The 107,663-nt window shown below is 44.0% G+C and overlaps 7 protein-coding genes across 13 annotated transcripts; 4 read left to right on the top strand and 3 right to left on the bottom strand.

The window, feature by feature from the left end:
- The first annotated feature begins 1,503 nt into the window (after positions 1–1,503).
- On the top strand, positions 1,504–16,836 carry LOC131666247 (peroxidase-like). 2 transcript variants are annotated; one of them, XM_058938747.1, is made up of 14 exons: positions 1,519–1,654; positions 1,922–2,289; positions 3,513–3,595; positions 8,793–8,937; positions 10,494–10,726; positions 11,301–11,477; positions 11,950–12,146; positions 12,422–12,620; positions 14,341–14,686; positions 14,861–15,023; positions 15,104–15,274; positions 15,870–16,068; positions 16,144–16,249; positions 16,336–16,836. In XM_058938747.1, the coding sequence occupies exons 3-14, from the start codon at positions 3,514–3,516 to the stop codon at positions 16,457–16,459; spliced, it is 2,142 nt and encodes a 713-aa protein (XP_058794730.1). In that variant the 5' UTR covers positions 1,519–1,654; positions 1,922–2,289; position 3,513; the 3' UTR covers positions 16,460–16,836. The 2 variants fall into 2 exon arrangements, with proteins under 2 accessions (XP_058794729.1, XP_058794730.1); XM_058938746.1 differs by lacking the exon at positions 1,922–2,289 and having other exon boundaries at positions 1,504–1,654.
- Positions 16,837–21,674: 4,838 nt separating this feature from the next.
- On the top strand, positions 21,675–23,574 carry LOC131666161 (peroxidase-like). Its single transcript, XM_058938569.1, has 8 exons — positions 21,675–21,697; positions 21,785–22,005; positions 22,107–22,140; positions 22,224–22,371; positions 22,435–22,591; positions 22,668–22,838; positions 22,922–23,120; positions 23,198–23,574. Exons 2-8 carry the CDS (start codon positions 21,823–21,825, stop codon positions 23,374–23,376), a joined length of 1,071 nt encoding a protein of 356 aa, XP_058794552.1. The 5' UTR covers positions 21,675–21,697; positions 21,785–21,822; the 3' UTR covers positions 23,377–23,574.
- A 1,705-nt stretch (positions 23,575–25,279) lies between these two features.
- Positions 25,280–28,191, bottom strand: LOC131666248 (uncharacterized). Its single transcript, XM_058938748.1, has 5 exons — positions 27,185–28,191; positions 27,028–27,127; positions 26,844–26,954; positions 26,198–26,356; positions 25,280–26,116 (listed from the first exon to the last, which is right to left on the bottom strand). The coding sequence occupies exons 1-5, from the start codon at positions 28,012–28,014 to the stop codon at positions 26,060–26,062; spliced, it is 1,257 nt and encodes a 418-aa protein (XP_058794731.1). The 5' UTR covers positions 28,015–28,191; the 3' UTR covers positions 25,280–26,059.
- A 184-nt stretch (positions 28,192–28,375) lies between these two features.
- LOC131666208 (aquaporin AQPAe.a-like) lies at positions 28,376–32,990 on the top strand. 2 transcript variants are annotated; one of them, XM_058938652.1, is made up of 6 exons: positions 28,376–28,516; positions 28,627–28,802; positions 28,874–29,017; positions 29,261–29,497; positions 29,964–30,044; positions 30,143–32,990. In XM_058938652.1, exons 1-6 carry the CDS (start codon positions 28,501–28,503, stop codon positions 30,320–30,322), a joined length of 834 nt encoding a protein of 277 aa, XP_058794635.1. In that variant the 5' UTR covers positions 28,376–28,500; the 3' UTR covers positions 30,323–32,990. The 2 variants fall into 2 exon arrangements, with proteins under 2 accessions (XP_058794635.1, XP_058794634.1); XM_058938651.1 differs by having other exon boundaries at positions 28,391–28,516; positions 28,594–28,802.
- A 186-nt stretch (positions 32,991–33,176) lies between these two features.
- LOC131666209 (leucine-rich melanocyte differentiation-associated protein-like) lies at positions 33,177–35,603 on the bottom strand. The gene is made up of 4 exons (XM_058938654.1): positions 35,441–35,603; positions 34,334–34,594; positions 34,001–34,261; positions 33,177–33,934 (listed from the first exon to the last, which is right to left on the bottom strand). Exons 2-4 carry the CDS (start codon positions 34,534–34,536, stop codon positions 33,694–33,696), a joined length of 705 nt encoding a protein of 234 aa, XP_058794637.1. The 5' UTR covers positions 34,537–34,594; positions 35,441–35,603; the 3' UTR covers positions 33,177–33,693.
- Positions 35,604–35,731: 128 nt separating this feature from the next.
- LOC131666207 (BRCA1-associated protein) lies at positions 35,732–38,188 on the top strand. The gene is made up of 6 exons (XM_058938650.1): positions 35,732–36,009; positions 36,165–36,468; positions 36,538–36,727; positions 36,798–37,116; positions 37,192–37,616; positions 37,679–38,188. The coding sequence occupies exons 1-6, from the start codon at positions 35,931–35,933 to the stop codon at positions 38,063–38,065; spliced, it is 1,704 nt and encodes a 567-aa protein (XP_058794633.1). The 5' UTR covers positions 35,732–35,930; the 3' UTR covers positions 38,066–38,188.
- Positions 38,189–38,337: 149 nt separating this feature from the next.
- Positions 38,338–103,743, bottom strand: LOC131666205 (teneurin-a). 5 transcript variants are annotated; one of them, XM_058938645.1, is made up of 22 exons: positions 102,961–103,743; positions 96,524–96,568; positions 77,496–77,785; positions 76,436–76,555; positions 73,692–74,452; positions 65,844–66,057; positions 65,254–65,518; positions 64,855–64,985; positions 63,528–63,674; positions 62,529–62,736; positions 58,762–58,788; positions 54,868–54,987; positions 53,886–54,073; positions 52,948–53,126; positions 51,660–52,318; positions 50,619–50,854; positions 48,899–49,760; positions 47,959–48,256; positions 47,126–47,348; positions 44,575–46,565; positions 44,311–44,494; positions 38,338–44,226 (listed from the first exon to the last, which is right to left on the bottom strand). In XM_058938645.1, the coding sequence occupies exons 1-22, from the start codon at positions 103,014–103,016 to the stop codon at positions 43,274–43,276; spliced, it is 8,157 nt and encodes a 2,718-aa protein (XP_058794628.1). In that variant the 5' UTR covers positions 103,017–103,743; the 3' UTR covers positions 38,338–43,273. The 5 variants fall into 5 exon arrangements, with proteins under 5 accessions (XP_058794628.1, XP_058794630.1, XP_058794629.1 ...); XM_058938647.1 differs by having other exon boundaries at positions 52,948–53,099; XM_058938646.1 differs by having other exon boundaries at positions 73,692–74,449.
- Positions 103,744–107,663: the final 3,920 nt, after the last annotated feature.

The raw sequence follows: 107,663 nt of genomic DNA, 5'->3' as shown, positions 1-107,663 counted from the left end.
TCGGACAACTATCGAATCAGCCCAATTAGTGTCAGTTTAATTGTCACGGCACACACAAAGTCGCTACTACCGCGAACGCATATTTTATAAATTATTAACAAGATCGAGAGAAAAGTTGTGAAAACATTAATACACGCGCGGTGCCAACAACGCTTTGCCAAATCATTTGCACAACGTATATATATACCCGAACCAAATGACGAGAGCTCGTTACACGCATGTCATCGCCCCTGAAAATTTTCCACGTGATATGTCTAATAGCATTCCTCGTCCGCGAGCAGGCGAAATTGAGCAATTTACGCGAGCTTTAATCTTTGGGCTAAAAAATGTGGCGGTGAAAATTAATGAGTGCAGTGCTATTAAGATCGACTAGACTGTTTAAATATATCATTTACAAATCCATTGGAGAGTATGGTGCGATGAAAATCCAAGCGGCATAATTATTGGCACAGACAGACACGAGCGACTGCGCGATTAAAAGCAATTTGGATAATATGTTAATCTTGGCACGAGGCACGAACTTTAAAGTCGGCAATCGTGATTGTTATTTGTCGCTCTCAGTTAAAGTTTTATTATTCCCTTGCATTTGCGAATTGACGGGCAGAGAAGAACTTTATCAATTTTCCTTGGCTTGTACAATCAATTAGTGCAGCCATGGGAGAGTCGATGAAAAGATCGTTATCCGCGATATGTGTTGCGCCAATCGCGCAGGCGCCGTTGCAGTTCCCAAAGTTTATTTTTACCACGGCTTACGCTATGTAATTGCTTATCAACCGTGCGCGGCCTTGCAACCAACGAAACGTGCGACGCAACTATACGCGGCCCTTCATTTTTTCACATTGCGCAAATCCGCCGGTTCTCCGAGTGATTAGCCATCGTTGTGTGCGGTATTGTGCGCGACGCCGGGATTGTCCTCATTTATCGCGATTTTGCTTCCACACTGTCGCGTGCCTTTGTTTTTTCGCGCTCGCGACACTGCTGTTGTTTTGGCAGACGAATTCATTAGGCAATTTCGTTCTCGCACGACGCTTTATCCTTTCTCTTTCGTGCAAACACGTGAAAAATCATTCTCGTACAGAACTGCTTTTTTGTCATCGAGAACATATAAGATAAAGATATATCGTGGTCTTCAAGATGAAACGTCAGAATTCATAATATAATTTATGCCCGTATCACTTTGAAAACAATTCTTTTTCGTTGTTTTGCTTCTCCACAATTGTACTGTCGAAACATCAGCAATTATAATGCGCCGTCGCGGCAATAAAAGAAAGTGCGCGATATTTGAAAGCAAAAACAAGCAACAGAAAACAACGGCATGTATAGTCATTTGTTTTCTCAGGAAAATTACTTCATTCATTACATCGAAGCACGAAATGATTCTGCAATCGCGTATTTTGACAATTCGATGTCTATACATGTAAAAAATTTACAAATTTTCGTGCGAGCATGCGAATGCCGAGGTACGGCTACGGATAAAGAGATGCGCGAGCACGTAAACGTGTGATTATCAAGCGACATTTTGGGCTCATTGCAGCACCTTCTTGTAAAGCATTGAAGAGGAAAAAGACGAAAGAATAGGCTTGCAGTTGAGTTTCGTCCGCATCCTGGATTGCGGCTGGAGCTTTTTTTCTTCTTTTCCTCCCCCTCTCGAGAAGTAAGTAATACATCGTTACATAGTAACTTTGGTCAGGGTACCTTTTCCATTTCATTAGCTGTTTTTTTCGATGATCCACTGTGATTCACAAGCATTTTAATATGTTCTGTGACTTTCATCTTTTTCTGGATTTCATTAAAAAAGTGCCCGTAAATTATATCTTTGATTTTATTAATCTTGCCAAAGTGACACTGATTTTCAACACTGCATTTTTAAGCATCAATAAAAAAAATAAAACAAGTATATTTTTTAATAACATCCAATTAGGAACTTGGCATACACTTGGAATTTTCATAACAGAAAATCATAGAGATTATTCCATAGTCACGAATATTCGAAGAGAGGAGTGTGTGTGTAAAAGATCCAACGTTACGCTATACGAGTATACTCCATTCTTGGCCGTGAAAGCCAACGAGCTTTAACGGGAAGTGTAGTAGCACGCGCAGCAAGGAAGTTTCGCAAATGGCGCGGAAATGAAGTCCTGCTATATAGATATATAGTTAAAAGCTGCGACACGAAATCTATCTTCTCTCTCTCTCTCTCTCTCTCTCTCTCTCTCACACATACACATAATAGCGAAATCGAGAGAGGAAAAGAGCGATTTGATCAGCCGCGACAGCGTGATCTTTATGAAGGTAGTATACATTTCAGCTTTAATTGCCCACACACCTCGTAACTGCTATCGATCTTGTGTCTGTTACTCCCATGAGCTAAGAGCTTTTGCTTTCGCAATCGTATAAAGATTTTTACGAGCATAAATAACCTTTGTCCAATTCTTTCGAAAGCTCTTATATTATTTGTCTCAACTTGCATTTCATCGACACACACACACACACACACACACATCGTTGCTAAATTTTGCTCCACTGCAGCCGGTATTTTATTTTTATCAAATAGTTTTTCCCAGCATGCCTTTCAATTGTTTGTTTTTTCATTTGCCGCGTTATGCTTTATTGCAATCATTAGAAATTCACGATCTCAACAAACCGACATTCAAGTTGCGCGCATTATGTTCCATTAGCCAAGCATAACTGTGCGCGCACACACAACAATCGATATAACACTCGTTTTTGCCAGTAGTTGCGATTTCGTAAGCTTGTAACCTCCTTGATGGTGTACGGTCGTCAAGCTCAGTCGAGTCATTGGAATGTCCAGATAGCAATTTGCTCACGCATTCGTTTAGCTGCTGCTCGCGCATTTACACAATGTTGTTCTCGCTACTCCCTTTTTTCAGATCGCCGCGCATAAATACGTCCTTGACGGGCTCGCGCTCGAAAGTAGCCGTTAGTTTATTATAAAGAATTCATCGTCGCGCGAGCCTTTCGAAAATTATCGATCTCGGCGATATTGCACATGCTCGCTCGACGAAGGAAAAAGGCGACGGAAGTCTGGCTTTTCCACATGTCATGGGCTTTGGAAATTTCGTCCGGCAAGAACTCAACGCATTGTTACACGTCAAATTATCTACGCAGGCCACGGTGCGCCTTCTACTCAATTTTTACTCGTTTTTTCCTCTCGGGCTCCACTACTTTCTCGTAAGCACACATGCGTCTACTGCGTGGAACGCCTTTTTTTATTTCGCTGATATTACGCTATATAGCTTTCATCGACGCGTACGCGTCTCGAGTCGCTGACTTTCCTTGTTTCTCTGCACCGCTCCAGGATACAATTAGTTATTTATGAATCGTTTCGTTAGATAGAAAAAAAAAGATATCGCCTAATTCACTTTTCATCGAGCGCCCATATCTATTTCATCGAACGGCATGTATCACAACAAATCACAACATATCACAACATATTTTTTTCTTCTTTCCACGAGTTCACAGTTTAAATTAACAAAGGCTTCTTTTTCTTACAGGATGGCGCGACGAAACTACGCCGTCAAGTGCTTGCTGTTGAGTTCATTGGTGGCGACAGTGTTGGCTAAACAGAAGAAATCGGGTAATTAAAAGTGAATTACAATTTTGAGATCGCACATCGTCAACCGCCGCGCGAATCTGACGTCGCGTTAACGTAAGTAATTAGCGGAACTAATCGTTGCTGCGTAATGCATGCTATAATGAAAGATCGCTTGCGAGCACGTGTACACCGAAAAAAAAAAATTAACCGTTAACTGTTTGTTTAGTCTTTCGAGCGTGCATCTGTTTTTTAACGATTTCTCTGAATCGTAGGAGTATCGACGATTTTCCGCTCGGTCGAGTGGAATTATTGTTCGATTGTGTCGCATATTATCGTATTATCAAAAGCATGTTAACAATCGGCAAGCTAAGGGCATTCCTAAAGCAAGTCGGGCATCGGTAATTTTGCACTTTTCATCTTGCGTACGCCTCCATTACGCCGGGCCAGCTCCTTAATTACCTAACAATTGCCGGCAGGTGTAAAATTGCGCCGATTTGCCTGGCAATTACGCAAAGTCGCCTGGCCACCTGATATTTTCGCGTTGACCAATTTTGATCTCGTTAGCTGACTCCTTTCTCTCTCTCTCTCTCTCTCTCTCTCTCTCTCTCTCTCTCTCTCTCTCTCTCTCTCTCTCTCTCTCTCTCTCTCTCTCTCTCTCTCTCTCTCTCTCTCTCTCTCTCTCTCTCTCTCTCTCTCTCTCTTTCTTTCTCTTCGGCAGAAGGTTTACATTGCATTCACACGATCGTTACTTTATTTTCATTTCGCAATGGTAATTGTTTTGTGATTACGTGCTATTACTGTATATTTTATCTACACAAGTTCTATAAAATATTGTAATTTTCGCATTGACCATAAATCCCCCTATTAATAGCTTTATGGCTTACGATAAAATTTATATGTAAAATCTTAACTGAAAATTGAATAAAAAGTAATTGCGATTTGATAAAGTTATGTGATCGTTTTTTGCAGTTGGTCCCCTGTTAATAATTAACCAAAGATTCATAAAACTTCCGTTATGTTTGCATAAAAAGAGAAAAAGAGAGAACGTGGGCCTATAAATGGCTATGAGAAAAGTCATAAATAATTTTTTTTCCATAAGCGACACAGTGTAAGTAAACTGACAAGAAAGTAGCCAGTGAAACGTGGCTATAAAAGCACGCTCTCGTTTTGATAAGGAAAAGCACTCAATTGATCTTTATAATACACAGCTAGGAGACTGCTGCCTCTCGGATTGCTAATAATTGTTTGAAATTTTTAAAATGTCCACACGCGACTTAGCAGTTGAATTTTTATTTTTGGTCAACGCCTCGGGGACATCTAGAATCCCCCGCAGCAGGATTCATGTAAAGCAAAAAATTTAGTTGAATATAATGATTTGACAAAATATTTGCATTTATATTTTTTCTGCAAAGTGTGTGTAATTTTGTGGCCAACAATTATAAACAAATCAAAATTTTTCGATAATATAGAAGTTAGAGTTGTTTTTTAGAAATTTTCCAACAACGTTACTCTTGTCTACAGTAATTGTGTTAAGATACAGTTTGACCATGATACTTGAAAAAATCATTCACATTCTGCGAGAAAACATAAATGGATATATTTGATCAAATTATTGTAAGCAACTAAATTTTTTGCTTTAAAACGTGAACCCTGATGAAGAGGATTCTGGATATTTCCGATCCGTGTGTGGATGTTTCTTTAAGTTGGGTTCCACAGCCTCTTTCCATATAAGAACTTACGGCGGCGTGTACGCACTTACGCTCGTAATTCGCGTTTGCTTTCGCAAATTGAACAATTGATCGGCAAGTTCGAGAAATCGATGTAAATTGGCGCCATCATATAAATCTGACAAGATCGGCTTTCTCTGCGCAAACGGATGATTATAAGACAATAGGTTCGCTGCAGGCTTTTGCAAATGAGTGCGCGGCCCTGCGAAACTCGGTTCCTTTCCATTGCCCCGCACGAGGTAGGGATACCCTTTACCTTCTGAATTTTTTTTCGCTCGCTTGTGTAATAGATGATCGTCGCGCAACAGAGGGACATTGATTGTTGTTTTGTTTCGTTATAGGGCTCCCTAGTTCTTTTTCTAATTGCGCGGGGGCTCAGCTTTACAGGTGCGCCGCTGTACGTTGTAATTTAGGTTGATGATGATGAAAGAAAATGGGGGAGTCGATGTTGTTTTCGGAGTAATTGCGCGGTCGGGTATACACTTTTTATCGGTTCTTAGCAGGCGTTTTGTTTGCTCTGTCGTCTAATCTCCCTTGTGGGAAAGAAACAATTTTTCTTTGACGACACTCACAGTGTATTTTTTTTATTGTTTTGGTCATTTATCATATCCGTCAGTGAGACTAATTTTGTTAGTTTATATGGGCATGAATATATCGGCGATGTAAATGATATTTTATAAGCAACGTGAACTTTCACATCTCGATTTATTGCTAAGTTTGCCTGACTGAAAGCATCGTCCAATTGAATGAAGCTGCTCAAAAGTTAATTTCTCTGACTGCAGCTGAGATCAAATTTAATACCTCTCTAACACATGCGATATAGCGATGGAAGATCGTAAAGGATGACTTTATGAATTGTTTCGAATATTGCACTCGTAAAAACAGTTCCATACGTCGAAATTTTTCGAAACCGGTTATCGCCTCATAAAGTAAATGCAAAATACGATCGATAAAATGGACAAAGAAAATCAATGCTCCTCATCTACAATGTTACAGCGTGAAGGGAAAGAACGTACATACAAGCAGACAACCAGAACTGTTCACAGTGGTATACGCGGGCAACGATCTATTAACGAAGGTGTTGCCCGGAAAAATTATCATCGGTGATTGAACGATCGAGTCGAGGTAGTTTTCCTTCTTCCGCTTGATATTACAAACGTACGTCCGGTACAATTTGCTCTGCTCGGTGATGGGTGAAATCGTTGGCTGCGATGGGAAAGGTATACTCGCATAAAGCAACCTTGAAACTTGGGCGCACCGCATGAAAGTCAATAGCATTGTGAAAAGTGCCAAGAAAACGATAGCGATCGATCGACACAGAAGAGAACAACAAAACAAATAAAGAAAAAATAACAATGCCACGTGGCATTACGAAAACTTCAACTCTCAGCGCCAAGTGCAGTATTACAATATTGCATGGCGGGGCGCAAACCAATTTCTTACCAATATACGTACACCTTATTTTTACATTACGTGCTGTCGTGTTCATTCGCACGCGCGCTTCGCCCTTTCTCATTCTACGAGCATCGACGCCTTCGCTTCCCTTGCGACTTGAAAGCGATTCAAAATTCTCACTTGTTTTCTATTCAGCCCAACCATCGGCAGTTATCGCTAACTTTTTTTGAGCGAAACACGTTGCGCAACAACGGTTTTTTTTTCAATTACGTCCCGCTCTAGTCGTCATATTTATGACGCGTGCGTCAAAAAAAATACAAGGGGCAACGAGGTTAAGATGTAGATATCTCACGGGGGGACAATATCACTTTGCGCAAAAACAAGCCGACACCTTGCGAAAAATATATTTCTCACGTGCAGGTGACAAATTCAACGGTGTCGCTCATATTTCCGCTGCTTTAGCTATTTTCGCAGATCTTATCATTCAATTTCATACAATTCATGAGTGCTGTCAAACAAAAAGCGGATTTTCCTTATTTTCGCCAGCGTGCTTACGTAAAAATTGAGACACCGATGCAAGCCGCTAAAAATAAAAAAGACCTTGCGGGCAATTACTCAACCCGAATTTCAAAAGCACTTTCTTCCAACGGGCAAAATATGGCCTCCCGTGACACATGAATGTTAGAAGCGCACCGACACGCGCACGCATACACGCAGGTGACTTTCCGCGAGCAATCGAGGCCAATATGACGTTTTAACTGGTCTAGAAAAGCATCGTAAATCACGAGCATTCGGCAAAAACTGTTAAAATAAAAGTTTCAATAAAGGCTCTACGTATAGGCGGCATTTGCATCCATATCGACTTTCGAGCATTCGGAAAAAACAATGGGCGCGCTACGCGGGAGATCTGTCGTATAATGCGGTGAAAGGCGTTTTGCACGGGCGCAGGTTTATCGGTGGCACACGCTTCGCCGAGCGTTATTTATACAGGCAGCGCGGGCTATAAAACCGGATGCGGCGCCGATATCGGCGCGCGTTATGTCACAGCCCGATACGCCCAGCGCCCTCGACGTTTCGGCAAAAGAGGCGCTAATTATGCACGTGAATTCTTCCGAGAGGGAGGACGCGAGAATCGATCAGTCGGCAATTTTAGATAACGACGAGTGTCTGCCGAAGTTGAGTTGCGAAAGCCGGCTTGCGCGCCTGCATTAACCGCGAATTAAAAGCGGATCAGCTAATTAAATCCGCGATTAGAAAACGTGTTATTTCCTTGCCGTGGAAACGCCGATGAGATGCATAACTTTCCTGCTCTATCTGAAATATTTATAATTGCGCGTGCGGAAAAGAAAAATGAAATTCCACATCAGCCGTCAATCGTGTTTATGCTATACCGTTGGCGCCATTGACGCGCTTATCTTTGCAATTTGCGAGGAAGCGCAAGCACACGCTCGCTGATCGCGCACCGTATTTCTTCGGCGCTCTGAGCTGAATTTCTAAGTAACATTCCGACGGCGTTCGGCGGCGTGGTTAATATCCTCGCGCGGCATCGAGGAAATACGCTGGCTGCCTGTGCCGCGCGTTTTTACGATGTGAGAAAACCAATAATACTTCTCAGAGCTATCTCGCGTGATAAATCTTCAAGAAACTAGCGTCGGCCGCGGAGAAACAATTTTTGCTTACGAAAAATCGAATCGCAGCGTTTGCCAGTGAAGCTCTTTCATACGCCTGCCTTTCGATGGAAATTCGAGTGGCATTCATCGATAACCCATTTGTAAAGTAAGTGTAACGTTGCCAAATGCCATTGAATACATATTTAAAAGCGTTGCCCAACATCATCGTCAACGCGATTGCCTTTTACCAACGCACGGCGTTTAACATAAATCATAAAGGCGCAAGAAAAGCATAAAAATACGGACGCGCGTTTTATACAAACCACAAACAATTTTCCACTCTACTGGACAACAAAAATAAATCAACGCCGTCATAGTGCAATTCTATCGGGCAAATTCAATTAAGAGGCAATATAGAGATAACAGCACTCTCAGAGCTATTGTTGCATTGCGTCAAGTCCCGATAGTATGTGTCTCGCTCAGGGCATACCTCGTTTTGCATTTCAGATGACTTGGCTGTGGACGAGACACGTTTCGACTTTGCATCGAGCTACAGCTCAGCGGCGAATCCTTTCATATCGCTACTCTACCCTCATACGTCAGTCGAACAATTACCTTCGTACCAGCTGCTCTACTCTCAAGCTGATAGCAGGTAAAGTCTCGTAAATTGATCTCTAGCGTTTTATGTGAAATTTCGGCAGCCCATATGAGTAACGGTATGGCAAACGGAAATTGAAGTTGTTTTTCTCTCCGTTACTCCAAATCATAAATCAGAAACAATGCCTTTACAGGAGAAAAAAGTCGTAGGGAGTTCCCGCGGGAATTATATAACGGAAGTAGTGTATAATAACATCGTCGAATGTAAGAATTATTAGGCGGAGACATACATATATAGCCATTTTGCCGACGGCCGCGTCACGAGATGCACGTTGAGAAATTTCTTTCTCTCTCTCTCTCTTGTTACCGAACACGTTTTTTCCCCTTCGGCTCTCGCGAGACAGTCCGACTTATGAATTCACGTTATAGCTCTAATTAACGTATTTGTCGGAGAAATTCTTCGCGGCTAATTGTCATTTCCTGGCTATGCGCGTGCGACTGATTAATAGAGAATTCTCTGCGAATTATCAATTGTGCAATTTCAAATACACAAATTCATTGCAACGCGTGATCCTGTAAATTTTCACGAAGGAAAATTTGTTACAATTATATTGACAGTTTGCGGTGGCGAGCGTTAAGAAAGAGATATATCCTAATTTTCACTTTTAAGCGTCACTACTTAATTTTACAACTTAATCGTGCGGCGACAGCTGCAGAAATTGGCATTAAATAAATTGGTATTTCTTGCGACATCCTTACGTCTGCTCTCCCTCTCTCCTGAATTACCATCGCAATTTCTTTCATGCCAATTGTACATTTCTACGCCTGTCATGCCTCTTTTTCATTTGATGTTTTCATTTCTCTATTCGACCATTATAATTGCAGACTATATTTCCGTCTGTCACATTGAGTCATTCTTATTTAAGTAATGTTTGTACGAGCAATAAACCTTAAGTGATTCAATACGAGCTCCCGTAACATATATTCCTGAAAGATTACCGAAGCAATAACCATTGACACAAGTGAGATAATAATCTTACATAATTGTTCTAGTTTTACTGGGTTTGACGTTTTGTTTACTTTACCTTTCTCGTTCTATCAAACATCTTGCTCACCAAGTCGAGGAATAATACTTATTGCCCATTCATATCTCTAGTTCACGATTTCCTTTTTAAACAACTCGGGCACACGAGCTGCCTAATTAAATTCTTATTCGGAAATCACACTTCAAACTCCAGAATTTTCACTGGTATCACTGGACGAGAACGAACAAACTCAAATTGATCTGACGACCGTTATAAGAAAAATGCCACACGCAGCGACACGCGCAGCGACACACGCGGCGCGTCGTGCTTCTTAACTCAAAGCTGCTTTTCCCGTATTTCCTTAAATAAAATCTCGACGACCTTAAGCCTTCGGTCTGAGGAAAGCGACTCAACGGGCAATTTAACCAACGTCACACGTTATTTTCTTTTCCTCTGGCCCAAATAAATCCCATCAACCTAATTTACGACTTAATCTCAACCCTCTCCGACACCCCGCAAATTGGCCATTGCAACAGATCGTGTCCGTCAAAGTAACGGCTTCGTTAACACGTCAATTTCTTAACAGCTTCGAACAGCCGCAGGCAGCAGCAGCAGCAGCAGCAGCACCACCACCACCACCACCACCACCACCACCACCACCGCCATCAGCAAAAGGTACGTGTGGCAAATATCGCGGTCCAGCATGCACCAGGTCACGTTACCGGACTTACGACGGCTCCTGCAACAACTTGCAATTTCCGTCGTGGGGAATGGCCAATACCAAATACGCACGTCTGTTACCCGCTTATTACGCCGACAGTGAGTATTTCCTCGATTCACCTTTATCGCCCTGTCTTTAGTTTTCATTGCTCGCCGGAGAGCGATTTGTCAGCGAAGCATTTTGCAAAACGGCGTTCAAGCACGTCCAAGTAAATGGTGGTTCATTAAAATAGAAAACTTGCGCGCGATGGCTCTTCGGCGCTCTTAAATTATAAATGAGAGTGCGGCTGCTTTGAGAGAGCTCGTGTGTACGCGAGACACCTCACGCGACATTCGTGCATTTGCGTTTACCACAATTCGACGCCACGCGAGTTCTCTAATTTTCTGGCTTTTTTCCGTGGTACACTTCTTATGTCATGCATACGTGTCTTCCATTGAATTGCGCTGCAAGACAATTGTTTTCTTTTTTTCGTCTTTCTCTTTGCCAATCGCTGTAATTTTTCGCTTGAAACGCTCACGAGATAATTCTTCAACAAATAACGAGTGTAATAAAGAAACGCATAGCTTACATCGCGTGTCTCAATTGAAGTGTGAGCGATCGCTATCATGTATGTAAATCTACTCAGCTTGTACGCTTCTATAATATAACAACAATTCTCACTCAATGTCGCAGATATCCACGTGCCACCAGTATCGCAAAGTGGTAACCCACTGCCGAATGCCAGAGAAGTAAGCTTCATGCTTTTCCCCGATGTTGACATCCAAGATCCATTGTGGACACTCGTGGCTATGCAGTGGGGACAGATCATAACCCATGACATGGCTATGATTGACGGAACTACTCAGTCAAGTGAGTTGTTTTTTATTACTATATTTTCGACTCTCTGCGTTTTCTGTTATTTCTTGCTGACGTTGTAGTTGTGTGAGGGAAGAATGGAGTTTACTGCCTCTGTGGAAATAAAGTGGAATGTATGGGAATTTGTTAACTATCGTGGTACATGCTTGCCTTTCTTATACCCCGCAACTAGGATCATTTTATAAAGTGTATCTCCAACATAAAAATAAATACCATGAATCTAAAATCAGTAGAAAGACCATAAATATAAATGATAAAAAAAGTCACGGAAGCTATAAGAAAAGAAGCGATACCCAAATGATAAAGGCGCAGCATTCTGTAAATCTCGTGCTAATAGCGTGCGATTAGCCTACGTCACTTCCGCACACACCTACCACGCAACTTTACATCACGCAACCTTTGCACAGCAAACTCGTTCATCCTGTTTCTTATGATGTAACCCATATGACTGTGATTTCTTCCATAGAGGCTCACGCGACGATGTGTTGCTCGGATCAGGGCCAATTGATTCAGTCAGCACTGAGCAGTCCACTATGTTTCCCCATCATCATTCCGCCAAACGATCCAGTCTACTCGTACGAGCGGCAACAGTGTCGTAATTTCGTGCGTAGTACAACTGATCTTGATCGTGGCTGCTCATCTGGTTATCAACCTGCTGAGCAGGTTAGTGGACAATTTCATTGTGAAATGCACGCGTGTTTTTCATTTGCTACGAGAGACTGTCCATTATTTCTGCGAGACAGCTTGACGCTGATTATCCGTGCTACATGAATGTATTAAGCGTCGCTATATTTGGCCTCGACAGTCGACTGAAAGTAATTAAAAATTACAGTAGAAGGCCTCTCGCAACCTCTCAAATCGTACTTTGTAAATTTTAATTAAAATTCAAAACAAATTATTTGCAACAATCAACGGCCTACGTACGCATTACTTATCAGTTGACAGTTGTGTCTCACTTCTTGGATCTGTCCATCATCTACGGCTCGGACGACAGGACGGCAGCCGGATTACGCGCCGGCATAGGTGGTCGATTGGTCGTCGACGTGAGAAGCAATCGGGAGTGGTTGCCAACTGCTCGCAACAAGAGTATGGCTTGCGATGTTTACGGACACACCGGCGACGTGTGCTACGCAGCTGGTAAGTGCCAGATTTATGCTTTATGACATGACAACGTGACAAATTATACTTGGCCGCCGCAACAATTCGTGCGAGCTTAACGTAAATAACAACGAGCCAGCGACACGTACTTTTGACGTTTCTTTCATTCGTTTGCCGAGAGCGCGCCTTGGCCGTTCCAAAGCATATCGATCGATCTCCAGTCACGAATCACGCGCTTTATATGTACATATAGGAACGAGCTCGCAACAAACGCCAGTTTGAGAAAAAAAAGAGTAATGCGCTGAAAAAATCGTTGAAAGTGTATCACTATTCGCACTTATGTAGCGTCTACTTGAGTAGAATGACTCAACTGCTTTGTAAATTACAATTTTAAGAGTTTGCGCGTTATACATTTCCCCTTGCGCAAATTGAATTGTCGTCTAGTATATAGTTATGAAATTCGCTCGCACGCGCCAATTGCCCTCGCTATAAATTCTATAATATTATATCATAATTAGCCGCATTAGCAAACATTACACTTATGGGAAACATCTTTATTCATCGAGATGTATGTTATCATAGCGTTGTAGCTTCCTGCTTCGCGTTATATATATTGTACCGTGGCTCATTACGCTCGTTAAACAACATTTTATATTTTTATCTCTGTGAGATTCTGCATGAAATTATAATAATCCGCGATCCAGTGCTCGACGCGCGCTTACCTTTTGACGTTCTAACTGACGCCAATTAGTACGCGGAATTAGTTTTATGACAGTCGTAATTCAGCTCCTACACTTAATATTTCAACCGAGTTCCATAGTAAAATCGCAACAATCCTTTCATTGAAATCTATACGCACTGCGTGTAAAAAAAGTTACCTCGCGACACGACATCGACGTTGGTATAAGGACATAGCTATAAATTACAGCTAAAAAGGCTCTGCGATTTCTTTTCTTTTTCCTTTATCCTCCGGCGACGGTCCTCTTTCGTTTCAATGGCGTTCGTAAAGCCAGCCCCTTGTTATCCTTAAGACGTCGTTTGCGAAAAATCGCTGCTACTTGTACAAGTCGAAACGACTCACTCGCGGGCATGTAACGGTTATTATGCTCGTGGTGAATGTTGATCTATTCTTTCTACGCGCGCGCACGCAATGGGACCCTTTCGGAAATGCGTAAAAGATTAGGATGGAATACTTTGAGATTTCATAATACCGTGGATATATCTTAGTAGATTGGAAAAGTCGGCATTTCTTATTAGATGCATTTGACACGTCGAACGAACCTAGTAAAATATAGAAAGTGGCAAAAATTATTAGAGTTAAAGCTTTAAACGCAATATTGCTTTTGCTTTTTGTTTCCTTCAAACTTATATTTTATTTATGCGCAATCGCACTTTTACTTACGTGGCTCGCTGAAATGGCATTAATGATATTCAAGGTAATTATGATCGAAAGTAGTCTGGTCACTATGAGTTTCTAATAGTTGTCATAATTTATAAACTACTTTGAAATTGAATGTGCAATCGTTGATACGAATTTTTTTAGCTGTTTTACACAAAAACAAAACTATAAATCATGTAATAATGATCATCAACGTTCATTTATCGAATTTACTCAAATGTTACCGACTTCATTATATGTTGTGTGAAGGAATAGCTAACTTGTTTAAAGTCGTCGTCGGCAATATTTGTCAATTACTTTTGAAATCTGTATGAGTAAAAAATTAACGATCGTGTTTGACATGTTGAAACTCGTGTATAGGTGACGCCCGTGTTAATCAGAACCCGCAACTGACAATTCTCCACATTCTGCTTCACCGTGAGCATAACCGTTTGGCCAACGAATTGTATCGTCTGAATCCTCACTGGAGCGACGAAACTATCTTCCAAGAAGCCAGAAGGATCAACATTGCCCTTCATCAACACATCTCTTACTACGAGTGGCTACCGATTTTCATTGGTCTTGAAAATTCAATCAACCGCAAGATCCTTTACAAAACTAGTGGTTGGATTAACGATTACGACCCCAACGTAGATCCCAGCACTATCAACGAGCATTCCAACGCTGCTTTCCGTTACTTCCACTCCCTCATCGCTGGCCGACTTTTGTAAGTGAATACGTGACTTTCACAAAATTGTATTCCACTAATCAATTTAATAGAGCAGCCAATTAATTCTAGCAGTAGTTCTTCAATTGACAACTTTTCGCCGCGTTGCTACATATAAATACTATTTACGTAACGTATTCCGTCAAATCACCTGTTTTTTTTTTCTGGGCATAGATTGGTCGACGAACAGCGTTACTCTTACTCGTACAACGCTCTGCGTTTGAGCGACCATTTCAATCGGCCTGGAGTAATCGAAGAAGATGGTAACTTGGACAAACTCACAAGAGGTATGGCCTTCCAACCGCAGGAGGCTAGCGATCAGTGGTTCGATCGTGAGGTAATTTGAATGCTGTAAACGACAATTGGAAATTGAGTAGTGCGCGGCTGCGAATAATTCTGACATTTGCTTGTTTGTAGATCACGAACTATTTGTTCAGGAATCATCACAAACTTGGTGACGATTTGCGCGCCATCGACGTGCAACGTAACCGTGACCACGGTCTCAACACTTATAACAATTTCCGTGTATGGGCTGGTCTACCCAAAGCTACCGAGTGGGCAGACTTCCAAGACCTTATCTCGCCTGCGGTGAGTTCTCTTTTAATTTTTAGTTATTTATTAATTCTTGTTAACTCATATGTGAAGTGTGCGCAACGATATATGCAATGGGCATTGGCGTCGTTGTATGAGCGTGTTCGATTATTCAACAATCTATTGGCGACCGTAATTTTCTTTTTACTTCGAAAGATGTGACATAAGGATGCATGTAAGTTGGTTATTTTCTGAGATAAACTTTCGGTACAATTACGGCAGCAATGCTCGTTAAATATATTTAGATTGATTTTGCATATTTGCATTTTTGATGCAATCAAGATAAATTTATATAATATACCAGCATATTGTTAATTTGCTTTCTGAAACACGCGTGCCAATGAAGTATTAAGGTCTATTGAGAAAATAACGAATATGCATCGAAGTTATGCGTAAATAACACGAGACACGTTGTAGGCAGTAAATTTCTGAAATGAAGAAATGTCTGTAAATAGCATAGTCATTGATAATTTAATTAAGAAAACAATCGATTCGCCCAACGGGTGCGTTATAGACAATTGATAGTTCCGTACTCGAATGGGCATTTCTAATTATAAGCCGTGTCTAACTTGTCGTCTCCCTTCTCGTTTAGAACATACAAAAGCTGGCCCAGCTCTACGAAACTCCGGATGACGTGGATCTGACAGTAGGTGCTTCTCTCGAGCGCCACGTACAAGGCACATTGGCTGGTCCAACGTTTATCGCAATCATGACCGAGCAATTTTGGAGGTCGAGGGTTGGCGATCGCTATTGGTACGAGACTGGTGATCCGGAAATCGCTTTCACAATCGGTAAGCGCTAATTACCAATTTAACTCGCGTCAGTTCCAAGAGCCAATCGGGATGACATCGCTCTGTTCTTTGCAGAGCAACTCGCTGAGATACGTAAGGCCAGTATCGCCAGGTTATTCTGTGACAATGGCGACAACATTCAGCTTATGCAGATGAGAGGTTTCGAGCAGGTTTCTGCAACGTGAGTATTATAATTAATTCGCACAGCTCTCATCTCTGCATGATCATGGCAACGACTTATGCGTGCAATGTTCGAATACTCTTTAGAAATCCGTTGGTAAGCTGCTCGCAAATTCCGGCCATTGACCTTTCACTCTGGAAGGATATTCAACAACCCGGAGCAAGTTGGGCGCAACCGTCGGCTCACTCGTTCCAATGGTTCAAGAAGTAGGACAATTTTTTTGATCGCAAACGAACCTAAGAAAATTCACATAATATGTATCGTCTAACTTATGTCATCCCTCTTTCACCAATGTCAAAAAAAAAATATTTTGTAATTATTGTACATTGAACGAGATTTTATGTTGAGTGTCTTATTTACTTAGATTTTCTTATGTTAAATATGTACTCGAGCTTGCTCAGCGTTGATTGATTCCTAAATATCAAGCAGCACTCGGAGAGTACGCATTGTAGATAAATAATATTATTATTATAACAAGTTGATCTTCTTTTAAATTGTATAACGATTAGTAATTTGTATTATTGAGTTTAGGCTGTTAATCTATTGTCATTTTAATCTTTATTTTGTAAGATAGTAATATGGTTATAAATAAAAATAATCAAAAATGAATAAACCTCCGTTGATTTTTCTTTTATCTGCCTCGTAAAACACTCACCTTTATTACGAAACAATGCAATTTTTGAAAATCCTCGATCCCGATGTGAAAATCACTAAATCAGCGCATTCGTTAGTTTTGCTCAATTCACAAACAAAAGCACAAGAAGAAATTTGCTGCGTCGCAAATAAAACTCGCGACGCACGCTTCGCTCGCGATTGATACTTTTTCCATTCAATGCGAAAGTTTCATCGCGATCAAATGCAACGTTTTCTTAATACAAATGTGAGTGAAAAGAATTTTTCGAAAATGTTGCTGAAACAATGGAGTATTATTGTCATTGCTGTCGCGTATGGTTCGTTGGCAAGCGGCGAGGAAAGCAACTTGAGCAGAGAAGTGGAGTTCGATGATCTGATAAAGACACTGGAGGAGCGCATGAAAGCTAACCAAGCGTCTGCCGGCGGGGTTATAGTCACGGACGGCTTGAATGAGTATAAGCGGGATTTAGGAGGCGTCGAGGGTCAGCAGCAACAGATAATCGACGTACCCGTTCAAGGGCCGATCAAACTAACGGCCGGGGATGATGATGATAAGGAGCTGAATGAAGACTGGAGAGACAAGAGGAAAGCTAAATCCCAGACGCTTAGTCTAGTCAGGGAGGTTTGTATTTTTATCAATTCAATTATTCTACCGCGAGTGTTAAGTTTTTAAGCTTATCTTCACCAAACTTATACTTTTTCTTTTTCATCGCGATTTACTTTTTTGTACTACGAATATGCAAAGTGACGCGTGCCACGTATGTGACTTACACGCGCATTTTCAATTAAGCAATTTTCACTTGTGCGTCAAAGTAAACTTTCGCTTAATCCACATTACGTGCATTCTTGAAATAAAAGAAGGAAAGAATAAAAATTATTAAATTAATTTGGAGGATGATAACGAGATCGAGTTGATGTCTGACCAAACCGTCTTGTTATACTGACTCTTCCAGACAAAAAACCGAAACCTCGCAGCAACCTCGGAAACTCAACTGAGCGATTTCGAGAAGGACGAAGCATACTACAAATCTTTACTTCGCCACCAGAATCTCTATCACTCGTACAACAAACGTTACCTCGACGACGCATCAGCGCCGGGAGATCGTCCGTCTCGTCACTGCGGCAGCGAGGACTATGTGGCAAGAAAATTAGGGCGTATAACGTCAAGCCGTGCGAGGTATCTGGAAAGAAGCCGAAAGATAGCCGACCGGATCGCCGAGGCGGCAATACACCTGGCAAAGAAAAGGGGCCAACTGATGAACTGCTTGCATTCTGCATGCGGATGCGGTCGCAACAAATTCGCAAATCCGGTAATCATCCCGGAGCCGGAGCCAGTTGTCGTGGCGGAAGTAGCACCGGTAGTCGCGGTCATGGAGCCGTCGAAAAGAAGGGACGTCGAGGTGGCCGCGGCCTCGTCGACAGCGACCGAAGTCGAAACAAGTATCGGCGTAGGCGGAGTGAGCGTCGATACAGCCTCGGCGAGTAACGCTGCAAGCTCTACTAACATCGGTACTGGACTGGGCGGAGTGTCGATCAATACTGCTTCGGCAGTCTCTTCGGACGTTCATGTCGGTTCAAGTCTAGGGGGAACTGGTATAAGCACTGGAATCTCGACCGACAGTCAGTTGAATATCGGCAGTAACGCCGGCCTTTGGAGTCAGATCAGTACGTGCGACGATTACGAGAGAAAAATGATTATGGATCTTGCGATCGATGAAGCTGCCGGGATGATTCGCAAGCTCGCCTATGAAACGAGAGCTGGATTGGCACATAGAGAGAACCCAGATGTTGAACGGCATATTCTTGGCTTAGCCATCGATCTCGTGAATAAAGTCACCGCGGGAGCTACGGGTCAGAGACTCGATATATTCGGTAATTTCCGTTATCACGACGTCGACCATTACCTTAAAACGGCTTTCGCCGAACATGAATTTGAGCCCGACTATTTATCCAACGCTGGCTTCGACTACGTTTCTACCGGTAGACACTTGTATGATCTTGCGGATGATATCGGCGATTATGTCGGTCATGCAGGTCCTTACTCCAGAGAATTATGCGATTCTTGCGCTAAATACGATATAACACTCGGTAATAGATGTCCGCTCTGCAAGAGGAGTGGGCATATATTCCAAGGACGCATCAAGAGGAATATACCGCAGGCTGATAAAGGCAAAATTTATCATCTCGACCAGCTGTCTCAGGTCCAGAGAAAGGTCAATAATTAACAAAGTTTTTTAATGAATTTTATATTTTTATATGATTGCGTCAATGTATACTGCAGTTTAATAAATATTGGTGTTTTGGTACACGTATTTTGTTAATTGACCCTTTCATTCACGTTGATCGTTGTGAATTTTTGCTTCATTTTGCGTCATTCGAACAGTACGAATATAGAAACAATTTTTTGTTTGTTGCTGTATATTAAAGTATCGAGTCGTGATTGAGAGGGTTGATTAGAAATGTCGTGATAAAAGAAATGATGAATTGCCGGAATAAATCGTGGAACATTTATCAGAGATACAAATCGGACGGTGTATGGGAAGACACTAACAAGCTCTACAATTTCGATGACTTCGAGAACGAGAAATTCATCGACTTGAACTTAAATTGTACTCGCGATCCGGGGAACCTAAACTGCCAGCGTTTGAACTTGGACTTAGTCGTGCCCAAAGGTAAGCAGCGAACATAAATATCTCCCTGACCACATCGCGATTCTTTGCTTCGATTAGGTTTCCACTTTCCTTGTGATCTTTTTTCTAGGGGCCGATCCGGTGCCACTCCGATTCGTGCGGGACAAACTGAGTCAGGGTCTAGCACTCGCGGCCGATATGCATGAGCGAGCCGCCAAACTGCAACGGCCCAAAGAACACTCGGCATCCATGCTGCACTACTTGGCTAATCGGGTGCCCAAGTTCGTACAACAGCTTAACAAAGAGAGCCAACGATTGCTGTTGGCTACCAAGGTGCTAAGGGAGATGTTGTCAACTGAGTAAGTTTATAGAGGTTTTATTGATTTATTGATACGTTCAAATTAGCGCGTTCAAGTAAATACATAGTAGTATTTTTAAGTGGCAAATCTCGTAGCTTGCGAATATGCCAACTTTCTCAAAGTTCAGGTTCTCATTAATGAGTCTACAAATAATACATTGCAACATCCGTGTATAACTTTCGAAAGTGACTTGATAAATTTAAGTTTGAATACTCCCGTAAACTGCTAACAAAATTACTACTGTACACCCACGAGTGCACTGATTTCTACACGCCCATGTTCGTTTAAAAGCTCCTTATACAATTTAATACCCAGATGCACAATTTCTTTCCCGAGCAAATCTCAGCTTACGATTAAAATAAATAACAAAATTGATGTAATTGTTGTGTACAAAAAGAAAAAAAATGCTGTGTCATCGTGACTTTTACACGCACGATGGCGATTCTGATTAAAACTAAAAAATAAAAATAAAAAATAACAAGGTACAAAGTGAATTCGAGCGATTTTCTGGAATTCATGCGGCATCACGGCTTCCGCTTGACCGGAAGCGAGACTTGCCGACCTCGTCAGCATATCTGCAACAGCTTGGCCAAATTTCGCAGCTTCGATGGCTCATGTAACAACTTCGCTAATCCGTCTTGGGGACGTACGAACATTGCTCTACTTCGCATCTTGCCAGCGCGTTATTCCGACGGTGTGTACTTACTCGGTTACAGTGCCTTTTATGGTGAGAAAGTCGAGAAAGAGAGATTATTTGCAATAACAATTGTAGATATCCACGCACTAGCGCTAAGCGCATCCGGCGGACAGCAACCTCTGCCAAACGCGCGACAGGTGAGCAGTCAGTTATTCGCCAGACGTACGGATGCTTTGGAATCGCAACTCACGCTCGCCTTTGTGCAATGGGGGCAGATTGTTGCTCACGACATGAGCCGCCAAGTTACCGATCAAGGAGGTAAGCTCGAGTAATGCGGATGCCCAAGTGCGCCAGGCTTTTCTATCTGCAATACACTCCAATATACTATGCAGCCGACGGCGGGATCGAGTGTTGCGGTGTTAACAGAACCGAGCCACTGGCGAATGTCGAGCAGCATCACTCGTGTGCGCCAATCGTCAACGGGGGCAAGTGCACCAACTTCGTACGAAGTATGACTATCGCAAGGGAGGACTGCTCTATCGGAGCGGCTAATCAAGTAAAAGATAACGAAATGCCATCGTCGGCTTTGACGTTTCAACCGCGAAATGAGTTAAAGCCACAGCTACGTCAAAGAGACTTGGATCCGATTCCACCACCGTCGCCCTCGAGTTTCTAACTTTGTTCGGTATCTCATTATACTACTGCGCCGTCCGCCGTACGACTAAAAAGCGCGTCGACTGCGCGGGAATACAGGCGGATAATGTCATTTTTAAAGTTTACCAGTGCTGTCCGAGCGACGCGAATAACGTGCTTTAATTCAATTCTTTTCGTTTGATGTTTATTTAAGTAATTCAATAGTCGCATTATTTTTTCGTAATGACTGTTCGATAATCAGCCAAACTGTAATAAAATTGGCATGCTTCACGAAAAAAAAAAAAAAAAAGAGAAAAAAATAGTAAACAAACAGACGTAAAAATCCTTTGCCCTAATTTACACTTTGCACAGCTGAACGCAGCCTCGAGTTTCTTGGATCTATCACCGCTGTACGGCTCCGACGAAGCAACGAGTACACGACTACGCACATACCACGGTGGTCTGTTAAACTACGAGGTGCGAGCGAATCGCTTGATGCCACCTACCTACGTGAGATCTGGATCGTGCGACAATCAAGGCGTTTGTTACCAAACAGGTTTTCTTTCTTTTTCTCCTTGTTCTGCTCGGCATTCTTGATGTTTTTCTGGCGCTGAATGTACGGGGATATGGGCGCTGTTTAAAGGTGACACGCGTGGCAATCAAGATCCCCAATTGGCAGTAATGCTGACGCTGCTAATCAGAGAGCACACGAGGTTGGCTTACGACCTGGCAGCGATTAATCCCCACTGGAATGACGAGAGATTGTTCCAGGAGAGCAGACGCATCGTTATCGCCGAGTATCAGCATATCACTTATCAATATTGGCTGCCCCTTGTCATTGGTGAGATTATGCCCTTGTACCATGTAGACATATATTAGACGCGATATTGTTGCGTAGTCCTGTACGTTATGTTTCTCAAATGATAAGCTGAGAACAGTTACATCGATTCGGAGTTTCATTGCAGTGGAAGGCTATATTTCAGTCCATAGTGAGAAAACGTGAATCAAATCGATAGCTTGAGTAATCGATGACGAAACTTTTAAATTTTATTAAATTTCATTTCAATATCCAAATGATTCAGGAAAAAGATACTGTAAAGACCACAAGATCTGCCCTGTCAGCGAGGAGTTATCGCACAACTATAATGAAAAAATCAACCCGAGCACGATGAATGGCTTCACAACCGGTGCATTTAGATTTCTGCACTCTCTAGTCGACGGAAACATAAGGTACGGCATATCTCTCTGATGTCTGTTAAAAAATCTAATAAATCATCCTTTTTTCTTTTTCAGTCTAGTCACGAAGAACAACAGTATCTTTCAGACTTTACGGCTGAGCGACTATTACTTCCGGCCCTCTATCGTCGAGACTGACTTTAACTTCGAGTCTCTCTTGCGGGGCCTTGTACTTCAGCGGGCGCAAAAAGCTGATTCTAATTTCCATCCAGAAGTGCGTGTGTTATGCGTGTATAGGCGAACAATGGAGAAAATGAAGTTTTGCTGTATAATATGATGAAATTTCACAGATATCCGAGTACTTGTTCCGCTTGGTCGATGAATTCGGTATGGATCTCCTGGCACTTGACATACAACGCTCGAGAGACCACGGTATTCCCGGCTACAATGCCTACCGACAAATCTGTGGCCTCGAGACTGCCAAGGACTTTCACGGACTTATCAATGAAATCTCGTTGAATGTAAGGCGTTCAATTCTGTCACAATATTCTCGCCTTTTTTGTCTTCGTCGATTTATCGGTCACGGTTTCGTTTTTCTTTTCAGAATATCGAGAGGTTGCATACTGTCTACAAGCACGTCAATGATATCGATCTGTTAGTTGGTATCACGATGGAGAACCGAATGCCTGGCAGTTTGGTTGGACCGACAGGTAGATGTCTCATTGGAGAACAGTTTTATAGATCGAGATACGGCGATAAGTATTTCTATGACAATGCCAATTTCCCGCATTCTTTCACGCCTGGTATAATAACATCAATTTGACCTTTTCGATCGTTTGTAAACGGCAAATCAATGCATTCTTTATTGTTTGTTTTGCAGAACAATTCAAGGAAATAAAAAAGGCCACTCTAGCTGTGATGATATGCGATCTCGGACAAGCTTTGACGGAAATACAAATGAATCCATTCAAAATACCTATCTATAAGAATACAGAGTCTTGTTCCCATTTGCCGAGAATAAATTTGGAGCTATGGAGGGAATTAATTGAAACAGAGTGAATGCCTATGTTCGGTCGTAAATGTACATATAATTATTATTATTTATAGCTGTTCGTGAAAGTAAAATAAATTGTAGATTAGATCTTATAGTAAATAAAAATAATACAATGCAATTTCGCACATTACGTCATGATTGTTCGAAAAGAAAACCTACGAAATTTGTATCACAAATCACGCACATTAAAACTGCACTATTGTCAATGTATATTGTTCCTTTGTTCAATCAATCATATCGTACGCAACAACTTCAGGTAGCCATCACGACCTCATTATCTGCAAAACACACACAAAGAACTAATTCGACCAAAACATGTTCCCTTGGCTATTCCTCGAATGCATTACACTATCGAAGTTGTACATTAAGAGTTTGAGCATTTTATCAGCGGTAAGTTGAATTGGGCAATAAGAGATGGAAATGATCGAGCCAATACAGAGTTCTTTCTTGGGCGGCAGTTTGCACCAGTCGATCATGTAAGAGTTCGTTTCTATTTTTTTCACTTACAAGAGTGCAAGTATATCATACGACAGAGCACAGGCATGCGAGTGTAGCAAGTGTAACATTATGAAACATATAAGTAGTCGACTTTTTAATAGTTTTTCGCGGTAGACTTGTCAATTAGCCTTGTCGGTGACCAGCTCGCTGATGTAACAATAGGTGAACAGTAGGGCGATTAGCAAAGTTATCATAAACAAGTACGTCGGTATCGCCATGGCATCGCTTTTTTCTGAATCCTTTGATAGCTAGCATATCTCAATCGATCAGTCGAAGCCGCATTTTTGTATATTTTAAGAGGCTTGCCAGTATTAAGTAGTATCACAATAAAATCACATTGCCGCCAAAAAATTTCACCACGCATATTTCGCGCAGTAAATGCTCTACGTTCTGAACGAAACTGCCTCAAAAGAAATGAGTATTGCGTAAGAACGTAAATATATGGATGCAAGACAAGACGCGTAATTACTCACGGTGAAATCCTAATATGTAACCGTACGATGAGCTTCAATTTTCTTCAGCAAATACGCGACAATATCAAATCATAACCGTAGGCGTGCTTTACAAGTACCACAGCGTAACTAGGTGTAAAATAAAATAACTATGTATACTTTATTTCAGTAAAGCCATTGTGTTAAGAATTATCGGACCTGTTTGAAAATAGCAACAAATTTACCGTCAAAGTGAAGCAAGTGAAATCATACAGACCTTCAACATTTTGTGCTTGAGTGTGCGCTTCTCCGAAACGATATATTAAATTTCGAACCCGAGAAGAAAATCCGATAAAAAGTACAAAAACATGTTTTGGCATCTCTTGACCAACATATCGAATCTCTATCTAACTACGTCACTATCGATCCCATGTGGCCAAATACGTATCAATAATACTGGCGATCCTTCGATTCAAATCCATAGCATAATTAACATCCTCTTAGAAATTGGGATAATTAATTTGTCTCACTCGTTTATCCTTATCATTGAAGTAGGAGAACTCGTCCCCCTGTAGCTTGTCGGCCTCCATGTTGCGTGACGTACTGTGTGGAATCGGCGGATCTACCCCTCTCAAGAGAGTGCAAGAGCTAGGGACGGCATTAATTACCGACAGTCGAGTTCAATAGATGCTCGCAAGTTTAATCAACGCCTGCGAGAGCGACTATGTTTACGTCGATGTAGTGAGAGAAATGACAGTAATTGCTGCCTGCGGGACGAGTTGCCTCTTCTCTTTTTTTAATGATAAGACGTTTGAAAATTAGTAGAGAGAACTGTTTTTCTTTTCAATTGATATTGCGTGTATCAATAATTGTTGATCGAGAAAAATTGGACGATATCAATATGAGACGATGAAGTGTCTAAAATGGTTTTTCCACACGACAATTATTTGTATTTTTTATTTGGTAACATTATCAACATAAAATATCAATCACTCGACTAAAAATTTGGGTACTGCCACCAGAAAAATATGGTTTGCGCTAACGGATTCTATCAAATCAGAATCGAAAAACAGCACTGATAATCAGCCCAGGTATTTCCTTCTTTATGCAAGCTTATGATTTTCTACTTCCGGTATATAATTTAAGCATTTCAATCTATTTCAAAGAGATAATCACAAATCAAATACAAACAACGATTTTTCCTTCGAATTTTCATTATTAAAAATTTTATATAACTTGTCTCCATCATACTATACAAAGGTAAAGAAAAAAGATAGAGTAAAGTTATAATTCGATAAAAATTTCCGACTTGGTTTTCTGAAAATATAAGTTTCCTATCGATCTTTCGAAATTATCTTATGTTTTGCGGGTAACAAATAATAATACTTTTGATTACTGTATTTCTACAAAAGCGCAACTCGCTCCATCAAGCTCGAAAGAAACACCGTTTACGATAGATTATACACCATCGAATCTTTTCTCGTATTAAAAGAAAAATAGGTACAGAGAAAAGAGTAAACCGATGTTTAGTATCAATCAATATCAACAACCTTCTCAAAGTTTTTTCCCGTAGCACGCGAAGCGCACCAACCTCCCCACCAACCCGCAATACACGCATGACAATCAATATCACGTATGTAATATAATATTGAAATAAAAATTACCGTACAAGATTAAGTATAATATCGATTTGTCAACTTATGAAGGAAATACATCACATGAATATAAGAACGGCAGCTACAAAGAGAATAAAAATAAATTATGTGATGTCGAGGGTGCGCAGGAAGTTCAAATAAGCCATCGAAGTCTTAGCGACCTGCAAGCATCGAGAGAAAAGGATTAATTTATGCACGCAGACAAGGCAAGGGAGGAGAGAGAGAGAGAGAGAGAGTCTTACATCGCAGAATCCCTGAAGCGAGAGATCAAAGAGCTTGCCGGCCGTTAATCTCGTGGGCTGATTAGCTCGCGCCATGATGAACTTGAGATCCTTCAGTATCACTTCCTTCGGCAGCTCAAGCCAGTCGATCGAGTAAGCGGAGAAGCCAATTAACTCGCTCTAATTAAACCGAGTGACAACGTTTTTATTTCCTTCGCTTTTTTTATTCCTTTTCTCTCCTCTATCGAGGCTTAATTGCACCTAAGTACTTTTCGTGGTTTATTTAGCTGGACTTTTATGCTCTCGTCAATAAAAATGCTGTTTTTTTTCCTTTTTGCACTTCACGAATAAATATCTTCTTTCACTTTTATGCGCGTTTGATTACTTTATGGGCGTTAGCTTTTCATCTTTACAGCATGATTGCCATCGTTATTCGTTAATGAAATCTCTACATTGTACATGAGAGCGTATGCTTTCTATCTATAATTTGAGATCATAGCGTGCATTTTACGCATCGAAAAGATTCATGGACTTGAATAAAAAATGTTTGGCTCGAAAAAGAAAACGATGATTTTTAGAAATTTTATGCGGGAAACAACGAAAGTGAAAGAAACAAAATATATTTAGATGAATCTCATGAGAATTAATACCTGTTCTCATAAATTACCTGTTCCTTAATTTTGTCACCGACGAAAGACAGAATGAATACATTAACGAATATGGATGTCATTAGCATGGCGTAAGTCGCACAGCCGAGATAATTACCATCCTCCATATCCTAAAAAGAAAAAAATTAAGTCTAGCACTCGACCGGTCGAATAAAAGCAATTTAAACGAAAAAGATAAATGACCAGCAAAATTCCGTACTCCAGTAGACATATAATCAGCGTACATCCGCCCATTTCTGCGAGCATGACTAGTGTGAGTGCGTTCTCCATAGTCTCGGCGTACCTAAATTGACACCTGCGTATGAGGATCGAAGCACGAATAATAAAGAAACAAACTCACTTGATAGCTTGCACGTGAAAGTCAATGATTTGACCGAGTCTCCTCGTAAGAGCGTCGCTGAAAGGTTGACGACCAGGTGTCCAGTTGGCAAGCCACTTGTCAATTTTGTTACTCGTTACCTCAAACAGACAACACGAGTGCATAACCACGCAAGCGATCAAACTATAAACGCCGGTGTTGATCGATAGAATGGTGGCGCTGATGAATATTTGCGTGATGTACACGATTTCGTACAGCGGTGAGAATTCTACCACGAAAAATACGTACTCGCTCGGATAGGGTAACGGAATCATGGTAGTATTGTCCGAGCGAACGACGCGTGGCTCCAAGAGTGGCATGATTATGTGATATGGCAATGCACCACCGTAAGAGAGACCGAGATAAGCGACGGTGAAGAACCGACCGATTTTCGCGTTTTTCATCATAATCTCGCGGTCCTCCTCCGTCTCGACTGTTTTGTAGTCGTTTTCCATGACTTCGAGACAGTGACGAATATCTTTCCTGTTGATGACGAGGGTCCAAAACTTCAACACTGCCAACGAGCTGAAAACTTGCGCGGCGATGATCTTCATAAGTTTGCGCAGATTGTCAGCGACAAACCAGGTCCAGATGAAATGTGGCGTCAAGAGGAACAACATCAAGCAGAAAATGATAATCACGCGAAGGGTGAACAGGAAACGACTCGCAGGACTATTGTCTCCAGATCGTGGCCAAATTCCGATGGGCGACAGAAGCGTTTTAGCGACGCGAACAACATAATCGGTGTCTTTTACGTAGTCCGCATTGACGTAATGCTGTTGGTTTTGCCTCGGACTCACCCTTGTGGCCATCGCTGCGGTTGTGTGCGTTGCAAACTTTCAGCACTGCCAACATGAAGTCTCCTGGCATTTTCTCGATGAATAGTATGATTACGGATAATCGCTGGCGAACTGAAGTTTCGCTATGAATTATAGATGTGGCGTCGTGCACATGCGCACCACTGCAGCTGACTCAGTTGCTCGCTATTTTTCGAGTAAAAATCATCGGCGTCGACGGCGAGCAATTCAAAAAAACGTCAAGGCTCAAATCACCACTTCAGATTACGAGCGATAAGAGAATGCGACGATGCGACGAGCGCGAAAAAAAATGAAGGTAAGGAAGTAGTGCGATTGGTCGAGGCACGCGCGATAATGCCGTGTGTCGCTGTGACTTTTATCAATCAATCCGAGTCTTTCTCTGATTGTTGCTGATGTTCGCGATTATGAGTTTAGCAATCTAAACTGCTCGGTCGCGATTCACCTGTCGTAATTTTAACTACTTTTTTCACTCCCGGGATAATGTCGACAAATCGAAGTAAGTACTTTTCGTTTTGTAAATTTCTGATGAAATGCGAAACGAATACATGTACTAAACTGAACGCTCGACTAAAGAAGCGATAACATGCACGTGCTGTATGATCGCAGTCGAGCCATGGAAAATGGAAAAAGGAGTTTGGCCGATGTTCATGGGTGAGCTGGTTGGCACGGCTAGTTTGATTTTTATCGGCTGTATGGGATGCATCGGTACTCTGGGAAAGGAACCACCACCGCCAATGCAGAGCGCTCTCACGTTTGGTCTCACTGTCAATCTTCTAATCATGGTGTGTATAATCATGGTTTCTAGAACCTTCTCCGCGGATGCGTGCGAAGTGCTATTGTGTCGCTGTTCCAGACGTACGGGCACGTAAGCGGGGCACATTTTAATCCCGCAGTGACGTTGGGTGCTTTGATGCTCGGTATGAAATCCATCCCGACGTCGATTGTTTACATGATAGCCCAATTCATCGGCGCCGTTTTAGGCTACGGACTAATCAAGGTAAGATACGGGCAGCTTCGAGATGTGTCGCAATCTTACTTGAACCAGTAGAACACAGTAGCAGTGAAAATCGCGTTATCTGAAAGAAAGGTGGGAAGGGGAAGGGCAACGCCTTCGAAGGGGAAAAAAAGAAAAGTCCGATAGATCTGGAAAAGGGCAGTAGCGTAAAAAGCAATTGATTGCCCGCTGCGGAGGCAGCACAATTTGCGAATATATGTTGGGACGCGCGCGTGTGTGCCGCAGATAGTAACGCCAGGGTTCCTGATGAGCGACGGCAGCAATCCGAGCAGCGGAGTGCCTCTGTGCGTGACGGCGATCCATCCCGACATATCGATAGTGCAAGCGATTCTAATCGAGATACTGTGCACGTCGCTTATACTGCTTGGCGCCTGCGCCACTTGGGACTCGCGATGCTCTCACACCACCGACTCCACCGCCATAAGGTTCGGCATGGCCGTCGCTGCTATTTCCTTCGCTGCGGTGAGTTTTGCCCTCCCGCCCTGGCAGCGCCGCCAGGACTAACTTTTAATGAGATTACACTGGAAGATTGTGCAGCTCGCCTAATTTACTATGGCTTTCGACAAGCCAGCTATACGCTACACTTACTTATCTTCTTTCCCCTTTGCGTCTTTGCGGCGCGGAGAGCAAGCGCCAAATCGACTTTTACCTTTTTTACCTTTGAGCTCCTCCTTGCCATTTTTGCCCAACTTTTTACTCTCGATCTAGCTGCTTGTTTTCCTTTTACATACTTTTAATGCAATATGCATCGCCAGGTTTCATAGCCTGAACATTTTCTTTTCTTCTTCGCTTCTGTTTCTCTTTTTTTTCGCTTACGCATCCATAATTTTATCACGTACAAATAAATATTCGTTTAAAGTTACGTTTTAATCTCCTCCATGCGAGCACACGTGCGTGAACTACATTGATTTGCATTGTGATATTGCAGAGCCCGTATACGGGATGCAGCATGAATCCGGCGAGAACGTTCGGGCCAGCACTGTGGAACAGCGCCTGGGAAAATCAATGGGTAAGCACGCACGAGTTGCACAATCGACCAAATCAGCATATTACACACACGCGTTATGCTCAACTGACAACAAACACAAATCTTACAATGCGAATCAGGTCTACTGGGTTGGACCAATGCTCGGTGGAGCACTTGGCACGTCTTCCTACATAGTCTTATTTTCCGAGAAAAGAGCTTCCAAGAGGAGACACGAGACAAACGAGTACGGATCCTACAAAATGAATGAAGTCGATTCAGCCGACTTGGATAATCCTGCGAGCTTGGACTGTGCCCAATAAAATTTTATGTCTTCTTAATTAGATTCCAAACTTACTGATACGATTGCCGCTACATATGTATAGAACAAGTGTTGAAAATCATGTCAATTACTCTCTTCGACTCCTCTTCATTAGATTTATTACAAAGTTGTCTAAAGCTGAGACAAGTGCTAGTGTTAACTTCTTACGTTCCAATCCGAAAAATAGTCTAGAAGCCGGGCGGAGGGTATCGTGGCCGTTAGCGCCAAAATATTACACTCAAGTGGCTTTTACGTATTTTCACCCGATGAAAACGAATTTCGAAAATAGCTTATCGACAACTATACCGTCAATTAGCTTTTAACAAATCAATTGTTTGAGTGATAATAAAAAATGCATTTATGGCTTAATCAATATTTAAAAATATACTACGTATTTCTCAACTTGCATTGAAGAAGTAGCATTTTTCAAATTTGTAAAATATTACGCAGAACCCGATATATTGTAAATTATGTAAGAAAACGGCGCAAGCGGCGTGAGCGCAAAGGCGCGCGCCAAGCGCGCAATGCTGCTGTCAAATTCAAATTAGAATATCTTGTATTCTGTTGAATATCTATTTGAAATCTAAAAAAACTTACTAATTTGTTATGTTTGGCTGTCGACAAAATATTCATAAATTTATCAATAAACTAGTTATTGTCATTGAAACATTTAAGTTGTTAACAACAAATCATCTGTCAAGTTTACAATAAGCCATCCCTGAAATTTCTATTCAGTGGGTCAAAATACATAAAATCTAGTTGGTTAGAGCATTTTATCTCTATTGGCCACGACCACGTTCTACACTAAAAATCGTGCTCGCGTTATTCCACTCAAATGGCGCTTACAATTCGATATTTTCACGTAACATTAACTTCTCACTCCAGGAGGAACAGACGCCATTAAAACCGAGAGTATTTTTTCGATCTTCACAATTCACAATTAAAATGCTTAATGGTCGACAATTAAATGCACAATGAAATCGTATCTTAACGTGAGCGAGTGACGTTCATTATAAAACAAAAAAAAGACCTACAATAGAAGCCGAAATAGAGAATACAGCATAATTACAATTAACGAGCGAATAAGAAATAGAGTTTTAAGGCTCATTTGCAAATCGCTAGTTTTCGTTAATTGCAATCCGGGCACTCTAACGAGCGGATAGATATCGCGGCTCGATGCGCTATACTGTCGCGATTAACTGTGCCAATCATTATCGCGGTCACTCGACACTACGTTGCTTCTGTTTAATTGCAGAAGAAAATTCCGCATATATACGCGGCTCGTTAAATTTGTAGCCGATACGTACGCCAATTCAAGTGTTTGCTTTAATAACCGCTGTTGTGAAAATCTCATTCCGCGTTTTATTGATTTTCTTCTCTTCCTTCGACGGAAATTGATTTTATCGCGCCAAGCCAAAAACGAGTAAATAATTAGCAATGAGATGAAAGTGATTCCCGGGGAGGCGGTCAACGCACACGTACGGATTTTCCTTCGGGCGCTGTCAATGCCAGCTGAACGGATGCCAATAATCAGGCGCTTATCGACTTTCCGGATCTTTCGCAACGACCACTTTCTCGTCTCTACCAGCATCGCATTTTTATGCATAAAAGCGTCCTTTGACAAACTAACCAATTATATATAGGTTTATTCGCTTAGATAACCACTTGCTCTGATTTTAACGCCCAACGAGTTTTTATATTTTGGACGGCGACTTATATACGATGAAGCTTTCTGCGTGCAATTTATCAATACTGACACGGCTTTTGAAATAAGTCGATTAAAGATCAAATTTAATGAAAATTCGAATTAATTTTGGCTCTCTTGTACGTCAAATCGATTCGATGAACAATAGTGTGAAACACTCTTGAAGCGTCAACGTGCTCATGTCGAGTTGATAAGACAATGTTAGCTACATCGACGTTATTGACTCGACGAAATACAAGATCTTTTACGTAGGTGTGTTCTATATGGATGTATGTAAGGTTATAGACAGAAATTATACGAAGGTGTGTGCGTATGTATGAATGTGTACGAGACTGAACTTTCTACCGTTTGCCTGGCACTTTACTGCGGTAGTTGCAATTTAAAGTAGCACTCTATACAATTTTCCAATCACCCAATAATTGCGGAGACGCAAGCTCGAAAGAAAGCCAAGATAAAAAGCAAAAGAACCGTTTCATAATGGAGAATAATACAATTTCAGTGTTCTTTATCGGCGTCGCATGCATAAAACATGCAACTACGACGACACACAACGGAGATTTAGGAAGGGAGTCGTGAGAGAGACGCGATGACATTTAAAAGGAAAACACTCTAGACGATTGTTCTGTTTCTAGGTGGGTTATATAGCTGAGATGCGGTCGCATTGTAATACGTCGCATTAAATTTATTGTTTTGTATCGCGAGAGGCAGTTACGTATATGCCTTTATAAGTACGCGTATGTAATATGCGATATACCTAATCATTCCAGAGTTTGAGAATTTTCACATTACGTGTTTATCTTTAATATAAACAATTAGCTGTGGTTTTTACGACTTCACGTTACTTAGTTTTTTTCTCTTTTACACTCAATTAGTCATACATCGCCTGACAACTTAGCTTGCGGAAATTTAATTGTTGCCAAGACTTTTTTTCGATACTTATTTTTTTTTTATAGACGTTGATCTCATGAATTAATTTATGCTTGCGAGGCGTGTATTTTTTCTATTATCATCGAAGATTATGTCTAATTTGTGCAATAAATATTTAATTTACAATGACGAAATAATACAGCAAAAAAATTGTTAACAAGTTTGGTTTATTGATCAATTTTTATTATACACATTACGTACAAAATATCGTTCTTTTCTGAAATTAAGTTACAATTTAAAAATTTTATTTTGTTTTGGTATGACATAAATTTTACTGACTCACACTTTACATTACCATAAATGTACTTGGAGAATTTAGCGTTATTATCTTAAAATAATTCAAGCTTTCGGGTTTTATCTTATCAAAACATGTATTGTCTTTTGTGTGACTGAATGGTATGTAAAAAAATATAAAAAGTATAAATAAATTCCGGTTTAATGTGCGCTTCAATTTGAAAGTGAAAAATGTATTTCGAACTATATAAAAAATATTGGGTACTTTTAAATTTCTAAAATTGATTATAGAAATGCTTAGAGCGTGAAAATGATTGTGCTAATATTATGAGAGATTTTCACAATGAAAACGTGCAGCCATAACAAGTTATAAGGCCTTCCTTACAATCTATTGGACAGTAAAATTACGTAACTCTATTTTCTTATTGAACATGCATTGCACTGATGACTGGTAAGGTATACACTTTAAAAATACATTTCCAAATATTCTCTTTCGTAATACTGACTTAGATAATGAAGTTTCGTCCCTTTACAAATTTGAATTTATCTGACAGTGAAATTGGTTTTGCAAAAAACAATGCTATTTTGCTATGTAAATATTTTATACATTCCGGAAGAGGCGCGTTCTCGATAAATTGTTCCAAGGCGGGCCTTTTGAATAATCTTTTTGCTTCTACCCTCTGTTCCGGCGTTACGGTTCTATCATCGAGGTGTTCCAAATGCGGAAACCATGAGATCACAAACAATCTTCAAAGTAAATCGTTTGTTGTAATAAATTTATAATGACATTAAGTTTAAAAAATAAGTGATTACCTGTACTGTAGGTAATCATAAAAGCTGCCACCATTAAAGTAACTTGGAGCAGCCTTGTTTCCCATTAAACTCAAGAATCTTAAATTTGGAAAACTTTTATATAAATTCTTTAAAAATGGATAAAGTTCCTCAATCTTATTGCCATTCAGCCACAAGAGTTCTAATGTAGGCATAAAAGGAAACACTGAGAGGGCATCAATATTATTATGATCTAAAATTAAGGAATGCAAGTTTTCAAATTCAGCTAAGAAATGTAAGTTCCTGAAAAAATGTTCCATTAGTAATTTCTAAGATAGAAAATTAGACATAAGATAATGTCATTGAAGCAAGTACCTGCCAAACTTATTATGACTTATATCAAGTGTCTGAATTTTAGTGCCATAATTTTCAATGATGTCATAAGGCATGTGAAAGAGATTTTCAAATGCCAAAGACAAAGAGTCATTACTATTTGATGATGATGATGTGCCTGCAATAGCTGGTGGTGAGTGCCTGGAGTATGTATCTGAGAAAACAAGCTTTCCTAAGGACGTCATGGTCAATTGTTCTGCTTCTTTTGTATCATCTAAATGGTATTCATTATCTAATGCCAACCTGTTCATAATAAAAATGTTGATATTGGTAATGAAAATAAAAGATATAAATATTACTTGTTGTCCCTACTTCACTCACATTTGCACTAAATTTTTATTGTGACATTTTCTTTAATTCAGGAAATTAAGTTAGGTAATTTATAAAATGTTGAAATAAAATGTTTATTAAAAATATAAATAAACTACTTTTCTGACAAGATTCGTCTTATATTTGCGATAGTCTTACTCACATTATTCTCTATTATTAGTAATATCAACTGATATATGAAAACTAAAAGCCAATATAAATTCCCAACACAGCGATAAAGTTTAAACTGTTTTAAATACTTATTACATAAATTTTAATTTCATTATAGAAACTGGTATAAAAATATTTTCTTAGGTAACATAACTATAAATTCCTGAAAGACGAGTAGTTTAAATCATATCAAACACTAAAACGTTCAAATTACCGTAGGAATTTATTTCAACAATCACAATGAAACAAAAGCTCGTCAAAAAATATAAAAAATTCTAAATTCAAATTTACAGCTTAGATTGTCACGATAAAACATTCTGTTGAACGAATATAAAATTACTCTACGTTGCGCACTAAAGATAAATGGATACTGACAAAAGTGATCCAAGGAAACTCATAAAGAAAGCTTATCTTTGCGCGATAACGAAAAGAAACTGCGCTATTTGAGGTTAGAAGTTTACGTTATGTAACTTGGGGATTGTCCTAATTATTATTTTAAGCATTTATTTATTCTTCCTTCCAGTAAAAAATAATAAGAAAACTGAACTTTACTAGGACACGCGGTTACGTAAGGAAAAGTATTGATTCTGCGTTTTTAAAAAAACTCACCGACTTCTCCTGCATCCTTTTCTTTACAATTCTCAAAAGCCCGTCAATCCAGTGTGCTTTAAATCACATCACTCGCTATTTCGAATAAGTCTTGGCAAGGAGTAGCCCTTGAAAATACAACAAAACTACTACATTCCCAAGCGACAAACCGGTTCTCTCGCTTCACCTGTACTCATCTCTCGCAGTCGCGGGCACTTGAAAGCGAGGTAAACACGAGAGTGTACAGTGCTATTTGGACACTGTCGACATCTGGTGAGCGATTACGTCAACACACTCTGACAACATTACACAAAGAAAGAACTGACGTTGTGATTGTGTGCCAAGAAAAAGAAAACGTCAGTCGGGTTTCAGTGCATCAGTGCATTTGCTTAAGAAGAAGCTAGCTCTGGAAGCTAGAGACTTATTAAGAAATGAAGAAATATCGCATTAAAACAGCAGGAAATGTTTTTTAATAGTCTAACGCATGATCAAACGCAAAGTCTAGTATGTGATGTCTTCTCTTGATTTATTGGTATCTCTTTGTGTGATTCGTATCGAGATCAGCGACTTTGATCTTTTAGAGGGCGAAGGTAAGTTTTATTTTTGTGTCACCTTAGTTTCCTTTATTATTGTCATTTCTATGTTTTACAAAAATGCATTATTTAATTGCATGACATTCACTTACTTCCTTGTCTTCTACTATTTTGTTTTTAGACATTATTTACGTATTGATAAATGATTTCAGCTGCCATGGATAAAAATACAAGAAAAATGCGAGGTTCTCGCGAACCTAGAGACATAACAATAGAAACTTATTCAGGCTCCAAAGAAAGACCTCTGCCACTTCTCTCTCAGAGTTCTCGAACATCGAGTAAATCACAGTCAACATCAAGAGAAAACTCAGAAGAAAAGTCATGCCTATCCGCAGCTACGTCATTAAATAATATGGAAGGAGCTGCAGCTTGCAATATACCCGATCAAATTAGTTTTATCTCAGGCAATCCTTTCGTCGAGGTTACTAAGGGTATTTTGCACCTTTTCAAAGAGAAGTAAACTTATATTTATCAATGTTAACCTAATTTCTCAGCAAATCTTATAAATTTATTCTACATTTTTAGTACACTAACAGAAATGCATTCTGCTGCTGAGCGAAGCAGTACAATCTGCATATTGTCTGTTCCTGCAACTATGACATGTCATGACTTGATGAATTTTACAGCTGCATGTCATCAAGATATCCAGTATTTTAGGATCATCAGAGATGGGAATCCTAATCAGTACATGGCTTTGTTGACATTTCGCTCATCAGTAAGTTTTGAACTTGGTACACAATTTATATTTCAATTTTTTTTTTAATAACCAGTTATTGTGTTTGCAGGCTGCAGCTAGTGAATTTTATGAAACCTACAATGGAGCTCCTTACAATTCTTTAGAACCAGAAGTAGTTTGTCATTTGGTTTTTGTTTCAAATGTTGAAACTGCTGATAATGGATTACCTCTAGCTGGCCACACTGAATTACCATCCTGTCCTGTATGTCTTGAGAAAATGGATGAAAGTGTTGATGGAATCTTAACAATTTTATGTAATCATACTTTTCATGCTGGTTGTCTTGTAAAATGGGGAGACACATCATGTCCTGTTTGTCGTTACGTTCAAACTCCAGAACCCATTGCAGATAGTCATTGCATGGAGTGTGGTAAGCATTTTACGTACACATTTCACTAATAAAAATTAAAATATGGATTAAAATGTCGTATCCTCTAAAATTTAGATTCAGAAGTAACAAATGAAGCTCTTTGGATTTGTTTAATTTGTGGTCATATTGGCTGTGGTAGGTATGACCAAAGTCATGCTTTTGAGCACTATAGGGATACTCACCATTGTTATGCCATGGAGTTGGGACAAAACAGAGTCTGGGATTATGTTGGTGATCATTGGGTCGATAGGTTATTACAAAACAAAGATGGTAAAATGGTTGAAGGTGGTCAAGAACCTGCTAAAGGTGGTAGAGCAGCTGTTGATGAAAAAGTAGATTCTGTACAGTTAGAATTCACATATTTATTAACTTCACAACTGGAAACCCAACGAGAGTATTTCGAAGAGAAACTGGCGCAATTTGAGCAAAGAACTTGCGCAGAGACAGTAGAATTAAGAGAAAAAGTCGAACGTCTGACGGAGGAAAATACGAGAATAAAGGTAAATTACTTAGTAATTATTTAGAATGATCTGTATGTAATTGTAATTTTTTTGTTGCGTAGAATCAATTAACAGTGCTTACCCGTGAAAAACAAGCACTCGAGAAAAAGCTGCAGAACTCGAGCACGAAATTATCCCAAGCACAATCTCAATTGGCCGAAGAAAAAGAGCTGAGGCAGGCCCTTCAACACAATCAAGCTTCTTGGCAGGCGAAACACAAGAAATTACAAGACGAGATGAACGAGTACAAAGAGAAAAAAGAATCTGAATCGAGCGATTTGCAAGAACAAATTCGTGATCTGATGTTCTTCTTGGAAGCCCAAAAGCAGATTGAAAATTCAGCAGAGAAAGAGGAGATTGCTTCAGGACGTATCGTGATAGGACCAGGTTCAACTCCCACCAAGACAACCACACCAAAGAGTAAAAATAAAAAAGATAAAAAACACTGAATTGTCATATGCTACACTGTGAATGTACTCTTGTAAAATACTTTTTATTTTAACTTATAAAGACGGTTGTAAAATACTAGATTTTTATTCTTAAAGAATTATTAAAAAAACAGACATTTAATTTATGAATTAGTTTTCACATTTTATACAACTACCTTTCAACAAAAAATTTTGTTCAAGGATCGAAAGAAAATAAGAAAGATTAACATTTTTGTCGTTTTTATTATCATATATAGATCATATATTTTTTTGAAAACACTTAATATAATGTACTTATAATTATATCGTAAATTGTTGGACATGCTGGTTGGGTTGAGAGTCGCGACTGTACGTGGAGCTTCTCCAGTTCGCTTTTCATTAGTATCAATCCCATCCTTTCTCTCATTCTCTCTCTCTCTCTCTCTCTCTCTCTCTCTCTCTCTCTCTCTCATTTATTTATTTTATTTTTCGTTTGTTCATTTAAATTTAAACTTCTTCAAATATGAAAAATTCGAAAGTCAAAAGTCGTCCTAAAGTACATTATCCCCTCCTTGTCCAAATTGTGACTACGCTCATGAAATGGTGCGCGAGTACAATAGAAAGAGGCAATTTGAAAATTCGTTTCCTTTACATAAATCTCGTAGTCGCGATTCAGATTAAAACGAAAACCCGAGCGCTGAATTTTCTGTCGATTCGGTCAGATGAAAAATCGCGATCGATTGGAAACTTCATCGCTCACCTTCGCGGTATACAATTATGCGTTATACCGAAAGCATCTTTTAAACTCCACGCCTTTACAGCAATCAAGTGATTAATTCTTCTAAAACGCTTCTATTTCTTCCTTTTTTTTTTCATTTTTTCTTTACGAGTGTAATATTGACATCTGTGTTTGTGACGAGCTCGTGATTAACAAAATTTCGCAATTCGCGAAAAATAAAGTGAAGTTTCTTAATGATCGTCGTAGTTATCATTCGAAATGCTTCTCTTCGTTTATAATTTCATTTTTGGGCAGATCTCAAACGGACAATGACAATAAGCGTAAAAATACATATCGGCAGTTTAGTGTTCACGGGTGTGCGTGAAATTAGCAAAACTAATTTTAAATACGAATTTTAAATACGAGGAAAATTACCGCGTTTCCCTTGTACGAGTCTTTCGTGTTTTTATTTCTTTTTTTTTTGTCATTTAAATTCTTATTTTTTATAAAAATAGCACAAACGCGAGGACATCACAAAAAACAGCGAGTCTCGTCGCAAGATTATTCGCAGCGCAAATTAACGTTTATATAACACAGTCAGCTTTTATATTCATGTAATACAATTATTACACGAAAAATCATTCTTTATTCTACACTTTGAATCGTCTTATTTTTCAAATGATACAATTCGAAGTGTAAGGTGATTAATGGACTACAAGAAGCACAGAGCGATATACATGTAAAAACAAACAAATCATACATGCGTGTTTATTCTTTTTTACTTAATTTTCTTCGCCGAGCTATAACGTTTACGACATATAATAAACACATTACATTCAGCTTTCCCATTTTTCTTTATATTTTTTTTCTTTTCGAATGACAATTGGTCTGCGCGCTTTCATCTCTCATACACCGTAATTATATGTTTATTCCACGTATAAGTGTGAGTGTGTATGTGTCTCCGCCTTTCTTAATTCGTTCGCATTTTAAAAAGGGTAGGTAAGAGGGAGGCGAGAATCCGTTGAGGCGCGGGCACGTTAATAAACGATTCATCTCTCTCCCAAAAAATCATTAATCATACATCTTAGTTTAATCATTTTTTTCCTTTGTTTCCTCGTGTCATAGATAAGTGTTCTTCTTATTAACCATTCAAGTACAGATATATCCAGTACGTCATAGCAAACATCGGTGTGTACTATGTACAATAAATACAGTCAATTATAGGTGTATTTGCTTATATATTTATATAAATAAAATATAATATGTATACGTATATGTGTCCATGTCAATAGGTCATACCGGTAGGTTTCTTGTTTTTTTGGTTATTTTTCCTTTTTCGTTTATTTTTTCTTCATTTTTTTTCTCTTTTCAACCATTACAGCAACACTTGACAGTTAAACAATTAGATCAGCGACGTTTAAAGTAGCGATTAGTTAGTGGTCGTCGTCGTCAGAGCCCGAAAAACAAAATTCGCATTGTTCTGTTTTGTCCACTTTTTCTCATTTTATACGCCTCAATTGCTCGAGACTTTGTGCCTTTTCTTGATACAAGTTCTATGAACTTTGACTTCCCTTCTAGTAGATTATAAATTCTTAATTACACTTTGATTAAGCTTCATTAATCGAATGCGCGTTTAAAGTTACACCTTTTAAACCTCGTCGTCACGTTTTTATTATTCGATAAAAAAACTTGGCGTAAAAAAATTGAACGTAATTTTAATTTGCCCCTATAAAGCGGTTTTTTAGCATACGTGTGTTTGATACGAGTATTGTGTATTCTGTGTGTATTTGAATTTGCAATATTCAATGAGATTTCTGTGCTCTATTTGTAGGAAATTCTTGCAACGTTTATTAAGTTTACTTTTAGAAAAATCTCTCGGGGTATGGATTCGCTCTTTCCAGAAGTATCAATTGTATAAAGTAGCTTCATAGAAATATAGGCAATTCAGTACTTGCACAGAAGTTCATTATTTCAAGATTAGTATATATATTTTTTTCTTTAATATATATGAAGCATTTTAAAACTGTCTCTATATTCAAAAGTATATTTTTTATAAATTACAAGCTGATTTTATCAGCCATATGTAGTATAATTACTTTACACGTATTAATTTACATGAAAAATGGAATTATACGAGATAAACTCAAAACACCTTCGATCATTGCTAAGCTCATGCACATGATAATTTATTTCTCAATATAATTTACATCCAATAGTGTTTCATATTACAAATAAATTATTTATGCATTATAAATATTTTTTACAATAGATATAAAATGTATGTAGATACATATGTCGTACATATGCAAAAATGGTAATCTGTCTTGAAAATCAAATCATCTGTTCTAAAAAAAGATCGAATCCGACCCCCTGCTTACTATAAAAGGATACGATCCTTGTCATCGTCCTGAACGAACAGAAGAGCAATAATTTTTCCTTTCTTTTTCATCGTTCAAACGGAAAATAGCGACCGATTTATCATTATAATGGAGTTTCAAACGCGCATTCAATTCTATTTTATAATCTGATTAATTCTTTTCAGTTTTTTTTTTATTAAAAAATAGTTGATTCAATTTGACAGTTTGACGTGTAAAACACATTTATACCTAACTCCCCGTTATAAATTACGTTAACGCTTTTTCTTTTGGTTCGATATTATCATTATAATTAGTGTGACGGTGCGTGTTTAGATGATCACAACTCGAAACTGTGGCCCAATCGGAAGAAACCAGCCGTTGAGCTACAGAATGGAATAAGTGTCAGTCTCAAAACGCTTTCGAATTTTTTTCCTCATTTTCTCCATCGCGTTTTTTTTTTTAATCCTTTTATTTAAATCTCCTTTACTTTAAAAGATATCTTTATTTTTCAAAGCTCTCACGCTCCTAGTTTTAACGAGTCACTTTTGTTCTCTTTTATCCATCTAGTAGCAATTTTTTTGTTTCATTATCTAAAACAGACAGTGACATCGTCGTTCACTATCTAGCCGTAAAGATGTCACTATTATTATTATTATTATTATTATTACTATTATTATTATTATTATTATTATTATTATTATTTTGTTAGTAATTTATATTTTTTAACTATTCTCACGCACTCGTATCTTTTGTTACGGTTCTTATGTAATTTTATTTTTTGTTTCAGACATACTGGCTTTTCGTAAAACTAATCATCTCTGGAAATAAAGGTCTCATTTGATAGATTCTTTTGCACAGCGAACGAATGGTCGAGAAGGCAGACGCTAAGTTGAAATTCATGTACATGTGAAATTAATTTTGTTATTATTGTACAATAAAAAAATTATCCTGGCAATAAGAAAGTTTTCCCCAATCATTAAATATACAACTGCACGTGAACAAACACATGAAATAAATGTACATCAGGCTTTTTATTTTTGGTTTTTATCTTTCTTACAAAACAAATATGACACTTTAGCGGCTGGTATTTTATACATATGGCACGTGGAAGAACCAAGGGATCCATCGACGTTCTTATAATCGTAATTGACAATCAGTCAAGTTTTTGTAGAAGGAAACAATATATTTCATGATGGTCACATTCATAAAAATTAATTTAACTGAAAAATAAATTGTCGTATGCAAACATCGAAAAAACGTCATATTATCGTATTTTCTTTTTTTTCGCTCAATCTCTCTCGCCTGTCCTCAAAAAATATCAATTGATATTACACGAATAACTAATAAAAAATATACACTTCTCCTAAATATTCTCTATAATTACATATACATTTAATTCGACTTTCGTTCGTTTATCGTGTGTATAAGTATGCGTGTGTTTGTATGTGTGTGTGTAATTTTTATACGTTGCGCTATACTGAATTGAAGCGTAGAAAAGAAACAAAATCAACAACGACGCGCTGCTACGTGCTACACGTGACGATATACAAAGTTCTTTGATGTTTTACTCCGCGGTAGTTATACACAACGAACGCAATTACAATAATAAAAAAGAAACTTTGACGAAAGTGTGCTCTTAGCGCCATTCTCTCTCATTATATATATGTATATATACATATACATATACATATACATATACACATACATACGTAAGCACAATTACAATCTCACTTGTATCTTTTTCTCTCACGTAATATCACACACACTCAAATTATCGTTATCATTCTCATCACACGTGGACGCTATGGCAGTGCCTTAGTCATTCGGAAAAAAATACGCCTTGCACCTTGTTCAGGAGACAAAATTTAGCAGCACCGTCCGCGAGCATTTAAAAATCCCGCATTTAAAGCTACGTATTGACTAGGTTTCATATCGTGCGCCTTTTTTTCTTTTATATATTTTTTCTGCCCGCGGACGTATTTATCTCTCCCATTTTTCTCTTGTGTCTATAAGTTATACATATACATCTATATATCGCGCGCGAGCGTGCGCGGGTGGCGAGTTTGTGTGTATTTGATAAGTCCCATGCGTTTTCTTTTTATTTTGGCATCTCGTGACAAAAAAAAACTCACTCACGCACAGCAGCACACAGCACACACACACTTTGGTATACTTCTAGCAGAACTTGTCGAGCCACCATATGTTACAACTGGCTCTCCGTCGTCTACGTTTCTTACCGGTACTCGATTCCGCGGCAGCTTTCTTCACGAATCTCACATTGTACGGATCTTCCGCCAATTCAGGATATAATTGTGCGTCGTGGACGTACTCGCCTTCGTAATTCGATGCCGAACCAAGCTTCACTATTTCGTCTTGTTCGGCTGCTGTCCATTCCACGCTCGTCGGTGTGTTAGCTTTCAGTGCTTCGCGTTCGCGATGCCATGCTTTACGCACGGCGCTCATCTTTGCGTGATGCAACAGTCTTTGACGTTCCTTCTCGGCGGTGGTACCGTAGCGAAGGTTTATCACGTAACTTGGTCCGTGAATTTTGACGTCGCTCACGCTACCACTACCGTTCGAATTATCGTGGAAGGTGGTGTTGACTTTTCCGCCCAGTCGTTTCAGTTGACCTTGATCGTCTTGAGCACGCCATGTTTCCTCCTTCACGAAGTAGAAGGCATCTTGTTGAGAGCTGTGAACGACGAAGGTGAACGGCAGGAAGTACGACTCGTTGAAGACCGTCGTGAAGACATCCTTGTAAATGGAGTTGGCCGCTGGAACACTCGACACCACAGCCTGATTGGTCTTCGTTCGCGATACCAAAATGCCAACACCGAATGGTGGGTCCGAGGCGGCGCCTAATCTGTCAGGTATCAGATCGGCGACGTCCTTCTTCAAGGCTGATCGTGGCGGTGCCGACAGTCCAACTGCATCGCTCGAATGTCGTTGGTTGATGTAGGCCAAAAAGCCTGATTGGATGCCGAGATTTGTTTCACGCTTCTTGCCGAATATCGAGGTACGTGGCTCGAGACTCGGTGGTACCAAACTACTTGCTAGACTCTCGAGAAACAGTTGTGGCGCCATGCTCTTCAAGTCGTAGCCGAGGTTTGCCAGCCAGCTTGTGTGATCTTTAAGAAATAATTACATTAATAATTAATCTTCTTGCAAAACCACTGATGAAGCTTCACTCAGTTCTATATCAATTAACTTACCCGTAGGAAGATTGGATTTTGTAGAGTGTCGTACGTCGATTGGATCATTGCCGTTGAACCGGTAAAGATGTAGGTGCGTCGGCCTCTTTAGCCTGTCGAGTACGTCCTCCCAAAGTGGTGACATCCATTGACCAATCAACGGATCATACACTTTACCATTCGGCATATGGACAAGTGACGTGATCTGTTTTTTTACAAGAAATTAAAAAAGTCTGTTACGGCACACGATTAAACAATGTTGCAAAAATATTTGACGAAGCTTACCTGATCAAGCAAACCACCACAGAAGTCGACAGGTAGATACAGGTACGGATTAGAGTCATAGACAATATGTCCATAAGGCGACCTCATGATTTCCCTGATACCTTCGCCATACTGATTGAAAATCATGATGGGCGTGCCACATTGGTCGGTCGCAATATAATACTTGTGCCTGTAAACTTGTGCGTAGATGAGATGTCCTCTGTCGTCGTAAACCAGCGACATGAGTTTTCCATCTCTGGGACTGTAGATCTGGCTGACCTCGTACGGCCTCTTCTGATTGTTGTAGAAGAATTGCGTGACGTTGCCGTAGTTGTCCTTTCTCGCCGCTAATCTGTCCAGATGATCGTAGTAGTATCTGACATCGAATCTGCCACGTTTGAATGCTCTTACTAACAATCCCTTGGCATTGTAACTGAACCTCTCTTCCCGGGCATTTTGGATGACCAACCCTCGGTTGTCATACTTGTACAAACCCTCGCCAAACTTGATTATCCGGTCCATTGAATTATACTCCATCGGAATGATGTTGCCTCGGTATGTCAGCGATAGCATGTTGCCATTGACGTCGTATCTGAAGCCCCAAGGTTCTTGCGCTTCGACACCGGTCAGTTGACCATCAGAATCCCAAGTGTAATTTTTAACGTTAGTGTAAGTATTGACACCAACATTTCTCGTGTAAGTGCGAGTTTGATTGATTCTACCTCGCGAGTCGTGAGTGAACTCCATTCTGAATACTTCGAGTCCGTGGATGGTAACGGTAATCTGCGTCTCGAGGAATCTCGAGTCAACGGTTCGCGAAAATATCGCCATACCGTCGTGGATGGTGGTTTCGTTAGGCTGTGGTCGAGTCACCTTGAACTGACCAATCTGCTCGAGCATTCCGGTTTTTAGACTGTAGGCCATGGCGTGAGATGGCAGCGTCAATCCACCGATACGACCCTGAACGGCAACTAGACGGAAGTTGGAGTCGTAGTCGAAGGTGAATTTAGCGTTGCTGAGACCAGTCTTGGCTCCAAAGTCGATGCGTTCTTCAACTAAAAGACCACCGCTGTATTGGTAGTCCCACTTGTACTCGACGTCTCGTTCTGAGTGAATAACCTCCGACGGTAAGCCAGTTTCAGTGTAGTGCATCTCGCTCTTGCCGTCGCCATGTACTATCTCAGCAAGTTGACCGGAAGTGTGGTAACGATAAACGATGCGAGCACCATCGCCGGGGAATACTGTTTGCAAAAGATTACCCTCGTGGCTATAGTGCTGGAGATACGACCTTGAGCTTCCGGGTGGTGTGTAAGTGACTCTCATGAAGCCCAGCGATGCTTGGCAGGAGAATGAGTGCTTCGTACCAGAGGGTAGAATGATGTATCTGAGACCACCGTCGTCGTCGTACTCCAGACTGAAGATACGGTTGCTGGCCAGCGTTATGTTGGACAGGGTGTTGAGCTCGTTGTATGTAAAGGTCTTGGTGCCATCTTGACTATTGGATATTTGACTGAGATGGCCGTGCCTGTCATAGCCGTACGACTCGTCCGACGAACCCCACTTCCAGCTCTGAATCCTGTTGAATCTGTCGTACTGGATGCTCAAGCTGTAACCTCTCTCGTGCGGTTGCCAGAGCAACGGTAAGCCGGCCGGGTCGAAGGTGACGGTCAACAATGGGGTGCGAGATTTGTCGTAGAATGTTTCACGACTGAATGCCTGCTCGAACTCGACGCTGACCACACGGCTGTCGTTCACCCAGATCTCGCGATTAAGAGTTTGCTGCAGGTGACTGACGTCACCGATGAGATTGTAGCTGGTTTGCATGTGATTGGTGAGCTCGCCGAGGGACATTGCCTGGTAACTCCACATTGGTAACATTTCCGCCTCAACGGGCAACGATGCCTTGAGCAGTGGATGCTTCGTCAATGCTGCGCTCACTATCCTACCGCCGCCGGGAAGCTGCACTTCCAGCGTACTATTGGTGAATGCAGTAGCTTTCTTCACCATTGTACCTTTATCAGAGAGACAGAGAGAACAAAGAAGCTTGGGATTAGAGAGACGAGAAGCTTTTTTTAGGGCGGATGCGTATGATTTTTCACGGTGAACTGACTCTCAAGAGACTCTCTTTTTAATCGTTCGAGATGGGGCTTTTGAGCGATTATTTGAGGTATTGCGCTGGAGAGCGAAGTTTTAGAAGGGATTTTTTTTCGTCTCTTTTTATTCCCCTTTTTTTCTTCTCCATTTGTTGGATGTTTAATTCTCCTCTCGCTGAGAGGAAGCTTGTCGACTTTTTATCTCGGTTATTAATTCGATGTATCGTATCGGATGAATTTTTTTATTGAAAGCGCGATTTCCCAAATTCCAATAGATCCTCGCAGTTATTCATTCGTACAAAATTTGATGAAAATTTCGAAGAATACTCGACATGTTTTTAATACAAGAATTTTAATTAATTTCAGCTTCAGTAATTAGGTTTCTTGTAAAAGCCAATCGGCTCGGATTGACTTCCGAAAATGGAGCTACATCTAAATGTTCGAATTAAATACTACTAATTAATAAAGAAACATCATACCATCGGTAATGGTGAGCATTTTCAATCGTTCGTTTCTCATCTTGAATTCCATAAATCTCTGAGTATCGCCACGTTTCAGGGCTTGCAATGGCGCAGCAACTTTGACTAATAGGCCCTCGTCATTGGTAAGATCCGAAGTGAGCTTGACTTTTTCACCAGTAGGCAGGATAGCGTCGGTGACGCGTCCCAGATCGTCGTAGTTGTAGATGTAGGTCTCGCGACCCTAGATAGGAAAAACGAGGAAAAGAGAAATGAAGAATACGTGAATTCGAGCGTCGTATATTGCGATTTATTGAGCCGTAAATTTTGAGAACGCGCTATACTGCACTGCCACGCCACGCCACGCCGTTCGTCGAAGCGTATGGCACTATAAAACTTTTATAAGGATTTTTATTAATCAATCTGCCAGACTTCAGTGTTGAGATAAATGATAATCGGACTCGATACTTTTATGACAAGCTTGGCCGGGCGCTATTGATTTTCAGTAGACTCGCGAGCGAGCCCCCGATAAAATCCATAACGGCCGCTTTGATGTAACAATACCGTATACTACGCCGTGCTCAAGAACCAGAGAGAAAAATGGAATTGTTTAATTAACGAAATTCGAGCGTGTACTGATGTCCTTTCTCTCTTGCTTTCTCCTTTCCATCCGATATCCTCTAATAAAGTAATCATAGTGATTCGGCTCTGTCATCTTTTTTGCCGAACGACACTCTCTCGCTGTCGCATTAAGCTTCGCGTTTCGAAATAACGAGCAAGACGTAGCTGTCTCTCTCTCTCTCTCTCTTTCTCTCGTCACACTCTTGTTTCAAGTAGAGAGTAAGTGTACTCACCCCGGATCGACTGGTCAGTAGTCCAGTATCGATGTCGTAGCCGAGCGTCACGTCAGCGCGCCCTTTTTCCGACAGTCTCTCGAGGAAGCCAACACCGCTGATTTTCAGCTCCCACTTGTGATCCTGGGTGTTCTCGATCGAACTCACCGCGTTGCTGTAGTCGCGTAAGAATTGGATCTTGTTGCCCGTTGCATCGGTCACCGTCGACAGTTTGCCCAGGCTCATGTTCTTGCTGTAGAGAAACGAGTAGCGCGTTTTGCCGGACGTCAAATCCTTGGTCGCAGCGTGCTGACCGTATCTGTGGAAATAATTTGAATGGTGAATTTTGATGCGCGAACACAGCATCCAACGCCTAAAGTTCTTGGAAATTCTAATGACTTTGGGGAATATTTGCGGGGCGGGAGGGAGGGAGTGAGGGGTCAAGGTGGGCTAAGGGAATAATTAGTTTATTGCCTTCTCTCTCGCTTGAGTGATATTTGCTAATTGGATGCTCTCTGTACTTTGCCGCGAGACTCTTTACGAGTGTTTCACAGTGGAAAATCTAATGCCGAGTTAACTACATTCGTCGCTCGCAAGAGAGATAAACTCGTATTCTCGCAAATTCAATTTCGATGGAAAATTCCTTATTCGATTTTGCAAACTCGCGCGGCAACATTTCCAATCGAATGAAATTCATTAGCAAAATTAAATTTTCATAGCTCGAATTTCATTGAAAATTCCAATATCGAGTATCATTCCTTTAGTACGTGCATTAAAAAATTAATAAGCATGGATAATTCCGGAATACGCGTGTCCTTTAATGCATAAATGCAAGTTTTTTCCCTGTCCTTGTCTTTTTATAAGTTGACTAGCAAAAAATATCGACACGCGCAAGAGAGAAAACAGAAGGCCGTGCACGCCTGAATAATCCAACGACAAACGCACAAAAATAGAAATTCACCTGTTGAAGACGTAGACCTCGTTGGTCGGCGGAAATGGAATATTAAACTCTCCGTTGTCGTCGTGATTCGGTAAATAGGGCATGAGAGCCAAAATATGCAAGCTGCCCTGATCGGCAACATGAACAATACCGTCCGGCGAGACAGTCAGTGCCGAAATAGAGGTGAACTTGGCGTTAGAGGAGAGCAGCGTTTCAGTGCTACTTGACTCGTCGGCGCAACCACAGTTCACTTCGGAGTCACTGGAGCTCGGAGTGGTGTTGTTGCACTCGCATTGCTCCCTCATGTCCTCCTTCTGTTGGCCTGCAAAGTGCGACATCTTGCCGGCTGAATCGACGACGCGAATGCTGTTCACTCGGTGAGAATCTCTGGCGGCAATGTAGAGCTCGCCGTTGGGCGCGAACGAGATGGCCAAGACCGAGCCCAACACCTCGTCGGTCTTCTTAGTCCCGAGCAGCAGGCTGGCGTTGGTCGCGGCGCCAGCGCTCTTCTGCACCTCGGCGTTGCTCGCGCCGCCGCCCCCGCCTACGCCGCCGCCGCCGCCGCCGCCGCTGCCGCCACTGCCACCGGCGCAGTGCAGCGGAGTGCCGGCGACCACTCGAACTTTCAGGTCGCTGGTCAGCTTGAGAACCAGTCGATCGTCGATGAAATGTAACGAGCCGTCGAGCGGCGACAGGCTGAGCCCCGTAGGCCATTGCAGTTGTGCCTGTTGAGCGGGAATGGCGCCGACGCAGGGTGCCGGGGACCAGCGGTTGTGGTGGCCGTGGTGACCCACCAGCGTGTGGATAATGCCGTTGGGGTCGACCGCCCGGATGTTGGTGCCGTCCGCTATGAACATCGTTTTGTCCGCCGCTATGACGATGCCTAGGTACAGAGACAGACGGAGATGCACACAGCTAGATTAGCGACATCCGCGGAACGGGGATGGAGCGCCGAGTCGCGAGCGTTCAGAAACTGGGTTAGGATTATGTTTTATTGATCGGCCACACGTACACGCGTGAGTAGGCAGCAGGGCTGGTGGCTACGCGTTTGATTGTTGGTGCTCAGAGATAAGCTCCGAGCGTCGCGCCTCTGGGAAATGTGGGGATTGCGTATAATGCTCAACACTGCTGGATTTCAATTCATACGTGGCTTGCAGTTCCATTTAGTGGAAACATTGTTTCTTCGATTATTCATTGCTCGACGTTACTTTGAATAAGATATGTATCCATCGCGAGCTTCTCCATTAATTAAACCGCGCTTGCCCGACGATGTACTTTTTGTTCGAAAACACAGTGGAAATCTTTAATAAAAACTGATTATTCGCGATCTATAAAAGAGTCATTGGCGAGTCCAATGAAATTTTAAGATTTCTCCGTGCATAAATTTGATGACAAGGTGATTTCAAGCTTGAGCACAGCGACATGGATCATTAGTAATGTAAATATTCAATATAACTCGGGGAAGCCATTGATCTCTTGGAATCATAAAATCGTCGAGCTGATGCTGGAGAAAAGCGAGTAATCGTCACCGACCGATCAACGAAACTATCGTATAAATCATTAATCGTTTGGCCGCTTTGGCCTATAAAACTCAAATCAAGCTGTCTAGACACGGCGGCTCGTATGAAAAAAGACGCAACTTCAAACATACACGATGCCGACAGTTCATTTTTCACCAGCGCCAGTGGCGGCGAGCCGACGGAAAAAGAGAAGCGAGAAGATCAATGAATGCTTCTCTTACCTTTAGGATGCGCAAGCTTAGCCTTATCGGCCGGTCCTTCGTCGCCACAATGTCCTTCGTCACCAGGAATGCACCTCTCGCCATTGCCAACCACGGGCTCGATGTTAATCCTCGGGTCCTTCACGTCGGTTAAGGTAAGCGTGCGAAGAATCTGATGCTTTTCCGGGTCGCTTATGTAAAGATGCCCATCCGCCGGCGACACGCACAGATAATACTGGTAGGCAACTTGCGTCGCGCTGTGGGTGTGCGTGAGTGTGAGAGGGTCAACGTATCCACGGAAAAGGAAGAAAATGTCGGACACGCCACGGCCGGGATAACGTTAGTCTCGTCGATGCGCGATGAAGATCGATGCATTTTCTTCGGGGCCGAAGCGACGTGTATTACATGCAGATCGCGAGCGCGAGCTACGCTTTCGCGACGTTATCGATCGCTCGAGGAAAAATGTTTTAAATTTTCACGCTCGAAGCTTCCTTTTTTTCTTTCTCGCCGAACGAAATGAACGACTGAAAATGGCTTTGTAAAATTGATGGATGCGAATCAGTCGGCGCGGCTTCGCCCGTGGCAGTGTCATTCGTTGTTACAGATATTCCGTACAATAGATAGCAACGATAACGTGTTTCTAATATTAAAAAGAAATTGTAATGGGCGCGCGCGATTGCTTGCCAGTGAATTTTATCCGATTACAGGCAAACATTGACTGCCGAGTGATTGAACAAGCGATCAGCGATAATTAATTGAACGGTCGTCTTTCGCGCTAATAAATTGGCAGGCTGCGACGGGCAAACAGTTTGGTGGCCGGACTGCCGAAAATGCAGAGAGAATAAAAGCGAAGAAAGGCTTACGCACCTAAGTAAACGCCACGTAGAAAGTGAGAATGCTCGGAGCAGCTAGAGAAACATACCGGGGCAGTCGTCCGATCGGCAAACGAAAATAAGGCGATATTAAACACGCCCTCGTCGCACGCACGCGGACGCGGGGATCAAGTCCGCAGCTAACGGCCAAAAGGGGTGAAGCGAGAGACGGCCGGCCGAGCGTACGTACCTGAGAATGAGAACCGTGTAAACATTGCCCTCGGGGGTGATGCGTCGGACGAGATCAAAGTCTCCTACGTAAATACTGCCGTCGGGTCCGCTGGTCAGCGCCACGGGCGTCAGCAGCCTCGCGTCCTTGGCCAGGCCATCAAAGTTCTGGCCCGACAGATCTCGCCGCTGGCCGGTGCCCATAACCACGTTCACTTTGCGCGGGTACTGCTTGAAGTGTAACGTCGAGCCGTCGCCCTTCTGCAGTATACCCTCGTGAAAGTTGTAGTGATGATGAATGTCCAGACCCCAGCCACCAACGTCAGAGATGTCCACGTCGAAGCCTTGCAGCGTGGCCGTCTGCGTTTCCCAGATGATTTGCGGGCAGCTCGAGTACTGGTAGCCGACGGACACGCGAGCCTGCGCCACGCCGTAGACCTTCTGCTTGTAAACGTTGCGCTTGCTCCAGGCAAAGGTGTGCGTGAGCTGCGGGTCGGCTTCGTAGGTTTTCGTGTGTACCGAGCCCTCGATCTCCACGTGAACGTGCACGTGAGTCAGTGTTTTCGGGATGTACGGCCCGGTGAGCTGCATCTTCACGGTTGACAGATAACCGGCCGCTTGGCTGCTGCGATACATCAGGTGCAGGTTCGAGCCCGGGATGGCGATGCTTTCTTGAACGATCTGCACCAACGATCAACGTGCGCGTGCGGTTAAGTGATATTGTGGGCACGCCTTGCGATCGCGCGCGTCAATTTTCATTATAGCAACCCTAGCCGCGAGATTAATTGGTTCGCTCATTTTCGAAGATGTAATTATGCGCAAGCTGACTGATATTGCGTAACCTAGGTGTGCTATATTGCCACGTCCAAAGTAGTTAATTGCAATATTAACCGAATCAATTGCGCTGGAGGTTCTCTTGGAAAATCGAGTTCGACTCGGCAAACAACCAAGTTCATTCGATCAAATTGTTGCAGGAATCATTCGTCGCGCCTCGACGCAGAAAGGAAAGGCTAAAAATCGATTGATCTCTAATTACTCGCCGTTAAATTCATACTGGCCGCGCGCGAACCCAGTAACGAGCGAACGACCGCGAAACATAAGGTCCACACATTCGGTGCCGACCTTTAGTGCAGCCGGTGGCTCTCGCTTATACTACAGCCACACGGATGAGACAAAAAAAAGAGAAGGGAGATTGTCGCTTCGCTTGCTCGCATTATAATGCGGGTGCAGCTTATCGGCGAGCTGAGAGCCGAGCCATTAATCTCGTGCGCGAGGGCCAGGGAGAGAACGGTGTTATTGCAGAAACGAACCTGAGTTTCGGCGAACACGAGACTCTTGCCTGGCAGTCCTCCAAGCTTTTCTGGCATCCACGTGCTGACGATTATCGGCCGAAGACTCTCGTGGTCGTGTTCCATGCATGGACCATGCTCGTCGAATAACGATGCCGAGAAGCCTGGAAAACCTGGTGTGCCCAGCGTCGATTTGGCTACTTTTTTCGTTTGTTTGTTGTAGTTGTTGTTGTTGTCGTTGTTGTTGTTGTAGTTGGAGTTGGAGTTGTTGTTGTTTTGTTTTTGTTTGGTTTTTTGTACAAATATCAACGCATGCACGTGATCGAAAAAAATGAAATAAAAATAAATCAATGTGAACGAAAAAGAAACCATGTGCGAAAGAAATAAATGTAAATTGGTAAATTTTCCGGTCCAGGTGTTGATTCTAAAGTTCGCGAACGAACTTCACAATTTGTTCGCGCAGCCTTTTGACAATCGTTTGCAAAGGAAACTTGATATTTCGGTCTTTTTCGGACACTGGTTCCGACGATGCACGGCAAAAAGCGCGAGCAAATCGAATTGCCAACGTTCAAATTATTGGAAAATTTATTCCGGTTAAATATTTGAAAGTTAACATTTGCACTCTGGAAAGTAACCTGAGATTTTATTCTAAGAAACTCACAATGATCGAATAAAGATTAATCATGTATCTGCCTGAGAATTCTATTTGAGGCAAGCTCGCTGCTTCATCCTCTCCGGAAGATATTTTTCAAAATTCGCGGAATCAATACCTGGATCGGGGGGATAGACAATGTAGTTTGAATTAAAAAAAGAAAGTTGATTAAAACGACAATCGGAGAAGTGCTACTGAGAAATGGCGAAACGATCGACGCAGAAAGAGAAGAGGAAGAAGAAAAAGGATCGTCGTCGTCTGGAGCTCTAAAAGTAGAGAAAAAAGTTGGAGTAGAAGTATCATTTACCAATAGGTGGACTGGGCGGTTGATTGATCGGCTTGACGCTGTCTGCCTCGTCGTCGATGGTGAGCACGACCGGTGGCAGCACGACAATCTGATTCCAGGGCACGAACACGGTGCGAGTCATTGGTTTGAAGGGACTCCTCTGGAACTGCAACGTCACTGCACCTCCGCCGTTCACGAGGATGTCGAACCTGTTAGTTTCCCAGCTTTAATTAACCGTCTCTCTCACTCGGCAAACGACAACTTCGACTTTAATAAAGTCGGCTCTTTCGGATGATATTAATTGCCCTCAGCCCCCTCCCTGCTTTGCCTCGATAATCGAGTTTTTAATTGGAAATGCGAACACTTTCCATATGTATGTACGTGTGTGCGCGAGAAAGAAATCACTGTAATATCGAGAGAGCAAGCGAGAGCGCGCACTCGGAATGTTTTTTAATGAAAACCATAAAGTCAGTTCCTTCTGACTATTTCATTTTTTCCAATCCCAAACCCGCGATTATTAAAACTACGTGAGACAAGGACAATGGACGACGTGTAGACGTTAAGCGTGAGAGAAGAGAGCTGCGCTAGCTCACATTTTAAAAAGAAGCCTAGGGAAACTAATTTCAAAAAATAGGAAAGAGAAAAGGTTGCGCGCTACCTTTTCCCAAGAATGTTCCTTTCTAAAAACCTCTCATTGAAAAGCGCTCAAACTGCAAATTTAAGCTTTCTTCTTTAGAAACTACTCTGTGATAATTTATCTTCTTTCCTTCTGTTTTATTATTTTTCCAAGCTTGCCTTCAAGGCATGACTCGGTTAATTAAATTGAGAGCTCTGAAAATCTGCCCTCTCTGCCCTATTGCCCTGGCTCCATTGTTATTTCATTGTCAGACAGTGTAATTTAACAAAGGTCATCTTGTAATATTTTAATTTTAACGTTTCAAGTTTGTTCGCAAGTCCGGAAAACTCGATTATCAATCAAGGAAGCTCCGTGTGCGTGACTTACCATCCACCAGAACGCGTGAGAGTGAAACCAAACTTCTGGTCCTTGTCGATGGACACTCTGACGTCGATGATGCCAAGTCCTTGCTCCGTAACGACTTGCCCGCGCATCACGGCAACACGGCTGTGTCACAACAAATAGCAAACATGACCTCATATCCTTATGGTGAGTCTACCTGTAGCTACACCAAAGACTCAGTCAACCGCCGATTCCACACAACAACGACAAGAACAACGCGTAATACAACTGGAAAAACCAATTAGAAAGTTTGCGTCATCTTCTTTACTTTGCCGCTCATTCGGTTGACTAAGTCTTTCGTAGCGACGAAAAAAGGTCGGCTCTACTCCCTTATGCGGGACATTCGCTAGTATAGCAACGAGAGTCGTGGAGTGCGCAGTAGTAGACGATCGATGAGGCGTCGGCGGCGCTGGCGATGGGGCGCCACGTCCGAGGAATCCACACGTTGTATCCCGTGCCCGTCGTCGCCGCTGCTATGCCGCCGCTGTTACTGCTCACTGCCTGTTTTCACCATTCGATGTGCGCTCTACGAAACTCGCGTACACAAGAGAACTCACGCATCCGAGAGAATTGACGGTTAAGACCTTTTTTCGACGCCCTCGGTGTATGCCTATATTTATATATATGTGTAGATATATATGTAAGAACGAAAGTACTACATTGTTACTTCGAGGCGAAAATTTAATGAGGTAGAACTCATGCATATTCATAATCATATCATTGTTGCTGTGTGTATGCACGTGTGTTTATGGAAGAGTGTATGTCTTCGTGTAGGTGTATTGGAGGGAGAAAAATGACAAGTGATTAAATGCAATGTAATATCCAAGCCTGGCACTCGTGGCTGTCGAGTGTACTCGTTATGCCGAGCACTCTAGTATAAAAAACCGAGTCTCGTCTATACGAGAATCTCTTCTTGCGTTAATTTTTGTTCTTTATTTATTTTGAACATTGTTTATCCCATCGTTTGAACATTTTAGCATTGTTTTACCGAGGAAAAAACGTTGCTATTTTGCTTTTATTCGCGAGAGAAAAGATCAAGTTCGATCGTATATAGAACCGAGGGGATAGATAACAGCGTTCATTATTCATCCTTAACGATAAGAGAAAACTAATGAATAACAAATCCCCCAAAACATTCAATCCAGCCTAATGAGCTTTTGGAAGTTTCAAAGTAATTTGTTAGATTTTGCCAGGCGCGATAGCTATCGTCGCACTGGCGAGTAATTTTTTAATACCGACAGCCACATCGTGATCATGAAACTCTTCAGTGAAACAAAATTATGTTGATGCTCCGGACCGATACGCCAGATTCAATGTTTTGGTTGACAAAATGAATAAAGTAAGCTAAATTAAGCGGTTATCTGTCGTTGTTCTTTAGTTACGATAAAAAACAAAGTAATATAAACGCCTCAGCGAAATGTTAATGAAGTAATACAGCAAATGTCGCATGTGCAGAGCTTGAAAATTGTTTTTTTTCTTGGTCGTGAAAAAGAAACATTTGCACTCGTGCGTCCGCGACGAAAATTACTCTACCAAAATGCTTTTATATATCGTTAAGTTACGCTAATGACATAAAAGAAAAAATAAAAATGGAGAAAATAAAAACGTAAAAGCAGAGAGACGAAGGTAAAAGGCTGCTTGTCGATAAATCGTTAATGGAGATAAAACTGACCTACCTGATGCACTTCTCGCACACTCCGCCCGCTCTTTTTCTTTTTATCGGAGAATCTCAAAAGTATAACACACAGCGTGGCGAATGTTTCTTTGCGAGAGTTTGTAAAACACCACGGCATGCAATAGTCTTTGCACTCTTACTTCTTTAACATTTCTCAGCCAGCAAAGAAAGACAAATCATACAAAGTAAAAATAAAAGTAAAAAAGATTGAGAACGGTCCTTCTCTTCGCGCGGCTATACAAGCTTCTTTTTTTTATTTTGTTCTCTGCAAGCGGTTGGTTGGCTTCTCGCGGAACGTAGCGACTATCAATACACCGTACTTTTCTCGTCTCCTTTCATTTTGATCTCCTCTTAATCTTTCCTTATCTGTCAAAGAGAGACGTATCGCTCTCTACTTGTCGTCGTCGCTCGTTCTCTCTCTTTCAATTTTCCTTTCCCTTCTTCTCAATTCTCAAGAAGGTGTCGAGAAAAGTTTTCGCTCTAATCAAGTGTCGAACGGAGGGATGACGGACGTATTTTTCTCTCGGCGGCTTTCGACAAGAATATAGCAAACGGACGAGGAGAGCAATTATGGGGGGGAGAGGGGGTGGACTCGTGGATAAGTCGGGATATATAGACGAGACACAGGGTTTTTTTTCCTTTGTAATGGTCAGATAGGATGGGCAGTTGAGGGCACATTTTTCAGACGAAGACAAGTGGGTTAGGATTCCTTTCTTTTTTTCTTTTATTTTTTTTTTAACTTTCACGGGACTTTCTTCCGACTTTTCATATTTCGTGTGCCGACTAATCTGACACAACGTTTGCTTTTATTTTTTTATTTTTATCGTGATTTCGATTTTTGTTTTGTTCTGACGAATTTTACGACGATTTATTTGATCAATGATTGTATATGAACGTGATTTAGCGCGGTCACGCGATATATACATATAGAATTCTACACAGACTAGACGATTTTCATGTGAATGAGACAAGAAACAAAAAAATATAAAAAATAAGAAAAAACGAGAACGTAAAATGTATTATATGATTTAGAACGACATCACTGTGAATGCTGTTCAGACAAATGGGACTTGAGACGCACGTTTTGTAGTTTGACAAAAGGTGACATTTAGTTAATATAATAATACGGTGAGTGCAAGCCTGGCAAATGGATTAAACGAACACAAGCCCGCGTTTCAAGACGGTATATGGATGCATAGATCGTCGTTTGTAAATGGCAAATGTAAAATAGGCATACTTGTGATATAATAACAGGACTTAATTTATAAAACGTATTTACTAAATGGCAAGAAGACAAGACATAACAAAAGACAACAATCTGACGACATACCACAGATAATATTAACAGTAGGATGTAGGGTATATTTCTTTTTTTCAAACTTAAGGCTTAGCGTGATTTGCATGACTTTGTACGTGACATTGTAATGCCGATACTTGATTCGCGATGAGCGCCAGCATATTTTTCAAGTGGAGTTTTGCTGCGAAAAGCTGAGACCGAGATAAAAAAATTTGATTTGCGCCAGATGGAAAGTCAACGGGAATCAAGTATCGTGAAAATAATGAGAAAAAAAACAGAAGGTAGAGGAGAAAGAAAGACAGTGAAATAGAGAAACAGAAAGGTGGACAGGTTATGACGATAAACAAGCAAAGAGAGAGATGACATAACAACGCACAATGTGATATGAACGATAAATGAAAAAAATACAGGTGAGTTGGAATCGTAAGCAACGCGCGTTAATCGAAAAAAGTACGTTTGATATTCGTAAAACAAAAGACAAGGGGGAGCGAGAAAAAAAAATGATTGTCGCGTGTGCAGCAAACTGTAATATCAATTGAATGCATGTAAGAGAAAGAAAAACTAGGTTGTAGGTAGCAGGTTGAAAGATTGCCTTTGATACCCGCTTGAAAATACTTCTCGATTGACGCGGATTGTTTACGATTGATAATCTAGGAGAGAAACACATTGCTTGCTTGCTTGCCCCTATGTACGGGAGCAGAAGGATCGAAAAAAATTGAAGCATTAACAATAAAGAAAAAAGGTCCTTGTTTATTTTGTACACAGTGGTGATGACAATGAAAACGAGGGTGGATGATACATAGAAATGAGAGACGAGCAAATAGATGAGAAAAATGGTTAAAAAAAATGAAAATGTATGCTTGATCAGTTGGATATTTAAATGATTAGCGAGAGAACTGCAACTTACCGCGGTTCAAAGGAACTCCAGAACGCACTACGTGTAGGAGAAAAACCAACGAGAAGAAAGGGCGTTACCACGGTACCACAGAACCCACGTATTTTTGCGACCCCGAGCGACTCTCCGTGACGGCGACAACATAAAGGCGCGTGCAGAAAAAAAAGAAAGGGAGACTGCGCGCACTACATTGTTCAACGGCACATACATATTGTATGCTTTTGAATGGAAAAAAGGCAAAAAGGAGAGGAAGAAACAAATTTTTCGCGGAGGTTCGCTCGAGGTCCAAATACAGAAACATTAGACGTAGACACGTACACACTAAAAAATCGAGACTTGCAGTCGTTCATATTCATTCACACCAACTGTACTTTTTTTGCTTCCTTTCATTGTGCATTCGCTCGCAGACTCGTACTTGAACACATATAAGAGTGGTTTTTAACGTGTATATGACGGACACAAGTTGGAAATTACACATATATAGAGTTATTTTTTTTTTTTTTTGCTGTTATACTTGTGACTATATTGTTTGATTCGTTATTTTTCTTTTTAATTTCGTTTTGTTGTTCCACGAGCACTTCGGCTACACTTAAATGTTTGTGAGAGAAAATGAAAAGAACGCTTGAACAAAGAATTGCCTGACCTTTGACATTTTCCACCCTTTAGAAGTTTTGTAGGTAATTACTTGAAAAACCAGGAAAAAAGGAAAGTAAAGAGTTGTATAAGGTATTAAAACTATTTCCACAAACCTCGGACTAACAAAGAAAACGTTAAGGGACAATCAGCACAGTTTTGAAAAGGAAAAGAAAACCTCGGCATCGAGTTCATTGTATAATAGATAAAGCTCGGAGGGAAAGTCAATGTCGAGGCGTTTTCTAACAGATTCGAAAGTAAAGAAGAAGGAGACAAAACACAAAAGAAAAAATCGTAGAGAAAAGAATGAACACACTTGAGGCACACGAGTATATCAAAGATCAAGAGAGAGAGGGAGAGAGAAAGAGAGAGAGAGAGAGAACTAAACTCGAAAATCAAAGTTACGGGAGTGTAGAGAAATCTCATAACTGAGAGAACTCATCAAGTCAAACTAGTAGCATGGTAGCACGCTTGTGGTAGGTCCATCTAATATTCGCTTGCTCTTGCGCGTAGACATGTACATCTACACAATGGTAGTAAAAATAATCTGCCCGCGGGTCGGTTAACGAACAAACTTGGGAACAATGACCCGCTGGGCTTGTCAATGCTTGTTCTCTCAAAACAAATGAGGAATTAACTGTATGAACTGGCGGGGGGTTGGTGCTGATGGTTGGTGGTGGATACACACATATAGAACGGTGTCTTAATAACCGCACCGAGCAGCGAATTTCAAACTTGTGTCAGCGTCTATACGGCGGAGAGAAGAGGCTTGTCGTCGCGCGAATCACGACACAGTCAGAGTATATAGCCTCCTCCCGACAGCAATGTCCTGATTCGTGCGTCGTATAGCCTACGGCAACATTTGCTTCCTTCGTTTTATTTTTTTCGTTCATCGTATAAGCATGTTTGGCAAGCTTCTTGTATTTTTGTCGTTCTTCTTCGTACGTTACGTTATTTGCTTTTGTTAGTTTCGTGCAAACAGAGCGGCAAACTGAACGAGCTTTTTGAAAAATTTCTTTTAATTGGTGTTACGTACTGCTCAGCACTCGACGATAAGGTATATTAATCTGCCGCCGGAAAATTCAGCTTTTCTCTTGTATTTGGCCAAACAAACGTATTCATGAATATTGCAAATTTAGTTAATAAGCTCGAGGAGCAAAAAAATATTATTCGAAAAGTTCGGCGGCGTTCTGCTCTGGCTCGCGCTTGCGCGCAGTTTGCAGCTCTGCTGAATTTAATACTCTAAAAGCGCGACGCTTTTGATGTCACTTTATACATTAACTTGAACTAGTAACTTTTTGGCAACTCTCACAAATGCTGAATTATTAAAGAGAGAAAATTCTCTCCGAGCAAAGAAACTTTTCGTGCGACCGAACGAGTTACATTTGATAAAAAAAAATTGAAAAAAGTTACATGTGGACAGCGATCAACGATTGTCCCGCGACTTGTTAAGCGACATAATCAGTTGCCGTCAGCTGCCATAGAACTATCATCAGACATAATCAACTGCGATGTTAAAGTGTCGTTATCCACGATAGAGAAGAGGGCAGTTAGGCCCCCGTGACTAAAGCTTTGATTATATTCTTTTTCGTGTTTTTATTCTCGTAACAGTCCCGCTAGTTGGCCACTTCGGGCGCTCAGATGAAAAGGGCTTGAGGTTTTTCAGGTCAGGTGGGTTGTACACAAAAGAGCAACACTAGACAACGAACACGAAGCCCGCGAACAACCAGTAGCACTTTTCGCATTGCAACAAATTATCAAGCTTTCAATTTCTCTTTGCGTGCTTTTCGCCAATCGACGGAAACAAACACAACACAACGCTTTTTGCTCCCGCGTCGAACTCGAACGGTTTATGTGTCGTTCGTGTTGCTAGGAGCAAATAACATCGAGTCTGTGCGAGTGTGCGGCCTTTGATCGACCGATCTTCACGGTGCTTCTGGCATTCGCGGGAGGTTAGAGACGGGGAAGAGGTGATACACAAGGAGCCGAGGAGGGTTTCTCAAAGAGGGGGTTTTTCTTCGTTCGCCTTCTTCCTTTTCCGCTCACTTATTTTCTTTTTCTTTTTTTTTTTTCTTTTTTGGCGGGGTCGACGACGAAGGCTTCTCTTTTTTTGTCTCTTATTCATGTTATTTTCTTTGCTGTTTCATATTACTGCGCATCTTTTTTCCTCCACTGAATCTCTACTTGATGAAACAGATTCTTTCGACGAGAGCGAAGGCATACGTAAGTGCGTCTACGGCATACTTTTCGCGTATGTATCGCAGCTTTTAGACGCTGCTCGATCAACCACGTCCGTGTCATTTATTCATAGGCGCCGCGCGGTGAATATGTTTTCAAACTGAATTTTTCACTGGCTCTGCTATACTTTTGATGCTATTACAAGCATATGAAAATAGATATGTTTTCGTTGCGTGTCGATTCTCAATTTGCACGCAGCAAAATTAAGCGAGAGCTTTCGGAATGGGCTCATTATGAGGACCCTCTGGAATCTCACAATGTTTGCATCGACTATGGAGAACAAATAGAAGCACAAACAAATTGATATGCGAGCATAAATAAACTTAGCGAAAGCTCTCTTGTAGCAATCGAGCAGCGTCGTTGGCCATCGTCGAAAGAAAAAGGCGGCAGCGGTGCACTCTGTTCTTTTTTGTTATCCAGCATGCAATATTACGAGTCGAGTGCATCGCTATCGTGTCGTCGTCGCCTTCTGTGCAAGAGAGAATCAGAGAGAGAGAGAGAGAGCGTGAGGGGTAAAGAGAGACAGAGAGAGAGAGAGAGAGAGAGTGAGAGAGAGAGAGAGAGGGGAGGGGTAAAAAGGAGGCAGGCTGTACGGTAGCTTTCCGCGTCTGGATGTTTGTTTTCCATCATATCTCCTTTCTCTTTCTATTCTCAGTCTCTCTCTTTCCCTCTTCGTTGGCGTATATAGCGCCGCGCGGAAACTCAAGACTTTGATTAAAATTTCTTTTCTTTTCCTCGGATCTCTCGCGCTCGGCTCGTCTCGCGAATAAGCCCGCATAGTTGGTCTCTTATTTTCTTTTTTTTTCGTTCGCTCTCCTGCCGAGTAGGATTAATTTAATAAAAGAGAAGAAGAAGAAAGTAAAAAAAAAAGAACGAAAGAAAAAAGGCATAGGCCAATGAAAGCGTACCTCTCGCTGTACTCGTCGGTGCGGGCGTAACTCTGCACGCTGTTCTCCTCGATAAGGAATTTGACGCGTTGATGGAAGGTTGCAGTTACGGATGGTGGCTGCTTTCGCAGCAATACCTCCACCGGATCCTTGCTTGCGATGCACATTAGATGTTCCGAACATACCGGCTCGGAACAACATTCGCTGTCCGAACAGTCCTTAGTACCGTCTAATAACATATAAATACGATCTCTCACACGCTGCGACAACGGACTTTAACGACCCTACACGTTTAATTGGATTCAATGATGATTTGTGATTTCCTGCAAGAGCGAGCTTTGCTTTCTCTCTATCTCGTCGGTTGCCTTGATTAATTGACATTTGTATCGCTGCAGCCGCATGCGGAAATCTTCGCGTGCCACCCAAACTTGGAATTACAAGTTTGCAAATAAAATTAATTTTCCCTGCTGCTGCTGCGCGCGCCTGCGACACCTTAATGACGTTTTAAAATCCAATTTACGCGAGAGCTTGAGCCTTGTCAAATGACGCGCGAAATTCCAAGTCAATCTACCTCATTAATACCTGTCGTTAAGGCGTTTGCCTCTTCCGCGGAGAAAAAGTAGGTCATTTAAAAACTTATCAGCGTCATCGCGCGGAGATGAGTTGGAATTGGCATGAAATTCATAAAAATAAAAAATGAATCATGACATGCGCGAATATCGAAAACTCTGCGACTGACGTGTACACCGAGAAAAGCTCGAAAATAAAACCAATCCGATTTTCAAAACGGTTCTCCCTTTTTTCCTCGTATATACTTTTTATACCTTACGTAACTTTATTAGCGTTAATAAACCGTAATAGCTCGGCTGATTCAATCAATGGTAAATGACTAGGTGCACAGCTGAAAGTCTCAGGTTGACGAAACTAATCGACGCTGATTTAAAAAAATGTTCTTCCCATTGCTACCTCGAAATAGATAAGGGCAGTGTAAATGAATGATACCGAAGAAAGATTACTCACCGCCGTCGTTGTCGATGTCGTCGTCGCAGATGGTTTCAAGAGGTATGCTGCAGTCACGACCAGCCCAGCCAGCCAAGCATTCGCAGCTCGACTCGCCGCCCACCGGCGTGCACGATCCATGTCCACTGCATTTATTCTCACAGCCCGCTGCAACACCGCCAACGATTTATAACGCCCTGAGCCTTGTATAAGGTAGCCGTCGAGGGCACTTTTTTAACGTTACGTTTGTTCGTTTCAACGCAGAGAGAGAGAGAGAGAGAGAGAGAGAGAGAGAGAGAGAGAGAGAGAGAGAGAGAGAGAGACAGACTCTCGATTATGGTTTTTTGACGAAATTTTTTGCCGTGCTTTCCGCATTGAATAGGAGGTGGGGCACGCTTCATATATTTCTTTTTATTTTTGTTGCGAGCAATGACTTTTTTTAGAATAGGAGGAAAGAGAATTTATTTTTATCGGAGGGTACGTTAAAAAATTGCGCGTTGCGTGCCAGGAAACGTACATCGGATAGTTTGAATTTTTCGAAAGAAAGTTAGGGTTTTTCGTTTTTCTGTTGCAAAAGTATTGCATACAGCTGGAATCGAAATGATTCGTTGAATTTTTTAAGCGCAGCTTGAAAAATAGCTTCGCCGGAGAAATAGTTGGTGAATGCGCGTCAGTCCAGTCGTACAGGAAGTCGCACTCGCTCACTCGCTTAGCAAAGTGCAGCCAAACACACGCGTGACAATAGTAACTTTTTCAATGAATATATTTCTGTGCATTTGGAAAAAAAAGTTCTATTTAATCGAGCATCTACTACTTCAAAATGGAAAGTTAGGATTTTTTTCAATTAAACTTTTCAATTCGCGGGCACACTAGTATTTTTTTTTCTCATCTCAATCAAACGTAAGCTTCGATTGATCGCAAAATGGGGGAAAAATAGCGCGCTATAATTACGCGCATCGTAATTCATTGGTCGTGGAAGCGTGGCTCGCATTGATAAAACCGATACTTTTTGGCTGGCGATGAAAGCGGCGTTTTTCATTCGTTCGCTCGCGTCCGCGAGAAATTTACAGCGGACAATTGGCAAATGCGCGCGCGCTTCAAACTAAACTTCCAATTTTAATCCTTTGACGCGTCGGTGCGTAGAGAGCCGGCAGCCTTTCATTTATTTATTTCACCCGCGGGGAATCGATCTGCCCGTCTGTCTCTTTTTGTGCGTAACAGCTGGCGCACGTCAATCCTGCGTACGCGTGGAAAGTGTGCCAATGCGCGCGGGTTTTAATTGAATTTTCAGGCTGGCCATCCGAATTATCCGGGTTTTCAGCGGCAACAGAGAGAAGCGAGTACTCACGCAGCGTGCAGTGTTTGCCATTCCAGCCCTGGCTGCAGACGCAGGTGCCGTTCTTGCACTGGCCGTGCTCGGCGCAGCGCGGATCGCACGGCTTCTGGTCGCACTTGGTCCCCGTCCAGCCATCTTGACACCTGCGAATAACGAGCCTTCTTTGTGAAGCACGCGAGGGGATTTGGCTCGAGCGGTCGGCGCGCGCGTGCACCGAGGCTAATTCAACTAATGGAAATGAAATAGTCGGCAAGGGTTCCATCGATCCAATTAGACTCAATTGGGACTGGCGGCGCGCGATGCGAACCGCAAATTGACGACGATAGTTTACAACTGTCGTTAACGCGCAGGATAATTGAGTTGGCGGGGTAGCGCTGCTCGACGCGAGCAGGGCCAGAAAAAGCTACTCACTTGCAGCGCCCGCTCTCGCAGGTGCCGTGTAAGCCGCAGTCCAGGCCGCAGCTGGGCTGCGAGCAGTCGACGCCGGTCCAGTGCTCCTCGCAGGCGCACGAGGCCGTCTCGAGGTCGTAAGTGCCGTGCTCCGAGCAGCCGGGCAAGCATTGGTAAACCTGCTGATCCACCTGGTTGCACCTCTCCCCTTGCCAGCCAGCCTTGCAGTAGCACTTGCCGGCTACGCAGGCGCCGTGACCTCCGCAACCCGGATCCGGGCAGTCCGCTGCAACACACGCGCCAGTTCGGCTGTACAGTTCGCCGCCGCGCCGCGATAAAAGGGCGGCGGCGCGGCGGCGGCGGCGACGCGGCTGCTCCCTGTTTCTCTCCTCGCCGGCAATCAGAGGATCATCGGCGACGCCGCCGTCGGCCGCCCGTCTGCGCGTCGATAATCGGCGAATCAGTATGCATTGGCCGCACGCGAGCGCGCGTCCTCGCTAAAATTTATGCATGGAATCTCTGGCGCGCCCGTCGCCCCTTTTCTCCCAGATATAAATCACGCGTCAACCGAACGCGGCCTGCAGCGGCGCGGCCCGCCAGCCAATACTTACTCTCGGAGCAGAAGTCGCCCTTCCATCCGGGGTTGCAGACGCAGGCGCCACGCACGCACTGTCCGTGCCTGCTGCAGTCCGGGACCTGGCAGTCGGCTAAGGGGATGTCGCATTCGGCTCCTTTCCATCCCTCCTCGCAGTGGCACATGCCGCCCCCGTACTGGCCGTGGTTCGAGCACAGCACCGGGCACACGCTCTTCCCGCAGTCTGCGCCCTGCAACGCGTGCACGCACTTGGCTTAGACATTTGCGGCGGCCGCGGCAACTGGGGGACGCGCGTACAAAAAGCAGGTTGCCCGCGTCCTGGCTGCACCGCTGCCACCGAATGGAGACGCGGCCGAGGGGACCGCAGCTTATTAAGCGTTCGGCAGCGTACGCGTCGAGCCAATCGATCGACTTTCGTCTCTGTGCTCTCGTCGACAAAATCTACGTGACCTTTTGGAAATTGATACGGATTATACTGTTCACGTGGCGCAACGGTGCTTCCTTGGTTGTGAATAAGCCTAGAGCGCGAGTGACCCGGATTTGTCCACCACTAAAAATGTCAGCTTCTCTCTCTCTCTCTCTCTTCTTTTCCTAGCGCTCTAATGGAACCAAAGATCGAAGGTTTAAAAATATGTATTACCCGTTAACATTTCATGAAATTTGACCAACTCTGGTTCTCAATAATCACTCAGAGAAGCCAATAACGACTGAGTTATATCGAAGAATGGTAGAGACCGGATCGATTGTAATTAAATAATTAGGAAGAATCGGGGTATTGGAGATGATATTACACGGCTCTCCAGTTTCTATAGCGAGAGCGGATAATAACGGACGTCGGTGCGCCACAAAGGAGAGAAAAATTGCAACAGGACAAATTGGAAATGCATCGTTAAAAAATGCGTATAGAGGCGGTGAAGGTTTATTATTTGTTTTGAAGATCATTGACAAACCGCCTATCAGTCGGTAGCACGACGAAGGTAAAGCAGAAAAACCGCAGCCGCGGATCAATATATCCCACGGAAAACAATCGCGCGGCGCGTCGTTAATAAAAGCAGACTACGCGGGGCGCTGCATTGTGACAAACTTTTGGCGAGTTTTTCTTGTTCCTCGGCCTTGTCGAGTCCCCGGTTGCATTGTGTGCAGTTGCAGCGCGCTCGCACAGAAACAGCTAGCTGCGAAAACGTTTGTCTTTGTGTTGCACATACACGTGCGCGACTTTTGATATCAGCGGGCGAGAGCCCTTTTTTTCTCTCGCGCGCGCGCCCTTGTGTAGATCTCGTCGTCGCGCACACGTACGCAGGGGGGACGAGCGCGAAGCTACGTAACAATGTTCCCCGACTAGAGAGCACGCGACGCGGCGACGCGGCGACGCGGCGAGGGCATATGGCACGTCAAGTGCTCGAATGTAGAATTCTGGGTTAACGTCGCAAATCCTAAAAGCAAAAGCGCCAAGGCAATTAAGCCAGCGACGACTACACAGTTTATTATTTATTCGAGCTTCCCGGCCGAGCGCTCGAACAAAAGCCCCTACGATTAAGATCGCCGGATGTCTAATGGGGTCGAGAATCTTTGGTATTTCGTCGTCGCATCGATTTTACGCCACGCTCGTTAGAAAAAAGGGGCGGGAGAGGCGGGTGGGCAAAAGCTCATACCGAATAATTAAGATAATAGCCATCGTAAGTTATGCGTATATCAAGATTTAGCTCGCTTGCTCTACAGCTTCAATATTTAGGTCACGCTCTTTTTTTACCTCCTCCTCCTCCTCCTCCTCCTCCTTCGGCAATTAGGGATTTCGAAGAGAGCTTGCCTGCGCGAGCTGAGGGACAAAAGGGCCTGGCTTTTAATTAACGTTCGCTGCCAGCGCAGCTTTAAATGCCTCGAATTATCCGCGCCGAGAACTGACTACTGGAGCTTGGCCCATTGTGTTTGCCGACTGATTTCAGATACACTATACTCGCGACGGGGATACGGGGATCGGAAACGCGGTTTCTATCTTTAATTAATTACACGCGACGGAGCATCCCCTGTTTTTCGTTTTCCGTGGTATTTTAATTGAAACGGTAGACAGTGCAGCGATTCGAAGGAACGACCATTTCGTCATTCGAATTTTCGATGACGAAAGTTGACCGGCTTTGAGAATCCTTCCGCTTTTTCCAGTAAATATTGGGCTCTCTTTGCTCAACACTTCCATTATCGATATCATATCGAAAAGCACGTTACCTCCGCAAAATTTCAACTGTGAGCACGAAAATTCAATAGCATCAGAGAACCGCCACGGTAGCGAGGAGTAGCCGAGCTTTTTTTCTCGGCCGAGTCGGAAATCCCTCGCGAACTCGCTTGGCGTCGCTGAAAACCACTGGAAAAACTGCCTCTCGCTCGTCGAATGGCCTTGTAAAGGGTTATTGGTTTTTGGCGCAGTCGAGCATTACCGCATTAACGGCGCACTCCGTGAAATAGGTCTATTTCGGTTGCAGCACGAAATGAGGCGAGCGAGCGCTTTTATCTCGTCGACGCTGCGACCTCAACAAGTGCTTTAATCCATCTTATTAAGAAATACCGACAGAACGAACGCGCACCTACATTGAAATATTGCGTGAGCGCGATGAACAACCGATTATGTGTATATACGAGTGCCCCGTGCGTACAGGAAATTAATAATGAAAGCTCGAGCGGAAGCACTTAAATACCGTATACAAACGCGATCTTTTTCTACGTATATTTTTTTATTGGTTTTTTTTCGAAAGAAAGATTGCGCGCGCGAAATTCTCTCTCTCTCTCTCTCTCTCTCTCTCTCTCTCTCTCTCTTTTAATTAAGCTTCACGTATACGCGAGAAATGTATTACAAGTAGAGAATAAATAAAAAAGGGAAAATGCCACCCTTCGCTTCTTTTTTTCACGTTCGCTTGCCTGCGTCCATTATAACACGTAACGTTCACGCCGCGCGTCGCTAATTTTTTTCCCTTCTCTCGTCGTCGCCGCTCGCTTTTTTCACCCCCGTGCAAGCGACAGAGAGTTAGTGAGAGAGAGAGAGAGAGAGAGAGAGAGAGAGAGAGAGAGAGAGAGAGATTTCTATCGGAAAGTGAACAAAAGCCGAATACGCCGAGTAAATAGAAACAAAGAGTATTTTGGCGCGTGGTGTAAATGAACATATGTCTCATCCACGTCGTCGTGAAGACGATATAGTTCGAATGCGGTATGACAGCTGTCGAAATGATAAGACGTATGGTCGATGAATTTAGAAGAGGCGAGGGACGCTGAAGATCCGTCGGGAAATTACTTCAGTACGGCAGCGTACGGCAGCCCTTTCGTTTCTTCAATACACACAGCAAATTTATCGCGCGCAGCTCTCCCGCAGTTCTGACTTATTCATCCCGAGGAATTTCGAAATGCATCGATGTGTGTCTGTCTGTGCGGACGACTCTCTCGTTACAGTCTCATAAATAAATATTGGATTACTCGCTGCCACCGCTGTGGCTCACGCAGACTTGATTAGCCGGCCCATTTCTTCCGGCTCATTACCTCGGAAAATTAGGATGGTTCTCTGCTTCTTTCTCGTTTCGCATGGCGTAAAAAAATGTCAGTAATAAAAATGCGCGCGCGAATGTGCGTGTGTGTGTGTGTGTGTGTGTTATCAAGGACAACGTTGCGAATTCGCGTACAATCGAGCAAGGTGGTGAAAAATTGAAAGGGGGGGGGGGGGGTGGGCGGGTAATCATCAATTTGTCGACTATCCGGTTTATCTTTGGCTCGCTCTTCTCCGAAAAATCTCGGGTAAGGCAGGCAGCCGCGTCATCAATCGTCGTTTCGCCCCCGCTCTGAGTTCGTTGACAAGCAGCACGGAGGCCAGATGGACGGCTGCCGCCACCGCCGCCGCTGCCGTCGCCGCCGCCACTGTCGAGGGGTTTTTCAAGTTTCTCTCTCTTGTTTTGCCGAGGGAGTTTATCGCGCGCGTGGAAGAAGAGAAGACGCTGTAGGCGATTTGTATACGAATTTTTATCGGTGCCTCGCTCATTTATATCCCCGCGCGCAAGCTTATGACTTGTGGAAGCTTAATGCAAAAGGATAGTCGGTCTATCGATGCTGGCTACTTTGCATATACTCGCCAATCCACTACTGCCGCTTGTTTTTCTTCGTCTTCCCTGCTGCGGCTGGTGCTGCCGTTGCGGCGAGATTATATTATGCGGCCGAATGGAAAAGCTGTAATTTATTATTTTTCAGCGAAACTCGGAGCGCTCTGTGCTCGCTTTTTAGAGCTCATTAATCGTCCACCAGAGAATAATGAATAAGTTTTTAGACGGCAACATATATAGCGCTCGCGTATCGCCACGAGTCGCGCGAAGCACATCGATAATCGAAACAGAAATTTTTCAATAAATCATTAGGTCTATTATTATCTAGCCACCGCGATTCCGTAAAGCCATCCGATTATGCCGAACGTGTCTGCGCGCTGCACACGAAATACCGCAAAAAAATAGAGTAAGGTCGAAGTAAGAAAGAAATGACAGTAATATCTCAAGGATGACGGCCCTACATATAACTATAGAGAATGCATCACAGATGACTGGCCGATAACAGAAACGCGCAGCATTAACCGCAGAGAGGGAGCGAGAGAGAGCGAGTAGAGGGGCTATTGGCAGGGCGGCGGCGGTGCAATAGAGCGTCGCAGAACTTATATCCGGCTCTGGTCGTCGCTCGACGTCGGAATCTTGTCATCATTAATCGGCCGGCGACATCGGTTTTACATTTGCCTCTCCCTCCCGCTCGTTCCACGGTGTATGCAGGTCGGAGAGATAGATAGATGTGTATTACGAGAGGCGGAAAAAGGGAGTAGGCTGCAATACGGACAGGCACAGGACTTGAGCTAATACGCATGCGCGAGCGAGTGCAGGACTTATCGACCGCCAACTGCTGGCGCGGTCGCCATGGAAATCGTCGTCGTCGTCGTCGTCGTCGTCGTCGTCGTCGTCGTCGTCGTCGTCGTCGTCGTCGTCGTCGTCGTCGTCGTCGTCGTCGTCGTCGTCGTCGTCGTCGTCGTCGTGCCAAAGCGATATCACGCGGTCAGAAAGACGAGCCTGCTCTGCAGAGCAGACGATTAGGCCTAAATCTGCGCGACGAGAATTATATAGCGCAATTATTCCCCCGTATATATATGTACATATATACACATATGTATAAGTCGCTCTCGATTAATAAGCCCGTGCGGCGGGACGTTACATCTAGGAATCGTGTGCTCACCGAGCCTACCACCCTCAACTCCATGGTTTAATAAGGAGGCCCGCGCGAATAAAGCATTATGTCGTTTGCGGTCGCGTGGGTAATGGCCTAAAACTAAGGCGGCTTGTGCTCTTTTCTCTCTTACTCCCTTGTATATATTCCACACAGCAGTTGTATAACGCTAGTGCGAGCATATATAACGCATTCGGACTTCTGCCGACGCGGGCCCGGGGAATTTAATAATTTAGGAGTTGCCGAGAATGCGCTACTACTGCCGAGCACACAGACTCGCACGCGCCAAAACTTTTTTTTATCGGTTTTCTTCGCTTACACCCCCGCAACTTGCGAGCTTGCGAGCGCGATAGGCAAATATACATGTAAACTTTCAATCGTAAGTTTCCGCTCATTCTAGTTATTTTTTCTTGTTGTGTTTCCTTTACTTTTTTATATGTTCCACGAGATGACTAAATTAATTAATCCATATAATCATCGCGTGAAATTGGCAATCGGAAGCCAGTGGCCCATTCCATAATCGCCCCTCTGGATATCTCCGTCTCACTCTCTCTCTCTCTCCTTGCTCTGATCTATTCGTGTGTGGCGTGAAAAGAACGTGCCACGATACATTGACCTGAGGGAATGTTTATGGCGCGCGCGCGCGAATTCGTCACGGAGAAATCGTCCTTGCGCGCCAATTGCATTTCGGACGCGCGGGCTCCCGATATTAAAATGTCCAAATCACATTTTCGAGAGAAACGCGCACGCACCGAGGGTCAAATTAGACTCGCTTCGAGACGTCTCGTCCCCCTTATATATACACGCTTTTTCACGCCGCGGTTCTGTCTTCTCTTCCTTCGGGGGGTGGAATGTCGTTCTACTGCTAGATTTTATTTGTGAAAAATCAGTTACGACGTCGTAAGAGGCAGTAGACGGACGACGCGCGTCAAATCCACTTTTTTCTTATATGAAATCGGAGATTTTTATCGAGGCGATATCGAGTGCCGGGTATTACGAATAAAAATCTTCCGAGAGCAATAGTTCTCCCAACGAGGCTTGTTAACAAGTTGTGTAAAATAGTCGATAGCGCTTTGCCCAGATCGCACTGCGGAAGGGAAATTTAATTAAAAATTGTTACTTTTCGTTACACACTGTCGCGAGCAGATAGCAAAAAAAAGGCGGCGAAAGTGATGAAAACGCCAAACAAACTCCACTGGGCTGAAAAAAACACGAGCTTCTGTCTACCGAATCAATTAAATTCTTTCGTTTGTAACCTATCCAGCATCGTAAACCATTGCTGGCCGTGTATATCACTCGTTATACAGGCGCACGCATGAGTCAGAGTTTAAAATGCGAAACGTACGCGAAAGGCGGTGGGCCAGAAATCAATATAATGTAAATCGAAAGACATCGGTAGAAAGTGATTTGGTCGCGCAATACCGATTGACTGAATGGGTTAAGAATGACAAATCGCTGTTGAAAGGTCGACAAACAGCTAACACGACAGTCCATGAAGACTCGCTCGCTCGCTCGTCGCTGAGGGTAATAGAAAAGAAGGATTACCGGGACGAGTTGTAAGTCGATTTTAAAAGTTGGCAGCGAATACGTCATCCGCGCGCAACACCCCCAGCCGGTTTTTTTACTGGAATGGCGACAAAAATTCGCTCTGTCGCGCCCTTTATGTATCTTTGAGATTCGAGAGCGTGACTCTGCATTAATTCGCCGCTGCTAAACTCTCTCGACACCCCTAGAGGTAATTGTCCTTTATCGCCGTGCATACAATACTCAGCGTTCTTCGCTGCCGGCTTGTATGCACGCTCTCAACGAGAGTTTGATTATTGATGTTTTATTCCTGAAACTGCAGGCTATACTCTGCGAGCGCTCGCTCGCTCTCGTGTCAATAACCAATTTATCCGCGCTCAGGAAAGCCGTATCGACGTACTACATTACATTTAGAGGATAAGCTATTAGACGTATTGTATGCTTGCTTTTTTAAATGGGAAAACGTCGTAAGAGCGAGAACGAGAAAGAGAGAGAATCGTGAATTTTTTATAGCCTGAATTGTTAATATCAATCTCGAGATTTCTCTCCGGCTGCAAAGCCGCAACGCGCGCACGCGGATGTATAGATATATAAGCATATATACGCATCGAGCAAGAGGACGCGATACAAATTGAGCAGCAAAGTTTGGCTGTCACGTTATTAGTTTTGACGGGTGCGTGGGCTTCAGCCCAATAACGTATATTCGCGAATTGGCTGTGACGGTTATAAATCGAGTTTTGCGCGGAGCCTATGGAGAGGCGAGGCAGACACCGGATTAATCCATAATGATGAGCCAATATTTTTCTTTTTAGCTCGATAGGAATATACGATGAAGCGCGATGGAAGAGATGTAATTAATATCGATAGTTTTTCCATTGAGTTGGTGCGCTATTGCGAGTATGACATTTTCCGCTTTTTCATCTCATGAAACCGTTATTGATGTACTCCGAGAGCAAATTGAATGATAGACGATATCTTTGAATCTGCTCAAGTGAATAATGAACGAAGCTTCTTGTTTTCCACTTTCGTGCTTCACGTATCGCGCGAGATTACCGTCGATCCGGATAGGCATTGAAAGATGCAAGAAGAAAGGAAAAGTGGGACCAAGACTGACCTGAAAGCCGTCGATACAGTCGCACTTTCCGAGGTAGCAGGAACCCCGTCCCGAGCAATCGTTGGGACAGGTGGTGGAAACCCCTTCGGCCTCGGTGATGATCAGCGTGACCTTGTAGGGCTGCAGCTCGTCGTTGTAAACGGACAGGAACCAACGGCCAGTGTCCAGGTACTGCAGCAGACTGACGTTCACCAGCATCGGCTCGTAACTGGACCGCTTGGCCAGCAGGTGCTGAAACATCGTGGACACCTCCTCCTCGGCGTAGGCAGGCACGAGCTGCGGCTCCGGCGGCAGGGCCGGACTGCCGGGCAGATCGGCGGTAAAGCTGACGGGTGCGGCGCCGGCGGCCGACGCGAACACGTCTCTCTTCAAGCGGTGATCCAGCCTGCCGCCTTTGACGAACTCCACAAAGTCATACTGCGTGACACTTGGCGCCACGTTTCTGCGCCCGTACACGGCGAAATTAGCGCCCCAAGGCAGAGTCAGATTGAGCCGGATGAAAGCGGGCTGCTTGTTGCGAAACTCCGTGTTCCAGAAATGATAAGGCGGTATTACGGCCGAGTGAGCAACGTTGTAAGATTGCAGCTCCAGAACAGCTGGCCATTGTTGAGCCGACTGTTGAATCTGCGGGTCGCTCGGATGTTGCTGATGCTGGTGTTGCTGTTGTTGATGCTGCTGTTGCGCGTGCTGTTCGGATGACGTTGCTGACGAGTCCGCTGACGCACTCGAGTGCTCCGCTGTGCTCGTTGGTAGACTCTCTGCTGAAATCAGGCATTTTTTTTTCTCCTTTCTTTTTATTTTTATTTTTATTTTTATTTTATTTGACTGACGTTATCTGCGGTGCAAGTACAAAGCTTTTGTCTTTTCGGCAACTGTCTTTTGTGTAAGCACAAGGGTCGACGTGCTGCTTTTTTTTTGGCTGGCTCGTCTAAAGCTTTGCGAGCACGTGGCAGACTCGCGTCTTTTTTTAGGTGCTCGAGGGTCGCGAATGAATGTTATCGCGCTTTAGTTTGTTGTGAGTTTCGAGGGTGGCGCCAACCATGCTGAGTTTTATGGAAAAAATTTCAACTTTTACCTAGTCTGCTCGCAGTTCCGCGATATTCTAAATAAAACTTTCTTCGAATGAACCACTTTGCGGCTTTGAATATTTTGCAAGATGGTTTTGCGCCGAACTTTTAACGAATAAAATAGTAAACGAATGTGCTTTGAAAGCTTTTTGATTAAAAGTTTGGTTACAAACGCTAGCTAGTACAAAATTATTCATCGTATGAATTATTATTTTCAGAATTAATCGATTACTTAGCTTCAGATAAGCAAATCCAAGAAAATCGCATCTCTCTAGAGCTGGTGTAGCTTTATTATTTATCTCATTTTTTTTACTTTGCATCCGAAATAGAAGAAGATGTAATAAAGTACGACGTTGAAAAGGTTATTCGCAGTATTTCAAAGAGAACGATGAATTGCATACAATCGCGAGTTGGCAGCTCTCGTAAATATAAAAGCAAATAAATAAGGAATAATATAAAATGTGAATTTAGCCGTATATTCAGTTGATATGCATAATTGTCTTTTGTCTTTCACGCGCGCGGGCATTTATTTTTGTCTGTCGGTGAGTGCGTATATACGCGGGAAAAGAGGCTCTCGGCATTGTCGAGAGAGAGAGAGAGAGACGCCACGGGGGTGAGTCGGAAGAGCCCGCTCCTCGCAGTAAAATCTGTCACGATTACGCCTCGGCGCGCCTCGCTTTAGCGCGAGGACGGAAAAACGCAGCAGACTACTTTTTTTCACCTCCTCCCCTGAACTTTCTTTTGTGGATTCGCGCGCGGAGAAAGGGAATGGGCACAAAAGGCTAATTTGTACGTGAGTTTACAATAACTCTTTTCTCTCTCTTTTGGCGAGCGAGAGTGCCTCTACTTTTCGTGCGCGGTATCAAAATTATTCAAAATAAACGGCAGCGTAATCTAAATTTAAATGAGTTTTCTGCCTGTGGCGCGCGCGCGCACGACGAAAAATAAGTCCCCGCGCTAATTATCAATATTACGCGGAGCCGAAAGTACGTGATGCCGCATGCTATCTGCATATTAATGCTATTCGCTCCCATCCTTTCTCTGTTGGCTCAGGGATGAAAATGGGAGATTTTAGCTGTGCCAAGCGTTTGAATCTAGCCATATAGTAGTATCAATTTGCTTGCCTATCAGAAGAAAAGGTGTTTAAATAGAGGAAAGTGCTTTAGCAAGAATTTTCTCACAACCCATTAATCACCGTCTCACGCGCGTAAAAGAAAGAGAAATACACCGAGATAAATTCTCGTCTAAGGAGGTTAGAGTGATTTTTTATTTTCTCCTTCCACAATCAATTTTTCTCTCTTTTGTTTTTGATCCGCTGCAACACCTAAATCATACGGTAAAGTTCCGACCTTCCGATTGATAATATTGTCACCTAGTAGGGGAATTGCCGCGCAGGGGAGCTCTGAAACTTTAATTGACAGTTTGGCGATGGTTAAGATTAGCCAATAGGCGAGCACTTTTTTTGATGAATATTCCCGAGAGTTCGATTATCGATAACCTCGCGCTTTAATCGGATATCTCTTTCGTTTCTCTGGCTGGCGAAACTTGCAAAAGACAATTTTGCAGTATCGAATCTATGCATCGAGAGACCGAGGTGAAACGGGAAATTCAAATGCGACATGAGAGGAGGAGGTAGAAAGGGGAGCGGGGCTAGAGAATCGATTGTTTGAAACTCACCTTCAGTCGGAATTTGCGTGGATATCGAGTCGTGCACATTTGCATTCTCGTGAGTGACAGCCTTGACGTCTTGCGCCAAAATGCAATTAGCGTTGTCAATTTGTTTCATCGAGCTCACAGCTGCAACATTTCCAGAGAACACACAGGCGTACATGAGACTTATTAATTAACAATTCCGGCTGCACATAACACATTGAATATTCAATTGACCCATCACTTTAATGAAGCCTGCCGTCAGGAGCAAAAAAAAGCGTCGCGCTCGTGAAATTGATCTCGCAAACAATAGGCTCAGCGGCTGTTATTGCAAAAAGAATGAAAAAAAAGTACTTGGCGCCCTGTAGCTGCTGGGTGCAACAAGCGATTCGCGCGAGAGGGTAAACAAAAGAGAAATGGAAAAAAGCCAGCGCTGGCGATGGTGTCTGCTGCGCGCGAAATCGAATCGAATGTTTGCCCGGTAGAAATAACTCGGCGCCGCCATTGCTAATTACGCCTTTTTCTCTGCCGCCTTTTTTTCCTTCTTCAATATTGACTTCGCCATTTCTAATTGGATTTTCCTGTCGCGAGCGTCGATATTTCCAGCAGGCGTGTCGATGTACGTGGCGGCTAATCTCGCGTGCGTCGAAAACGCAGCCAAGTAGTCAGACGGCTCATAGCGGCGAATTAGAAAAAGACGGGCGCGGTGACGGCGCAACAGGTACGCCGACGGGCGCGCGATTCATCCCAACCCGCTGCCGATATTTGCATTCGTAACCTTTCTTCGTCTCGAGAGATGAATATGCGCTGGTCGAGCGACGCCCGTTGAGAAAGCGCGCGCAGCACAACGCCAGAAACAAAAGCGTCAAATGACTCATCGCTGCCGAAAGGCCGCGTGGTCTTTTGTCGAGAGCGACTCATCGCCCACGGAGCTCGCGCTCGCCTTATCTCCGGGCATGCCACCTCATTTATCTCTGCGCTGGTTTTTACACACCTGAAGATTATGTGGCCCCCGCTGTCTTGCCTCGCGCGCTCATAAATAATTCATAGCGTCGCAACACGTGTTCGGCCAGGTAGGAGAACTTACCAGCAAAGTAGGCGAGCATCGCGCTGAGGGCGACGACCACGAGGATCATGGCGATGCTAAAGCACTTCCAGGTGCAGCGATGCTGACAGCGCTTGTCGATGTGGAAACGCGACGGCGAGTACGGCGAGTAATGTGGCACTGCGGCACCTCTCATCGGGAATCCAGGCATCACCAAACCCGGTGGACCTGGTTGACCTTGCACCACTGGATTGGTACCGCCGTTACCCGCCATAGTACCCGGGCCTGGACCCAAGGTACCCACGCCGACTTGCTGCTGTTGAGGTGGCAGCCTGAAAAGATAAAAGACAGACTTATATTGGATGTTTGACGAAAGGAACGGAGACGGAGTCTTCTTTTTTTTTTTTTTTTTTTTGAGAGAAGATGAATGATAATGAGCTAAGATCCCTCTTTTTTAGGAGAGTAGAAACGCATTCTTTCGACTGATTGATAATGCGTTTTGGAAGAAAAGACTCGTTTCCCTTTGTCACAGGTGAGTGCATTATCTCGGTGGAATTGCTTTTTCAGTAGTTGATTACTCAGCTCCTTATACATAGCAATGGCACACCTGAAATTCTCCAGCCGTTCGAAATAGATGTTCGGAGAGTGAACAAGCTATGCATTTTTAATGCTATCGCAACTTCATAAATCGTCTAACCTATTCCGCGACACAGTCTCTTGTCCGAAATTGCCGGAGAGAGCATCTACATACCTAATACGCAAATCCAATAGCCGAAGCATATCTGGAATTTAAAATATATCTGACTTTATTTGAATAGTTGATGGTGTGTCTGTATGTGAAAATTTGGCGAGACGCATTTTGAATTAATAAGCAGGATGTACGACTAACGAGACGTATATAAGACATGTGCAGGCGTAAATCAGAGCCGAGCGCACGATAGCCGTACGTATACAGCTTCATTAAGAATTGAAGCCTTTGAATAAGTTCTAGAGAGATCCCGCGTGAATAATTGACGCACGCGCGAGCCTCTAACCCTCGTGATAAATAATTAAAAATAATACTTCATTAGCGGCCGGTCAATCTAATGAGGCAGTAATAAGCTTAGCCGCGCGCGCCTGCTGCACAAAGTGCGTCCATTTCGACCCCCTTTTTTAACGCGCAAGGATGGCAGGGGAGATTCAGCCTGCGCGCAGACACGTGCATGCATGCGCTTAAAAAAGAATCTCTGATCACGAGGTGTGTACGCGCTTGTGCCGCTCTCGCTAATCATATTTCCATTGGCCGACTAATAGCCGTGAAAAAGGAAACAATACGTGCGCCCGCGACCATCGATCTCGCGCGCACGGCCAACGAGACCATAATAATAATAATAATGCGCAAAGAGCGATGCCCAGCTATAACCTAATCTCGCCAAACTCTCAACTCCCACTCTCTCAGCGTAAATTACAATCGAATTATAAAGTCTTGGCGAAGAATACACTCATAAATAACTCCTCGCGCCCTTAACGTCGACCTCGTAAATTACTCGAGCCGTACAAACTCTCGCCGGGAGAAAACGTGCGCGCGCGCGCGAGAGAGAGAGAGAGAGAGAGAGAGAGAGAGAGAGAGGGCAGAATTATACAGCAAAACAACACGAAGAAATAATTCGCTTGATTAATAACGGCCCTGGAATCAGTGCCACCGCCGCTGACACTTTTAAAAAATGTCGCCGCGTCAAGCGTTCAAGTGTATAGTCAGACACACACGCGCGCACGCACACCCACGACCTTCCCCTCGCGCTGCTAAGAAATATATATTTAGGCCGACTGAGAATTTTTTAACCGCCTCGCGTTCCGCCGACGACGTGCGGTCAAACTCCACATTTACGCGAGAACAATAATGGCCCTTGCGCACTTATACCTACGTACGGAAAAGTCGGGCGCTGTGTGTTTTGTCTGTCGGCTGAGAGAGTATTTTGAGATTGCAAACTCGTGCGAGAATGCAATTCACTTTGCGCATAATTGAGAACGTAAGCGCATGTGAAATTAAATCGTCGCTCGCCTTGCCGGCCGGCTGCCGGCTGCCGGCTGCCGGCTGGCGCTGCGCGCGAGTGCGCGAGAGATGTGCCTGAAAAAGTAACGAGCGAGCGCACGAGAGCGAGGGAACTTCGCGCCTGAAATTCTGCAAAAATTAAAACTTTCGAGAGAGAGAGAGAGAACTGTATATTCCGCTTGCTGCTGGCTTTTTCAACGGCGTCAATCTTTTGCCTTGTCTTATAGTTCATTCCGCCCCGATACATTACTCACGAGGAATAAGTGCAAAGTATCCTTTTAATAGCCGCACTCCAAGTTCAGTGGAGGATAAAAATGAGAGCGGTCCCGTTTTGATCTCTGAATTGCAGGCATTTCTAGAAAAGTTTTCCTCTCCACGCGGCAGATGAAATGACATTGTTTCGCGCCGATTTTCATAATAATGCGCAAAGAGTGAGGTCGGTCGTCTAAATGGCGACAATTCTGGCGCCATAAAACGTTAAACCTATCTGCTTACTCGGCGCTGCGAAGCGATAAAAGTAAATCGTATTGCATCAGGCAAACACAAAGACAGGGCTGGGATAGCCGAGCGCGTCGCCGCGCAGCGACCCACTTGCCGTCTCGTGTCTCTATCTGTCTCTGTCTGGCGTTCGATAGCCCGTAGAAATCCAGTGTCTACGTGCCGGCGTCGCAATTAAAGCCATCCATCGAGGAAAAGACAATAACACGTCTGCCTTGATGTCCCGAGTACGGCTCTCTTAAGAAAAAGCGAGCAAATCTCAATGCTAAATCGCGCGCATTCCCGGGCGTCCGTTCATTAAGAGCCGCGCGTCCGAATATGAGAGATAGAAAAACTCATATGAGCGTCACGTCTGTCGACGGCAGCAGCGGGCGGTGCGCAACTTTCCAAGAATGTACCGCAAAACTCCACTGGCGATCGCTATACCAAGAGAGAGAGAGAGAATATTACGGGTGGAGACCACGTGTGCGGGTAATAATATTGCGCACGTGACGCCAATACGAAAAATTCCCGTCTGGAAAAAGCAGAGCAGCCAAATTGCCATAGCGAGCCATCGCCGCAGCGAGCGCTTTTATCTGTTAATGCGCTGTGCTGCTCGCGACCATACGACTATCGCCAGAGTTATATTAAGTGAATATCGCCAGACACTGCCGTCCTCGGCTACACCCTACACCGACAACCTCCTTACACCTTTTTTCCTCTCCGCCCTCTTATGAGGTTTCCCCATTTGAATTTCGCGCGCAAGGTGAGAATATCCCAACTCCTCCTTCCTCGCAGCCTCGTATTTTCATAATGGATGCGATTGTCGCTTTACATTGCGACTGATTTTCATGTACGCGATTCGGCCTTTTCTTACCATCCTTTTGAAAAATCTACCGGGGTGTGTTTTTTCCCTTTTTTGATTATCCTGCGACGACGACGCAGACACAATATCGCGTCGACGTCTCTATGTCGCGCACGTCAATATTTGAAGAATCATACGGCACGAAGGTAGTGGCGCAGCGGTAGTGACTCGCAGAGACATGCAAATGTGTCGCTGCGCCAACTGCAATGTGTAATTTTCGACAGCCGAAGCAATATTTACGACAAACATTTAGCGAATACAAGGCGCAAGCGTGGACTTATTGCAAATGCAATCTCTTTCGGCGCTTATTCAAAAGTTTGCTACGCCAGCGCGCCCCTAGTATTATGCATTTCGAGGCATTGTTCTGAGCGAAATATTATTGTTTTGTTTGTTAGAGCAAATTTACCATTGTTAGGTACTCTATCGCCAAGCGAGTCATAATAACTCGACGAGGCGCGCGAACCAGCATCTGAAAATTAATTTCGTCCGTTCGGCCTCGCTCTCTTTCAGCGAATGAAAATCCTCATTACTCTCGGCAAATTAATTTTCCTCATCGACGTGTTGAACAATAAAAAGCTCTCGAAGCGCGAAACTTTACAGTGTAAAGCGACGCTGCCGCCCCCTTCCGCGCCTCCCGTTTTCTGAATAAACAAGCAACCTCTCTCTCTCTCTCTCTCTCTCTCTCTCTCTCTCTCTCTCTCTCTCTCTCTCTCGCACTCTCTCGGGACACTCTGTTAGTCCGACCAAATAAAAGGGCAAAACGCGACGAAGGAGACAAGCTCAAAGAGAAGACTGCTCGCTGTGTGTTGCAGTTTTTGCCTCGGTCGTTATTATCAATGCGACCGACTCTTTATCTGAGCGACTGCATCGCTGTTTCTCGGAGGACGCCCAGCGAGAAATGAAAAAGAAGCGTTCGACAATTTTTAACGATGCATCTCACCAGCAAGAGAGCACCAGCGTAACGACTTCTCTTCTCAGGCCCTCGCACGCGCGAGTGTCGGTAATTCCAATTGGCGGTGATATACAATGAGGAGGTTTAATCGGCGCAAGTGACAATCGAGTCGCCGAACGGCCGCCAAGAAAAAGTCCGCGTCAAGAGTAAATAAGTAAAAAAATTGTCGCCAGCAAGAAGAAGGCGCAACGAGTTCTTAACCCAATTTTGCAAATCGTGCAAACTTCTGAGAGTAGTTGAAAGTAGGAAGAAGAAGAAGAAGAAGAAGAAGTATAGTAGAATTCTCGTAAAACGGCATCTTTCTGGTGCACGCGCGGGGCGTTTAATGCGCAATTTGTTGCAACAACTTTTCCAATGAAAAGGGCAAAAAAGGAAGTTCCGCGTGACTTGTCGGTATAGCACTCGAGGCTCGGCGGGGCCCTCCTATGCACCTTTATTAATAAAAAATCGTCAGTCGTGATAATCATCGTAAAACTGTCCCTCAGAATAAACATCGCGAAAGCTCGTAAATACGCTTCTCTGCAGAGAGTAGTAGCAAGTTACAGCAGCAGCAGCGCAGCCAGCGGAAACTCTATTTTAACGTAATTGGACCGTCGTCGTCGTCGTCGTCGTCGTCGTCGTCGTCGTCGTCGTCCCCGTCGTCCCCCTCCGACTCCGACTCTCGCACTGCAGTGCGTCTTTTTTTCTCTCTCAAGAGAAGTAAAGTATCAGGGCCGAGCGTGCAAGCGCGTGCCCGACATTCCCCGATGACAAATTCACGAGTTTTCCCGCAGCGAGAGAAAGACCGACAGATATGTACGTCTTCTTAATTTGTGTAACGACCGACGTGTTTATAAATTTCCGGGGGCTGTCTTTGTAGCTTGTGTGTTTAGAATTTCACGGCAAGCCGGATGATATTTACGAGCCGGAGGATTTTTATTCCTCTCTTACTTTTTCTGCCGTGACTCTCTCTCCCTCTCTCTTTTCGCCAGCCAGCGTCAAGCGCGCGAAGGAAAATTAGTTGGCTATGTGGGTCACGTTCTTTTTTCCATGACCACTCCTACGTGCGTTAATCAAACGCTTTTGTCCGGAAAACGTATGATGCTTTTTAATTCGATACTCTCATTGCTACCACACTGCACGCGCGAAATCCAATGCTGATTATTCGAGTGCTCATGCAGCTCTCTCTCTCTCTCTTTCGCGCGCGCGTAATGTTATATCCAAGGATAAATAAATTTAATAGAAATTGAGCGGATATGTAGCTCGTTTATGGGTGATGTTCTTTTCCGATTTTTATTTTTAACTTTCCAAACTCGTTTGATTTCATATTCAATGTATTTTATTATATTCGAGATTATATTTATACTTTCGATCGTAAACGATATCGCTTCGATAACCCGACATCATTTTTATTTTGAAATTCAATGGAACACCGCTGTAAACTTTCTACGTTATATAAAATTTATGCGAGTAAAAAAATCGAAGAAAATAAATGTTCTTTTTTTTCGCGAAACGCGAGCGTGATTCTAATTGAAAACGAGAATTCGCTACGCTCGTAACAACGGACACATTTTTCCTCGGATATCTTGTTTCCCAGCTGAATTTCCGGCGAGTCGAGCTGCTGCTCGCAGATGACACTTTTGCCCACCCAAAATGTATCATCGTATCGAGCTACAAGCACGGCAGGGTCTCTCTTGCCGCGCCGAGATTTACAGAACAATTTGCCTCCCTGCTGGTCGAGCGTCCGGCAGGCAGTTAGCAAGCTTCTAACAAAATCATTCGGCGAGCTCTCTTCCCGTCCGAGAGAGAGAGAGAGAGAGAGAGAGAGAGAGAGAGAGAGAGAGAGAGAGAGAGAGAGGGAGCTTTAAGTGGCCGTGCATTCACGTGGCCATATGCGCAACGCATGCACACACCCGTCATTCGATCGCGCCGGCAAAGTTTGGGGCGTCACTTCCTGGAAAAGCGCAAGCACGTGTTAAAAAAGAAAAAAGAAACTAAAAAGAAATTTCTGTTTTGTCGACTGACTGACATTGCGGAACGCTTCGTTTCGTTTGATTCATCAACAAGTAGTTAGCCGACGCACGCCCGCCCGTGTAATTTTCTTTCACGCGCGAGTTGATGCTTTGTCGAGCGTGCATCATCGCCGTGCGCTTCTTTTCTCTATTGTAGCTCGCGCGAGACGCGAGAGATATATGGTCGAGCAAGAGAATGCCCCCGTGGCCTTTTTTTCCTTCTCTTTTAAATTTTTACGTGTCTATCTGCCTCGTTGATCATTGAAATTTCTTCACGCTTCCTCTTGTTCGTCTTCGCTTCTTTTTCATAGAAAGAATGGGCTTTTACAAGCGATGCATCTACATGACTATACGCGCATTGTGAGCGTCGTCGATCTGTCGCAGTACAAAAATCGATCGTTCAACTGGTAGCTAGCTTTTCTGTAGACATTCGCGTGAAATTAAACTGTCTTTGGCGCGTTGCGCGATCATCAATAGCAACGGCAATATATTACGTCTAATGGTGAGTCGCGAAAAAGCGAAAAGCCCAGAGACCGAGAGCGATGAAGTCGTCAGTTGATGCCACTATTTATCATAATCGAAAGCGATACAAGTTGTAATACGTACGAGGGGAGCAGACGAAAACAATCAATCAAAAAATCGCACTAGCGTTAGTATGCGCGTGCGACGGAGATCCTTAAAAAGCATTAAATTCCTGGCTAATACACTGCAGCCATGTACAGAGGGCTGTGTGTAATTTTATTTGACAAAGGCCGGAATCGAAAGCCGGCTTGTCAGAAATCATTTCACGCGCGGCTGCCCTTTTTCTCTCTAACGAGAAGATGCGATGGAGGGGTGAACTTCTCCACTACCTTCTACTACAGTACGAGGGCTGCATTTTGTGCGAGCGCTCTCCAGCCGAGAGAGCTGTATACTATGATGAATTTATTTGAGCGAGATATTGCTACTTTCTTCTCTTTTTTCGCGCAACGAATTAGTGATAGATGTGGGCTTAATCATGTTACAGCACCACCCGCGAACTTTCCATTGATCGATCGTTCTATTTTGCTCTCGCTCGGGATTAATTATGATTGTACATAAAAATTGGCTCCGATCGGTCAATTTACTGCAGACGGTGTATGTACCGAGCTTTCTTTTTTTTGCTTTTCTTTTTTTGCTCGTCGAAGAAAGTTTCGGTCGCCGCGCCGTCCGTTACTGAAATAATCCGGGGAAACTTTATTCATTCAGAAAAAGAAAAAAAAAAAAAGTTCCTCTCTCGGGAAGATTAGAATCCAGAGTTTGTAACTCGTTAGACGACGTCTTGTGAACCCAACACCTTTACAAAGGCAGCGCGCGCTCGCGCAGCACGATATATCAAATTCCAACAATTGAGTCGTCACGCGTACGCACGTACACACGTATGTATATTCAGAGCCGACGCATCGAGTCACGAAAAATAAAGTGCTACAAAGAGAGCGAGAAGAGGTAACATTTTCCATGACAACCCCGTTCGTCGTCTCACGTGTACACACGTAACATCCAATTGAAAATGCATTACTATCCTCGACTCGCTAGCTCCGGCTTAAAATTGCTCGTGTATAACAAGCATGGGGCACACCCTTACGAAACATCCTTTTTTCCTGTCCCTGTATACGCGCTGCTCTATTGAAAGAGAGTGAGAGAGAGAAAAGAAAAAAAGAAACCTCGCAGGAGAGGAGACGTGTAGTAGTCCAACGGGCGAAAAACGGCATAATGGAGTGCGGATTAAGTGTCGCTGTAAGGGCGGCAACAATACAAGCGAGACCAGGTGATCGAGCTCTCGTTATAACTACCTGGCTATATACCGTGGAGACAGCTTTGTGTCCGCGCCAAAAGGCGGATCAAAGAGACATTAGTCGTAAATAAAGGCGCGAGCATCTTCTCCCTCAGCGGCCCGAGCTCGTCAATATTTTCCTCTCTCCCACGACTTAATACGTATCCTCTTCTCTTCATTTTTGCTTCACGCTCGCCGAAGCACATTCACGGCGGTAAATCCGTCAGCACAATGACCCACGCCAAGTGCGTCGTTTTAATTGAGTCCGATCAATCTCTCGAGCGCAGCTGCTAGACCGAGATTCCCCGAGTCGTCGTCAACGACGCCAGAGGTAGGTTGTATCGCGCGAGCAGCACTACGGCATCATTATACGATTATTAGCTAGAATTTTGAAGAATCTTTCTCTGCTTTGTGAATAGTGGATAACGAGCTAATGAATCGTTAACGCGCTCGCTCTACTTTCGCCTCGGTCGCGCGCGAATAATTGATAAATCAAGTTTTCCGCCTGGTTTGGCGCGCAGTAAAAGGAGAACGTGTTGCAGTGCTGCGTGTACGACCGTTCACAACCAATTAATTAAGTCGCGCCACGTTGCTTGTTCTTTCGTTTTTATTCCTCCTTGTGTATGAATGAAATCTCATAAATTGTTGCTAAAGAGAGAGAGAGAGAGAGAGAGAGGCGAGAAAGAGGACGAGCGCCGGAGATTTAATGAAAATTTGATACGCGTTTCGTCGTAAAGCAGAGCTCGTGCGCGCGTCGAAAAGGAGATTGCTCCTGACGAATAACGGAATAATTAACGCTGAAAGCTCTTAGGCTGGAGGCTGCACGCTGGAGAGGAAGAAGAAACGCGCGGGAGAAAGAATCATCTCATTTTTCTTCGTCTCCCCGGCGGCGAGCAAGCGCTGAAACACAATTATAAACCTAAGTATCGTCGTCGGAAGACGGATTAACTCGAGCGCGCGTACAGCCAGAAGGAGAAGGGCTGAATTGCTACGAAGGCGTGCGTGTGACGCCGACAAGAAAAACTCGCCTCCATTCGATTAGTGTTTACGTAAAGGGCTTGATTAGAGCGCGAAATATTTTTCTCTCTGTTCGACTGATTGAAACGTTCATTTTCTCGGGGGCAAAGCCAGACGGAGAGGGACTTTGTATATACAGAGAGAGAGAGAGAGAGAGAGAGAGAGAGAGAGAGAGAGAGAGAGAGCGAGCCGCTACGGCTGTCGAAGACGGCCGTTGATTAGTCTCTCGACCCCCTGTCGGCGTCGCCGTGGCGGTATATAGCCTTTGTGCCTTTATGGTAATCCTTACGACGAATTAATGCCACAGAGAGAAAGAGAGAGAGAGAGAACCCCGTCACTATACCAGCGGATATTAATTTCGGGGCCAAGAGGCTTTTATGCGACTGACGCGTGCCTGCCTCTATGCAACCCGCATGCGATTCAAACTGTCCAATTTTTCTTTTTTGCTTATCTCACTACTTTTTTTTGCTGCTGCTATGGTTGTTACCGGAATCACTTGTGGTCATGACGGATTGATGGATATCGAAATCTCCTCTTTTTACGTGGTGTCTGTTCTTCATTTGACGTCGATGGTGGCAAACTTTCTTTTTTATCGTGACTGAAACAGCTACCCGTGTACGAGCTTTGTCATAGTTATTTACGCTATGTTAATGCAATATATCTGCAAGTTTATGTACATTTGGTGCAAATAATACGAAAATACAAAGAAGAAAACGTATACGACAACTCGATTTCCCCCTCAACGCAAAAGGATCAGAAAAGAGAAAACACACCATTCCGACAATGCAGAGACGAGAGAGTTTAAAAAATGAAACAGTCTCCCGCAGAACTAAATAATTCCGTCTAATTCCGCCAGAACTCGACCTTAAAGCCACCGTCGAAATAAAAAAAAAAGAAAAAAGGGCGAGAGAAGAGAAGAGAGAAGTCTCTCTGGGCTCGCTATTAAAACATTACGAATTCACGAGCTTTTCTCCCATTCTAGCCCGTCTCACTCTCGCATACATAAAACACAGCCAGCGCGAGAAACTCGCGGAGAGAGAAGTTAATCGAGAGGCTGCTACCTAGCCAACAAAAACATTGCCTTTGCCTGGTCATTCAAAATGCAGGTGTGCAGGCAAAATGCAACACGTAAAGAATTATCACGAGAAAGAGAGAGAGAGAGAGAGAGAGAGTAAAGGTCATCGGCATCCGGGTTATTAGACGCTTATACAGCAGGCAGTGGGGGCGCGAAAATAGCATTTCATCGGATAATGAATTTGTTGCTAAGTTTAAATGGGCCGAGAGATCCGTCCTCCTCCTTCTCTCTCTCTTCCGCTGGAAATAGTACGGCCGAGCGGATGCGTGTGCGACAAGCGCATGCACCACTAGCGAATCGTTTCGCGGGAGAGAAACTCGGATAACTCGGATATTTCAGCCTCATTAGAGCTGTATACTGTATGCAACAAGCGCACGGTCTATGCGCAGAAAAAATTCGGACTTGTTATATGTTATAAAAACGCGACCGTTTAATTTCTCTTGAGCCGCCGCTGCTCTGGATTTCAACTCACTTTGACGAACGAAAAAAAAGGATTCTTACCCGAGGATACGTTTTTTTCGCGGCTCTCGTATTTTTGTTTTCGTTTCCATGAGTGCCGAGTTTCGCTTATGCTAAATCGAACAAACGAATTGTACTTCAGCGCACGTATGCGATCAAGCTTTCGCAAACTCTCACGAAAGCACTCGTCCGAAAATACACACGCAGCAGAAGCAGCGCGCACGCATAGCTGTACTGAATGAAACGTCTGTGTTTACGTCTGAAAATGAATGAAAGGCCCGAGCAATGAATCTCACAGCCTACTCAACGCGGACAGGTCGGGTGCAAATGTTCAAATCCATAAATGTATTAACAAACGTTTCTCTCTCTCTCTCTCGCTGTCTGGCGATGGGGGCCCCGGCCACTTGGGGATATAAAAAAGAAAAAGCATCTTGATAAGTCATCGACTGTTTTCCGGAAATCCGAGAGTGAGCAAGAGGCCACTCGGCCATTAATGTATTTTTTCGGTGCAGGACTCGCTCCCCGTTCGCTGAAAGAACTATAGCGCGAAAGCTAGCGCAGGAATCGGCACTTTCATCGAGCTCGTATCTGCAACGCGCTCACCGCTTCTATATTTGTAGCGGCGCTCGCCGAGGGAAGCGAACGAAAGGCAGTGCAGCGCCAGCGGCATTTCTATGAAGAAAGCCCTAAAAATCACTTCCGCTTCGGTAAGCGCTCGCGCGCAATTATCGAGGGCGCGGCGGCTAATTAAACCGCGTAAATCTTCATCTTTTGCGCGAGCGTTGAGATTTTGGAAGCTGGCTCGCGAGGCCGACTCGCCTAATTGTGAGTTACGAGAGGACGAGGGCAGAGACGACGCAGATTCAGGCTTTGATGCCTCGATATTTATAGTTGCGGCTAAAGCGTATTGGCGCTAAATAAAATTAGCGCCGCGGCGTGTGTGCGTGGCGCCTTTTAATTCGACTTTATTGGCGTTTTTAATGAAAGCTCCGCGCGCGAGCCAACGGAGCTTTTGTCAATATGGCAACAGAGAGACAGAGTTTCATGGCTCATCAAAGCTTTTATTGTTTTCAGCAGGAACTGAAGGCGACGGCCTGGTTTCTATCGAGAAAAAGTACACAACGCGCACACGCGTGGCTGCGAGGGTGAATGACATTGACGTCACGCCTGTGCCACACACCCTGCCGTCGTTGTCCTGCGAGTTATATAGAGTTATTCATTAAATTTGCTCGCCGGCAAAATATTTTCCGTTTTCGTATGAATGCTCGACGTAGCCGCGTGCTTCGCGCAGTCGTAATCTAATTCGAGTGCGCAAACTCGTCAATGAAAAATCCAACTACGGGATTAAAAATAGAAGCAGGTCTGAGCGAATGGCAGTGAGGTTGCCGGCCGTAATCGCAGCTGCTCGCACGAAGATGCCGCGACTGGAGGCCTAATCGGCACGCGCGGGTTAATCGATGCCGCAGCCAACGGAGAAGACCGAACGAGCAGATGAAAGTTTGTTTCCCGTCTATCGAGGCGACAAGCGTAGCCTGTTCTCTCTCCTTGGGCGTGCGCGCGAGCGGCGACAGTGGCGCGTCCATCCCTCCGTCTCCCGTACTTTCAACTGGCGGCAGCGGGTGCCCGATATTGATCCGGCCCGAGAGACGTTGTGCAGCGTATACTGTGTTGGCTCTCTCTCTCTTTCTCTCTCTACGTGTGTGTGTGTGTGTGTGTGTGTGTGTGTGTGTGTGTGTGTGTGTGTGTGTGTGTGTGTGTATGCCGCGCGCCGGTTATTACTTTATGCCCCAGCCAGTGCGTACAGGATGCGCCATAGCATGGCATAGCCAACTATCTATATAGGCACGTGTGTATACGTTCTATACGTTTTTCTTGTCTGCCAAGTCTTTTCTCTTGTTTTTTTGCGCGAAAGAGATACTGTACCACGCCTCGATTGCCTGTTTTAACAAATACGCTCGAGACTCGTTATGTATTATCGACGTAACGGAACTTTCGCCAGAGAGAGAGGGTATAAGTTTCGTTGTTTCCGCAAATTTTCTTTCTCGATGGACTTTATCATTACGAATTTGCGAGACTAATGCCGAGCGCTCGATACATGCTTCGTCTTTGCAACTTGTTAAATTAGCTGGCGCAATTCTTAAATTCTTGAATCTGCGTAATAATGTCAAGCTAGAATTGACTCAATAACGAATTTCAACAGCGTAGCAAATGACAATTGAAATAAATCTGGCGACTGAATTAATCTTCCTCGTTGTCAAAGAAGTTGAGCAAGTTTAAGACTCCGAGATAAAAATACGGCTTTTATTAAAGTATAGTCGAATGATTGCCACGAAATGAAACATCAGATCGTATCGCCACTTTTCTCCCTCTCACTCTCCGGAGAAACTTTTCCACCACACGTCTATGTGTTTTTAGTCTGAAAGGAGCAGTAGCGGCCGGAGTAGAAACTTCGCTTCCGATCTCTCGCGGGAAATCGCTCGCGAGAGAGATGATTTCCGTTGAGAGAGAGAGAGAGAGAGAGAGAGAGAGAGAGTGGAGAGCCTTACATATTTAATCCTCCGCCGATTAATTTTTGAAAGAAAAATCTCGCGCCCGCCACCGCCCAAAAAAGCAAAACAAAAAGGAAAAATGAAACTTGCTCTCTCTCTATCTGTCTCTCGTCCCACTGCCTCGTACTCTCGTTAATTAAATTCGACGGGCGACGAGTTAATTAAATGCCGTTTGTTTACGCGCACCAGCCGAACTTTTTATCTCGCACCCGCGAGCATCTCTCTCTCGCTAATGGAATTTTCGCGAGGAAGTTACGTAATTAACCACTCACCGTGCACGAGCTTTAACTCGGTCGACGATTTCTTGCTCTTTTTGTTGGCGTTGTACGCACGCGCATCGGCTCTATTTGTTGTTTGAAAAATAAAAAAAAAAAAAAAAAAATTGGTCCCTCTCAGCAGGTCTCATTTATAATTGGACGATTGCGTGCGCGGCAAGTTTTTAAAGCGCGCGCGGCTATATATAGAAAAAAAATAAAAGGATGCGCCCTTAAAATTGTCGTCGCGCGTAATGTTTGCGCTCTGGGATTGCGTAGGTGCGGTGCGATTGATTTATTTATCAGAAGAGAGGTATTTTTAAGCGCGCCTTTGTACGAACATCCTCGCAGCGTTCGTGTACGGAATATACAGTGGAGTGTCTGTTTGTATGTATATACGGCGGGGATACGGTAAGGGGATAAGCTCGGTCTCTCGATCTCAGCGGCGGATCGTAATTATTTATGAGAAGAGGGCGCGCTTTGTTGACTAATTCGGCCGATTTGAGCGGCTGCTTGGCCGATGTCTGTTTACTCGGACGATCATCCCGCCGATGATTGTTTTTCTAACGCTTTAAAACGATACACACCCCATCTGCGACCTACACTACCACTATAAATCTTGGCGAGGATAATGTGCGCGCGCGCGAACATCCTCGTGTGCGGGCACGTACGCGACGGTTATCCGAAAATGCATCTTTTCCAACACTATTATTAAGATTTTCCCTTGATAAAAATATCTATTTATCGTGACAGACGAGCATCATTCATGTTTTAACCCTTCGAGACTGATGGAATAGTTTAAATCCAGCGCGGCTATAATGCCAATTAAAATGCACCGAAAGCTCGCGTAAAAATAATAATAATTTTTTTGCCTCTGCTGCCTCGACGGCGAGAGTAGTTTTTATTCCGTCTATCTCGCCAGTTTTTCGTTGCGCGTCGTCGTATATATCGTGGTTTCTCTCTCTCCGACGCGGACGTAAAGCCAAGTCAAGCCAAAGATGAGAGATAAAAAAGCGACGAGTGTTTATGGTTATGCGCATTCGAGATTATACCATGCATGCGACGCGGCCCGAGCGAAGCTAAAAAAGAAAAGGGTGTAAAAAAGATGAGAAAAAGGAAACTCGAACTCGTCGCCTCTCCGTGTGTGCCGGGAATGTATAAAATCTCGGCGCCTAATTTAAAGACAATTGGCACGTGGCGCGAATATCAAATATAGTTTTCCGCGAAAGCGAAGCCTTCGTAAATCTAATTTCGGAGGCGCGCGGCCGATAAGTGCTCCTGCTTTGATTTTTCGGGAAAATGTGAAAATAGCAAGCTGGCGCAAGTGTGTTTGCGCGCTGTCGGGCTAAGCAAATAGCCGCGCGCTTGCGAAACGGAAGCGGGCAGAAAGGAGCTGCGCACATATAATAGACCGTCTATTTCTCGCGGGTGAGCGAGCGATAAAAGAGAAGGAAGAAATAGCAACAAACAGAGAGGGCCAAAGAGCGAGAGAAATAGGAACGATGAGACGGCAACAAAGCGTCCTTGCTTCGTGGGAAGAATACTCGGCTAAAACCCGAGAGAACGGGATTAACGTCGTCCCTTCGGACACACGCACGCGCCGAACACGAGAAACCTTAAGCAGATTATATTTATAAATCGAACCAAGAATAGAGATGCTGACAATGATAATGACGATGATGGTTTCCATTGATCTTTCACTGTCCGCCCTTGCGGACAAACTTGCGGCGCAAACTTGCTGGCTCGGGCTGTCATTCGATTCATGGCGATTCCAAAAACTACAGACGCGTCACAATGAAAAATGGAATATTCAGCTGCAGTCTGCTGCCGATGCTGCTAATTGGCTCAAGACCAAATGACAGCGTCGCGCAATTAACGTTAATCCCGAGCCGAGCATTAGCGAATGGATCCCAGGACGATGTGCCATTGAGCAGCAGCAGCAGCAGCAGCAGCAAATTCCTCGTGAATAAGTTAGAGACGAGTGACCGCTCCAGTAGAAATTCTGCGTTGCTACGTACACCTAGTATCGCTTCTATGTGGCTCGTACCCTGCTTCTTCTTCCCGACGTCACTTCCCTGGCTTAGATGCGAGGACGACGTGTCGCGAGAGGGTAGGAGGGCGCGCGGCTCCCTTCATTCGAGGCAAGCGCGCTCGCGGATTTGCCCGGGCATTGTGAAAACAGTCGAGTTTTGACAGCGAGGATTCTTCTTTTTGTTTGCTCAGTGCTTTCGTTTGTAGCTCCAAAGCGTTTTTCAAAATCGCGATCGTTTCTATTTCTCTGTTTTGGTTCGTTTTAGATCCGATCAAACGGGAATCCGTGTATTGAAAACTGGTGCGATTCGATTGATTGGTTGTTAGCACGCGGCGATCGAACAAAGGGCATTCCGGACGGATTTGCCAGCAACAAGCCATTATAAAATTCCTACAACTTATTAACGGCGCGAATATCGCGCGTCGGCATGATCGCCAATTTATTCGGCAAAAGCCACACGCGCAGTTAAAACGATACGAAAGCGTCCCCAGATATCAATAGAGAGAGAGAGAGAGCGAATTTAGCGCTCGAATAAACAGCGAGCGCGCGAGTACGCGTCAATTCGAAATGAAATATATGAGGATTTAACGATCGCAACGAGAACTCTGGACAATTAGCATAACAAAATAACAACCTTTCGGCGCTCGCGAGTACGATGCTGCAGCCGCTGCTGCTCTCTCGTGTAATTGAATTTCAGCGGAGCATAATGCAACGGCAGCGAGATCCAATAAAAATTGATATCCAATCCTGTACTCAATTAAGTGCAATTTAGAGACGTAATTTCGCTCTCTCAACAAAACCGCGCGACCCTGAATCTCTGAAAAAAGCGTAGTAGCGATCGATCGCACTACGAGTGGTTCTCTCGCTCGAGTGTGCGTGTCTGCACATACATCTGTTATTTTTGTACACAGAGGCAGTGCCCGTAAATAAATAAAACGCGTTAGTCAATCATAAAGCCCTCTGTTTCGAGTTTCTCTTTTTCTCCCGCTCTCTATACATAATGGATCTCTTTGCGTCAATGTGAATTTTTGTCCGCGAGTGTTTATAACACATGGCTGCGTGCGCACCAGAAGGATAAAGGAGAGCCTGTATTTATTCGCTTAGAGAGAGAGAGAGAGAGAGAGAGAGAGAGAAAGCGGGAGTACGATGTTTGTAATTTCGCGACGGACGTAAATTATTCTTTCTGACTCCACTCTCTCGGCTGTAGCAGCGGGTAAGAGGATTTGTTGACGTCGGACAACTTTCGACGGGTGCACGACTGCACCTTCCAGCCATTGACGCGCGGGATTTTCGACCAACGTACTTCGCATAGTAGTAAGTAGCGCGCGTAGTTTGCAATCGATATAGACAGTCGCGCCGGGGCTCGAGCAACGACTAATCTCTCATTGAACGATCGCATCGCTCGGACAATGCTGCGACGCAAAAAATTAATCATTCGCGTCGCGAGTCGGTAGTTGGAGAGTGGACCGATGAGTCAATTGCGAGTCTATCGCCTTTCTACCTTGCACTCGCTACAATTAAAGCACAACGCTTCTTTTTCCGTCCACCTAGCTACACGTTGTCTCTGCCCATTTGCTTGCTATATAGCTTGCCGCTGTATTGCACGTCTGTCTGCACGGCTTGCTCTTCAATATTCATGAACGAGCTCGCGTACGTGTGTATCGGGTGTATCGTGTGTAGATACGCGACTACGAGTCAAGACGACGAGGCGCTTGTAAGGTATTTTTTAACGAAACCCAACAAAAGAATGACGACGATCATTGACGCGTGGCGGCAAATCGATTAGGCATTTATAAGTAAAACGAGGACGAACGATGGAAATTAATCTGCGCGCAACAATGCCGATTGTCATATTCGCCGACAATGTATAGTTATTTAATTTCCATTAATCATAGCGTCAGAAACCTAATGGCATTTATCCATATTCCAACAATGCGCCCCAAGCTCCACTGGTGCATTTGAATAATACACAGGCGAAGGCAGCAGTCCATATATATACGTGCAAACGAACGCGCGACTCGACGCTGGCTTTCATTTTACTGGCGGGCGACAATTTATGGACGAGGCTCTTTGACCTAGCGTATATTACTCGTAATACGCGAAAATACGGGGGAAAAATCGGCTCGTTTGCCGCGCGTGTCTCAGGTGTGCGCAGGCTGCCGAATTTATACCGCGACACGGATACCTTTGTTGTCGGCGTCGTCAGCCAAGCGTATGTAGGTTGAAATTGGAATCGCGCGAACACACGTATACACATAGACGATACAACCGCCAGCACTTTTGAAATATTCGTCCTCTCAAGCGCTCCACGTTTGCTGCTGGAATTTATTGGCGTCGGCGTCGTGCCACTACTACTACTACTACTACTACTGCCATCAGCAGCGGAGAGAGGGAGAGAGAGAGCCGATATGAAAAAGTTGCTACTCAGAACGTTGGCATATCTAGGGATTAAGGTCTTTTTAAACTGTTTGCCAAAGGTTTTCCTCCTTTCGCTTGATTGCTTTCTGATAGATATATCGCGTATGCAAATCGAATTTTATCTGTTTTCCAACTGACTCGGCTTGCTCGAACAGCTGTCCGTCAAGCGTTTGGCTAAGCATTTGTTGACTTTCAATTATTAGCTTCACATGTTAAGCTGGAGGCGCGTTTGTCTAACGCTAATTGCTCTAGTTACCGATGGCCGCTTAAAAATGCAATAACCAAGAGCTTATATCACTAATGGTCTACAAATCTACGATGATGAGAAGTGCAATGATGATGGTGATTGGGCTTGGTGCGAATGAGAGGTTAAAAGACGAGGCGCAGCACTTGCACGGCTTTTCGATCGTGCAATCAATACGACGGAAAGCCCTCATCGGCAGCGAAAAAAAAAGCCAGCAAATAATCGAGAGAGCTAGGTCTAGCACCTCAATATCAAACGAATGAATCGACCTCATGAAAATAAATTCGACGCGTTGCAGACGGGGCGTTTCATTCTCAGTGCATATTTGAAGAGCTTCTCGCGAGCGAGCGAGCGAGCGAGAGAGGGAGGATGCAAAAAGAAGCTCGCGCGCGGAAGGAGAAAAACTAAAGAGAGAGAGAGAGAGAGAGAGAGAGAGCGAGAGAGAGAGAGAGAGCGAGCGAGCGAGAGGACGGTCGGCGGGCGAGAGCCAATCGTCGGCTTCGATCGTCCCGGGCATGCGCGTGTTTATCCAAGGGGAAAGCCGCGGCGCCTAGGGCGGTGCGCCACTCCAATTGCGTTAGACAATTGACATCCGTACATCCGCCATTTGACCCTCTCTCTCTGGCGCGCGAGCGAGCGACGGAAAGCGCTTCTCAAAAAATTCGTATCTTTGAATATTCAGCTGGAGTCACGTGCCGACGTTTTCCATACTAATCGACATGCTTAGAAGAAAAGCTCGCTGGAAAATATGAAAATTGCAGTCTCGCGCGCGTCTAGTAAAAGAAGATTACTGCAAAGACGATGATAATGGTGGTGATGGTGATGGTGATGATGATGACGATGACGATGATTGCAAGGGGAATTGTTGATGAGAGCGAGGCGAAAGTTAGAATTGTCGTTTGACGGTACATACATATAGGGTGACTGCACCATTAAATGACCAGGCACCAGGGAATGACTGAAAAGAGAAAAGATCATTGTTAGATTTGGTTTTAGCTGGGCGTACGATCGGTTTCGAGCAAATAGGGGAGCAAAGGGGAGCTTTTTTCCGCTGGCAATTCAAGTGCCTTGTCGGCAAGCAAACGACACTATCAGCCAAGGCAGACCAGCGAGAGAGGCGGTCATTACGAAGCTTGCCTTGAAAATTGCTCATTTGGTTGGCCCGAACGTAAATCGCAGTTAAGACGCGCGCGCGCAACTCTTTCCGGAGTATGGTCAGAGCTCGCAGCTGAAAACACTGTCGCGAGACGCACGTACGTTGACGATCAGTATCGTGTGTTGCGAGCATTCGCCACTCTTGCCACTTTGCTCACGCGGCAAGAAAAAGTTTATTCGACGCTCGGCATGAATCCTTAGCGAATGAATCGGCAGGACAATAAACTGGGCGCCCGATATCCCTTCTGACCGATCCATTTTTCTGCCAAATGCCATGGCCTCGCCTGTGATTTAATTTGCTTTTTTCTTCTTTGCTCTCGGCACAAATAGAATAGAGAGCGAGCCAAAAATAAGGTCGCACAAGCAATCGTTGTATATTGTAAATTTTCCAGCCGTTTAAGGACCACACAATATTCCAGTTGGATAAGTTTATGTACGTAAGTCGCCCGTAGCAGCAGCTAAGCGAATATATAACAAAGAATATAGCCTCGGTCAGATAATTCCGTCTTGTGTTTAATGTACTGGACGAGGAAAGAGCTGCAATGGCCTTTTCCCCCTCGGAGGCCATCTAATATGTATTAAAAAGCTGGGCAAACATCGTCGTCGTCGGCTCCTCGCGCAGAGCTCCGTCTCTCCCTCGCTTAATCACATAAAAATATTTTGGTTATCGGGGCGCTCCCCGCCCGCACAAAGGCATATCCTCCTCTCTTTTGTGTGTATTCGGCGTCGGCGTCAGCCCCATGCGCGCGCGCGCGACAGAAAGGGATATTACCGAGAGGACATTTCCGTGTTTTCTCGAAGAATATATGAGGGGAAGGATCGCGTTTCGATCGCCATGGACAGGATTTCTTCTGCTTCTTCTTCGATGGCCTACTTTCATTTTCTTAATGGACGAGCGAGCTATCGATTGTCGGTGTGTCTTACGACGACAAAAAGAAAAAAGGCGGGAGAGAGAAGCTTTGCTCGCTCGTTCGCGGGAGGAATTCCTTATGGGTAGATAGAAGTTTAGCCCCGGGGGAGAGTGGCGCGCGCAAAACTTTCTTTCCACACATACAAGCGCAACGAAAACTTAATTTCGCGAATATAAAGCTTTTTTCCGCTGTCGTTCCAAGTCGGTGCACGTCACTAAACGCATTGCCAACTTCACAATAAACAATAGTTGCCGGCGAGAGGGAGAGAGGGAGCGCGGCGTTTAGCTGTCGAGTGGTCAATTAACTCGCGCGCATTCGGATCTTATCGATCGCGCGCATATATATGGCGCGAGTCAGAAGGGAGCTTTGAGTTTGCCAACGTTGCCTGGGCTACCTGCGCACTGTGTGTAGCGTAATGAACGCGTGTACGCGCGCTCTCGCGCGAAAATTGTTTTGTGCGACAGTGGCCCGAGAGCGAGCGAGATGAGCGATAGCGATCCCCCGTACGACGCCGCGCGCCACTCGCTTTGTAATGACGAAATTGACGCCGAACCCGGGGCTCCGTTATACTGCCCTGGAAAATGCTAACGGCCGTAGCTTCAAACGAGCCGATCAAACTTTAGCGCTGTTACTTCTTTTTGTTGGCGTTCTTGTTGTTTCGCTGCTTTTTGGAGGGGGCCAGCTTATACGTAAAGCGCCGGAGCTTCGTTAAAGCCTCTACAACAATGTTGGATCAGAGATTGCGAATCTCATTATGGAAGCCAATTTTCGGCGCTGCAAATATAAGCAAAGTCATTTTCGGGTATTACCGCTCGCTGCTCTGCACGCCGAGTTCTACTTTTGGCCAAATGCCTGTAGTCGCCTATCTGCCAAAATGTGCTTTTTTGCTTCTTCCTCGGGACGCCCAATTTATAATTTATTGATTTGAAAAAACGTCTTCGCACTGTGACTACTACACCGCTATCGTCAATTCGTAATTCGTTGTCGAAACAAGGGTATACCATCGCAATTACTCAGAGTGTTTTTTCCTCTTTTTTAGATTGGATTGGCCCACCAACCACCACTATTTAGTCAGGGAGACGTAAAAAATTCACGGCTCAAAAAGTTGCAAAGTCACAATATATTCGACGCGAGAGAGCTCGACGACACGTCTCTCTCTCTCTCTCTCTCTCTCTCTCTGTCTCGGCCGCTCGCACGTTGCCCTCAAATAATTAATGAGCGAGCTTAATAGCCTCCGCCCTGGCGTGGAGGAAAAAAAATCCTACAAGTCCTCTCTCCCTCGTCGATGTACATTGTACAATCGCCAGTGAACAACTCAGTGGAAAAAAAAACAGACAGCGACGAGCCAATATCTGTTTTTGCGTCCCCGCAGAATCAACATAATCATCTAATTTCGGGTGGAAACCTCGACACCTTCCCAATTACCCTCGACGAGGAGGCGAGCACCCCTTCGGTATTGTCCTCTGCTCGCAAACCTAGCCCCTGCGCACAGGCGCGCGCACACATGGCGGAGTTCTTCCCTTGAACAATGGCTAGCAGAGAAACGGACGTGAGTCGAGACAGAACGACGCGTTGGATCGGATCGATAGAGTCAATGTTTATACGTCGCGCCCAGGCTCTGCCACGCTCAATTATTGTTATTGCTGCATAATTAATCGGACGCCGCTGCTGGGTTATTATAACATCGTGTCGCGCTAAATCAGTTAATTACCAGTACGACCACAGAAGACTGTGGCCTCTGTATATCGATAGATATACATTTTTGGATACCGCACGCGGGTAATAATTACGCCTCTCTGACATTCGATTCATCGGACAAGGGCGCTCCTGCTACCAAGCGATACCTCTCTAATCGAGTCGCGCGAGATACCTCATCATGCGATCAGTGTTTTAACGCAGCCTAGTCGAGCGCAATCCAATTCCGCCTCTTGCCACATACGAGATTTTCCTCCTTCCCAGTTGTGTGCGAGCAATTTCATTTCCTCGTGGGACTTTTCAGTGAAGGAGGGATAGAGAGAGAGAGAGAGAGAGAGAGAGAGAGAGAGAGAGAGAGAGAGAGAGAGAGAGAGAGAGCTGATATTAAAAGCACTTTTATTGAGTGCAGACGTGAGTAAGTGTCTGCCACCCGGAGGAATTCCAGATCTTATCCGAAATTCCCACAGATTCCGCCCGCCCGTCAGATATCTACCAAATACTCGGATTAGGATTTCCTCGTGCCGCTGCCTCGCGCGCGCTCCAGCAGCTCTAGCTAGCAGAAATGTTACGCGCACCGCGAAAACCCCTTTCCAAATGAAAGCGATAAATACAATTCTATATGCAAACATGCTGCTGCGCGTTTATTCCGCCTGAAAATAGCTTAGCCGCGTGGATTTTTTTCTTCTTTCTCGATTCTTTTTATTCTCATTCTCGTCGAGCCACAGTTTTTATTGGCGACATTTCCGAATCTGAGAAACGTGTTGTGCTGCGATTTGATTATTGCGGTGCCCTGCGTACATTTCCATTTAGAAGAAATAAAGTGGCCAATAAGTTAAGCCCACGACAGAGCTGTAATTTTCAGCCACTCCACGGCCTGTCATTTGTTTCGCGAGGTTTATCGTCAACATGGCTGGCTGCGATTCTTTTACTAAAAAAAGACATAATAACGTCGCTTCGTTTATCTGACTTGTCGAGATCTGATCAAAATGGAAAGCGAATTCTTACAGCTACGTGATTATTGAACAAATCTCTCCTATATGAAGTAACTCGAAACAGTAATCCAATTACCTTGTCGAAGTTACAATGAAAAAACAAGTGCAGAGGAGACAAAGCATTGTTGCATGGGCGTTGAGCGAGTGTAAAGCCGTTGAAAAGAAAAGGCTAAACCGTGTCATACGTATATATACATTCCGGAACAACGCGCGTCGCTAATGCACCGGCACCGACGTCCAGTGCTGTACCGCATTTCAGGAATGCACAACGTGCTTTTTGACGGCTCGCGTCATTAGCAACGTATGGCCGCAGAGTTGATTTGGCTTTTGTTGTGCGTATGTGTATGGTAAAGTCTTCCCTATAGTATTGAAAAGCAGCGCGGTGTGATCGATTCGAAATTCAAGAGCTTTGGCAATCAGCGAAATGACGGGTGTAATACACAGGGATAATGTGCATGGCAATTGCAAAATCAAACTATTTTGCATAAACGTGGTCGTTTGGCGCACACCAGGATTGGAGCATTAACTTAATGGATAATTAGTTGCGGTGAAGCTTTCGTACCATTTGATTATCTGGTCAAGCGCGAGTAGTTTGCCATTCGCGCGCTAATGTTTGGCAATTTACAACAACATATTGATTCCAGAGTTTCTACGGTGCCACGCTGAATTTCATCCTCATTGTTTTCGTCTTTGCAGTGCTAGTGAAAAGAACCATACGAAAGCCTGCCAAGTGAAAAGGATCCGACGTGAAAAACCTAATTATATCCTTTGTAATCATGCATCAGTGAATTCTTTGACTGCACTTCTCTCTCTCAAGAGGGAGAGAGAGAGAGAGAGAGAGAGAGAGAGAGAGAGAGAGAGAGAGGAGGAGGAAAGCGGGCTATTGACGTTAGTTTTCATTTATACGACATCTTTTCACATAAAAAAGAGCAAACAATTACATTGCAAGCGCGTTATTACGATTTCTACGGGGCAATAAATAACGAACACAGCGATCTCTCTTCCTTTGATGAGGCAAGTCGGTGGCACGAAATTAAATAAAGTCATTCGGGTAATTTGACTGTGATTGTACAACGGCAAGCTGCAATATGGCGGTGCGAGCGCGAGAATGAGGATAAATTTAACGACACGCGAATTCAAAGGTCTCGGGGGCCGTTAGTAACAATTAACGCTTGGGCTTTTGCATTATCGACGCGCAGGCCGCGCGAGTCGTATACGTACTGTCGGGGATGAGAGAAAAGGAAAAAAAAAACACATAAAAATAGCCGAGGGCATCGATCGATGCTCCTCTCTTTTCTCGCGGATGCGTATTTTTAATTTTGATTCCCTCCGGCGCAAGAGCAAACCGAGGAACTGTTATCGTTATTATTGCGGCGTGATTTCGCGAAATATACAAAACACGAAAAAAAAGCACTTTATCATGAATATGCGATGGCCTCTCGTAGCATTACGGCGTGAAATTATAATTCCGATGAATATACATATATATATAAAAGAGAAGGAGCGAGCTTTTTTCCTTCTCCCTCGCTGCTCGCGGTTTTACGCCACCCTCCTTCCGATAGAAGCGTAGCAGTCGATTAAAATTTCATCGTTACGCTCCTACACACACTCGCGCGCGCGCGTACGTATAATGTGTTCAGAAACAATGTCGTACATGCGTTTTCGCTCGTGCACGCAGGTATAGCACAAATATTATTAGACAATCCGCGAGTCAAAAAGCGCTGCGTCGACCGATGGAAATTTATTTGTCTTGACATTTCTCGTGCCGCCGCGAGGCTTGCATCTCCTTTCCATAGCGGCCTCATCTGCCTGCTCCGTTCGTACACGTATATTGACTTATGTTTGTGTTCTCAAGCGCAGCTGGATAAGTTTCTCGGAAAGGGGCGATAGCTATCCGACCTCTTGAGTATTTCTACTTTTCCACGGGTTTTTCTCCGGACCTCCGAGTGTCTCTACGCGCGTCGACATGCCAGACAGAGTAGCTGCGTCACTTTTCAAGCGCAACAGATATCGATCCAATTTGCGCTATATACCGAATTTAATAGGGTCAACGCACTCTCCCTCTTTCCATCTCTCTGTCGCGCGGCTGTGCGAACTTGTTCGACAGAGGATATCCTCATCATCGCACTGCTGCTAGGCCGTCGTCGTAGTCGCGTCGATCGATCGAAGAAAACCACGTAGGCGATACGTGCGCGCACACACGCGCGCGCGTGATTGGCGCAACGGCAATTTAATGCTTCCGATAGATTCTTGCGGTTTGGATATTACTACTATGCGCGACTATATATAAAACTGTTGGGGAGTGGGAGCTCGCAGCGCGACGGCACATAGTACATCATCGACCATGGCGCGAGCGAGCGATCTGTAATTTGCCCTGGGTGAATTATAACTTTGTTACGTGCAGGCAAAGCAAGCGCGAGCGGGAGAGTGCGCCGCGAGTTTATAGCCTTGCCCCCCGCGAGCTGCGAAAAAGGACTCTTCCATCGCGGAGAGAGAGACGGAGCGCGCTCGCTCGGCAATGTCCATGTCCGCGGAGGAGCTGCTAGCACGCGAACCGCAAGCGCGAGCTTGACGGCAAAAACAGACGGCAGGCTCACCTGACGTGCCTCCTGGGTAGCGGCGGTGGCACGGGGTTGTGGTAGTTGTCCATCATCGCGTAGGCGTCCCGATCAGCTTGCTCGGCCGCTGCTTGCTGCGCCTTCTGCTGCTGTTGCTGCTGCTGCTGCTGCTGCTCGTAGTTGTCGAGCTGGTCGAGCCTCAACAACTCGGCGTCCCGAGGCGAATGCAACTCGCAGTGCGCGACGTGCAGCAGCGGCCTCAGGCTGGAGCCACCCTCGCCTCGTTGAACCTGAGCCTGCGACGATGGCGAGTGCTGCTGTTGACTCGGGTTTGCACGCGACGAAGGTGGCTCTTCCTGCGGCTGCAAGGAGGCTTCTAAGCCATTTGCGAGCCGATACTGGTGCTCCTCGCCCCAGATTTCGAATTCGCCGGCTGCGGAGTAATCGGCGAACTGGCCGCCGCCGGATGATTCCAAGGCTTTGCTGCGGGCGAGGCTCGAGGAAGTCGAGCTCGCCCCAGCTCGATCCTCCTTCCTCCTTTTGCGGCTTATTTTGCCGGTCGATCTTTATCGGACCAGAGATGCCTCTCTCGCGCCTTTGATTATCTCTCCCGTTTCCCTTTCACCGTCCTTCGCCGACACTCCTCATCTTTCTCACCGTCCACACTCTCTCGCACTGGTCCAACAGTTATCCCTCCTCTCTACCGACGATGCTCTCGACGCGACGACCGGCGCGCTATCGCGTACTTATCGCGTTCCCTGCCTATCACAAGAGGAGCAGTAGTCACGACGCAGAACACAGAGGACGATGCGTAAGCTACTGATGCTCGCGCGCGACTGCGACACCCGGCACAAAGTGACACTGGCGAAGGAGAGAGAGAGAGAGCGAGCGAGAGAGAGAGAGAGAGAGAGAGAGAGAGAGAGAGAGAGAGAGGCTGCTGCTGCTGCTGCTGCTCCCCACTTTCGTTGCGAGAGAGCGCCTGCGCGCCAAACAACGTTGCGCTGGCTGCAGGAGAAAGAGCGAGGTCAGCCGGAGCGGCCTCTGCCAAGGGGCTAACGCACTATGTCCCGCAAACCTCTCCCTTTCTCGCGCTCGCGCCGCTCCGAGCCTCTAGGTATGCGTGTGTATGCGTGCTATGCTATGCGCGGCTGCTTTTTTGCCTATCTCCCTTGCGCCTCGATCGATCACGATGAGCGCGAGCTTCCTTCTCTCTCGGATAACGTAGATCGCGCGGCTCGGGCTTGGACGGGGCCGAAGGAGGGGACTACTTAAAATTCGCTAATCGATGCCGGAGAGAGAGAGAGAGAGAGAGAGAGAGAGAGAGAGAGAGAGAGAGAATTTCCGTCGCGGAATTGGGCCAACGGAGAGGAGCAAATACAAACTGGATTTGTCCGTCGAGAGTGCGTTTGTATACCCCTAATCCTGATGGCAAAGTTACTCGCAAAAGTTTGCAGCTCTGTCTCTGCGGCCGGCTCCGTAGCGTAACGAGGTAAAAAGAGCTAGACTCGGCGCAGGCGCGCCCGAGGATCCTTTTGGCTCGCGCGGGAGGGGTGCCGCGGCAGTGTACGGACGCTCCTGCAGCACACCAGCAGCGCGGGCGCGCGCGCGCACGGACGGGGCATCGATCGACCCTTGGAAATTGTCCTCGTCAACCTACTCCTCTCCTCTCGCCGAGAGCCGGCGCAGGCGCACTCGCCCCCATTATGATTCGCACAACGGAGACTACGCGCGAAATGGCAAAGCCAAAGAAACCGTGAGATATCTTCAACTGCCTCCGCTGCTCCATGTGCGCGCGCTCGAGTTTATCTAGGATGGCTCTCCGCTGCCACCGCTGCAGCAGCAAGGATTTCTTCTCCTTTTTTTCAGAGACAGCGAGAGGCAGATCTGTGTTTTCATTATTGCAGAGTTGCATACTTTTTGACGGGAGGCCGACGACTCTTGACTCTTTCTCGTTTCTCGTGTTTCTTTCTTCTTCTGTTTTTCTCTTTTTTTTCTGCCGTTCTTGTTGTTCGAAGAGAAAGAGATGGGAATTTTCCGAATTGTCTGGCGAGAGCGCGGGAGAAGAGGCTTTAATATTCAGAGTATGCTTCGGTCCACAGACTATTCTTCCATTCCTACTACTTCCTCTTTTTTCGGAAAATTATCTTTTGCTAGGGAGAGAGAGAGTGTAGGGATAGGTTGAGAGTGAGAGAGAGAGGAGTGATTTTTTTTTAATAGAACGCTATGATATTTCCTTAAAGAGGATTTCCACTTTTGTTAAGCGAGCGCGCGAGACAGGAGCTTGTAAGATGGAAATAGAGAGGAAGGAAGGATGAGATTCTTTTCTACGCTGCCGCTGCTGGCTCATGTCAGTTTTTCCTCTTTTCTTGCTTTGCCTTGCCTTGCTTGAGAAAAAATTTCTATGAAGTAGTTGATGAAGTATGCTTGTGTGTGTGTTCTCGCATACGATGCACTCTTCGTGCGCTGTTTTCAATGGTAGATAATTTTGTGGAAAATTTGCGTTCTTACAACGAGAGAAACAAGACTTTTGTAAGAAAAAGCTCTTTCTCGACTCGTAAAAACGTCCAATTAGAGGCGGGAAAAATTGAAGTTCGAAGGGGAGTACGATTTTACGAGAACGTATACAACTATCCGTTTATAAATCCACAGAGCACAGATCGTAAACGAGGTAAAGCAAACTCTCCACGCGGCGGTGGCCCTCGAGAAACTTGTAAAATGAGGCATTACCGAATGTAGGTTAAATTTCGGCGGGTGAGAAAGAGGCCTCTTTTCTCTCTCTCTCTCTCTCTCTCTCTCTCTCCATGCACCGCCCTGAAAATCAAAATACAGGGAAAAAAGTGGTTCACTTTAGCGCGACGACGACCCTCGCCCGAAAGAGCGACGAGAGAGCGACACCCCTTGGCTATGTCGGTGCGGCTCTTCATACATCCGGCACTCTCACCCGATGATTTATCAAAGTCGCAGTAAGTGGAGGAAGATTTCGGAAACTCGTCGCAGCTCCCCCTTTTTTTCTCCTTTTTCACGGCAACCACGCTTTATTCCGCGTGATAATGGCACTCGGCTGTAACTCGATAGAGTGAATCCGAGCGTGCAAAATGACCGATTCGAATTTGTCCCCCTCGGAGAGGCTAAAGAAAAGGTTATATATATTTCTGGATATATATCGTTGGTAATTAGTTTCGATGCAACAAGCTGGGCTTGAATACCGAGCTTTCAAAAAAGGAAGTAGCTGAGTGAAACGCGGTATCGTATTTTGCGTGCGGTAGCCGAGCTTTTTTTACCATTTTGCACAAGCCCCGCAACACTCAACCCCTCCCTCGTTTAACCTAGTTTATTTTCCATATTCTGCTTAGACTTTGATGTTTATCAGCTGGCTGCGCTTCTTTAGTTTGGTTAAAGCTAACCCGAGAGTATTTAATAAGAGTTCACTGCTCTGTGGTTGTGTGAGGGGGGCTGAATTTGTTTGGTAAATTAACTTTCTGTGTACAAAGCCAAAGGGAAATCTGCAATGAAAATTTTATTTTTCGTAAATAATTTTGATAGACCCGCTGTAATGAGAGATTTAGTCGGCAGAAAAATCTATATTTTGCCAACCATATGACGTTTGCAAATAGCTAGGAATGATTGGGTGTACATATATATATATTTATCGATCGCAAGCAGCACTTCTCTTAGCCGTTCTGCAAGCACGCTAAAATATTAATACACACGGCAGTCAATTAATTAAACGTCAAGAGAACAAACCATAGTTTCCAGCAACTCGAAGACGCAATTGCAATGCACACACACATTTGAGCGATTAGTTTGCCACTGCTGCCACTGTACAGTTTCTATATAAACATCTCTCGCTCTAGCTAACAAGCGATAGAAGTCAGCAGGAGTCGGCGTCGCGGCGCGCAACTGTTGCTCGCCGCGCCGCTCAAAATCGCAAAGTCACCCTTTAATTTTTAGCTCTCGCCAAGTTTGCAAACTATAATTCGCGCGAGTTGCTTAGTTAATGCACGTTATGCGCATAGTATTTCAATTAACGACAAGACGCTCCGACGACGGCGACAACGGCGACGACGACGAGGACGACGACGACGACGACCCCTTGAGCGCACTCGAGTATAACACATTCTCGAGTAACGCAATGAAATTCTCATTACCGTAGAGTCTCGGCGTTACAGTGCGTGTAGCTCTCTGTGCATTAGCCTGCGTGCGGTTATTTATTAAAGTGATATTTGCATAAGCTAGGAGTGAACATTGACAATTTGCCGCGAGATTAATCGTTAATGAATTGTAATCAAAGTAAAAACATTGAGCTGGTGCTCATTAGCAATTCTAATTACAACGCAAGTCGCGCGCGCGAAAGTGAAATACAAGTTCGTAATTATAGCGAAGTCGCGAGCGAGAGGGTGAACACTGAAGGATCGATCATTCTTCTTCGCGCGCGCGACCAACTTTTACACGCTCGTCCGTCACCTCGAGTAAACATTGCTCAACGCGCCCGGAACCCATCAGATCCAAATGAGCTGATCATTAAATCAAAGTCGCAGCGACCAGTTTCCCTCCGATAGTTCATTTTGCAGTCTAGCGACAATCCCTTTTCCGAGCTTCCATTTTTTCCCCGTTTCTCTCTTTCTTAACGAACGGTATTCGGCTAAAATATCGCTGGGACAATCAGTAAAAATCGATAGCGCGAGTGGCTTCCGTGTACGTATTGCATCCGAAAGTAGTGAATCTCGAGTATCTGCGCCTTT

The sequence above is a fragment of the Phymastichus coffea genome, unplaced genomic scaffold (assembly GCF_024137745.1).
Source record: "Phymastichus coffea isolate CEN01 unplaced genomic scaffold, Cenicafe_Pcof_1.1 PCOF00057, whole genome shotgun sequence".
NCBI classification, from domain to species: domain Eukaryota; kingdom Metazoa; phylum Arthropoda; class Insecta; order Hymenoptera; family Eulophidae; genus Phymastichus; species Phymastichus coffea.
Note: the sequence above shows the minus strand (reverse complement) of the source record. Positions and strands in the feature narration are given on the sequence as shown.

Bases quoted from the DNA above. Each gene is read 5' to 3' on its own strand.
- LOC131666247 (XM_058938746.1), top strand. From the start codon at position 3,514: ATGGCGCGACGAAACTACGCCGTCAAGTGCTTGCTGTTGAGTTCATTG. The intron at 10,727-11,300 runs GTGAGTATTTCC...TCAATGTCGCAG, and splicing joins ACCCGCTTATTACGCCGACA to ATATCCACGTGCCACCAGTA. The intron at 16,250-16,335 runs GTGAGTATTATA...AATACTCTTTAG, and splicing joins TTCGAGCAGGTTTCTGCAAC to AAATCCGTTGGTAAGCTGCT.
- LOC131666161 (XM_058938569.1), top strand. From the start codon at position 21,823: ATGCTGACGCTGCTAATCAGAGAGCACACGAGGTTGGCTTACGACCTG. The intron at 22,141-22,223 runs GTGAATCAAATC...CAAATGATTCAG, and splicing joins TCAGTCCATAGTGAGAAAAC to GAAAAAGATACTGTAAAGAC. The intron at 22,839-22,921 runs GTAAGGCGTTCA...TTTTCTTTTCAG, and splicing joins TCAATGAAATCTCGTTGAAT to AATATCGAGAGGTTGCATAC.
- LOC131666248 (XM_058938748.1), bottom strand. From the start codon at position 28,014: ATGGCCACAAGGGTGAGTCCGAGGCAAAACCAACAGCATTACGTCAAT. The intron at 27,128-27,184 runs GTGAGTTTGTTT...GTGTCAATTTAG, and splicing joins TTTCACGTGCAAGCTATCAA to GTACGCCGAGACTATGGAGA. The intron at 26,357-26,843 runs GTAATTTATGAG...CGGTTTAATTAG, and splicing joins GTGACAAAATTAAGGAACAG to AGCGAGTTAATTGGCTTCTC.
- LOC131666208 (XM_058938651.1), top strand. The intron at 28,803-28,873 runs GTGTGTATAATC...TCGCTGTTCCAG, and splicing joins CTGTCAATCTTCTAATCATG to ACGTACGGGCACGTAAGCGG. The intron at 29,498-29,963 runs GTGAGTTTTGCC...GTGATATTGCAG, and splicing joins CTGCTATTTCCTTCGCTGCG to AGCCCGTATACGGGATGCAG.
- LOC131666209 (XM_058938654.1), bottom strand. From the start codon at position 34,536: ATGACGTCCTTAGGAAAGCTTGTTTTCTCAGATACATACTCCAGGCAC. The intron at 34,262-34,333 runs GTACTTGCTTCA...ACATTTTTTCAG, and splicing joins AGTCATAATAAGTTTGGCAG to GAACTTACATTTCTTAGCTG. The intron at 33,935-34,000 runs GTAATCACTTAT...TTTACTTTGAAG, and splicing joins TATGATTACCTACAGTACAG to ATTGTTTGTGATCTCATGGT.
- LOC131666207 (XM_058938650.1), top strand. From the start codon at position 35,931: ATGTCTTCTCTTGATTTATTGGTATCTCTTTGTGTGATTCGTATCGAG. The intron at 36,728-36,797 runs GTAAGTTTTGAA...TTGTGTTTGCAG, and splicing joins TGTTGACATTTCGCTCATCA to GCTGCAGCTAGTGAATTTTA. The intron at 37,117-37,191 runs GTAAGCATTTTA...TCTAAAATTTAG, and splicing joins TAGTCATTGCATGGAGTGTG to ATTCAGAAGTAACAAATGAA.
- LOC131666205 (XM_058938645.1), bottom strand. From the start codon at position 103,016: ATGATGGACAACTACCACAACCCCGTGCCACCGCCGCTACCCAGGAGG. The intron at 54,988-58,761 runs GTAAGTTGCAGT...GTTGTGACACAG, and splicing joins TGGAGTTCCTTTGAACCGCG to CCGTGTTGCCGTGATGCGCG. The intron at 48,257-48,898 runs GTGAATTTCTAT...TTATTTCCACAG, and splicing joins GAGGTCTACGTCTTCAACAG to ATACGGTCAGCACGCTGCGA.